The sequence below is a fragment of the Schistocerca cancellata genome, chromosome 6 (assembly GCF_023864275.1).
Source record: "Schistocerca cancellata isolate TAMUIC-IGC-003103 chromosome 6, iqSchCanc2.1, whole genome shotgun sequence".
Classification (NCBI taxonomy): domain Eukaryota; kingdom Metazoa; phylum Arthropoda; class Insecta; order Orthoptera; family Acrididae; genus Schistocerca; species Schistocerca cancellata.
Window position 1 is genome coordinate 189,309,898 of NC_064631.1, and position 144,179 is coordinate 189,454,076.

Sequence of the window (144,179 nt, forward strand, 5' to 3'; positions counted from 1 at the left end):
TACACAGAGGCTCGCAGCATTGACTCTAAAAGAGTTCCACATTTTTTTAAAATTTTCACGAGTAGATTACATACGTAATCCATGTGACCATTGCAGGGATAAAATATTTCCCACTGTATTGTGCTAAATGAACAGCTTCCTTGCAGTTTCCCTGTTTGGATCTCCCGCATTTTTTGGAGTTAAAATCATCCTTGTTTCCTTCGTGAAATATTCTTTCTTCCCATAACCTAAAACGAAAATGTTAGGTTACATATGGTTCAAATGGCTCTAAGCACTATGAGAATTAACATCTGAGCTCATCAGTCCCCTACATTTATAACCACTTAAACCTAAGGACATCACACACATCCATGCCCGAAGCAGGATTCCAACCTGCGACCGTAGCACAGCGCAGTTCCAGACTGAAGCGCCTAGGTTACATATTCATAGACATTTTATGAATATTTAAAAGCTTAGTAACATAATAACAATGCTGTTTATCAACAATGAGCAAAAAAAAATTTCAAATCGAAACTAACTGTGACGTGTTTTCACTCTGAACCAAAGAAAACAGATGTTTTCACGCTTCACCAACTGCTACCACGTAGAATATGTTACAAGGACAACTGTTACACAAGATGGCGACCACAAGACAAACCATTACAGTCATAAAGAAACGTATTTCAATCAGCTAATAATACTAAATTAACTCAACAACTACTGTGATGAAGGGGTTCTGGGCGGGGACAAAGTAAAGAAAGGTTGATAAAGCTGTGATCATTCTTAAAGAATCCAAAAATCGGAAAATAACGCACACAATTTCCTCTAGAATAAACCGAACGAAAATATACAAAAAAAAAAAACTGGAACCCAATAATTTGCTTAACCTACATAGGTCAGACTAAGACAGCTATACCAGCGCCAGCAACCCCTTCCCTTCCCCCGTACAAACACGCACACACACACACACACACACACACACACAGAGCAATAAGATAATCGAAAATTGACACAGACGAATGTCTCTAGAATAAACAGAACAAAAAAATGCAAAACACGCAAACTGAAATCGAATTTTTCGCTTTGACATAGCTCGATAGAAGATAGTCATGTTGTTGTTGTTATGGTCATGGTCTTCAGTCCAGAGACTGGTTTGATGCAGCTCTCCATGCTACTATCCCGTGCAAGCTTCTTCATCTCCATGTTAACTACTGCAACCTCCATCCTTCTGAATCTGTTTAGTGTATTCATTTCTTGGTCTCCCTATACGATTTTTAACATCCCCACGCCTCCCTCCAGCACTAAATTGGTGATCTCTTGATGCCTCAGAACATGTCCTACTAACCGATCCCTTCTACTAGTCAAGTTGTGCCACAAATCCCTCTCCTCGCCAATTCTATTCAGAACCTCCTCATTAGTGACTCGATCTACCCATCTAATCTTCAGCATTCTTCTGTAGCATCACATTTTGAAAGCTTCTATTCACTTCTTGTCTAAACTATTTATCGTCGTGTTTTACTTCCATAGTGGCTACACTCCAAACCAATACTTTCCGAAACGACTTCCTGACGCTTAAATCTATACTCGACGTTAACAAATTTCTCTTCTTCAGAAATGTTTTCCTTGCCGTAGCCAGGCTACATTTTATATCCTCTCTACTTCGACCATCATCAATTATTTTGCTCCCTAAATACCAAAAGTCATCTACTACTTTAAGTGTTTCGTTTCCTAATCTGCTTTCCTCAGAATCACCCGATTTAATTCGACTACATTCCATTATCCTCGTTTTGCTTTCATTGATGTTCATATTATATCCTCTTTTTAAGACATTGTCCGATCCGTTCAGTTGCTCTTCCAAGTCCATTGCTGTGTCTGACAGAATTACAATGTCATCGTCAAATCTCAAAGTTTTTATTTCTTCTCCCTCGACTTTAATACCTACTCCAAATTTTTCTTTTGATTCCTTTACTGCTTGCTCAAAATTCAGATTGAATAACATCGAGGATAGGCTACAACCTGTCTCACTCCCGTCTCAACCACTGCTTCCTTTTCATGCCCCTCGACTCTTATTACTGCCATCTGGTTTCTGTACAAATTGTAAATAGACTCGCTCCCTGTATTTTACCCCTGCCACCTTCAGAATTTGAAAGAGAGTATTCCAGTCAACAATTTCAAAAGCTTTCTCTGAGTCTACAAATGTTAGAAACGTAGGTTTGCCTTTCCTTAATCTAGCTTCTAAGATAATTCATAGTGTCAGTATTGCCTCACGTGTTCCAACATTTCTACTGAATCGAAACTGATCTTCCCTGAGGTCGGTTTCTACCAGTTTTTCCATTCGTCTGTAAAGAATTCGTGTTGGTATTTTGTAGCCGTGACTTATTAAACTGATAATTCGGTAATTTTCACACCTGTCAACACCTGCTTTCTTTGGGATTGGAATTATTACATTCTTTTTGAAGTATGAGGTTATTTCACCTGTCTCATACATCTTGCTCACCAGATGGTAGAGTTTTGTCAGGGCTGGCTCTCCCAAGGCTATCAGTAGTTCTAATTGAATGTTGTCTACTCCCAGACCTTGATTCGACCTAGGTCTTTCAGTGCTCTGTCAAATTCTTCACGCAGTATCATATCTCTCATTTCATCTTCATCTACGTCCTCTTCCATTTCCATAATATTGCCCTCAAGTACATCACCCTTGTATAGACCCTCTATATACTCCTTCCACTTTTCTGCTATTCCTTCTTTGCTTAGAACTGGTTTTCCATCTGAGCTCCTAATATTCATACAAGTGGTTCTCTTTTCTCCAAAGGTCTCTTTAATTTTTCTGTTGGCAGTATCTACTTTACCCCTAGTGATTTAGGCCTCTACATCCTTACATTTGTCCTCTAGCCATCCCTGCTTAGCCATTTCCCACTTCCTGTTGATCTCATTTTTGAGACGTTTGTATTCCTTTTTGCCTACTTCATTTTAAAATTTTCTCCTTTCATCAATTAAATTCGATATCTCTTGTGTTACCCCAGGATTTCCACTAGCCCTCGTCTTTTTACCTACTTGGCCCTCTGTTGCCTTTACTAATTCATCTCTCAAAGCTACTCAGTCTTCTGTACTGTATTTCTTTACCCAATTCTTGTCACTCGTTCCCTAATGCTGTCTCTGAAACTCTCTATAACCTCAGCTTCTTTCAATTTATGCAGGTCCCATCTCCTTAAATTCCCACCTTTTTGCAGTTTTAATCAACAGTTCATAAACAATAGATTGGGGTCAGAGTACACTTCTGCCCCTGGAAATATTTTGCATTTTAAAATGTCTCCAGGCCTCTTCCACGTATACAACCTTCTTTCATGATTAAGTTATTCTCTGTGCAAATTTCTACCAGGGGGCTTCCTCTTTCTTTTCTTACCCCCATTCCATATTCACTTACTACTTTTCCTTCTCGTCATTTTCCTACTGTCGGTTTCCAGTCCCCCAAGACTATTAAATTTTCGTCTGTCTTCACTATCTGAATAATTTCTTTTTCTCATCATAAATTTCTTCAATCTCTTCATCATCTCTTGAGCTAGTTAGCATATAAACTTGTACTGTTGTCGCAAGTGTAGGCTTTGTGTATCTTGGCTACAATAATGCGTTAACTGTGCTGTTCTTAGTGGCTTATCCACACTCTTATTTTTTTTTTATTCATTATTAAACCTACTCCTGCATTATCCCTATTTGATTTTTAATTTATAACCCTGTCTTCACCTGACCAGAACTTCACTAATTTCCACTGTATCTACATTTAACGTATCCATTTACATTTTTAAATTTTCTAACCTATCTACCCGATTAAGGGATTTGACATTCCACACTCCGATCCGTAGAACGCCAGTTTAGTTTCTCCTGGTAATGATGTCCTGCTATGTAGTCCCTGCCCAGAGATCCGAATGGGGGACTATTTTACCTCCAGAAAATGGGGAACTGTTTCACCTCCGGAAGATGGGGGACTATTGTACCCAAGAGGACGCCATCATTTAACCAAGCAGTAAGGCTGCATACCCTCGGGAAAAATTACGGCTGTAGTTCCCCCTGCTTTCAGCCATTCGCAGTACCAGCACAGCAAGGCCGTTTTCAAATGTTCAAATGTGTTTGAATTCCTAAGGGACCAAACTGCTGAGGTCATCGGTCCCTAGACTTACACACTACTTAAACTAACCTAGGCTAAGAACAACACACACACACCCATGCCCGAGGGAGGACTCGAACCTCTGGCGGGAGGGGTTGCACAGTCCGTGTCATGACACCCAAGACCGCACGGCCACTCCGCGCGGCTAAGGCGATTTTGGTACAAGGCCAGATCAGTCAATCATCCAGACTGTTGCACCTGCAACTACAGAAAAGGCTGCTGCTTCTCTTCAGGAACCACACGTTTGTCTGGCCATTCAACACATACCCCTCCGTTGTGGTTGCATGGCTATCTGCATAGCTGAGGCATGCAAGCCTTCCCACCAATGGCAAGGTCATGGTCCAGGGAGGGAGGGGAGGATTACGATATGGGAAACCAAAAACGAACCATGAAAACCATTATTGCTGTTTTCGTTAGGCCTGTGTAAGTGAAACGCATATATCTATGCTAAAAACAGCCCCTCAAATGAAAGTAATGAAACTCAGAACTAAAAACCATCATTTCAAATAAATTTCCTTTCCATAAACAAAATGAAATATCAGAATAAATTTGAAAAAATCATGAAAACTCACTTATTAAACGTAGTCCACTCCAAATTAATCTAGGTGAACCACCAAAATTATTATGAACCACAGAGACACAGACATGATCATACTCAAGCACATACACAAATATAAAGAGACACACACTGACACACACGAACACGTGAGCGCGCTTGGAAGAACCACAGCTGACGAACCATGACCATGTATCGACGATGCACACACCCACCCACAACTATCCATCCTCAGTAAAATACCCAAATGAAAACAAGAATTTACATATACAGAATACTGTCACAAATTGAAAATACATAAACGACGAAAACAAAGTACATCAATGTACACACACCAGCCTAACATCCTCCCCCCAAATAAAACTTTATACCATAGGAAAAATAAAAAGAAAAAGAAAAAATCAAACGCCATATAATCCAACCCATTCCAACCTCCTCCCACACCCCCAAAACCTTAACTAACATCTTCCAGTCTATACTTTTTACCAACTGGTTCCATGAAGGCTTTGAAAACACAGAAATTTACAGGCCTATTTTTCCTTGAGCAGTACTCATCAAGATTGACTGTAGAGTATGAATGCGTCTTTTCCCCTCTCCACAGCAGATTCAACAGCGCCTGTGGTGTTGTTACATACCCCCATGAATTTCAAACTATGGTTAACTGTAAATGGGTATAACCACTGCCCCCTGCAGGCTTATAAGAAGAATGGTAGAACCCTCTTCAACATACTGTTCAATTAAATTCACAAAACAACCGTTCAGTACACTGACCCACAACCCTAAAAATAATATCTGAGTAGTGGGGCTAGGCGGTCGTTACCGCACTCTCCATTGTTGCCAGATGTATGCAAGATGGCGGCGATTACGTTATCCAAGATGGCAGCATGTAGACTTGGCAACAGCACATGACATCATCCAATATGGCGGCCATGGTGTCATTCAATATGAAGCTATGTAGAGGCTCCTATATCCCAGCACAAAGGATGTGAAAGAATTCCGCCTTTTTTCCTTCTGCAGACGAGACTTTCTGAAGTTATTTTACACAGATTGCCATATTGCACTGGCAATGAAATCTTACAAACTACTATACATATCGTCAAATACAGAAAGACATACTCATTTACGCTGCTCTCCCACCGAGGACAGGAGCTTGAATATTAGAGCATGAAACCGATCTCCAACGTATCAATATACCAAAGTATATAGCGTTGATGTAGTAAACATACGATTCATGTCCTGCACCAAATAAAATCATCCCTTTGACATCATTCATACATATATCGCAAAGACGGACAGTACCGTATTTACTCCTCACAGCACTAGATATTTTCCCGCAGCTGACAATCACAAGTCATCCACCCTCAACACGCGACCAGAGCACCCTCACCAGACTGAAGTTGCTCTCATAACTGTTCCTCAAATTCGGGCTCGTTTCCCCTCGCCACAAACATGTTAGTGTTCCTGCTCTGAACCTGCTTCCTTGCTTGTGCGTTTTTCTACACACATCTACAGACTTGGGGATTACAAGAACACAGGTATTTTCGCATGGTTCGCCATAATATTATACCATTTTCATGGTACTTCTCGATATCAAGCACTAGGCAGTAGCCTACCGATCGCTAGCACAACATAATTCCAAAGATATAGACTGGAAATTATTTGTATACAAACCCGTAACTTTAGCTAGATGGAGCGTGCTGTAAACCCCTGACTAACTAGAAACTTGTCATGTTTGCAAAGAAATTTACTCAGCAGCTCGAAACAAATAGAGGAGACTGGTATTTCCATTCTAGGGTACCGATGTCGGTGATGTAGCAGATTCCAAATCATCCCTTTAATTTACAACATCAACTAAAGTGATTTTGATGTCTATAGAACCGCCAAAAGTGTCTTCCACATGCTAGATGTACACACCACAATCAATTTTCCCTCAACTAAATAAAGGCACAAAATGTGCAGAAGCAGTCAACCAAACAATTTACATGGGAGGGAATAGCGATCCAGTGCAAACGCACCTCCATATTCAATCTCCAACGTATCAATATACCAAAGTATATAGCGTTGATGTAGTAAACATACGATTCATGTCCTGCACCAAATAAAATCATCCCTTTGACATCATTCATACATATATCGCAAAGACGGACAGTACCGTATTTACTCCTCACAGCACTAGATATTTTCCCGCAGCTGACAATCACAAGTCATCCACCCTCAACACGCGACCAGAGCACCCTCACCAGACTGAAGTTGCTCTCATAACTGTTCCTCAAATTCGGGCTCGTTTCCCCTCGCCACAAACATGTTAGTGTTCCTGCTCTGAACCTGCTTCCTTGCTTGTGCGTTTTTCTACACACATCTACAGACTTGGGGATTACAAGAACACAGGTATTTTCGCATGGTTCGCCATAATATTATACCATTTTCATGGTACTTCTCGATATCAAGCACTAGGCAGTAGCCTACCGATCGCTAGCACAACATAATTCCAAAGATATAGACTGGAAATTATTTGTATACAAACCCGTAACTTTAGCTAGATGGAGCGTGCTGTAAACCCCTGACTAACTAGAAACTTGTCATGTTTGCAAAGAAATTTACTCAGCAGCTCGAAACAAATAGAGGAGACTGGTATTTCCATTCTAGGGTACCGATGTCGGTGATGTAGCAGATTCCAAATCATCCCTTTAATTTACAACATCAACTAAAGTGATTTTGACGTCTATAGAACCGCCAAAAGTGTCTTCCACATGCTAGATGTACACACCACAATCAATTTTCCCTCAACTAAATAAAGGCACAAAATGTGCAGAAGCAGTCAACCAAACAATTTACATGGGAGGGAATAGCGATCCAGTGCAAACGCACCTCCATATTCAATCTTCATAAATTTCCACGCAATCATGAAAGCTATCCAACACATACTAAGTACAAGTTCGCTCTTCGGTCGTCTGTAGAACAACACGGTTAATTCATCTACGTTACAATACTCCAACAGGCATCTCCTGTCTGACAGCTCCTACTGTTACCGGGAAACGTGAATCACCCCTACACAGGTCACCAGCACTGCAGGCCGAGCATGCATAGGTAGAACGTTTATCCTAAGAAATCATTCACATATATATTTTATCCCCGTACTTACAAAAAAATGTTATGATTGCTGTCTCAGTGAAACAACATTCGACAATGAGCGAAGTATTGGAAATGCAACTCGATGGCTGTGGCTCTGGAAATAAAAAAAGCAGTACCATTCTTATCACGTGACATACTTTTCCCATACTATCACAGTACACGTCAAATCCATACATTCCTTACGACTGGAGATAGTCATTTCCTTTGCACATGTCGGAACACAAACACATGCTTTGTAAGAACTCGAACATATCACACAGCCCCTACTAGTAAGTCTAATACTTTGTCAATAACTGATTGCTGGCGATACGAAATAATACTGAAAAAAATCAACCATGGGTGGACATGTCTCATAAGTTTTTCTTGCATGTCCTAGAAAGAGAGATGAAATTGGCCAGATGTTAAAAAAACTCGATCCCAACAACTACTGCATGTTACTGTCACAAGCGGTTATGGTTCTACTAATGCACACAAGTATCCATGTTAAAAGCTATACTGGCTTTACAAATCGGGGTACGACATTAACTCTGAATGAGGTGGTTTTTCTATATGGACAAATACCGAGATGGTGATCGCTGGAGTGTATATTATGAGACCTGCAGCGCCCTTAAATGTAGCCCACGACGCAACCTCGTGATGAAATCGCTGAATTTTGAAAGTTATTCGGCTAAGGAACATTGTATGAAATAGGTATTAGCAACGCCCTCATGCCGCAAGATATTTATCGAGTATGTGTAACGTATTCTGTCTCAATACCATGACAGAGGTTCTGCTATATATCCGCTGAGTTATAGGCGATGACTGACTCAGAAGGATCACAAACAGTAGTAAATCGCATGCTTATTGAGATTGTAAGAAATGTACACTAGCTTCTCACATCTCTAGTGATACGCTATCCGCTAGAAATGATGTCCATGACTTAGAATCAGGTCTTTCCATTCAAGCACATACCTGTGTTGGAGCCTATTGACAATTCCTTTAATGATTACAACCTCTACTCAATCATATTTCTGGCACTCCCATATCACGAAACAAGCTACGTTTACAGAACCTAGCTGCCAGTAAAATTCCAATGTGGTTTTAGTCTCATCTGCAGAAGGCAAAAAGGCAGACGGTGCTTTGATACCGGCGGCAATAGTAATTCGGCGGATAAATTCGATAAGAACCAATTATAATGCTCGATTCATTCACATTCTTTGTGCTGGGACATAGGAACCTCTACATAGCGGAGGGAACATTTGTGTGTGTGGAAAGCAGGAAAGGTAACACGTGATGAACTGGGTAGGACGCTAGGTCCGTGAGGAAGACTGCATTCAACGTTATTCTGCGTTATTTTCGTAAACAGGTTCTGCTAGGGCAAGAATTTTCGTGCATACAAGCTGAGACATCAAGAAAGCGAGCGTGAACTATTTCTGTGACACTATACAATTTCCGCGAGGTCGACTTGGTTCTTACTTTTTACTTAGTCATGTGACATCAGTATAAGATTGAGAACCTTGTTAGATGCTCTTTCCAAGGTTTGTAGCTATGTGCGCACACTCCGCAGCGTTGCGTCAGTTAAGCAGGGTTAGACGCATGTCTCACATCACGCTAGGAACAATGCACCCTGTGCTCCTCTGTCATCAATGGTAAAGACACATGCTGCCCAGAGGCGTTTCGTGTATGAGACCGGCATGAGCATGCCTTGGAGTTCTGTGATGTCAGTGTAACACTGACTGTATACTCGAAAATAGGAACAACTTTCAGCTGCATCCAGTGGTGGCTCGCAGCTGTGACAGCTCATCCACCCCTGAAGTGTCTGTGCCCCCACACGGTCGCGTCAGCAACAGTGCCTAGATGAACACGTATTTCGAGAGGAATTTCTCAGGTGTCAAGTATGAAATGGATGTCGCTGCCTCATGCGTGCGGGCATCTGTGCATAGTCTGACAGCTGACAGCTGCATTACTTTACAGGGCTGCAGGTAGCCCCTTGTGCGGTCTAGTGGACAGGGGGTGACAGAGGGGGCTTGCACATGTTGATTGCGTGTCTGTTGTATAATTTTGTGAGCAGGTCTGTAGGCTGTGCTATGCATTATTTGGACATTTTACAATTTCGTGCCTGCACATCAGTGTAGTGCATTATCTAGGAGGAGTTTGCATGTCTGTGCTGAAATTATTTTGGTAAATTAGGAGGTGTTTGCGTGTCTGGAGAGTGTTATTTAGAAGTAGTTTACAGGTCTGTAGGCTGCGTATTGTGACACCAAGCACATCAGAACGAGTGTTTTGCGTCAGTGTGATAAAAATACTCCATCCCTAAATAAAATATTCGAAAATAAATAGAGCACATTTCTTCCTTACCCTTCCCAGCAGCCCAGCGCAGGCTGAGTCATTTTCGCGCCATTTTCCCCCTCCAGAGCACCATCTTGGATTACATCACAGAACGGACGACAGCACCCTCTGGTGGTGGTACTGTGTTCTAGGTCAGTTGGGCTCTGGACCTGGTGGCGAACACACACACTGGATGGCGGTAGTGGCTCAAATTGTTTAAAACGAAATTGTTTAAAGACTGGTGCATGATTTCGACAGTTGATGACAAGAAAGCATGTTTGCAGAGTCTTTTTGTGGTTTGCGTGTCTGAAGGCTGTGTGGCATGTCAGAGTGTGTGTTTTGTATGAGTGTGATAAATATACTCCATCCCAAAATAAATTGTTTCGGAACAAATAAATAAAGTACACTTCTTCCTCTCTCCAGCAGCCCAGTGCAGTTTCAGTCCTTTTCGCGGCAATTTCTTGGAAAAGGAGGCGGTCGGATGACTTAGGTTAGTGGAGGTAACCTTTCTTTCCAGCCATTTTCTTAGCTTAGTAGAGATATGCGAATTGACCTTTCTTTACCACCAAAATTCAAGCTTGGCGCCATTTCCTAGGAAGAGGTGGCAGTTGGGTGACTTAGGTTAGTGGAGGTAGCCCAAGTGACCTATCTTCCCGCGATTTTCTTAGCTTAGTAGAGGTAACCATGGTGTGATGCATTATCCTGTTGGAATTTGAACTTCCTGCTATTTTTCTGGGGGAAGGTGTTAGGTTAGTGGAGGTAGCCCAATTGACCTATCTTTACGCCAAAATCCGCCATCTTGAAAGACGTCATGGCCGCCATCTTGGATGACATCATACATTGTTGACAATTTACATGCCGCCATCTTGGATGGCGTCATCGCCGCCATCTTGGATACATCTGATAACAATGGAGAGTGGGGTGACGACCGCCTAGCCCCACTACTTATCTGGACACCCCTTCTCCCCCAAAAAAACTGCCCACCACACCCAAATTACCACAGGCCAAGCCCCCTTTACGTGTTTCCTCTTACCAAACTGTGTCTAATTTCCACATACATATTCGGGCATCCCAAACATTCCCTACACTTGATAAATTCACTACTGGAACTTGTCCTCAGAATCAACACCAGTCCAGAATACCTGATAGTCATGGCAGTCTCATGCGCAGACAACAACAATGGATACCTGTAGGACCAACAATACGTCTCATGCACATCACGCAAACCCCTTTCGGATTTCTCGAACCAGGAACCTCTTCTCGTGGACCTCCTGGCGTTATTTCCTCTACCTCTCTAGATGTGAACGTCCCTAGTCCGAGACAGAGAAACTCTAGATGGCTTCACAAATATTCTCCACAGTGCCGACCCCCCATATGTTCGGCAATTAGCTCAATAGATTGGAAAAAATCCAATATTACTGTGGACGTCTTTGCACATAGGAACGCAGAGCGTCCACGAATTCATGTTGAAAGTCGGTTCCATACCTGCAAGCAAACGACAAATACGCAACATTCAGTTTTAATAACCAACTAACTTGAAACGTAAACAGAAAACTGAAAAACTAAGAGTAAATAAAAAACAAACAACTATCGAAACTAGACATAATCACTCATAGTAAAACAAGAACGTTGAGGAAGGAGTCGTTCTGCAGACAGCTGAATACACAAACGTAACAAGAAGGAAAAGCCACATTCTGTTTGAAAGAAGACAGAAAGTGCCACAAAAACTGTCAGCTCAAAAGCCAAAAACAGTAAAATGTAAAAACCAAAAGTAAGAAAAACCACTAAAAGACGAACAATCTCTCAAAATCAATAGTACTGTAGACTCAGAAATAGTAAAATACAACTCGAAAAGAAAACTACTTATTTTTATTTATTTATTTATTTATTATCATTCCAATGATCACATTTGTGATATAGGATTTGTCGGATACATTTTAACAACTATATAAAATCTTTACAAAAAAAATTTCTATGCTGAATTCATATGAATCTATCTTATGTTTAATACAATATACAACTAATAAGCATTTTTATAACATAATTTCTTATGTGCTTGACAGACATATTCACTGATGTAATTTCATTTGTCACATTAATTTAAACATATATTCTTATACAGTTGTACAGAGATATTCACTTATGCAATAATAACATTTGTCAAGCATGTGGTTCTTTATAACAGTTTTAAATCTATCCTCATTTTCCTGCTCTTTGATATGTTTTGGTAGTGCATTAAAAAGTTTGATGCCTTGATTCCATACATGTTTCTGACTTCGGGTCCTTGTTACAGCTTGTATGTGTACATTGCCGTGTATCGTAATTATGGTAGTCTGTATTGGTTTTCATTTTGTCCTGATTTCTTTTGATCACCAACAGACTTTTCAGAATGTATAATGATGGAATTGTTAAAATTTTCAATGCTTTAAAAAGGGGCCAACAATGTGTTTGAGGTGGACTCTGGGTCATTATCCGAACAGAGCGTTTTTGTAATTTGAAAATCTCATTTAGATGACAATTTGTTTTTCCCCAGAATACTATCCCATAGGATGCAATGGACTAAAAATAGCCAAAATATACTAATCTGGTACAGTCATTACTACAAACTCTTGAAATTATTCTAAGTACAAAACATGCTGAATTTAGTTTTAGTGCTAAGTTCACCACATGGTCCTTCCAGTTAATCTTTGATCAATGTGCATGCCCAGGAACTTTGCACACTGTACTCTGTCAAGTTGTTTTCCCTCCATGGTGGGATTTAGGTCGTCATGTTCACTTATTTTTCCATATTGCACATAATTAGTTTTTTTTGCATTCAGTGTTAGCTTGTTAGCACTAAACCATTTTTGTATATCTTGTAGGACATGTTCCATAGTACTGTGCAATGACTGCTTCATATCACCAACTATTAAACTAGTATCATCAGCAAATAACATGATTCTAGCTTTTCTCTCTGACATCTGAATATCATTAATGTAAACAAGGAACAGCAAGGGGCCTAATACATTTCCTTGGGGTACTCCTACTGTGACCTCCCTTGGATCTGATCTTAGTTTAATTTTTTGATTAATATTTGGTGCTGTAATTTCAACCACCTGCATCCTCTTTTCCAGATAAGACTCAAACCACTTTTTTACTGGTCCTCTGATACCTGTAGCTTCAAGCTTTTCCAAAAGTATGCTGTGGTCAACAGTGTCAAAGGCTTTTGATAAATCTAGATTTATCCCAACTACACTTTTTCCCTCTTCCAATTTAGTGATTATTTCTTTTGTGTATTCCAGTACAGCTGTTTCGGTACTTCTCCCAGCTTGAAATCCATGCTGATTACTGTTTATCAGATTGTGGATATTAAGATAATGTGTGACTCTATATTTCATTAGTATCTCTAAAACCTTAGAGAAAGTTGGGAGACGTGAGATAGGTCTGTAGTTTTCTATTTTAAGCTTATCATCCTTTTTCAACAGGGAACGACTTTAGAAATTTTAAATTTCTGTGAAAACACACCCTCAGCCATTGACAAGTTTGCTATATGCGCCAATGGTTTCGCTATTTGATTAGCTGTTTTCTTTACTAGTATTATTGGCACCTCATCTACTCCGGCTGACATCTTGGACTAGAGACTTTTAATCACTTTTAAAACTTCCTTTTCGTTTGTTGGAACTGCCAGCATACTGCTGGCTGCCTTGGGTGCTTCCATCTTAATCTGCTCCCCAAAATTCTGGGGTGCATTTAAAAAGTAATTATTTATATAATTAGGCATGGCATATTTATCTACCATTTTATTCTCCTCATCTTTTAGAATAATTTCCTTGTCTTTGATAGGTACTCCGGTTTCTTTCCTCACAATTTCCCATGCTATTTTAGTTTTATTTTTTTACTTTTATTTCTGGACTGTTTTATTTCCATATCATTGCTTAATAACTTTGCATTTGCAATTACTCTGCGATACATTTTCCTATCCCTTTTTACATATTCTATAAAATCAGTATCTGTACACTCCCTCAACTCTGAATTCAGTTTTTTCATGTTTTCACATGATTTCTTAATGCCAAGAATCATATAAAAACTTGACTTTATGTGTCCAGTAGACTTGATTCTGGTCAGTTTCTTTGGAAACTTAAAAACATACGACAGACAGACGACATTCAGACTAAAGAAAGAACTAAAAACGAAAACTGGCAGCTCAAAAAGGAAAAAGAAATACAAGGAGCATTCAAGTTCTAAGGCCTCCGATTTTTTTTCTAATTAACTACTCACCTGAAATCGATGAAACTGGCGTTACTTCTCGACGTAATCGCCCTGCAGAAGTACACATTTTTCACAACGCTGACGCCATGATTCCATGGCAGCGGCGAAGGCTTCTTTAGGAGTGTGTTTTGACCACTGGAAAATCGCTGAGGCAATAGCAGCACGGCTGGTGAATGTGCGGCCACGGAGAGTGTCTTTCATTGTTGGAAAAAGCCAAAAGTCACTAGGAGCCAGGTCAGGTGAGTAGGGAGCATGAGGAATCACTTCAAAGTTGTTATCACGAAGAAACTGTTGCGTAACGTTAGCTCGATGTGCGGGTGCATTATCTTGGTGAAACAGCACACGCGCAGCCCTTCCCGGACGTTTTTGTTGCAGTGCAGGAAGGAATTTGTTCTTCAAAACATTTTCGTAGGATGCACCTGTTACCGTAGTGCCCTTTGGAACGCAATGGGCAAGGATTACGCCCTCGCTGTCCCAGAACATCGACACCATCATTTTTTCAGCACTGACAGTTACCCGAAATTTTTTTGGTGGCGGTGAATCTGTGTACTTCCATTGAGCTAACTGGCACTTTGTTTCTGGACTGAAAAAAGGCATCCACGTCTCATCCACTGTCACAACCGACGAAAAGAAAGTCCCATTCATGCTGTCATTGCACGTCAACATCGCTTGGCAACATGGCACATGGGCAGCCGTGTGGTCGTCCGTCAGCATTTGTGGCACCCACCTGGATGACACTTTTCGCATTTTCAGGTCGTCATGCAGGATTGTGTGCACAGAACCCACAGAAATGCCAACTCTGGAGGCGATCTGTTCAACAGTCATTCAGCGATCCCCCAAAACAATTCTCTCCACTTTCTCGATCATGTCGTCAGACGGGCTTGTGCGAGCCCGGGGTTGTTTCGGTTTGTTGTAACACAATGTTCTGCCTTCATTAAACTGTCGCACCCACGAACGCACTTTCGACACATCCATAACTCCATCACCACATGTCTCCTTCAACTGTCGATGAATTTCAATTGGTTTCACACCACGCAAATTCAGAAAACGAAAGATTGCACGCTGTTCAAGTAAGGAAAACGTCGCCATTTTAAGTATTTAAAACAGTTCTCATTCTCGCCGCTGGCGGTAAAATTCCATCTGCCGTACGATGCTGCCATCTCTGGGACGTATCGACAATGAACGTGGCCTCATTTTAAAACAATGCACATGTTTCTCTTTCCAGTCCGGAGAAAAAAAATCGGAGGCCTTAGAACTTGAATGCACCTCGTAAATGAAATGTTACTACGGAAGACGTGACACCATTATTACTAACGAAATCACAAACACGAACATCCCCACTTACTTCAACACACACTACTCGAATACACTGACCAAGCACGATTTCGCACAGCATTTACATCACCAGTCAAAACCAACAAGCAGAATTGCAGCGTGTGCTGGAATTATATAGCTCAAACACTGACAGCAATACCAAACACACTCACACAAAACAACGATATAATGAAAAAAATAACACAAAAATTCCTCCAAAAGTAACGAAAAGAAAACATTAAAAACACGCAACCTGAATCACTGCGTACGCTGGACCCATATAACTCAATGAAAACTGAGATATAAGACTCCCTCAAAAAATGACATAATCGAGAAATGGCACTTACCAGTTGCTCTAAAAAAATAGTTTTATCGACAAGTATGTCGGTGGGAGTGCTTTGGCACTAACTGCACTGCGGCGGTGGAGTAGTGTCTGAAAGGTGGATCTTCCTTTCCACACTGAGCCGTTTAGACGTCTTTTGTCCCAGCAGACTCACACTTTTCAAGTAATTTCATGGGCATTTTTTAGAAGTCACGAAGAAAATATAAATATAGTAAATTATTTACATTGAAGTTTGAAACTTCTTATTTCTAACGCTGTTGTACAATTTTTTTCTGAACGTATATGATATTTTTTCTAGAATTTTGAAAGTCGGTTTTTTTTCCAAAAAAGAAAAAACTCTAACTTCTAAAACTCATTGTTTTTAATTTTTGAAAGGAGTAAGCATGTACTAAAGAACATGTTTTGTTGAAAAACACGTGCATACAAGGGAAATTCGATAGAGAAGTACAGCTTTTTTTTATCAAGCATAATTTATTCGGGTAAGATTTTCTTTGAAATGAGTACGCAGAGACCCACATTACATTGCCATCGTGTTTCTTTTCTTACTCTTTTCCCAGTACCTTTTTTCCTTTCATTTGCAAACACTTTACAGTATCTTGCTGCATTTTGATTACATGCTGTAGCTGGGAACTTCTCTGAGAAGTGTCGCCCAAACAATCTGCCTGCACTTGGTGATAGTCCATCCTGTGAAACCTGAAGCTCTACCACACCACCATGGGCTGCTAGCCTTCATGCAGCACACCAGATATGTTGTCTTTTTGGTTGTTTGTATACAACCCAGCTATTCACTACTTCTGAAAGAAAGAAATGAAAAAAAAAGTTTTTCCAACATTTCAGTGTCTTCTGACAATAAGGATAATAGCTTGACAGCTGTTCAATCCTGTCTACTCCAGTTTTACCCTTGTTATAGTGTACTACTACATCTGGTTTGGGGTACCAGTGACAGCTGAAGGTGCTCGATGTTTGGTCGAAAGACAGTACACATCCCTGACTGATTTCCATTTTACCACAAGTAAATATTCCTTCGTCCAAAACATAATTTCCCCCTTCTTCTTTTTTCATTACAGTTCCTACGCCCAAGGTTTTATTCTGCCACAGATAGTCCAACACAGCAGGGCTTGTGTAGAGCCTATCTATATAAATGTAGTGTGCTTTGCCAAAATAATCTTCACACAACCTCCCAATTATTGACAAGACAGAGTTATCCACAGGCCGGCTGGGGTGGCCGAGCAGTCCTAGGCGCTTCAGTCTGGAACCACGCGACCGCTACGGTCGCAGGTTCGAATCCTGCCTCGGGCATGGATGTGTGTGATGTAGTTCTAAGCTCTAGGGGACTGCTGACCTCAGATGTTAAGTCCCATAGTTCTCAGAGCCATTTTGAAGAGTTATCTGCATGTTTGCTTTACCTGCGTAAATATCACAGTTCAAAGCATAACCTGTCGTTCGAGTCACATAGTAAATAAAGTTTTATTCCGTATTTATTTGGTTTGCTTTTCATATTCACTCTGGATCCTATTCTTCCTCTGAAGGTGCATATTCCTTCTTCAATCGTGAGGTTCACGTGTGGTTTGAAGTTATTCTTTCACTTTGTGACAAAAAAATTGAACAAAGGCCTACGTTTGGGCATTGGACCTGACCTCGTTTTATGAATTACGTGGTTCGTTCAAGTGCAACATAAACAAAATTGAAGTACCGGTAAATCTGTCTCTACTCATCACCTTACTCGCCCATGAAGCATTTATAAATACATCCTTTGACTAATAACCACTTATTTTTGGGAACCCCACTACAATCATATGCAAAATAATAGAGAAAAACAAGTGCACTTCATGTATCTTTATGTGGCAACGGTGGTCAATAGTAGACTTCCTTTTCAAAGACTTCTTATTCATTTGATAAATTTTTGCAGGGAAGTGGAACTGCAGTTCTCTACATCCAAGCCACGCCTGTTGAAAGGTTCCAGCCGGCCGGTTATTCAGATACAGAATATGCTTGGCAGATGGTTCTGGCCTAGACTGGAAATGACTGGCCAGTTTTTTAGTCTTGAGATTCCACATTCAAGTAAGATAATGAGCACTACACTCGTAAAGTATTGTACAGTGTATTTCCCACATTTTTGTTTGCTAGGATGCGACTTGCAACTTGTAAATACACTGACGAGCCAAAGAAACTGGTACACCAGCCTAATATAGTGTAGGGCCCAAGTGAACACACACACGTGCCGCAACACGACGTGGCATGACTCGACTAATGCCCGAAATAGTGCTGCAGGGAACTGACTTCATGAATCGTGCAGGGCTGTCCATAAACCCATAAAAGTATGAGGGGGGGGGGGGTCGAGATCTCTTCTGAACAGGACGTTGTAAGGCATCCCAGATATGCTCAATAATGTTCATGTCTGGGGAATCTGGTGGACAGCGGAAGTGTTAAACTCAGGAGTGTGTTCCTGGCACTACTCTGTAACAATTCTGGACGTATGGGGTGTCGCATTGACCTGCTGGAATTGCCCGACAGAATACACAATGGAAGTGAATGAATGCAGATGATCAGACAGGATGATTACGTACATGTCATCTGTCAGAGTTGTATACAGACGTATCAGGGGCCCATATCACTCCAACTTCACATGCCCCATACCATTACAGAACCTCCACCAGCTTGAACAGTCCCATATTGACATTGAGGGTCCATGGATTCACGAGGTTGTCTCCGAACCTGTACACATCCATCTGCTCGATAAAATTTGAAACGAGACTCGTCCGACCAGGCAATATGTTTCCAGTCATCAGTTGACGGCCCAGGCGAGGTGCAGTCATCAAGGGTACACAAGTGGGCCTCACCTCCGAAAGCCCATATCGACGATGTTTCGGTGAATGGATCGCACGCTGATACTTGTTTATGGTCCATCATTGAAATCTGCAGCAATATGCGAAGGGTTGCACTTCTGTCACGTTGAACGATTCTCTTCAGTCACCGTTCGTCCCGTTCTTGCTGGTTCTTCTTTTTCCGGCAGCAGCGATGTCGAAGATTTGATGTTTTAACTCACTTAAATCTTGATAATCTGCCATCGTAGCAGCAGTAAACGATCTAACAACTGCGCCGGCCACTTGTTCTCTTACATAGCCTTTGACGACCGCAGCGCCGAATTCTGCATGTTTACATATCCCTGTATTTGAATAAGCATGCCTATACCAGTTTCTTCGGCCCTTCATTGTGGATGTAAGTGTGTTTCGTTCCCCAGTGCTGTTGCTTTATGACTTCTGTATATAGGGAGCATGGATTTGTAGCAGCACTGGATAGTAGGTCACTGACCTAATATTATTACCTAGCCTTTCCACATAGGGCTACTGGTTAGACTGGCTGGAAGAACTACATAGTGCTAGGTATAACGGATCTTTTACGTTGGGATAAATTTATTTTATTTTTTGTTAGATGTTTTCGTTAAATAGCTGAATAAATTGTAATTAGGAATAATTTAATTAAGCAGAGTAGGGAAGATAAAGTCAAAGAGATGTTCATTGGGCGGACATTGTCGTAATGTAACGTCATTGCGTTGTTCGTTTGTTAAAACAAGTCGTTGTGTTCCGTTCTGCTGTTCGGTCGTGCGCGTATCTGAAAGGAATTAATTCGGGGACTAGAATAAACTTTCACATAATAGTTACGATTCGATGTTCCGACAAAAGGGGTTAAAGTCAGTGTTAATTTGAATTGTGGGCGATAGGATTAGTTTTGACAGATACGTGAAAACGGACGTAACGAAAGTTGTTCGCATATCATCCTTGAACATGACTTTTTATTTAATTAACGATTACGGGCAGATTAAAAGCTATTATCTCATGAATAGGATCAATCCCTCTTTCCTCCTAGATAGTGATCATTCATTAATTTTTACGTCATAAGAAAAAGGATTATTAATAAAAGTGCTGTTAAATGACAATTACGTGTTATTCCGTTAGTTTGGAACGGACGTAATATCTCTGAAATGACGTTGATATATAATTTGTGTTAAATATTGAACTGAGATAGGAAGTAAATTGAAATTAGTGAACATTTGATACTGAGACTATAGAAGCAGAAGCGCTTAAGGTTTCTCTTCTCTAAAATGGCAAAATAGGTACGAACTTTAACTCAATAGTCGACATTATGTATTGCAAAGACATTAGCATTTCATACTTATTTTGACAACGCGCTGTTAAACAAAGGAACGTTGAGTCTTTGTACGAGTAATAAAATTAAATCTAAAAACATAATTAATAACGGCGAACTCCGCTTTAACAAACTGCATTGCGTGTCGTCATCGGGCAATAACTGCTCAACCCTGGAGACTTGTGTAGTGAAATTAGAAGTCGGGCATATATAAACAAACTTAAAAATCCATTCAAGCTACAGTGGAGTCGGCACAACACGACGTGGGCAGTTATGTAGGGTAACAGCGAGAATATTCCCTCTACATCGAGCAGTTATTGATGAGACTGCCTAGAGCTACTCGCTAGCTCTCAGCCAATGGCCGCTATCCTTCTGCAGCTCCCATACTTCACAACCAGAGAAAAGAAACTGAATTTTCCCACAAATTTTTTAATTTCCTGCCAATTTTTGAATTTTCTGCCAGTAGGGGGAGGGGAGTTAGACTGCGCCAGTATTCTGAATTGGCTATCGTGGATTATGACATCATTGTTTGACTACACCAGTATTCCAAAGATTATCAAATAAAGAGACTACCCAACATCTTGCCACACCAGTGATATGCTAATTGAGTTTTTATAAATAATGAATATATTATTATTGATTATTATTATTATTATTATGTCCCCTGCAATGCAACGTAATTAGCATTAGAATGTACCACAAAAACTCTAATTTACCATGAAAATTCGAATTTCTGACCGACTTTGAAACCCTGTCGATTTTTAATTTCCATCATTTTTCTGGGAGTGGGAGGGAGGGGATGGTGTGATTAATTGATCAGTTTAAATTAGTCAATTAATTTTATACGAAAATTACGCCTGAAACTCTTCTTTTACCTTCCAGACTTCAAAAGCAATGGTTGGAGGTTCAGCTCCTGGTCTTGAACACACATTTTTTCTTCCAGAGAGGAGGGCCAGGGATTTCCGGGGGGGGAGGGGGGCGGTAGGGGAGGGAACCCCCAGTAGGCGGTGGACTTCCCAGAGGGGGGAGATGGTAATTAACTGATCAATTTAATTCATTGGTCAATTAATTTTATATCAATTTGGTATCAAAAGTGTGCTGATTCTCTCTTTACCCCATTACTTGTATCTACCACTTTTAGTGTCTCGTTTCCTGATCTAATTCCCTCAGCATCACCTGATTTAATTCGGCTATATTCCATTACCCTTGTTTTGCTTTTGTTGCCGTTCATCTTATATCTATCTTTCAAGACCCTTTCTATTCTGTTCAACTGCACTTCCAAGTTTTTTGCTGTGTCAGACAGAATTACAGTAATCTTTGCGGAACCTCAAAGTTTTTATTTCTTCCCCATGAACATCAACTGCTCTGTAGCTTTTTCTTTGGTTTCCTCTACTGCTTGCTCAATGTACAGATTGAATGTACATGGTCAGGCTTCGACACTGTCTCATTGCCTTCTCAACCACTGCTTCCCGTTCATGTTCATTGACTCTTACAACTGCCAGCTGGTTTTTGTACAAGTTGTAAATAGCCTTTCGCTCCCTATATTTCGACCTTGCTACCTCCAGAATTTCAAAGAAAGTATTCCACTCAACATTGTCCAAAGCTTTCTCTGTGTCTACAGATGCTACCAACATAGGTTTGCCTTTCCTTAACATATGTTCCACGAGAATTAGTAGGGTCGATATTGCTTTGCAAGTTCATACATTTCGCTGGAATCCAAACTGGTCTTCCCCCGAGGTTAGCGTAAACCAGTTTTCAATTCTTCTGTAAAGTAATCGTGACAGTAGTTTGCAGCCATGACTTATTAAACTGATAGTGCCGTAATATTCACAACTGTCACCACTTGCTTTCTTAGTATTTGAAATTGCTACAGTCTTCTTGAAGTCTAAGGCTATTTAACTGTCTCATAAATCTTGTGCACCAAGTGGAATAGTTTTGCCATGGCTAGCTCTCCCAAGGAATGCATTTTTCCTATATGTAGTATCTATCTTTTATATCTTTATATTTGTCGTCTAGCCATTCGTGCTTATCCATATTGCACTTCCTATCTCGTTTGTTCGACATTTGCAGATCCTTTTCAAAAATGGTTCAAATAGCTCTGAGCACTATGGGACTTAACATCTGCAGTCATCAGTCCCCTAGAACTTAGAACTACTTAAACCTAACTAACCTAAGGACATCACACACATCCATGCCCGAGGCAGGATTCGATCCTGTGACCGTAGCAGTCGCGCGGTTCCAGATTGAAGCGCCGAGAACCGTTCGGCCACCGCGGCCGGCATTTCCTTTTAGCTGTTTCATTCGTTGCATGCTTGTATTTTCTCCTTTCATCAATTAAATTCAATATCTCCTCTGATACCTGAGGATTTCTGATAGGCCTTGTCTTTTTATCACTTTGATTCTCTGCTGCCTTCACTATTTCGTCTCTCAAAGCCACCCACTCATCTTCCACTGTATTTCTTTCCCCTGTTTCAGTCAATCGTTGTCTAATTCTCCCTTTGAAACTCTCAGCAATCTCTGCTTCTGTCTAGCATTGATACAGTTAAGTTTGGCGTGTGTAATACGAGAAGATCCACTGCCCTCCCGTTATTTCCACTACACAATGATCAGACGGAACACAGCTTGTTATTTAAAAATATTTTATTCCGTATTACTTCACAGAGTGCACAGGTGATATTCGGTAATACCTTACCAGGGGCCCATGAGCTGCGGTCCTTGGTTGGTCGAGGTATAGAAAGAACAGAAACAACATAGGGTTTTGCACTATCCCCTCCATGTCGTGCCAGCTCTAACCCCTTGACCAAAGAAACGTTGGAACTGGAAGGCCAATCGGAAAGTGCTATGTTTCACCCGAGTGCTGGTTTATATTCGTTTTCTTACTAAAGTTGTTTTTGGTCCGTTCAAGAATTATCACAAAAATATCACCCTTGGCAGGATTTCTTACATTTAAATATAAACTAACGACACATCGACGGAAAAAGTTATCAGGAGATCCTAACATGAACAATAACTTTTTCTTTAGTACTCAACTTTTTGTTTGGACGTGTACTTAGAAGCATCACATTACTGTGGCTAAGGTCACATCTTCGCGTTTGTGACGGATTCTGAGACCAGAAATGATGGTTGTATTCATACTTGTACAAATATTTTACTGTTTTTTCCGACTATGTCGCGATTTCCATGGATGTGCTTAGGCGGCAACCGAAGACTACAGCTTAAATTGTTGAGAGTGAACGAGTAGCAATGACATTTGGAAAGCGCCTAAAAGCAGACTCCTGTTTCGTTTTTTATTTCTAAAAAAACGGAAAATAGTTAAAATTGTGTTTTAAAAGCATATAATATTTACTTTATAATTTTAATTACCATTTACATTTAGTAACAAAGAATAAACAAAAAGTTATCATGAAAAAGTAATTTAAAAAAATTACACTCAGCGAGTTTCAAAAATAGCGCCAAAATCGGATCCCACGTACACACAATCAAAATAACACCAAACAAAATTAGAGAACGATATTTAATCGGTGAAAACATAATCTAGTTGCAAAGTAAGTATAATACAACATCTAGCAAGTTATAGTATTCCTCTGTGTTTTCTTTGCTGAACCCAAAAGCCCTGCTATAGGATGTTCTTGTGGGATTTACTTATGGCAGTTTGGCTTTGTGTAGTTTAAGAACTCCCCCTCCCCCCTTTCCCATTTTCCCAGCAATTTCGTCTTTGAAAGGATGTTCAGCTCTCTGATAGTTGCGTTATCAATTCTTCACAAGTCATTGCTAGTAAGCATGAAAAAAGAAGCTTCCACAGCAAGACAAGCAGCTCTTCAAGGTCTTCAGCCAAGAGTGTAGGTCTCCCTCGTTTTGCTTTTGCTGCTTCCTCAGGTTTACTGTACTTCGTGTTGGACACTCTCATGCGAGTTCACTGGCCTTCTTCCAACTCACCCATTTTTGAACTACGTAACTACGTAGACCCTCCCTATTACCCTCTTGCAACCAGCAAGAGAATTTCAAGAGTATAAGAGAGTTCACTAATACGGGAAGACTTTAAACGTGAAGAAGTAAGGGACCCAGTTCAAGGAACTTCAGGAGGCCCAGTTTACATGACTACAGCCTACATTTCACAACAGAACATTCTTTTAACGAAATATGTCAATCAAAATGTAAAAATGTATGACACAACAAATGCCTCAAAGTGCAATATATTCTATATGTGCATACCGTATCAAACATTACTACGAAAAATACAAATTTTCCATATATGCGTTCACACTCTGTATAAATAATTGTACTTCATGTAATTTAAGTGACGTCCATTTGATAGCATTCATGATATAGAGCTTGTCTTTACCACTGCACTGACGTTCAACAGTCGTTGTAGAAACTATTCTAGGAGCTTCTCATTTCACTTCATACACACATAGTTTATCTGATTTAACTATTTAAAACAATAATACGGAAAAAACACGAAACATAGTTTTCACAAACAAGTACAATCTTCGCAAATAAATATTATTTTCAGAGAAAAAATTTTTCACACATAGGTAGTCAGGTTTTCAATGAAGCAGCAGTGCTATAGGCAGTAAACAAAAATCTCTCCAGGCTACCTGAGGCATCCAACTCTCAATGGCCTCTCAGTCGTATCAGCGTGAACAAAGGACCTAGGAAGGCCAGTTCTACACGCACAGAGTTACAGTATTTCCCGACAGAGTGCAGGTTATACTGGACAAGGTGACCTGTCCAGTTTTCAGTGCCACTAGATACACCTGGAGGGGCAAAGTGAGTTACGGAACTCAACATACTGCTACTCTAAAACGAGTCTTCTCATTTTACACGATAAACATAAATTTAACAGGCAACAAAATGAAAATGTGAAATTCAAACAAAGAAAGCAATAAAAATAAACGTAAGTAGACACAGTATCAGAGCTTGTAAAAATGAAATAAATTAACTTGTAAGACACTAAAAAACGACAAATATTAGTATCACACTGCATAAGAGACATGAAAGGTACTGACATTTAAGGCACAAAACGCAAGAAAAATATTACTTCATTTAGTACTGTCAACACTCATTCAACCCACAGGAATATATTTACAGCTTCTCAAGCTAAGATTGTGTGCTATGATTTATTTCTGTAAACATCAATTTGGCGTTGGGCTCTTGCTGTGTACCACCACACAAATGAGTGGTAACACCAGATTCGCTGCTTTGGCAGAGGATACAATTTCACAAACAGGCCTTTTTAATGTGCCAGTGGCAGGTTTGAGCATCACCACAACAACAGCTTTATCATTAACAGGAAACAACTGATCGATGAGACCCAGGCTTCCCACCAATGGACGCAAATCGTCTTCCTCGACTAGAACGAGATTATCGATCTGGCACTGCCATGTGCCTTCCGACTTCCAAAACTGCGTTGCTACAGCTGATCCAGGTGACCATGGGGCCATCTCTCACACAGACTGATTCAATGGTTGTAAATGTTGCCACCTGTGCAATCTGTTGGCTAGAATCTCAAGGAAAGAGGGTTTAGGATAGGCATAAAGAGGATTCTCCATTTAATTTCCAATGTTCCAGTCGTCGAGAGGCTTGTCGTGATTCCCTGAACTGGTCTACAAATCTCAGCTTCCCATCACGAGCTGAGTGTTGCTGAACGTGTGCCTCACACGATTTATTTTGCCAGCAGATGGTCGTGCGTAGAGTTGAGGAATCCTTCCTGACAAAATCCAACCAAATGTTGTGATAATAAATGTGGTGTGATTTGGCTTCGCTAGTCTTTCTTTGCCTAAGACACCGAAGAAAAGATCCCCCCCAGAATCATATCTATTTTAGCAGGATTATAGAAATCGGAATTAGCAAGAGGCAGATCATATGGAATATTCCAAAGTGTTGTGTCTATATAGCTATATGGCAACTCGCTGTTAACACCGTACACAACAGCAGAAGTGGGTATAATGCGAGAATCATTAAGCCTGGAAGGCACATTAACGTTACAAGTACGTAACGCAGAAACGGTAAGCTATTGTTTACGCTATTCATAGGGAATGACTACCTTCTTCGTTTTTTAGTTTTTCTGCCATGTTCTTTTATATAAAGGACCTTTGGTTCATACTGTCTAGGAGCACCATACAGGGCTGCATGATGCCTTTAACATTGACAACAGCTGTTGCCATCAGTGCTTTACATTTGAGATGCGGTCTCCTCTTAAGAACCTGATGGGACAGAGACAAGCTTCGAAATCCCTTTCATATGGTAACAAAGTGATGTTGGTTGCAAACTATGCAATTTTCTTTTCTATCGGCGTAACCTAGGTGCGCCTTCCTCGCATGTTTAATTTGACTCGTGGTACTATACATGCCGTGCAAATTTTCTAAAATGCAGTTTCTGAATTGAGCCCGACATATTGTTTCCAAAAAATTCATAAGTTGATTCAATGTGATGAATATGGGACTAGACATCTTTACCTTCCACTTATGACTGTCTTTAGGCCAGAAACCAGCCAGAACTGCTTCCGAAAGCATGACTTCGTGTAGTTGGATGTCAGGATTAAGAATGTCTTAGGTCTTCAAACGGCTACACATATAGTTCATTAATTACCTATAACCAGTTTTCGTGCCATGGCCGACTGTGAGTAAGGGCAACAAAGCCTCTGCATGCCTGGCTGCAATTATTCTTGGATTGTCGTATCTCTGCATAATGAGTCCCTAAACAATGGATAGATTTGCTGATGTGACAAGTATGTGTTTCAAGCGGTTCTTTGCTTCACTTTGCAAAAAGGAATATAGGTAATAAAATTTTTGGATGTTATCTATTGAATTAGTATTCATAATGAGACTCAAAAGACGTCTCTGTAGGACGAACACTTAGGGTAGTCCTCTTCGAAATTTGGCAAGTTAATAGCAAGTAGTTTCAAAGTAGGGACACAGCTTGTCGGATTCGATTCCAAAGGCTGTGGTAGCTTAGCGTGCCTCTTCATTAAACCCTTGACAGTGGATTCATTGAAGTCTCAGGAATCCTCGAATTCCTCCCTGTCGTAACTATGGTCCGAGGGTTAGTCTTGAGTTTCCAGCTGACCTTCAGATGACTCAAACTCAATCTGAACCCGCGCCATTTTGCGTAATTTTGATTCCAGCATTATACAAAAACGCCCCAAGCATGTGAGAGCGGCCCTTGCACGTCTCTGTTTGACTAATTGTGTGCTCTCAGAAAAATCAATTTCCGGAACCGGCAGATGGAAACAGAAAGCCAACAGTTGCCTTTCCAGGTTGTAGCCGGCGTGAAGTGGCACAGCAGTGACGCCGTAGACGCTTGCAGCTGTAACGCCTGGGACTGCAGTCTCCGATGCTGCGAAGTTTCACCGGGAGTAGGTAACATCACAGGAGGTGATTGGCGCCGTCGTGTCTGAACTCCCCGTAGTTTGTGTTCGACGAGACACATTAAACATCGGCGAAAAATGTCTCCTGTCAGCGTTAATTGTGGTCACAGCGATTCAACTCCGACGATGAGGTGAAAGAAGAGGTTCATAACTTTCTGAACAGCAAGGCGGCGAGCTGGTATGACATGGGTATACAAAAACTGCCACAGCGTCTACAAAAATGCATCGACAGAAATGGTGATTATGTCGAAATATAGCTAAATGTTCAAGCTGTAAACAGATGTAAACCATTGTAGAAACAGACAGGTTGTAAGTAGGCTGTTTAGGTTTTTATGTTGGTAACGCCATGTAGCACTCTGTATGAAAATCACTGGCTGTGCTGTGTGCAGTCTGTGGCTGGTTGGCATTGTTGGAATATTTGCTATTGTAGTATTGGGCAGGTGGATGTGAACAGTGCGCAGCGTTGTGCAGTTGGAGGTGAGCCGCCAGCAGTGGTGGATGTGGGGAGAGAGATGGCAAGAGTTTTGAGAGCGGACGATCTGCACGTGTGTCCGTCGGAAAAAGGAAATTTGTTAGACTGGATGTCATATTTTATGACTTTTGAACACTATTGAGGTAAATACATTGTTTGTTCTCTATCAAAATCTTTCATTTGCTAACTATGCCTATCAGTAGTTAGTGCCTTCAGTAGTTAGAATCTTTCATTTAGTTGGCAGTATTGGCGCTCGCTGTATTGCAGTAGTTCGAGTAACGACGATTTTTGTGAGGTACGTGATTCATGAAAGGTATAGGTTATTGTTAGTCAGGGCAAATTCTTTTGTAGGGATTATTGAAAGTCAGATGCGTTGCGCTAAAAATATTATGTGTCAGTTTAGTGTTGATCAGAATAAGTGAAGAGAGAAATGTCTGAGTACGTTCAGTTTTGCCCAGCTGTTTGAAAATCAAATAACGTAGAGGTTTTCCAGCACTGCCATTTATAAATTTTTCTAAGGGGATGTTTCAAGGTCTATGTACTTACAAAAAAGTAGGAGACCTTACTTTTGGGTTTACCCTCATACGTATCCGTCACTGGTCAAGACACACACATGCCAGCTGCAGTGTCTCCAGCCTACATGAGGCATCCACTCTCAACAGCCGCCCAGCCGTATCTCCATGCACAAAGGACGTGGGAAGACTAGTTCCGCATGCACAAAATTACAATATATCGCGACAGGGAGCAGATTAAACTGGACAAGGTGACCCATCCAGTCCGCAAGATACCACTAGATGAGACTTACAACGGCTAAGTGAGTTACGAAACTCAATAAATCTCCTTAATTTCCTACATTTTTGCTATTTCTGCAGTTTTAATCTACAGTTCATAACCAATAAATCATGACCAGAGTCCACATCCGCCCCCAGAAACGTCTCACGGTTTAAAATCTGGTTCTAAAATCTGTTTCTTAGCATTATGTAATCAATCTGGAACTTTCCTGTGAATCCAGATTTTTTCTATGAATCTTTCATGATTCTTATCATATCATTCCCAATTTGTGATACAGATCTGTTTTTCCATGACTTTTGGAAAGTTACTTTTTATTGAATTGTTGGTCTGGGAGGATATTTTATGCCCTGCTTTTTGAAAATATTTGAGATTCTTTGTGTGTATTTGGGTCGCTGTATCACTGTATACCATCTTTCGTTTTCTTTATCACTCTATGTTATTCTTGTTCTTGTGTCTCCTACGATTGTTTGTGTGGAATTCTCTCCTTTTGTTGGTGGTAGTTGAGTCTTTAGTCTTTTCTGCTTCTTTATATTATTGTCCACCTTTGTTATTAAATTTTCCTTGTATCTGTTGTATGTACTATGGTATTCATTTCTATTCGGAAGTTGTCTGTGTCTAGTCATACTGTGTTTAGTCTGTGGAACATGTATCTAACTGTTGCTTGTTTGAGTCAATTTTCATGATTTGATGCCTTGTGTATTATTGTGAGTGTTGTTATGGATGTTTGACATATGTCGAATATGTGTTGGTTATTCTGAATCTTTATGGTAATGTCTAAGGTTTATAACTGCCTGTTTTGCGTTTCTCCCATTTTAAAATTTATATTGCAATGAACGTAATATAGGCTTGCATATAACTGATCAATTTTACTGCTTGGTTCATTTATAATGCGCAGGATGTTATCCATATATATAGACCAGTATGAGATGCTATACACATCTAACAATATTTTGTTAAATATAATCTGTTTTATATTGTTTATGAATGTGTCTGCTGTGATCCCAAACACTGGGGATATCATTTGGAAAACTTTAATTTGTACACAAAATTGAACTGGAAACAGTTTTATATTATTGTTAGCTCTAGCAGGTTGATTGTTTCTTTGATGTATTCACTCGGAAGTGATTTTATGATTTTCTTTCATGATTTTATTGTTTCTGTTATTGGTATGTTAGTTTATATTTGCTCTATATCAAACGAAAAGACGGTGGCCGAGTCTGGAATCTGCTTTTAATTAAAACTACTTTAACTTTGCTTTTATGGAACTAGCCATTATACTTGTTTGAGAGTTGGTATTCACATCCGAGTATATTTTATATAGAGCATCATAGCTCTTTTCTAAACTACGCCAATGCATTTATCTCTTAGAATCTGTTCTCCCACAATATCCTTAAAATGAAAGCATGCACTGTGCTAACAGGTTTTTTCTTCAATATACAGTCAATTTGGCAAAAAATTTCTTGAGCCATAGAAAAAGTCTACTACTTTCAGTTGCATCGTTCACCTGTCACCTGAGATTTTGTGCAGCACAAAGTGTACAAAATGTGTGGGCATTAAAGATCTAGGATTCTTTTCTGAAGATCTATATCTTTACATATTTTATTCACACTGTTTCCATAGTCTTGACTATGGATATCTCGCTAACCAGTGTTACATTATGATAAAAACTCTAATAGTAATGTTGTTAAGGGAACCCAGAACCTAAAAATGATGAAATTTTGGGTTTTCATTTTATTGTGAAATAAATATAATACAGATCTTACTCTTTATATTATATATATCCTCTTTAAAATGACATATTAATCTTACCTGTAGCCCTATTCCAAATATTGAAAATATTATTTTCAATAATGTGCTGTAGAGGACATGTCGCGACATTGAATTTCCATGGATACATGTTCATTGAAAACATCGTTTTTCAAAACTTCTGGTCTTTCCAAAGTCTTTATATTATGTTGGCAACACTATTTGATAGGCAATTGTTTTGTCTGCGTATTATAGTCTTTGGATACTGTTGTTTACATTGAGCATTTGGTGGTTATTGCACTATTTGCGTTGTATTTCTATTGCGTAATTGGAACTTATCAAATATGCCTCGATTTAGTAACAGAGTTTACAAGAGGAAGAAGCCTCCTCCGAGGTACACTAGTGGAACTGAGACAATTTCTCCGACCTTGGGAAATGATTCGGAAAATAGTGAGGTTATTCATGAAGTGAAATCTACTCCTGTCTGTAGCACAAGCAAGAAGTTGCATGTATCAGCTGAAAAATACTGCAGTTTATTGGAGTAGTGTAGTGAGGATAATGTGAACGAAATAATTAACATTTTATTGCTCTCAAAGGTGATTGAGAGTTCAGTACTGTGTAAGGAATGTTGCAAATTGAGTATGTCAGTAAATGTCAAGCGACACATAGGACTTGCAGCAAAAATCTGTCTCCATTGTACTAATTGTCATCACAGTGTTTCATTTTGGAACTCAGAATATGTCGAAATAGGCCAAGGTGAGACTGATAGTGAGAAAAGTAAGTACTATGGTGTAAATATTAGATGTGTTTATGCTCTAAGGTCAGTCAGTAAGGGATACTCTGCTGGTCAAATGTTTTGTGGTGTAATGGATATACCACCACCACCAACGAAATTCTCAAAATATAACTCGGTTGTTGGATCCTGTGTTGAAGATATTGCCGAAGAATCCATGAAAGAAGCAGTGGAGGAGGCTGTGGCGGTGAATGAAGAAATTGCAGATGTTCAGAATCCTCGGGACCTGACTGTCGCACTAGATGGTACGTGGCAGAACCGCGGGCACACATCACGTAATTGGGTAATAACGGCAACAAGGGCTGATACTACAAAAGTTATAGATGTAATTAAATCCAAGCACAGTAGGTGTCCTAAAAGAGTGAAGGATGAGCATGCAGAAAACTGTCGAAGGAATTACAGTGGGCCATGGAAGTTTCCGGTGTGAAAGACGTTTTCAGTCGCTCTCTTCTGTAGTACAAGATCAGATACCTACAGTTCCTGGGTGATGGTGATTCGAAGTCTTTTGCTGCTGTATCTGCGCTGAAACCTTATGGAAATGATGTTACCATTAATAAACAGGAGTGCATAGGTCACGTTCAGAAACGTATGGGAACAAGGCTGTGTCGACTGAAGACCACAATGAAAGGCCAATTACTCAGTGATGGAAAACCTTTGGGTGGAGCTAAAAGATTGACAGACGAGGTAATCAACAGATTGCAGAGAGACTATGGAATGGCAATAAGACAAAATACTCACAGTGTTGATGCAATGGAAAAGGTTGTAACGGCACTTTACTACCACACCTTATCGACTGACGAGGAACCACTACATGGACTATGCCCATACGGACCCAATTCCTGCTGCAAGTAGAACAAATATCAGGGATCTGAACGTGTATACAAGCATCATCACAGTCTACCAGAAACTGTCATGAAGGCTATAAAACCAATTTTCAGAGATCTTTCTGCAAATGAACTTTTGAAGAAATGTCTCCATGGACGTACACAAAATCAAAATGAGAGTGTGAATAATGTAATTTGGACCAGAATCCCAAAAAATGTGTTTGTGGAAATTCATACTCTTCATTTTGGAGTATATGATGCCATTGCTACATAGAACAAAGGTAACATTATAAAGTGCAATGTGCTGCAGAAGTTGGATGTGATGCCCGGAAAGTACTTGGTGAGTGCAATGATGTCGATAGACAATGAGAGGAAACGGGATGCTGAGAGGAAAGAAAAGGAGCGAGAGAGGCAAGCCAGACAAAGAATGAAAGGTGTGAAAAGAAGGCTAGATGGGGAGATGTCTAGTGACAGTGAAAACTCCTCTTATGGTGCTGGACTCCACTAAAATGTTAGTGATACTTTGAAAATCGTTTTCCACAAGTTCTCTTTTTTGCCATACAGGGAACATTTTCTGCTAAACTATTAGAGATAAAGACTTAAAATTTTCAAGGAATGTAAACAGTGCCAATACACACCTTGTATCATAGCCTTTCTGTGATACATAATTAATAATAGATTTTATTTCAAAGATACTATGCCAAAAAATGTGTCAACTATTTTCAGTAACAAAATAATTAATATCTTCCCAAAAAACACCAATAAATTGAAATCCACATGGTACATGGTATTAAATATATGTAATATTATACTGTAAAAGTTTCATCATTCTGGTGTTAATAGTTCATAAGAAAATGTTCCTTACATTAACATTGGAGGTATAGGACGTTCCGGGTCCCCTTAATCCATAACCAGTAGCATCTGTAATCCAGTAAAGTGTCCGTACTTGAGCTTCCTTTGTCAAGCGATTAAGAAAAACAAGTTCGACAACTGCTGAAGTTTGTTCTTTGTGCGTTATTTGGCTGTGCAGTTCAAAATAGTAGAAAAATGTTTTGGTTATCTTAGGCGAAAGAGTCTCACACGTATCAGATCACCTGGTTTTCATTAATACGGTCAACATGTTTTATATCTTACTGACAGAAGATAAAGAAATAGCATCAGATTTGAGTAAGAAATGGGTAACCGTAACCAGATATCTGCCAAAGACGTCCAACCGTTGTCCAACAGCCGACACACTGCAGACCCCAAATGAGTTGTGGTGTCTACTCGAACTACGGGCCGTTAGTTTTTGAACAAAGGAGATCGAAAGAATGTTTTCCGGCCGTGTAGGATTTTAGTCGTTTTGGGGCACTTGTTCCGTAGACACTTGGTTGTCCAAGCTGGTCATGATGAATGTGGAGCATCACTGGTTTGGTTAGACGGCTCCAATGCAGCATACGTTGCGTCATAAAGGAGTTAAAACTATATTTTTTATCTTTTGTATTTAAGAATATCCTCTGCTATGGTTTATTACTTTTAATATATCTTTTCGGACTAAATGATTGTGCAAATTGTAATTGCTATTTTTCTTCTGAGAACAACATGGCCTCCAGCCAAGGAATAATCAGACTTGGTGTCATTTCAACTCTTAATCAATATTACGGATTTTAAAGTCACTGCTTGTCTTCCGTTGTACTGTTTAATGTTGTGTGGAGTGGAGTCAACTGTTGAACATCGTACTTTTCACCGAGTTGCTCTGCGTGTATTTGGGCTGTCTTGGTGTCGGATCCAGGGATACTGCATTCCATATTCGTGTTAGTGGTGTATTCACATAATGTAAGCAATACCTGCTCTAAATATACTGGAGATGATGAGAGCTTGTGAAAGCAAATTTTATGCGTCCCACGATTTGTAGGCAGCGTCTGACTCGTTTTTCGTCTAGTCAACTGCGTGTATGAGAGGGAAATGAATTCTTTCGTAGAATGGACATTCTTTCTAAGGCGAATAGTAAATCGAGCGTTGAGTACTTATGGTTGTTTTGTCAATATTTAAGAGAATGTGACCTCACAATCCTCCACATCTCCTGGTGACATTAATATGTTGTGGTTATGTATTTCTGCGCTGTTCGCATTTGTTCATATTAATCATTTTGCGAAATCACTGTTTAAAAGTTGATGCTCAAATACTGAATATATTACTGTTAAGTAAAGGGAGTCATTGTTATCCGGATCAGTTTTCTTTAACAATCCTGTTTATCATTCCAACGAAAAGTTAATCCCTTTGGACTATCTTAAGTGGCTGTATGCTTTTCTTCTTTTATTTTAGTTACAAAAGACGAAATTAACTTCATTCCGTGACAGAGGGGCGCGTGTTAGTGGATGATAACGATTGAAGTATTCATTCCACATCCCAGTACAAAAGCATGGGCGCACGCTGCTATTCCTTATTTCGGATGGTGATTACTAGTATGAGTGTAGGAGTCATAACGATTGCAGGTGAGTAGAGTAGCGAGAGCGGATTAAAATGGGCATGCAAGCCATTTGAGTAGTCAAGTTCCGTTTCTGTAACGTGCTACGATCATGAAAAGGTGTCCTACCTCTTGTGGGGTTTGGGAATTTGTTTCATAATCGTATGCAGATGGGTTTACTCGTCCCTACAGGGTTAAATATTGTTAAATGTGTTCTTTTTCATTCATTAGAATTGGTCAGAAACGAATAATCTTGATTTCTTTTGGATTGCACATTTTACATGTGTGATTCTTGATGTCCAACGGGCTTATGGAAAAAACATGTTTTAATAGATTTCTAAGAGTTTTTAGTTCTTTCTGGGGATAAATGAATAATTTCATTTTGGATTTGTGATTGAGACAAGAAATTATGTGGGACTGGGATTTTTGAATCTGAGCAAAAATTAATAATTAGCTTAGTGACTGGATATGCTCTCAACCATTGGCACTCCCTGGTGTGTTGCACTCTTAGGACTCTTAGATGATACGTACGGCATGTTAAACAGGATTATACATGAGAGCCTCACAATATTTCACACATATGAGAAATTTGTGTTCATTGTGAAGATCAAAAATGGTTCAAATGGCCCTCAGCACTATGGGACTTAACATCTATGGTCATCAGTCCCCTAGAACTTAGAACTACTTAAACCTAACTAACCTAAGGACAGCACACAACACCCAGCCATCACGAGGCAGAGAAAATTCCTGACCCCGCCGGGAATCGAAACCGGGAACCCGGGCGTAGGAAGCGAGAACGCTACCGCACGACCATGAGATGCGGGCATTGTGAAGATCAATAATCAGTATTCAAGCAAGGATTTTTTGGGATGGAGAGTGGAGAGGGAGGGGGGGGGGAGACAATCAGCTTATGCTGACTCGGATGATAGAGTACCATTAAGACTGGCAACCCCAGCATGTTTCTACCACATGCCTCTACGTGTACCTGAGGGCTGATAACACCCAGGCCCTGTCTACTCCATTATGCAAAAATTTGGTGGCAGCTGGCACCTCCAGAGTCGTACAGTCTGGGCACATAGCACTGTTCGCTCCTTCAGCAAAGAAACGACTACTGATGTTGTTGGGAGTTTCACAGAGGTGTATGTCGTTTTCTTATTGATGTTTTAATATCACATAGTCTGTGGTATTATCAGCAAAAATAATGTTCAAATGATCTGGTGTGTGTGTGTGTGTGTGTGTGTGTGTGTGTGTGTGTGTGTGTGCACGAGCTTCCTGCAAAAAAGTGAGAGTTACCTTTCATGTGTGATGTTTTTGGGATGAATACAAAAATAGGTCTAGGGCAATAATGAAAATAGTGTAGTTAATTGACCTCAAAACAAGCACTAACCTGATAAATACATCTAACAAGATAATTGTGAGTTGTAAAAAGAGTGTAAAAGTCATAAAATTGGCAGATATACTGGGTGATCAAAAAGTCAGTATAAATCTGAAAACTGATTAAAAAATGGTTCAAATGGCTCTGAGCACTATGGGACTTAACAGCCATGGTCATCAGTCCCCTAGAACTTAGAATTACTTAAACCTAACTAACCTAAGGACAGCACACAACACCCAGCCATCACGAGGCAGAGAAAATCCCTGACCCCGCCAGGAATCGAACCCGGGAACCCGGGCGTGGGAAGCGAGAACGCTACTGCACGACCACGAGATGCGGGCAAAACTGATTAAATCATGGCTTAATGCAGGTAGAGAGGTACAAATTGACACACATGCTTGGAATGACATGGGGTTTTATTAGAACCAAAAAAATACAAAATTTCATAAAATGTCTGATAGATGGCGCTTCATGTGATCAGAATACCAATAATTAGCATAACAAAGCAAGACAAAGCAAAGACGATGTTCTTTACAGGAAATGCTCAATATGTCCACCATAATTCCTCAACAACAGCCGTAGTCGAGGAATAATGTTGTGAACAGCACTGTAAAGCATGTCTGGAGTTATGGTGTGGCATTGGCGTCAGATGTTGTCTTTCAGCATCCCTAGAGATGTCGGTCGATCACGATACACTTGCGACTTCAGGTAACCCCAAAGCCAATACCAGTACGGACTGAGGTCTGGGGACCTGGGAGGCCAAGCATGACGAAAGTGGCGGCCGAGCACACGATCATCATCAAACGACGCGCGCAAGAGATCTTTACGCGTCCAACAATATGGGGTGGAGCGCCATCCTGCATAAACATTGTACGTTCCAGCAGGTGTTTATCAGCCAGGCTGGGGATGATGCGATTCTGTAACATATCGGCATACCTCTCACCCGTCACGGTAGCGGTTACAACACGAGAATCACTCATTTCCTCGAAGATAAAAGGCCCGATAACGGTAGATGCGGTAAATCCAACCCATACCGTGACTGTCTCGTCGTGCAATGGAGTTTCCACGACAGTTCTAGGATTTTCGGTAGCCCAAATTCTGCAGTTGTGGGCGTTGACAGACCCTCGGAGCGTGAAATGAGCTTCGTCGGTCCACAACAAGTTACTCAACCAATCGTCATCTTCCGCCATCTTTTGAAACGTCCACACCGCAAATGCCCTCCGCTTCACTAAATCGCCAGATAACAGTTCATGGTGCCGATGGGTTTTGCACGGATAACATAGGAAGGAACACCTCAGTGCCAGCCAAACAGTAGTGTATGGAATGCCGGTGCGACATGCGACTGCACGAGCGCTGACTTCCCCGTGCATAGACAAACCCGCTACAGTCTCCATTTCTTCCTGAACCCTATCAGCAGCATTATGCCTTGTGCTTGGTCGGCCACTACGGGGTCTATCCTCTAAACAATCCGTGCCTTCGAACTTCGAAATCATTCTCGCCACAGCTGCATTTGTCAACGGACCTTTACCCATTCGAATCCCCTTCCTATGGCGATAGGATCGTAACGCTGAACTAGCACATTCCCCATTCTGATAATACAGCTTCACTAAAAGCGCCTTTTCGGGTAACGTCAACATGCTGTGACTGCTGGCGCATCTGATTCCTTCTCTCTCTCTATTTTCTTTTTTTTTTCTTTTTTCTTTATTGTCATTTTGAAACCTGTATACAGGCAGGCCTGCAACAGCATACTACGCCGCTCTTTGGCCGCAGAGAAATACAAAGATACAATGAAGACAATTAGAGAAAAAAGATGGTGGACAGGACATATAAACATATAAACGGAGACAAACACTTTTAAAAGGTGCCGTTCACGGGCATAGAGTTCAAGATAAAGTTGTTCACACAGTTGGATACAGACAGAAACGAAAATCGTCACACGTGAACGTAGGTGCACAAAACGAATAACACTGAACCACTTAAGCACAAAACGACGGTACACGCAGAACACGAGGCGTTGATCTCCGGCGCGCGAATGTTCACTAAAGTTACGTCGTGCAAGACGCGACAGTTGGCTGCGACTGCGACGCTGCCCCCTCCTCTTTTCCCACCCTGGCAGACGGCGACACGGCCGCAACACTACCGGAGTCGTCGCTGTTTCCCAAGCTCCGGTCGTCGGCGGCGGATTCAAATACATAAGAAAAATAAGAATTCCGATTTTCTTGCTGTAAAAAATACTGTATGTTAATGCAACAAAGTTACATCGGCTCCCAGAGTTAGTTTTTCGATACAGGTTCTCCTTTTACTTTAAAAAATTGAAAAGTATCTCTTCCGGTTTTGCGTGTTTTTTTCGCTGTGTATTACTTTTCTATCAATTGTGAGAAAAGTATCTTACAGTTTCACATCACATCTTGATAATGAGGTGTCCATTTTTCCGATATTCGTCACAGTTATTCCGATACTTAATTTACAAGTAACCTACTGCATAAAATTTGAATTGTGTACAGTGAAAAATGTGGTCGCTGGCTACTTTACGTATGGTTCACGTTAGGTCATACATCGTTGCCGATGAAAAGAAGCTAACATATCGAAATTATTTTTAAAGTTGAGATCAGAATGATATCGATCTCCGTTTCCGAGATTTGGGCTCATATATCTCCGGGAGCGTCGCGACTAGCCGCCAGTTCTGTCGACGCGCAACGAGAATCGTGTGGTCATCACACGATAGAGAATGCATTTGTTTTGTTTCGCTGACACATTTGGACCTAATGAAACCATTTTATGTCATATATTTCTCCGGTATGAGTTACTAATATTTCTCCATATGCTCTTGACAATTTCGTTTAAAATGCCACGAAATGTAGGTTTCTTAAAGCCAAGTGATCAAACAGAACCCATTTTCTTGGTTTTGCTGAGGCATCTGAACCTGTTCCAAGCTTTCTTTCTCGTTTATTTCTCTGATACGAGTCCCGAATATTCCTCCATCTGTTTTGCACATTTCACCTAAAATTCCAGTGAAAGATAAGTTTATTAACAATAAGCGCACGCTCGCGTCATTGCATTGTTTCCAGTTCTTGACAACAAGATAGGGTTACACCTTAAACATCTCTAGAATTTTCATTCTGAACGTCTACAGTATACACTGGCAGAAATGTGGAAGAAATAATGTCCGTGCTTGTTCATAATATTTCCCCAAATTATACTTGTCAGTTTCTCCCATGCAGAAACTTTTGGAACAAGCTAGGGCAACTTTCATAGCCGACTGACTCTTTATTCCCATCCAAATGAACTTCCATATTCTTATATTCTGACAGCATACATCGTTATGGATGACATGAACATTTAATCTTGCCAAGCAGAACTCAAAAGATGACTCCAGGATTTACAAAAGACGAATTTCAATTGTGAACTGTGTCCGACCAGAAGGGCCTTGTAAAACAGTAGTGCACTTTTGGCACAAGTTTTTTGAGCACCATCTTCTACCAGTGAATTGTAGTGAATGTGACAAATTACTTATTGCAGCATACTGTTTGCGCAATCTGTTGAGAAACGCCTTCCTCAAAAACGAACATCTATTGATTACAGAAAGCTGTACAACAATCTTCTGGTGGTTTTTCATAACTAGAAGGCATCATCAAGACACCAATCTACCGTTTACTTTCAAAGTGAAGGTATTGTAAAATGTAACTTTCTCGACGTACTTTAGATTGTTCATTTTATAATGTACTTGCCGTTTTCAATTTTTATCGTCACAAAAAAGAGTAATGCGAAAATTGACCTTCAAGTTCATTTTCATCATTCTAATTCTACATCTGCATGGATTATACTGATTTTCATAACAGACCTGAAAAATTTGCATTAATGGGAAAATATTATATATTTCACTCACCTGCCAGTTTCAACTGTGCACCAATTTCTTCCCAAATTCTGTCTCTGAACATAGTGTCTCTATATTTAGGGTTCTTCAAATCGTAAACGCAAGGATGTTGCGAGACCAGCTCACAGAGCATGACATCCTGTGAGTGGCTCATTTCAGTTTTCCTTGACTGGCTCGACATCTTTCTGGCAGCCGTACGTCTCTGTGTCGTCCAACTTCCGTCGCAACACTGCTCACTGGTGCAGTGCTGCGGCAGCTGCCGCAACAGTCGCGCGTCGCGTCCCAAACTCGAACTGCACATGCGCCAGCAGGCAACTTCTGACGTCATGTAGCGACCCGTCGCAGTCGCTAGTGTGCGTCGCATCTTGGACAACGTACCTTAACTGTGTACGAGCCCGGGGACCCACCAAGAGTGGAGGAGGAGGGGGGGTGGGAGAGGGAGAGAGGAGAGCAGATGCCATGGGCAGGGGAGACAGGGCGAAAGGAGGAAGGGGGAGGGGAAGCCCGGGAGAAGAGGGGTGGAGGGAGGGGACGGGGGAGAAGGAAAAGGAAGGGAGGGAGGGTGCCTAGAGGAAAGGACACAGGAAGTGGGGGGAGGATCAAAGTTGATAGGAGGGGTAGATGGAGGGGAGGAGGACATCATCAGGGAGGGGGAGCTGGCAGAAGCCACCTTGGGAGAGGGTAAGGAGGGTGGAGAGATGGAGACCGGGTGGGATGTGGGAATACAGGCGCAGCAGCGGGCGGGGGTGGGAGAGGATGGGTGAGACAAGCAGGTGAGGAGGATCGAGTTTGCGGGAGGTGTACAGGATCTGTCTCCTTTCAAGGAAAAGGAGGAGGTGGGGGAAGGGGATGAGATCGTACAGGATCTGCGTGGGAGAGGGGAGACGGATGCGATAGGCGAGGCGGAGAGCATGGTGTTCAAGGATTTTGAGGGACTTATAAAAGGTAGGGGGGCAAGGATCCAGGCCAGATGGGCGTAACAAAGGATAGGGCGGATGAGGGATTTATGGGTGTGGAGGATGGTGGAGGGGTCCAGACCCCACGTACGGCCGGAAAGGAGCTTGAGGAGGCAGAGTCAGGAGCGTGCCTTGGCTTGTATTGTCCGGAGATGGGGAGTCCAGGAGAGGCGACGGTCGAGGGTGACGCCAAGGTACTTAAGGGTGGAAGTGAGGGTGATAGGACGGCCATAGATGGTGAGATAGAAATCAAGGAGGTAGAAGGAAGGGGTGGTTTTGCCTACAATGATCGCCTGGGTTTTGGAGGGATTCAGCTTGAGCAACCACTGGTTGCACCAAGCAGTGAACCGGTCAAGATAGGATTGGAGGAGGTGTTGTGAGCGCTGCAGGGTGGGAGCAAGGGCAAGGAAGGCGGAGTCATCGGCAAACTGGAGAAGGTGGACGGGGGGTGACGGAGGCGGCATGTCCGCCGTGTACAAACGGTACAGAAGGGGGGAGAGGACGGAGCCTTGGGGCACACCGGCGGAGGGGAGAAAGGTGTAGGAATCTGTGTTATGGATGGTGACATAGGAAGGGCATTGGGAGAGAAAGGAGCCAATCAGACGGACGTAGTTAATGGGAAGGGCGAAGCTTTGGAGCTTGAAGAGGAGACCGGAATGCAATACGCAGTCATAAGCTCGTTCGAGGTCCAGGGAGAGGAACATTGCGGAGGAATGGGAATTAAGCTGGTCGGAAAGGAGATGAGTGAGGTGAAGGAGAAGGTCGTCGGAAGAGAAGGACGGCTGAAAGCCACACTGGGTAACGGGAAGGAGGCGGTGCTGGCGGAGATGCTGGTGGATGTGTCGGGTGAGGAGAGATTCCAGGACCTTGCTGAAGACCGAGGTAAGGCTGATGGGACGGTAGGAGGAGACGGCGGACGGTGGTTTGCCAGGTTTAAGGAACATGAGGATACGGGAGGTTTTCCACAGGTTGGGGTAGTAACCGGCGGACAGGGACTACATTGTAGAGCCTGGCCAGGGTGGAGAGGAAAGAGACGGGAGCTTCACGAAGGTGACGATAGGTGACACGATCGTGACTAGGAGTGATGTTGCGTTTTGTGCGGAGTGTAGCAATAAGATCCTGTGTAGTGATAGGGGCATTGAGTTCCTTGTGTGCAATGTTGTCCAAGTACTCGAAACCAGGAGCGAGGGGAGGGACAGAGGTGTCAGTTCGATTGCGGACATCCGGGAAGAGGGAGTAATCGAACTGGGGATCATCGGGGATGAAAAATACATCAGAGAGGTAGGAGGCAAAGTGACTGACCTTGCTAAGGGTGTCAGGGAAGGGGTGATCATCATGGAGGATAGTAGGGGGAGGGTTTAGTTCCAGTAAGGCGACAGAAGGCTGACCAGAACTTGGACGAGTTGATAGGTAGGGTAGCATTTAAACGGGTGCATGTCTGTCGCCAGTCCCGGCGTTTCTTAGCCGGATTCTCTCTCTCATTACAGCTCCTTTTATACACGATTGTCATGCGCAGTCACTGACGTTTTTCTCTCCAGCGCCATCTGTCGGACATTTTGTGAACTTTGGTTTTTTTTGGGTTCTAATAAAACCCCATGCCATTCCAAGCATGTGTGTCAATTTTTACATCTCTGTCTACATTATTCTGTGGTTTATTAAGTTTTCAAATTTATACTGACTTTTTGATCACCCGGTATAACTTATTCAGTTGTGTGCTGCGAAAAGTTGTAAGAATACAGAAAATAGAAGAAGAAAAACAAAATGTTAATAACTACATAAAGCTGGGCATACTGAAAGACGCATAACTGTTTGACCTTTGCAGACAATCTTGTGATAGTAGCTGGAACCTTAGAGAATACAAAGAAAAGACCAGAACTTCCATAGCAGACAACTGAAAAGGTAGATCAAGAACCATCTTTTGAATAGACAGAACGCATAAACAACGAAAGTAACTCACCAAGCAACTTATAAACCAAGGACAGCAACATCAAGAAAATAGAAATTCAACAAAAATCAGACTCGAAAAATAAAGAGAGTATGCACAAAGGTAAAAAATCTGTGCAGTAAAAAAGTTTTTTTTCTAAAGATGGTAAAATAAGGCATTACAATATTGTTGTTAAACAAGAGGAGTCCTCTTTGGCTCAAACCCTCTACTTTTATCTGGATGCAAAGTGGCATTAGAAGATTTTAAAAATAAAGAAAGGAGAATCTTGGGAAAAATATTAGGTCCAATCAAGAACACAGATGGAAATTAGGTTTTGAGACTAAATAAGAATATATACTCATTCTGCTCTAAAATATCATACGAGAACAGAATGAGTCATGTTACCTTCTATGGACGTCTAGAAAGAATGAAGGAAGGCACATTAACGAAGGAGATCTGTAGATTGTTCCAAAACAGGAAAACAGACACAGAGGCGTAGCAAACATTACTGGTGCCCCAGGTGTGACACTTTACTGGCGGCCGCCGCATCGTCCCCTGAGGCACAACGCTTTATTAGCATCCCCCCCCTTCTCCTCGGCGCTGGGGGGTATGACACTAGACTTTATTGGTGCCCCCTCCAGAAACACATAATACACTACTGGCCATTAAAATAGCTACACCACAAAGATGACGTGCTACAGACGCGAAATTTAACCGACAGGAAGAAGATGCTGTGATATGCAAATGATTAGCTTTTCAGAGCATTCACACAAGGTTCGCGCCGGTGGCGACACCTACAACATGCCGACATGAGGAAAGTTTCCAACCGATTTCTCATACACAAACAGCAGTTGACCAGCGTTGCCTGGTGAAACGTTGTTATGATGCCTCGTGTAAGGAGGAGAAATGTGCACCATCACGTTTCCGACTTTGATAAAGGTCGGATTGTAACCTATCGCGATTGCAGTTTATCGTATCGCGACATTGCTGCTCGCGTTGGTCGAGATCCAACGACTGTTAGCAGAATATGGAACCGGTGGGTTCAGGAGGTGATATGGAACGCCGTGCTGGATCCCAACGGCCTCATAACACTAGCATTCGAGATGACAGGCGTCTTACCAATATGACTGTAACGGATCGTGCAGCCACGTCTCGATCCCTGAGTCAACAGACGGGCACGTTTGCAAGACAACAACCATCTGCACGAACAATTCGACAACGTCTGCAGCAGCAGGGGCTATCAGCTCAGCGACTATGGCTGTGGTTACCCTTGACGCTGCATCACAGACAGGAGCGCCTGCAATGGTGTACTCAACGACGAACCTGTGTGCACGAATGGCAAACCGCCATTTTTTCGGATGAATCCAGGTTCTGTTTACAGCATCATGATGGTTGCATCCGTGTTTGGCGACATCGCGGTGAATGCACATAGGAAGCATGTATTCATCATCACCATACTGTCGTATCACCCGGCATTATTTTATGGTGTGCCGTTCGTTACACATCTCAGTCACCTCTTGTTCGCATTGACGGCACTTTGAACAGTGGACGTTACATTTCAGATGTGTTACGACCCATGGCCCTACCCTTCATTCCATCCTTGTGAAACCCTAAATTTCAGCAGGATAATGGACGACAGCATGTTGCAGGTGTTGTGTCACTGCCAGAAACCACACTTGCTATGTGGTAGCCTTTAAATCGGCCGCGGTCCGTTAGTATACGTCGGACCCGCGTGTCGCCACTATCAGTAATTGCAGACCGAGTGCCGCCACACGGCAGGTCTAGACTAGAGAGACTGCCTAGCTCTCGCTCCAGTTGTACAGCCGACTTTGCTAGCGATGGTTCACTGTCTATATACGCTCTCATTTGCAGAGACGACAGTGTAGCATAGCCTTCAGCTACGTCCTTTGCTACAACCTAGCAAGGCGCCATATTCAGTTACTATAATTACTATCTTCAAGAATGTATTCTGAACAGATACTATTGAGAATCATGTACCGTCACGACGTTCATCATTAATGGATTAAAGTTAAGTATCAAACTAATTACGCCCGCTTTCTGAATTCTCATTCCTTGCCTTGTTCCAGACCTCACGTCAGTATAGTTCTTCCCTCCTCACGCCAGCCTGCGTGAGCCAAAACGGGAGCATTTCGGCCTCCACTCATAACACGGTGTTGGCTCTTCTGCTAACACAAAAGCAGGTCCTGCACGGGCCTTTCGGGATACAGGAAATGTTCAAGTGCTGCCCTCGCCAGCACATTCTCCAGATCTCTCACCAACTGAAAACGTCTGGTCAATGGTGGCCGAGCAACCGGCTCGTCACAATACGCCAACCCTTACTCTTGATGAACTGTGGTATCGTGTTGAAGCTGCATGGGCAGCTGTACCTGTACACGTCATCCTAGCTCTGTTTGACTCAATGCCCAGATGTATCAAGGCCGTTATTATGGCCAGAGGTGGTTGTTCTTGGTACTGATTTCTCAGGATCTATGAACCCAAATTGCGTGAAACTGTAATCACACGTCAGTTCTAGTATAATATATTTGTCCAATGAATACGCATTTATCATCTGCATTTCTTCTTCGTGTAGAAATGGCCAGTAGTGCCTATAGAAACTACTCTAAAAATGTTATATTTTCGGGAAAATTTTCTCTGTCTTGGAGAACATTTGGTGCCCCCCTGCAAAAGGAATCTGGAACACGATGGACCCCCTTGCCTCTCCTCCGCGTCGCTACGCCACCGAAAAGACAACGAAAAGGGGTGAGGAGGAGAGATAAAAAGGCACTTATAGGAACTGTAAACAGAACAGGAGACCAACCCAGCACAGACAAATTCAGAGTAAAAGTCAAGAAATTCAAATTTTCAGGAAGATGAAGGAAAAGAGCTCATTCTGAGAAAATGAATGTTTTGGACAAGGATGGAGGAAAAGAGAAATACATAGCTATCTCGGTGTGGTGCTCAATCAGTCTGAAATGAAATAAAATATAAAGATATGACCTAATAGTGATAGCTTGTGTTTCTGTGTGGCACAACTTCTGGTACCTACCGCGAATTTAGGAGCACTGTCTGAGAGGGTAGTGGGGGCGGGGCTAGAGGAAGCGAGGCCACAGCTCGCTTGTGCAGGGCCAGAACTTTCACAGCACAGCTACCTGCCGGCACCCCTCCTCCTCCTCTGCGACCGCCCACCCCCTCCTATCGCCGTGCCTCTGCGCGGACGCCTTATCGGTGAGCCGGCCGCACAATGAGTCGCTCCATTTTTCGCAGGCTGTTTTTTTCGGGAGTAATTTGTCATACTGTCGCTGTCACTCGCTACCCGACCTGTTTAGAAACGCCGGCGATAATCGCTCCGGCATCGACCGCCCGGCCTAACGCTCCGCCCGCTGATTACAAGCGAACCCTCCTGGAGGAAAAAAAAGGAGGCTCCTCCCGCACAAAGGCCGGCTCACCACTCTAGCATCGACCAAGCGTCTTTACTCGGCAATCATTTTGCATACAAGTAATGCAAAGATGATCTTTTTTTTTTTTTAATCTCTAGTGAGCGATGGCGGAGCCTTATATCGCGTTGGCGAGCAGTGTAGAGCGCTGTTGTTGCCACAGACAATTGCACCTCGTGACTGATGGGGGAAGTTATCGTCTCGTATTTTTTTCTGCAGGTAACGTACTCACTTATGGTAGCAACTGGCCTACGGCGTAACTTAAGAAATTGTAATTACAAGGTGGATGTTACCATGAAACAAAGAAATCGGAAAATTAAAACAAAGTACCATCATTCGCCATCGTATTTTCTTACGTTGCTCAGTCAGTTTGTGCAGATCACTTGGACAGAAATAAGATCTAAGGTTCCTTCCATTATAATACGTTTCCGATGCTTGCTAGTTACGAAACGTCCCCTTTGGAAAATTATAAATGTCAGTGCTGGAAAATCTCTACGTTATTTGATTTTCAAACAGCTTAGCAAAACTGAACATACTCAGATGTTTCTCTCTGTACTTACTCTGATCAACACTAAACTGACACACAATATTTTTAGCGCAACGCAATCTGACTTTCACTAATCCCTACAAAAGAATGGCCCTGACTAACAATAACCTGTACCTTTCATGAATCACTTACCTCACAAAAATCTTCGTTACTCGAACTACTCCAATTCAGCGAGCGCCAATACTGCCAGCTAAATAAAAGATTTTAACTACTGAAGGCACTAACTACTGATAGGCATAGTTAGCAAATGAAAGATTTTGGTAGAGAACAAACAATGTATTTACTTTAATAGTCTTCAAAAGTCATAATATATATATATATCAGTTCATGACATCCAGTCTTACAAATTTCCTTTTTCTGACGGACACACGTCCAGATCGTCCGCTCTCAAAACACTGCCATCTCTCCCCCTCAATCCACCACTGCTGGTGGCTCACCTCCAACTGCGCAACGCTACGCGCTGTTCACATCCAACTGCCCAACACTACAATAGCAAACTTTCCAACAATGCCAACCAGCCACAGACTGCACGCAGCACAGTCAGTGATTTTCATACAGAGTGCTACATGGCGTTCCCAACATAAAAACCTAAATAGCCTACTTACATAGCCCTCATGCAGCCCACAAAAAATTTTACAAATTGTTTTGGGCATTGGCCAAAATATATTTGTTAAAATTTTTTTTATTAACGCTAACAAATATATCAAATGCACACACTTATCGATACAGTGTTGGTCAAAAACAAAAATTTTCTCACAGTCCATAAAGATAGTTCTGAACATTCATCAGAGTAGTAATTGCAGTTTTTTTTTCTCAAAGTCTGAGCAGTAAAAGAAAATGCACACGTAAGTAGTGGATTTCCAAACAGTCTTGAAGAAATAGTGTCGTCCTTCCAATGGAAAGACAGTGCTAACTCTTGACATGCAGGCAGGTAATGGGCCACAACAGAGCAAACCCACAGCAGAGTCAGTCGAAGGTATATCAGTCATCACAGAGCAGACCCACTGTTGTCCTGGTAGAGATTATGGTATTGGTGGGCCACCAGAGGTGCAGACCCACTGTAGTCCTTGTAGAAGTAATCGTATTGGTGGGCCATCAAAGGTGTAGACCTACTGTAGTCCTTGTAGAGATATAAATCAGTTCATGACATCCAGTCTAACAAATTTCCTTTTTTTGATGGACACACGTCCAGATCGTCTGCTCTTAAAACTCTGCCATCTCTCTCCCCACATCCACCACTGCTGTCGGCTCACCTCCAACTGCGCAACGCTACACACTGTTCACATCCAACTGCCCAACACTACAATAGCAAATATTCCAACAATGCCAACCACCCACGCACTGCACACAGCACAGTCAGTGATTTTCATACGAGTGCTACGTGGTGTTACCAACATAAAAACCTAAATAGCCTAATTACAGTTATCGCAGTGGAGAGTAAAATTTAAAAAAAATATATTGCGAGCTTCATTTTTCACATAAAGCTAAAACTATAATATATTTACTACAACATTTATTGATTTTATGTAAACTGAAGGGGAGGGGGAGAAAGGAAAGGGAAAGGAAAGAACTAATAATATCACGTGCATCGGGACTTTGTTCGGAATTAGCAGTGACGAGTGAAAAGGTGTGGCCGACTGGGATTCCAATCCATGATCTCCTGCTTACTAGGCACTTGTGTTAACCACTGCTCCAACCACACACACTGTTCAGCGCAAATGCATCGACCACCTCTGAACACTCCTCGGCCGACTCGCATTCCCATCTAGCACCACCGATCTGCACTCCCCATCCATATGTCCTCCATACTTGTTGATTTTAGATTCCCATGGATATCGAATGTAAATGTACGAGGGTCATTCAATAATTAAATAGATAAATCGGTCTGGAGAAAAAACTGATAGTAGGGAAAGTTTGGTACTTCTCTGGCTTTACGTTGGCATCACTGGTATGAGCACTGATCAGCTGATGTATCAACATTGTTTTGTTTATAACCACAAAAATACATTTCAAGATGGCGAGTCCGCTTAAAAGTCCACATTAGTTGAACAACGTTCTGTTATTAATTTTTTACTTGCTGAAGGCGAGAAACCAGTAAATATATATTGTAGAATGTCTAAAGTTTATGTTGAAGGTTGTATGAATCGTGCAAATTTTTACAAGTGCGTAGAGAAGTTCAAAAATGGTCGCGACTCAGTGACTGACGAACACCGTTCTGGCCGACCAGTTGCAGTTTCAACTCCCTCACTTGAAAGTCGAACTGATGACATTATTCATGCCGACCGCCATGTGACTGTGGAAGTGATGGTTGATAAAGTTCAAGTTAGTACTGGTACTGTTCATAACATTATCTGTAACAAGCTGAAGTATCGCAAAACATGTGCAAGATGGGTCCCAAAGGAGTTGACGGGGCTACACAAAGATGCAAGATTGAGAGTGTGCACATAGCTGAAGGAACGTTATGAAAAAGAAGGTGAGCACTTCCTCAGCAAAATTTTAACTTGTGATGAAACTTGGTTTCACTATTATGAGCCAGAATCAGAAAGATAAAGCATGGGGTGGAAGCACACCAACTCACCTGTCAAGAAAAAATTCAAAACCCAAGCCTCAACAGGAAAAATCATGTTGACGGTGTTCTGGGATGCTGAAGGCCCAGTTTCTTGTGATTATCTTGGAGAGCAGCGTACAATGAACAGCCAATACTGCTCGGATTTGCTTTTAAATAAGTTGAAGCCAGCCATGAGAGAGACGTCGTTGATCTCAGAGGAGAGGTGTGATTCTCCAGCAAGACAACGCACGTCCTCATATTGCTCAACTAACCCTTGAAACCATCGAAAAAATGGGTTGGGAAGTACTACCTGATCCCCTTTACAGTCCTGATTTAGCGCCTAGTAATTTTCATTTGTTTGGTGCACTGAAGGAGGCATTACGTGGAAAGAGGTTCCAGGAGAATGAGGATGTGAAAAGGTTGGTGGGGAATTGGTTCAAACATCAAGAAAAAGAGTTATTTGCAGCCGGAATAAAGAAGTTTGTAGCCCGCTGGGGCAAGTGCGTAAATGTTCAAGGGGATTATGTTGAAAACTAGAAAAAGTATTGTTTTGTAAAAATTAACGCTTCTTTCTCCAGACCAGTTTGTCTCTTTAATTACTGAATGACCCTCGTACATCCACACTGAGCATTGTGTATTCATTGTCCATTCAAGCAAAGCAATTGTATGAATGCAGGGCGTCTATTCTTTAGGATATGTCCGAAAGAACAGACACCATCCATTTATATAACTGATTTGCCTCGATGGGCCATGACGCCACAATCATCAACATTCACATTCGACACGCAGTGGGAGTTTAAAATTAGCGAGCTTGGACGTCATGGGCGGGGACTGTGGATAAGTAGCGATAGGTGGGAATGTGAATCAACCGGAGCGCGTGCCAAGATGGTCCACACATTTTGATAAACTCTGTGTCTGTGAGGTAGAATGTTTAATGTAACTGCTACTAAGCAGGAGATCCCGGGTTTGAGTCCCGGACCAGCTCACAGTTTCACTCATTGCTGCTGATTCCGCACAAAGTCCTGACGCAGCTGATAGCATCAATTCCTTCCCTTTTCCTTTCTTTTCTCACCACCCCCTTCAATTTATGTAATATGTACAGCAGCTGCTGATCATGTGTGGTGTGTGTTCTTCAGACATGTCTGAAGGAAAAGGCACGATGCATTTCTATAATTTATTTATATATTCAGAATGAGATTTTCACTCTGCAGCGGAGTGTGTGCTGATATGAAACTTTACTGGCAGATTAAAACTGTGTGCCAGACAAAGGCTCGAACTCGGTACCTTTGCCTGTAAAGCTGTGAGGACGGGCTGTGAGTCGTGCTTGGGTAGCTCAGTTGGTAGAGCACTTGCCCGCGAAAGGCAAAGGTCCCGAGTTCGAGTCTCGGTCCGGCACACAGATTTAATCTGCCAGGAAAGTTTCATATTTATATATTCACATATTTCACCTGGTAAGATTAGGGCCATCAAGAGCGGTCTCTTGCACATAACCAGCCATCCTTACAGAGTTCATTATTCACGAGGGGCGTACAATAAAAAATGCAACACTTTTTTCTGAAAACATGTTGGTTTTATTCTGGATTCCAAAAAACCGCTCTCTTAGATACAAAATCCTATTTTTCAACATGACTTACATGACTTCATTCCTTTGGTCCCTATGGGGGCAGAGGTCATCCAGGAGAACTCGCCATCCGTCTGTGTCTTTGGCGATTTGCCTCAATTCTGCCTAGGTCTTGCCAACTATTTTTGCTTCCCCTTCCATTGTCCTATTCCACGTGCCCCTAGATCTTCCTCTCTTCCCTGTTCCATTCCAATGCTTTTTTCTCGATGGCTCCATCCGGTTTTCTCAAGGTGTGCCCCAACCAACCCGACTTTCTCTCCCTTATCTGGTTTGTTATTCGCCAGAGCTCCTCATTACATACTTTTTTCTGGCCACCAGATATTCATGATGCGTCGAAGACATCTATTTATGAAGCTTTGTAACTTGGATGTTATCTTTTTATCCATTTTCCAGCTTTCACTGGCGTACAAAAGGACAGTCGTCACATTTGTATTAAAAATACGGCTTTTTGTTTTGTACGTGATATTTTTGTTTTTCCATATTGGATACAATTGTATGAAGGCAGCATTTGCTTTTTTAATGCGGTTTTTCACGTCATCTCCAGCTCCACATGGCTGTAACTGATCGTGCAGCCACGTCTCGATCTCTGAGTCTACAGATGAGGACGTTTGCAAGACAACAACCATCTGCACGAGCAGTTCGACGACGTTTGCAGCAGCACGGACTATCAGCTCGGAGACCATGGCTGCGGTTACCCTTGACGCTGCAGCACAGACAGGAGCGTCTGCGATGGTTTACTCAACGACGAACCTAGGTACACGAATGGCAACACGTCATTTTTTCCGATGAATCCAGGTTCTGTTTACAGCATCATTATGGTTGCATCCATGTTTGGCGACATCGCGGTGAACGCACATTGGAAGCGTGTATTCGTCATGGTCATACTGGCATATCACCCGGCTTGATGGCATGGGGTGCCATTGGGTACGCGTCTCGGTCACCTCTTGTTCGCCTTGACGGCACTTTGAACAGTGGACGTTACATTTCAGATGTGTACGACCCGTGGCTCTACCTTTCATTCGATCCCTGCGAAACCCTACATTTCAGCAGGATAATGCACGACCGCATGTTGCAGGTCTTGTACGGGCCTTTCTGGATACAGAAAATGTTCGACTGCTGCCCTGGCCAGCACATTCTCCAGATCTCTCACCAACTGAAAACGTCTGGTGAATGGTGGCCGAGCAATTGGCTCGTCACAATACGCCACTGACTACTCTTGATGAACTATGGTATCGTGTTGAAGTTGCATGGGCAGCTGTACCTGTACACGCCATCCAAGCTCTGTTTGACTCAATGCCCAGGCGTTTCAAGGCCGTTATTACGGTGTGTAGAATATATGAGTCTGGCGATATACCATCTGACTTTCGGAAAAGCATCATCCACACAATTCCGAAGACGGCAAGAGCTGACAAGTGCGAGAATTATCGCACAATCAGCTTAACAGCTCATGCATCGAAGCTGCTTACAAGAATAATATACAGAAGAATGGAAAAGAAAATTGAGAATGCGCTAGGTGACGATCAGTTTGGCTTTAGGAAAAGTAAAGGGACGAGAGAGGCAATTCTGACGCTACGGCTAATAATGGAAGCAAGGCTAAAGAAAAATCAAGACACTTTGATAGGATTTGTCGACCTGGAAAAAGCGTTCGACAATATAAAATGGTGCAAGCTGTTCGAGATTCTGAAAAAAGTAGGGGTAAGGTATAGGGAGAGACGGGTCATATACAATATGTACAACAACCAAGAGGGAATAATAAGAGTGGACGATCAAGAACGAAGTGCTCGTATTAAGAAGGGTGTAAGACAAGGCTTGTAGCCTTTCGCCCCTACTCTTCATTCTGTACATCGAGGAAGCAATGATGGAAATAAAAGAAAGGTTCAGGATGGAATTAAAATACAAGGTGAAAGGATATCAATGATACGATTCGCTGATGACATTGCTATCCTGAGTGAAAGTGAAGAAGAATTAAATGATCTGCTGAACGGAATGAACAGTCTAATGAGTACACAGTATGGTTTGAGAGTAAATCGCAGAAGAAGGTAATGAGAAGTAGTAGAAATGAGAACAGCGAGAAAACATCAGGATTGATGGTCACGAAGTCAATGAAGTTAAGGAATTCTGCTATCTAGGCAGTAAAATAACCAATGACGGACGGAGCAAGGAGGACATCAAAAGCAGACTCGCTATGGCAAAAAAGGCATTTCTGGCCAAGAGAAGTCTACTAATATCAAATACCGGCCTTAATTTGAGGAAGAAATTTCTGAGGATGTACGTCTGGAGTACAGCATGGTATGGTAGTGAAACATGGACTGTGGGAAAACCGGAACAGAAGAGAATCGAAGCATTTGAGATGTGGTGCTATAGACGAATGTTGAAAATTAGGTGGACTGATAAGGTAAGAAACGAGGAGGTTCTACGCAGAATCGGAGAGGAAAGGAATATGTGGAAAACACTGATAAGGAGAAGGGACAGGATGATAGGACATCTGCTAAGACATGAGGGAATGACTTCCAAGGTACTAGAGGGAGCTGTAGAGGGCAAAAACTGTAGAGGAAGACAGAGATTGGAATACGTCAAGCAAATAATTGAGGACGTAGGTTGCAAGTGCTACTCTGAGATGAAGAGGTTAGCACAGGAAAGGAATTCGTGGCGGGCCGCAGCCGCATCAAACCAGTCAGTAGACTGATGACCAAAAAAAAAAAAAAAAAAAAAAAAAAACCCTCCCCAGGAGCCACGTAATGCTTCCCACGGAGTGCGTCCTTCACTGGGCCAAGCAGATGTAAAGTCGGTAGGTGTGTTGTGATCCGGGCTGTAGGGTGGAGGAGGAAGAACAGTCCAGTGAAGCTTCGTGAGCTCCACTCGGGTGAGCAGACTTGTGTGAGGCCTTGGTTTTTCATGGAGAAGGAGACAAACTTGCTGAAGTCATTTCTTCAATTCATTGGAGGTATGAATTAAACAACGTCTTCAGTTACAGCTTTTTCGTGTTTTATTAACTACACGATGCATTTCGGACTCTGTGGGTCCATCCTCAGGTGTAATTTGTCTTAATACAAGTTTTGTTTCTTATCCTGAATAAGGGGTGTAATGCATATTACCGTCACGAAATAGGTCTTTAAAATTACTGAAATAACTATGGCTTGAGAAATCTGTTTGTTTATTTCGCAAGCCACAGTTATTTCAGTAATTTTAAAGACCTATTCTAAAGTCATTTCTTGCATATGTCAATTGTTTAATAGTTATATCTTTAGCACTACGAATAAATTCATCTTTGACAACACCATGTACAAAAACATCTGTGAAGTGTTTATAAACATGTGTGTGCAAATGTACATCTTGAATGAAGTGACATGTACTAAAACGACGGAGAAAAGAATGTTTGCCGGTACTAAAACGTTAAAAATGCTTTCCTTTGATGATGTGGTAAGTTTACACTGTTCATTTTCCACTATTTTGCACATATTTTCCGCGTTCGACTTACGAAATTCGTAACCTAACATTAAACCTTTTCGTGACAGGAATATGCATTTCACCTCATTCAGGAGAAGAAATAAAACATGCATTAAGACAAATTACACCTGAAGATGGACCCACAGGGTCCGCAATGCTTCCTGTAGTCAATAAAACACGAAAAAGTTGTGACTGAAGGTGTTGTTTAATTCATACCTCCAATGTTTTGAATACAGTCACGTTTTAAGTCGCAAAATATGGATAAAATAAAATTTCTTCAATTTTCTGAGGGTAGCACAATAATCTGAGTTGATCATTGCAGCATGAGGGAAGACATCAAACAGAATAACCCCTTTAGAGTCCCAGAAGACCGTCACCATGACTTTACTGTCTGATGTGGTGCGGCCTTGAACTTTTTCATCGGAGGAACTGTGGTGCGGCGCCACTCCTTGGATTGCCGTTTTGTTTCCGGTTCGAAATGATGAACCCATCTTTCATCGCTTTTGACGATGTTTGACAAAAAATTGCCGCTATCAGCCCCGAAACGCACAAGAAATTCCGCACATCTGGTCCTTCATTGCTCTTTATCGTTTCTGTTGGTTGGAGAGGGACCCAATGGGCACACAGCTTTGAGTAGCTCAACTGGTGGACTTGCGTGCCTGCACGACAGACAGGTCCAGTTGTGCAGGGAGGTGTTTCATTGGGATCCGGCGTCACATCGAATGAGACTGTCCGGTCGTTCCATCATTGCAAGAGTACGGACGGCTGTGTGTGGCACGCTGGAGATCGGACAGGCTTGTGCGACCTTGTTGCGATGATGAGAGACGGCTCGCCCAACAACTCGCCGTGCTTTTGTTGACTGTCGAGCCTCCGTAGACAGCCTGCACGTGCCTACGAATGTCTGCTACGCTCTGGTTTACCGCCAGGAGAAACTCAATGACATCTCTCTGCTTGGAACGCACACCTGCGTTCCAGGCGCCATTTTGAAGACCATGTATAGTGCTACCACCAACTGGAACTTCATGAAACTGTAGGAGCTGAAGTGAGAATATTCCACAATGTCCCACAACAAGTTCTGCATTTTTTGAGCCGAAATTGGCCAAAAAAAAGTGTTGCATTACTTATTGATCGCCCCTCGGATTTAGCATATACGCAGAACCACACTACACAATAAAACTTTTTTTTCTTTAACAACACTCCAAGGTGCTACTCCAGGCGGGTGTAAAATGAATGTGCGCAACGGAAAATAATAAACGCTAAAATGAAGGTTTGGCCCTCTCTGACTACCCCCTGAAGCAGATCTTAGGATCTCTTAACTCTGTAAATTACAATCTAAACATAAATGAATAATGAAGGCAACAAATCTTACTAAATGATTAAAGTTGTTCCTGCTTATACATTTATTGTAAATTAAAAAACCTTTAGATTACAAATTTACATTTCCTAAGCAAAATTACTAATCAATTGCCCAACTCTGCCCCTTATTATGACTGCGCGGTCTGATATCAATGACGCGAAATGACTGACATAATCTAAGTACCAAACACTATAAAACACTACTTTCAAAGATGATATACATCTAGATCTACATGGATACTCTGCAACTCACATTCAAGTGCCTGGCAGAGGTTCATCGAACCACCTTCCTACAATTCTCTACTATTCCAATCTCGTATGGCGCGCGGAAAGAATGAACACCTATATGTTTCCGTACGAGCTCTGATTTACCTTTCGTCGCGATCGTTCCTCCCTATGTAGGTCGGTGTCAACAAAATATTTTCGCATTCGGAGGTTGGTGATTGGAATTTCGTGAGAAGATTCCGTCGCAACGAAAAACGCCTTTCTTTTAATGATTTCCAGCCCAAATCCTGTATCATTTCTGTGACACTCTCTCCCATATTTCGCGATAATACTAAACGTGCTCCCTTTCTTTGAACTTTTTCCATGTACTCCGTCATTTCTATCTGGTAAGGATCCCACAACGCGCAGCAGTATTCTAAAAGAGGACGGACAAACTTAGTGTAGGCAGTCTCCTTAGTAGGTATGTTACATTTTCTGAGTGTCCTGCCAATAAAACGCAGTCTTTGGTTAGCCTTCCCCACAACGTTTTCTATGTGTTCCTTCCACTTTAAGTTGTTCGTAATTGTAATAACTAGGTATTTAGTTGAATTTACGGCTTTTAGATTAGACTGATTTATCGTGTAGCCGAAGTGTAACGAGTTCCTTTTAGCACTCATGTGGATAACATCACACTTTTCGTTATTTAGGGTCAACTGCCACTTTACGCACCATACAGATATCTTTTCTAAATCGTTTTGTAGTTTGTTTTGATCTTCTGATGACTTTATTAGTCGATAAACTACAGCGTCATCTGCAAACAACCGAAGACGGCTGCTCAGATTGTCTCCAAAATCGTTTATATAGATAAGGTATAGCAAAGGGCCTATAACACTGCCTTGGGGAACGCTAGAAATCACATCTGTTTTACTCGATGACTTTCCGTCAATTACTACGCACTGTGACCTCTCTGACAGGAAATCACAAATTCAGTCACATAACAGACGATATTCCATAAGCACGCAATTTCCCTACGACCCTCTTGTGTGGTACAGTGTCAAAAGCCTTTCGGAAATCCAGAAATACGGAATCGATATAAAATCCCTTGTCAATAGCACTCAACACTTGTGTTTCACAGGAACGATGTTTTCTAAACCCATGTTGACCGCTTTCTTCGAGGTAATTCATAATGTTCGAACACAATATATGTTCTAAAATCCTGCTGCATATCGACGTTAACGATATGGGCCTGTAATTTAGTGGATTACTCGTACCTCCTTTCTTGAATATTGCTTTGACCTGGGCAACTTTCCAGTCTTTGGGTACGGATCTTTCGTCGAGCGAATGGTTGTATATAATGATCTACGGTGGTGTGGAACCTCAGTGGAAATAAACAAACGTGATCACAGCTGTTTAGCTTTTATAACCCCAATAAGCCGAAGCAATTTGCGATATCACCGTATGTACTGCGTCCGGTGCGTCGAAGTAATGGTTCTCGTACTTGGCTGCGACAATGCAAGAACTCCAGCCACAAATAAACTCTTTCAAACACTAGGACGTCAGAAGCCGGTCCTCTGACTAATGTACTCTAATACTGTCTTCTCCTCTCTGTGTTCTACAGACGAGATACGCGAACTCCCAACCACAAGGATGGAGTTCAGATAACGTCTCAACGTAAGTATAGGCAGAGGAAGTGCTCTTAATTACTGAACTCTGCGTACTCCACGACGACTTCCAACCCGGAGGTGAAGTCCAGAATCGTATAGGTTCGCAACAGTACAGTTCCTAACTGTTCTATCTATAAACTCTACTGAGAGCAAAGACAACAAGTCCGTCTGTACCAACAAAAGCTGTTATCGGGCGACCGTCACACACGGGCGCTCACAACGGAAGGCCTCGTCTCTCCAGCGTTGGCTTCCCAGCAAGGCTTGGCTCCCCACCATCATAATTCCGAAAACGAGTTATATTCCCGAAATCACGGAATATTCTCCCTCTCTACAGATTCTTCCGGACGCTGCCCAACCATATTTTAGTCTTTTGTCGTCCAGCGCGGAAAGTTTCCGAGGAAAAACCTATACTCGTACAATGGTACGCTTCTGAGTAAAAAATCCTTGGAAATAACACAGCTTGCGTGGTTTCCGAGGTGCCGCTTCTTGGTTCCTCTTACCTGCGTCCAAGATATTATCCGGTTATCCTTCCGGCCCCTACTACAATGGCGGCCGGCCGTCCCCCTATTGTGCTCCAGAGCTAAGGTGCCACCACTTCTGTCTAGCTACTTCCTGTGTTTAAGCAGGACCAACACCTGTGCGGGCCTTCCACCCAGAGCTTGAGTTCTGCCTGCCGTTTCATCTCCACTGGCGTTCCAACCTCTACTAGTACAGGCAATCAATTCATTAAACCGTTTTTATAATAAAGACACTCCGTCACCTTTCATGCAATAAACGTTAACAATTATTTACAAGGCGTACGTGACAATGTCAGTCTCCTTTATATATTCGTATATGCGATGTACAACCTATCACATGATACCTAATTGTGTTCGTAGATCATGGCAAAGTACGTGGATGAGTTCTCGTAAGGTGCGAAATTATAGGCATCTTACAACACATATACACATATTAAACCCACAGAAAAAAATTCATAATTATAAGTTAATTAAATTTACAGTACTTACAAAGCATAGAAGGTCACAGACATATATCCAGCTGCTGAATACATTCAACTGATTTCTTGGTTGCGAGCATGGATACCTCCGAATTGCAAGGTAAGGATCGTTCTGGGCACGCACGTATGATATGCTGAACAGTTTGACGTTCTCCACCACTGTCATAGCTGGGCGATATCTTTAACCCCTACTTGTACGCTGAGTCAGCATATCTTCCACTATTTGTCCTTATTCTTTTGAGTGTAGACAAGATCATGCGAAGCTGTTCAAACCCTGGTGGCCTGGACGAGATGCAGGGCGACTTAAGCTGTTCTGTGGTAACATCGCTCTCCCATATTTCTGTCCGTCGATCTTTTAATATTGCTCCGTTATCCACCAAAAATTTTCCATCCTGTAGAGGTGGATGATGGGAGAAAAGTCTGTTTTTACTCAGTGCAGGAATTCTCTGATGTACAGGGGGATAAAAATCACCAGCTGTTTTTGTAAACTCCCGCTTGAGAGCAGATTTTCGCCACCCCAAGAAACGGGGGAGCTATACGGCTGAGAATACGCAACCAGATGGTTAAGAGTGTTTCTGATCGTTCCCGTGCTGGTTTAGCTGTGTGTCGACGAGTCTGCCATATAGGGTGTTGATCCAGACTGCAGCGCAATAGTGCCCCACAGGTTACACCACTCAAAGAGCAGTCTTAGTGTTGCAGCTGTTGAACCTTATGTCGTACCACAAAGTTTCTGGAAGACGTTAGTTCTGGTCTAGCCTACATCTTGGCGGCAGTTTTCAGCAAGTGGTCATTAGTACTAAGTGTCCTGTCAAAAGTGGTCCCTACATATCGTGGCCTTCTGTTATGCCTCAGCTGTTCCCCTTCAAAACATACCTTCATTCAATGACAGAGTTAACATTACACTATGCATAGTGCATGAGAAGTACATAATAAGTTTTGGTTGTGATGCAGGTTGCTGGATAGTTTGTTCCAGAGTCGTACAGCTGATATAGAAAAGGCGACAGAGAAAATTTATTATGTATGAGTGCAGCAGTAAAGCTCTTGTGGTGATGATAAGTATTTGATATCCGAGAATGCGTTTGAGAAAACCAATAGCTATGAAAACAATGAAATAGCCAAGGTGTGTAAAAGTCAGGTCACCTGTCCTATCACAGCCGCCCCTGCTAAAAGCAGGAAGGATTGGCGTCATCGCACAATCGAATTTGTATCACACACATATAAACGAAACATTCATATCGAGCTTCAGTCATCTCGAGTTGCATATTGTTAAACTATAAAATAGTAATGAAGATTCTGGAAGACTATAGACTGGACAAGATTTTGTTTTATTTCAGTTGGAAATATTTTTCTAAAATTTTGGATTGCATGTAGGCAAGAGAAGGATGTACTGATTGCTGTGACAGTTCGATCTTCACAGTTCAAATTCTCATACGAAATTATGCCGAGATCGTTTATTGATTCATTTATTTAACATAATCATATTAGAGTATTCAGTTCCTCTCTTACACCGGACCAAGGTTTTACACTTTTTTTTTCGTCATGATTACGTTTGTTGTTGTTGTTGTGGTCTTCAGTCCTGAGACTGGTTTGATGCAGCTCTCCATGCTACTCTATCCTGTGCAAGCTTCTTCATCTCCCTGTACCTACTGCTACCTACATCCTTCTGAATCTGCTTAGCGTACTCATCACTTGGTCTCCCTCTACAAATACTTTCAGAAATGACTTCCTGACACTTAAATCTGTACTCGATGTTAACAAATTTCTCTTTTTCAGAAACGCTTTCCTTGCCATTGTCAGTCTACATTTTTTTATCCTCTCTACTTCGACCATCATCAGTTATTTTTCTCCCCAAATAGCAAAACTCCTTTACTACTTTAAGTGTCTCATTTCCTAATCTAATTCCCTCAGCATCACCCGACTTAATTCGACTACATTCCATTATCCTCGTTTTGCTTTTGTTGATGTTCATCTTATACCCTCCTTTCAAGACACTGTCCATTCCGTTCAACTGCTCTTCCAAGTCCTTTGCTGTCTCTGACAGAATTACAATGTCATCGGCGAACCTCAAAGTTTTTATTTCTTCTCCGCGGATTTTAATACCTACTCCAAACTTTTCTTTTGTTTCCTTTACTGCTTGCTCAATATACAGATTGAATAGCATCGGGGAGAGTTTACAACCTTGTCTCACTTCCTTCCCAACGACTGCTTCCCTTTCATGTCCCTCGACTCTTATAACTGCCATCTGGTTTCTGTACAAATTGTAAATAGCCTTCGCTCCCTGTATTTTACCCGTGCCACCTTCAGAATTTGAAAGACAGTATTTCAGTCAACATTGTCAAAAGCTTTCTCTAAGTCTACAAATGCTAGAAACGTAGGTTTGCCTTTCCTTAATCTTTCTTCTAAGATAAGTCGTAGGGTCAGTATTGCCTCACGGGTTCCAACATTTCTACGGAATCCAAACTGATCTTCCCCGAGGTCGGCTTCTACCAGTTTTTCCATTCGTCTGTAAAGAATTCGCGTTAGTATATTACAGCTGTGACTTATTAAACTGACAGTTCGGTAATTTTCACATCTGTCAACACCTGCTTTCTTTGGGATTGGAATTATTATATTCTTCTTGAAGTCTGAGGGAATTCCGCCTATCTCATACATCTTGCTCACCAGATGGTAGAGTTTTGTCAGGACTGGCTCTCCCAAGGCTGTCAGTAGTTCTAATGGAATGTTGTCTACTCCCGGGGCCTTGTTTCGACTTAGGTCTTACAGTGCTATGTCAAACTCTTCACACAGTATCATATCTCCCATTTCATCTTCATCTACATCCTCTTCCATTTCCATGATATTGCCCTCAAGAACATCGCCCCTGTATAGACCTTCTATATACTCCTTCCACCTTTCTGCTTTCCCTTCTTTGCACTTCCTGTCGATCTCATTTTTGAGACGTTTGTATTCCTTTTTGCCTGATTCACTTACTGCATTTTAGTATTTTCTCCTTTCATCAATTAAATTCAGTATATCCTCTGTTACCCAAGGATTTCTACTAGCCCGCGTCTTTTTATCTACTTTATCCTCTGCTGCCTTCACCATTTCATTCCTCAAAGCTACCCATTCTTCTTCTACTGTATTTCTTCCCCCCATTCCTGTCAATCGTTCCCTTATGCTCTCCCTGAAACCCTGTACAACCTCTGGTTTAGTCAGTTTATCCAGGTCCATCTCCTTAAATTCCCACCTTTTTGCAGTTTCTTCAGTTTTAATCTACAGTTCATAACCAATAGATTGTGGTCAGAGTCCACATCTGCCCCTCGAAATGTCTTACAATTTAAAACCTGGTTCCTAAATCTCTGTCTTACCATTATATAATCTATCTGAAACCTTTTAGTATCTCCATGGTTCTTCCATGTATACAACCTTCTTTCACGATTCTTGAACCAAGTGTTAGCTATGATTAAGATATTCTCTGTGCAAAATTCTACCAGGCGGCTTCGTCTTTCATTTCTTAGCCCCAATCCATATTCACCTACTACGTTTCCTTCTCTTCCTTTTCCTACTGTCGATTTCCAGTCACCCATGACTATTAAATTTTCGTCTCCCTTCACTACCTGAATAATTTCTTTTATCTCATCAAACATTTCATCAATTTCTTCATCATCTGCAGAGCTAGTTGGCATATAAACTTGTACTGCTGTAGTGGGCGTGGGCTTCGTGTCTATCATGGCCACAATAATGCGTTCACTATGCTGTTTGTAGTAGCTTACCCGCACTCCTATTTTTTTATTCATTATTAAACCTACTCCTGCATTACCCCTATTTGATTTTGTATTTATAACCCTGTATTCACCTGACCAAAAGTCATGTTCCTCCTGCCACCGAACTTCAATAATTCCCGCTATATCTAACTTTGATCTATCCATTTCCCTTTTTAAATTCTCTAACCTACCTGCCCGATTAAGGGATCTGACATTCCACGCTCCGATTCGTAGAACGCCAGTTTTCTTTCTCCTGATAACGACGTCCTCCTGAGTAGTCCCCGCCCGGAGATCCGAATGAGGGACTATTTTACCTCCGGAATATTTTACCCAAGAGGACGCCATCATCATTTAATCATACAGTAAAGCTGCATGCCCTCGGGAAAAATTACGGCTGTAGTTTCCCCTTGCTTTCAGCCGTTCGCAGTACCACCACAGCAAGGCCATTTTGGTTAGTGTTACAAGGCCAGATCAGTCAATCATCCAGACTGTTGCCCCTGCAACTACTGAAAAGGCTGCTGCCCCTCTTCAGGAACCACACGTTTGTCTGGCCTCTCAACAGATTCCCCTCCGTTGTGGTTGCACCTACGGTACGGCTATCTGTGTCGTTGAGGCACGCAGGCCTCCCCACCAACGGCAATGTCCATGGTTTATGGGGGGCATAATTACGTAAGGAAAGAAAATAATTTTAATAATACAAATGATAGTAAAATGTTATTAACAGAATTAAAAATTATTTAGTGACAATTTTAATAACAGCATATGAGAGGTACCTAGAAGCACATGATGAATTCTGGTCAGTGTTTCAAAGCAGTGAGAGATTTTAGAACTGCATGAAGGAATGCACACTAGAGACCTCCATAAACAGTTTTCGACATATTTTACTGTTTCTGTTGTTGTCAGACATGAGGCTGTGTTCTGCTCTGCATTTGTAAAAGTTTTATGTTCTACACATCTAACAAGTAAACCTACCCAATGGATTCACTTCGATTTTAACTGGTTTTGAATATGTTTTTATTGTACAGCAAAATAAGAGACACATATTGCTTTATACGTGCCCATACGGCCGTTAAGCAGATGAAACACTCTTCTGAAAAAAAATTGAGTTTAATATTTATGAATGAATACCGTCGAAACGGTAAAAGATATTTAAAAAAAATTACAAATGAAAGTTTTACACACTGTTTTTAATGTATATTACAACGGTGCACCCAGATTTGTCAAAAAAGTAATTATTTTCGAAAGTTCTCCACTATTTTGTTTTTCATTTTGACATTCGACGAAGAGCGAAATGTATAGGACATCGTTAATACGAAATTTAGTTGTATACGATCAAGTGGTATTCCAAAGACGTATTTGTCAAAAATAAGCTAGAATTATATATCACTGCACGCGTGGCCGATACGTGTCCGCATCAGTGCCAATTCTCCTATTGGGCTGTTTAATAAGTCTTTCTTTATGAAATATTAGATATCTTGTGTTGTATTTGCGTTTTCTTTTTACTTTTGGCATATTTTTTGTTTTCAAGTTGTAACCTTTTCAGATTTCATTGTCATATTTAAAACTGTTATTCGTACAGTATCGAGGAAGCACAGAATTACTCGGATGAAAAGATAAATGCTGAATGCACTATGATTTTGTGCACCAAGCACATCTGACAATTATATTTCCATAACGTTACTATGTCTGGAAAACGTTTCAAGAAATTTTTCCACGGCCGAAACGTATAAACGTCTGATGGCTCAATCACACGGGTTGATCCGGCAGGAATCGTTCAGATATTCACTTCTCTTCCATGTTTATCAATTGTGTTAAATGTTCTTGCATTTTTCTTGGTCCATGAACCCAACCACAAGATAGATTTTTCATTCATATTAGGTATATAAGCTCCAATGACAATTTACTGGACGTAAAAACGAACACATGGATATTATCTGCTTTGTATAAATCTTCTTCAACTTTTGGTCCGAACTAGTCATCTTTTTCTTTCAAAACTAAGAGTGAGGGGAACATTAAGTTTCCGCTTGCACGTATAATGCCCTGTATTGTATAACTATGTGTTAACACATACAGAAGCTTTGCAAAAATTTGAACTTTTGATGTTCCTCTGACGGATAATGTTCGTCTTGCATGCTTTTCCATATTGAAACCTGACTCGTTAGAATTATACACATCCACCTCGCCAGTCAATACAATTTCCGATTTTACAGTCTCCATATAATCATAAGCTTTTCTCCTCAATCCTTCTTTATACGCGATGTGTTCTTGAGTGATGAATTCATTGCTTTTCCTTGCAACAATTTGGTGTCTTACTTTAAAATTATGAATCCATTTTGAGGAAGCCTTGAACAAGTAGTGATAAATTACCATCATCCCTCTCTTGTAAAGTCCGCCACTCTACATCTAGATCATGTATCGGTACTGATTTGTCCAAAGCAATTTAAAATTTATCTAATGCATACCTGGAAATACCTAACAACTTTTCGTTTCTCGTCCCACCTGCAGCAATTTCTGCTTGCCATTTACATGGCTCTCTCTTTGCGACCTTTCTATATCTATGTTTCACAATTTCATATTTGTTTTTATTAAAGCGCCAAAATGTAACTACTTTTTGTTTTCACATTAAAAAAGTCTAAGTCCCTTTTTCCTTTTTTATCGCCTTTTTACCCTTCATAGTGTTCTTCAGTTATAATAGGGTCTGAAATTGCACTTTAATCTTCAAACCTTAAAGTACTATAACATTCCATAAATATTTCATTACGAATAGCATCTTTAATCAAATCTTCTGTGATCACAGTTTTCACATTACACTGTGGCTAATTAAACTTCGTACACAGTAAATGCAGAATTCCTTTTGGGTTCATCTACATTTTCCATGTACATATATACTAAAATGTTTGGACTTTCGAAGAAGTGAGCCGAGAGAAACAGCAGACTGTGCAAATGTCTGATGTGATTAGTGCTCAAAATCAAAGTGCATTCAGCATTTTTTTGACCTAAACAATTTTGCGTTTCCTCATTGCTGTACAGATTTACAATAATATTACAACAATAATGTACAAACAATTTCAAATAGAGCATCATTAAATCTCAAAAGGTTAAAACTTGAAAAATGTAAAAAGAAAACACAAAAACAATACAAGATATTTTATAAATCATAAAATTATTTATGTATTTTTATTGTATGAAATATAAAATATCTCGTGTCATTTTTGTGTTTTCTTTTCACATTTGGTGTATAACGTATTTTTAGAATATGCTTATCTTGGAAAGGCTTATTGAACAACCTAACGCGACAACCGGCATTAAAGAGGACACGTATCTGGCGCTTATACAGCAATATAGAGATAGCTCTACCTTATTTCTGACAAATACGTCTTTCGAAAACCACTTCAACATATAGGACTGGATTTGGTGTTAATGACACTATGCATTTTGCTATTTGGGGGAGGAGATTTTGAAAAAAAAAATACTTTTTCGACAAAACTGGGTGCATCGTTGTAACGCACTTTAAAAAACCATTTACCTTTTATTTGAAGTTTTTTTTATATCTGTTACCATTTCAACGATGTTTATTTAGAAATGTTAAACTCAGTTTTTTTCAAGAGGTGTGTCACCCCCTTAACGGGAGCATGGGAGAGTATAAAAAAATATACGTCTCTTCTTTTGTTCTGCACTAAAACATACTCACAGCTGGTCAAAATCGAAGTGCACCCTTGGTTAGGTTTACTTGTAAGTGCTTTATAACACACACATCAAAAAAAAAAGTTTTGCATCAACTAGGTTCCGAGAGTTCCGGAACCTGTACAGAAAATTGGAATAGAGATCAACATAAACATCATTTCCGCCCTTTTTATTGTTTGTGAAAACCATATACTGCTTGTTGTACCACCATAGAGTGAAACCTTCAGAGGTGGTGGTCCAGATTGCTGTACACACCGGTACCTCTAATACTAGTAGCACGTCCTCTTGCACTGATGCATTCCTGTATTCGTCATGGCATACTATCCACAAGTTCATCAAGGCACTGTTGGTCCAGATTGTTCCACTCCTCAACGGCGTTTCGGCGTAGATCCCTCAGAGTGGTTGGTGGGCCACGTCGTCCATAAATAGCCCTTTTCACTCTATCCCAGGCATGTTCGATAGAATGTCTGGAGAATATGCTGGTCACTCTAGTCGAGCAACGTCGTTATCCTGAAGGAAGTCATTCACAAGATGTGCACGTTGGGGGCACGAATTGTTGTCCATGAAGACGAATGCCTCGCCAATATGCTGCCGATATGGTTGCACTATCGGTCGGAGGATGGCATACACGTATCGTAAAGCCGTTACGGAGCCTTCCATGACCACCAGCGGCGTACGTTGGCCCCACATAATGCCACCCCAAAACAGCAGGGAACCTCCACTTTGCTGCACTCGCCGGGAAGTGTGTGTAAGGCGTTCAGCCTGACCAGGTTGCCTCAAAACACGTCTCCGAAGATTGTCTGGTTGAAGGCATATGCGACACTCGTCGGTGAAGAGAACGTGATGCCAATACTGAGCGTGTCCATTCGGTACGTTGTTGGGCCCATCTGTACCGGGCTGCATGGTGTCGTGGTGGCAAAGATGGATCTCGCCATCGACGTCGGGAATAAAGTTGCGCATCATGCAGCCTATTGCGCTCAGTTTGAGTCGTAACACGACGTCCTGTGGCTGCACGAAAAGCATTATTCAACATGGTGGCGAGTGCCGTCAGGGTTCCTCCGACCCATAATCCGTAAGTAGCGGTCATCCACTGCAGCCTGAGCGATGCATGTCAACGACAGTTCCTGTCTCTCTGTATCTGGTCCATGTCCCAATAACATCGCTTTGGTTCATTCCGAGACGCCTCACTTGTTGAGAGCCCTTCCTGGCACAAAGTAACAATGCGGTCGCGACCGAACCGCGGTATTGACCGTGTAGGCATGGTTGAACTACAGATAACAAAAGCCGTGTACCTCCGTCCTGGTGGAATGACCGGAACTCATCGGCTGTTGGACCCCCTCCGTCTAATAGGCGCTGCTCATGCATGGTTGTTCACACCTTTGGGCGGGTTTAGTGGCATCTCTGAACAGCCAAAGGGTTCTGCGGTACAATATCCATAGTCATAGTCTATTTTCAGGAGTCTTGGAACCGGGGTGATGCAAAACTGTTTTTTATGTGTGTGTAATCTACCGTAGATCCATCGAACAAAAACCGTGTCCAGTAGTTGGAAGAAAGCACGGGTCCCACGCATCTACAAGAAGGGTAGTAGAAGTAATCTACAAAAGTGCTGTCCAGTATCCTTGACATCAATTTGCTTTAGAATCTTAGAACGTGTTCTGCGCTCAAACACAATGAGATATCTCGAACAGAATGCCTCCTCCATGCCAGCCAGTACCGATTCCGAAAACAACAATCATGCGAAACCTAACTCGCATATTTCTCACAATTTCTCACATGGCGAATTGTAGAAGCAGTGTTTCTCGATTTCCGAAAAGTATTTGGCTCAGTACCATGTCTACGCTTTTTATCAGAAGTACGGTCGTATGGGATATCGAGCGACATTTGTGACTACGTGAAGGTGTGTGTTTTTATATATATATATATATATATATATATATATATATATATATATATATATATATAAAAAGAAAGATGATGAAACTTACCAAACAAAAGCGCTGGCAGGTCGATAGACACACAAACAAACACAAACATACACACAAAATTCTAGCTTTCGCAACCAATGGTTGCCTCGTCAGGAAAGAGGGAAGGAGAAGGAAAGACAAAAGGATATGGGTTTTAAGGGAGAGGGTAAGGAGTCATTCCAATCCCGGGAGCGGAAAGACTTACCTTAGGGGGAAAAGTATACACTCGCACACACACACATATCCATCCACACATACACAGACACAAGCAGACATTTGTAAAGGCAAAGAGGATATGTGTGTGTGTGCGAGTGTATACTTTTCCCCCTAAGGTAAGTCTTTCCGCTCCCGGGATTGGAATGACTCCTTACCCTCTCCCTTAAAACCCATATCCTTTTGTCTTTCCTTCTCCTTCCCTCTTTCCTGACGAGGCAACCATTGGTTGCGAAAGCTAGAATTTTGTGTGTATGTTTGTGTTTGTTTGTGTGTCTATCGACCTGCCAGCGCTTTTGTTTGGTAAGTTTCATCATCTTTCTTTTTAGATATATTTTTCCCACGTGGAATGTTTCCCTCTATTATATATATATATATATATATATATATATATATATATATATAGAGAGAGAGAGAGAGAGAGAGAGAGAGAGAGAGAGAGAGAGAGAGAGAGAGAGAGAGAGAGAGGATGCAGCTAGTTATCTTGGATGGAGAGTCATCGACAGATGTAAAAGTAACTTGGGTGTGTCCCAGTGAAGTGTTTTGGGACCCTTGCTGTTCATGTAGCACATTAATGGCATTGTGGACAATATTGATAGTACCCTCAAACTTTTCGCAGATGCTGCAGTTATCTGTAATAAAGTAGTGTCTGAAACACATTGCATAAATATTCAGTCAGATCTTGACAAGATTTCGAAATTCTGACAACTTGCTTTAAATATTCATAAATTTACCATTGTGCATTTCACAAGACGAAAAAAGTACTATCTTATGACTATAATATCAATAAGTCATAGTTGGAATAGGCCAACTCATACAAATATATGGATGTAACACTTTGTACGGGTATGAAATGGAATGATCACATAGAGTCAGTCGTGGGAAAGCAGGTGATAGATTTCGGTTTATTGGCAGAATACTGGGAAAGCGCAATCAGTCTACAAAGGAGATTGCTTACAAATCGCCGCCAGCTGCGGCCGATCGGTTCTAGGCGCTTCAGTCCGGAACCGCGCTGCTGCTACGGTCGCAGGTTCGAATCCTGCCTCGGGCATGGATGTGTGTGATGCCCTTAGGTTAGTTAGGTTTAAGTAGTTCTAAGTCTAAGTCCCATAGTGCTCAGAACCATTTGCACCATTTTGAGCTTCCAAATCACTCCTGCAACCCATACTGTTCAAGTGTGTCGTACCTGTACCAAATGGACTAATACAGAGAAAGGCAGCACGAATGGTCACGGATTTGCAGAGTGGTACAGAGAGGCTGAGAAAGCAGCAGTGGCAGACTCTTCAAGATGGGCGTAAACTCTTCCGCAAAAGTTTACTTACAATATTTTAACAGCTTGTCTAAATGTTGACTGTAAGAAATGTTCAAATGTGTGTCAATTCCTAAGGGACCAAACTGCTGAGGTCATCGGTCCCTAGACTTACACACTAATTTAACTAACTTAAGCTAAGAACAACACACACACCCATGCCCGAGGGAGGACTCGAACCTCCGACGCGAGGGGCCGCGCAATCCGTGACTTGGCGCCTCAAACCGCGCGGCCACTCCGCGCGACTGACTCTAAGATTGTACTACAACGCCCTACGTATCGCGCCCGTAGGGATCGTGAGCACAGGATTAGATTAACTACAGCACACACGGGGCTATTTAAACAAGTCATTCTTCCCGCTCTACATACGTAAATACACTCCTGGAAATGGAAAAAAGAACACATTGACACCGGTGTGTCAGACCCACCATACTTGCTCCGGACACTGCGAGAGGGCTGTACAAGCAATGATCACACGCACGGCACAGCGGACACACCAGGAACCACGGTGTTGGCCGTCGAATGGCGCTAGCTGCGCAGCATTTGTGCACCGCCGCCGTCAGTGTCAGCCAGTTTGCCGTGGCATCGCAGTCTTTAACACTGGTAGCATGCCGCGACAGCGTGGACGTGAACCGTATGTGCAGTTGACGGACTTTGAGCGAGGGCATATAGTGGGCATGCGGGAGGCCGGGTGAACGTACCGCCGAATTGCTCAACACGTGGGGCGTGAGGTCTCCACAGTACATCGATGTTGTCGCCAGTGGTCGGCGGAAGGTGCACGTGCCCGTCGACCTGGGACCGGACCGCAGCGACGCACGGATGCACGCCAAGACCGTAGGATCCTACGCAGTGCCGTAGGGGACCGCACCGCCACTTCCCAGCAAATTAGGGACACTGTTGCTCCTGGGGTATCGGTGAGGACCATTCGCAACCGTCTCCATGAAGCTGGGCTACGGTCCCGCACACCGTTAGGCCGTCTTCCGCTCACGCCCCAACATCGTGCAGCCCGCCTCCAGTGGTGTCGCGACAGGCGTGAATGGAGGGACGAATGGAGACGTGTCGTCTTCAGCGATGAGAGTCGCTTCTGCCTTGGTGCCAATGATGGTCGTATGCGTGTTTGGCGCCGTGCAGGTGAGCGCCACAGTCAGGACTGCATACGACCGAGGCACACAGGGCCAACACCCGGCATCATGGTGTGGGGAGCGATCTCCTACACTGGCCGTACACCACTGGTGATCGTCGAGGGGACACTGAATAGTGCACGGTACATCCAAACCGTCATCGAACCCATCGTTCTACCATTCCTAGACCGGCAAGGGAACTTGCTGTTCCAACAGGACAATGCACGTCCGCATGTATCCCGTGCCACCCAACGTGCTCTAGAAGGTGTAAGTCAACTACCCTGGCCAGCAAGATCACCGGATCTGTCCCCCATTGAGCATGTTTGGGACTGGATGAAGCGTCGTCTCACGCGGTCTGCACGTCCAGCACGAACGCTGGTCCAACTGAGGCGCCAGGTGGAAATGGCATGGCAAGCCGTTCCACAGGACTACATCCAGCATCTCTACGATCGTCTCCATGGGAGAATAGCAGACTGCATTGCTGCGAAAGGTGGATATACACTGTACTAGTGCCGACATTGTGCATGCTCTGTTGCCTGTGTCTATGTGCCTGTGGTTCTGTCAGTGTGATCATGTGATGTATCTGACCCCAGGAATGTGTCAATAAAGTTTCCCCTTCCTGGGACAATGAATTCACGGTGTTCTTATTTCAATTTCCAGGAGTGTAGAATGGGGAAAAGCCCTAATATCTAGTGCAATGGGACGTACCTTGTGCTATGCATTTCACAGTGGTTTGCAGAGTGTAGATGTGGATACAAAATGCTTTTGCAGGTGCACAGAAGTGATTTTTCTGAGACAGAGAGTTCTGCGGGAGAGAAATTTAGATAGACTGCACCAGTTAAGAGCTTTGTCTGGTGAGAAAGAAGGATAGGTAGTTGCAATGGGATGACGAGTGCGTACAGGAGAAAAGGAAGACACTGCTATTGTTGTAGCAAACATGTAGTTTCTCTTTTGAATCTGGAGCTGTTATTCAGTTCTCTGATATATCTGCGGATTCGGGTCCTATTACGAAAAAGGCACCCGAGAAAGCAGTTGTTTTCGATAGCATTCTTGGATACCTTCAAGGAGTACAGGGCATTATTTCACGAAAATTTTCACTGATCACCTTTCGGTGTAATATGAGGACGACTGTGACTGGCCGGCCGCGGTGGTCTAGCGGTTCTGGCGCTGCAGTCCGGAACCGCGGGATTGCTACGGTCGCAGGTTCGAATCCTGCCTCGGGCATGGGTGTGTGTGATGTCCTTGGGTTAGTTGGGTTTAAGTAGTTCTAAGTTCTAGGGGACTTATGACCTAAGATGTTGAGTCCCATAGTACTCAGAGCCATTTCAACCATTTTTTTTGACTGTGACTGCTTAGGATTACTTTATGCGCATTGTCATACTGAACAGTGATCGTCATTCATACGGACAGGGCAGCAGCAATGCTCTTACGGCTGGCGCTTGTATTTAATTGAATGTCATCAGCATACAACTAGGATTATTTAACGAATAAAATTATTTACATTTATTCGTAGTAGAATAGCTTGAGTATATAATGTCTTCTAAGAGTTATTACCATCCCCTTGATTAGTGACATGTAAATGACCCTACTCAATTAGTTTAGACAAGGTTTCGACTGATGTTGTTTCTAATACTTGCACAATTGATTGTAAATTGTGCCTTTAAGCGTAACTCTTACTAAACCTCAATTTCACAGTCCCCAGTTTTCTGCTAGCATCTGTTGTACTGTGTCTCGTTAATGCTGTCTGTCACTGCATTTGTTGATCCTCATAATCCTTCGTCCTTTCTTCGGGACGTTTTCTAGACCATATTTTCTGTTGAGAGTTAAAGTTTCGCTTGCGGACAGAGATTCAGGTTTGACCACGGTATTGTAGTGTCTAACCCTTGTAAACACGAACATGGACTTCTTGTAGATGTCTTGTGATCTCCCGTAAGCTGTCCTGCGTTAATGCAATCGATCTCTCTCTGTCTCCTTTTCTCTTCCTGTAGTTCTACGATGTCATCGAAATACTGATCCTCTTCGTTTGCCCATACTTCGTGTTTCATTTCTGAAACTTAACAATTCATTGAAAAAGAAATTCGTTTTTGAATAGAGATTTGTAGGCCAGCTTTTTCCGTACATTCTTTGAGGACTTCTGTGAGTTTGACTGCTGTGAATTCAGCCCGCTAGTAACGCTAAATCGTCTGCGAAAGCTCTAATGACTTTATCTAGGATAAGAGTGAAGGGGTGCGCTGACAATCCATCCCCCTGGCGAATGCCGGTTTTAGTTGTAAGTGGGCTCTCATACTGCTCCCACAAATTTTACTTTCGCCTTTGCATCCGTTAGTGTTTCCTTGATGAGACTTACAGTCCAGAGTGTTAGATAGGACGTCGCTCAGTAGTAGTTTCACTCATATCTCACTATCAGTCACTGCACGTACTATACACACATTGTTGCATAACACTTCACTCCTACACACATACACACACATACACACACACACTGGTGATCTCTGGGCCATTTTCTGTGCCGCAGCTTCCCATTTGCTAACCTGAAAAACTGAGTCAGCATCCCTCCATAATGAGTGAGATGTTGAGCTCAGAAAGTGGAAGAGGTGTTAGTATTGTGGTATGCATATCTTGGGGGTAAGTATTTTTAGAAAGGAAAAAAGAAGGGAAAAAAAACATAAAGTGACGGTGTTATCTGGAATGTTGGATGTTTTATAATCATTATTTTTATTATTTATTTGTATAACTTTTTTATCAAACCCCTACTCTGTTTTATCTAAGTAATCCTTCAATGTATAAAATGTATTGGATAACAGATACTTTTTAGCTATCTTTTTAAATAAGTGTATTTTTGCAATTTCTTTAATCGCTTTTGGTAATTTATTGTTCAGTTTTGCTCCTTGGTAGAAAATGCTGTTTTGAGTTATATCTTTATTTTTTCTTGGTAAATGTAAGGTGAGTCTATCTCTTGTTGCATGGTCATGGACAGAGCTGTTTGTGCAATAATTACCAGTGTTATTTTTGATATGTACAAGCGACTGGTAAATATATTCAAATGGCGCATTTAAAATCACCAGTGTTTTGAACAGATCTTCACAGTGAGCTCGACTAGTATTATTGGTTATTATTCTTATGGCTCTTTTCTTGAGTTTGAAAATTGTGTTCATATTTTGTGCATTTGTTCCCAAAAAAAAATGCCATAGCTAAGAATTAAGTGTTGTTGTTGTTGTGGTCTTCAGTCCTGAGACTGGTTTGATGCAGCTCTCCATGCTACTCTATCCTGTGCAAGCTTCTTCATCTCCCAGTACCTACTGCAACCTACATCCTTCAGAATCTGCTTAGTGTATTGATCTCTTGGTCTCCCTCTACGATTTTTACCCTCCACGCTGCCCTCCAATGCTAAATTTGTGATCCCTCGATGCCTCAGAACATGGCCTACCAACCGATCCCTTCTTCTAGTCAAGTTGTGCCACAAACTTCTCTTCTCCCCAATCCTATTCAACACCTCCTCATTAGTTACGTGATCTACCCACCTTATCTTCAACATTCTTCTGTAGCACCACATTTCGAAAGCTTCTATTCTCTTCTTGTCCAAACTAGTTATCGTCCATGTCTCACTTCCATACATGGCTACACTCCATACAAATACTTTCAGAAACGACTTCCTGACACCTAAATCTATATTCGATGTTAACAAATTTCTCTTCTTGAGAAACGCTTTCCTTGCCATTGCCAGTCTACATTTTATATCCTCTCTACTTCAACCATCATCGGTTATTTTACTCCCTAAATAGCAAAACTCCTTTACTACTTTAAGTGTCTCATTTCCTAATCTAATTCCCTCAGCATCACCCGACTTAATTTGACTACATTCCATTATCCTCGTTTTGCTTTTGTTGATGTTCATCTTATATCCTCCTTTCAAGACACTGTCCATTCCGTTCAACTGCTCTTCCAAGTCCTTTGCTGTCTCTGACAGAATTACAATGTCATCGGCGAACCTCAAAGATTTTACTTCTTCTCCATGAATTTTAATACCTACTCCGAATTTTTCTTTTGTTTCCTTTACTGCTTGCTCAATATACAGATTGAATAACATCGGGGAGAGGCTACAACCCTGTCTCACTCCTTTCCCAACCACTGCTTCCCTTTCATGCCCCTCGACTCTTATAACTGCCATCTGGTTTCTGTACAAATTGTAAATAGCCTTTCGCTCCCTGTATTTTACCCCTGCGACCTTCAGAATTTGAAAGAGAGTATTCCAGTCAACATTGTCAAAAGCTTTCTCTAAGTCTACAAATGCTAGAAACGTAGGTTTGCCTTTTCTTAATCTTTCTTCCAAGATAAGTCGTAAGGTCAGTATTGCCTCACGTGTTCCAACATTTCTACGGAATCCAAACTGATCTTCACCGAGGTCGGCTTCTACCAGTTTTTCCATTCGTCTGTAAAGAATTCGCGTTAGTATTTTGCAGCTGTGACTTATTAAACTGATAGTTCGGTAATTTTCACATCTGTCAACACCTGCTTTCTTTGGGATTGGAATTATTATATTCTTCTTAAAGTCTGAGGGTATTTCGCCTGTCTCATACATCGTGCTCACCAGATGGTAGAGTTTTGTCATGACTGGCTCTCCCGAGGCCATCAGTAGTTCTAATGGAATGTTGTCTACTCCCGGGGCCTTGTTTCGACTCAGGTCTTTCAGTGCTCTTTCAAACTCTTCACGCAGTATCTTATCTCCCATTTCATCTTCATCTACATCCTCTTCCATTTCCATAATGTTGTCCTCAAGTACATCGCCCTTGTATAAACCCTCTATATACTCCTTCCACCTTTCTGCTTTCCCTTCTTTGCTTAGAACTGGGTTGCCATCTGAGCTCTTGACATTCATACAAGTGGTTCTCTTCTCTCCAAAGGTCTCTTTAATTTTCCTGTAGGCAGTATCTATCTTACCCCTAGTGAGACAAGCCTCTACATCCTTACATTTGTCCTCTAGCCATCCCTGCTTAGCCATTTTGCACTTCCTGTCGATTTCATTTTTGAGACGTTTGTATTCCTTTTTGCCTGCTTCATTTATTGCATTTTTATATTTTCTCCTTTCATCAATTAAATTCAATATTTCTTCTGTTACCCAAGGATTTCTATTAGCCCGCGTCTTTTTACCTACTTGATCGTCTGCTGCCTTCACCACTTCATCCCTCAGAGCTACCCATTCTTCTTCTACTGTATTTCTTTCCCCCATTCCTGTCAATTGTTCCCTAATGCTCTCCCTTAAACTCTCTACAACCCCTGGTTCTTTCAGTTTATCCAGGTCCCATCTCCTTAAATTCCCACCTTTTTGCAGTTTCTTCAGTTTCAATCTGCAGTTCATAACCAATAGATTGTGGTCAGAATCTACATCTGCCCCAGGAAATGTCTTACAATTTAAAACCTGGTTCCTAAATCTCTGTCTTACCATTATATAATCTATCTGAAACCTGTCAGTATCTCCAGGCTTCTTCCATGTATACAGCCTCCTTTCATGATTCTTGAACCAAGTGTTAGCTATGATTAAGTTATGCTCTGTGCAAAATTCTACAAGGCGGCTTCCTCTTTCATTCCTTCCCCCCAATCCATATTCACCTACTATGTTTCCTTCTCTCCCTTTTCCTACTGACGAATTCCAGTCACCCATGACTATTAAATTTTCGTCTCCCTTCACTACCTGAATAATTTCTTTTATCTCGTCATACATTTCATCTATTTCTTCATCATCTGCAGAGCTAGTTGGCATATAAACTTGTACTACTGTAGTAGGCATGGGCTTTGTGTCTATCTTGGCCACAATAATGCGTTCACTATGCTGTTTGTAGTAGCTAACCCGCACTCCTATTTTTTTTATTCATTATTAAACCTACTCCTGCATTACCCCTATTTGATTTTGTATTTATAACCCTGTAATCACCTGACCAAAAGTCTTGTTCCTCCTGCCACCGAACTTCACTAATTCCCACTATATCTAACTTTAACCTATCCATCTCCCTTTTTAAATTTTCTAACCTACCTGCCCGATTAAGTGATCTGACATTCCACGCTCCGATCCGTAGAACGCCAGTTTTCTTTCTCCTGATAACGACGTCCTCTTGAGTAGTCCCCGCCCGGAGATCCGAATGGGGGACTATTTTACCTCCGGAATATTTTACCCAAGAGGACGCCATCATCATTTAATCATACAGTAGAGCTGCATGTCCTCGGGAAAAATTACGGCTGTAGTTTCCCCTTGCTTTCAGCCGTTCGCAGTACCAGCACAGCATTAAGTGTACATATGAATAATATCTAACTAAAAGACACTGGATGTTACACACTGATAATAGGATTCTAAGGGCATAACATGCTGATGACATTCTGTTTGCAATTACCTTTGTGTGTTCACACCACTTCAACTGAGAATCAATATTCATTCCTAGAAATTTTGCATTTGTTACACAGTCTATAGAGGTGCCATCTATATTTAATTTAACATTGTCATTTTTCCTCTTCAGACTGAAATTCATGGCAGTAGTTTTCTTTACTTTCAATGTGTTACATGCCTTCATGAAGCCGACGAAAGTGCAGCTGATGCGCCTGTTTCGGGCTTGCCTTATACACTGCAGGGAACAGTCAATGAAATTTCGGGAATACACTCGTCCAGGTGACGTACTTAAGTGATTAACATGGCAAGATCACAGGTTCAAAATGGTTCAAATGGCTCTGAGCACTATGGGACTCAACATCTTAGGTCATAAGTCCCCTAGAACTTAGAACTACTTAAACCTAACTAACCTAAGGACATCACACACACCCATGCCCGAGGCAGGATTCGAACCTGCGACCGTAGCAGTCCCGCGTTCCGGACTGCAGCGCCAGAACCGCTAGACTACCGCGGCCGGCGCAAGATCACAGGATAATGTAAACACTAGATAAGACACTGCTAATGTGAACTGCTTGTACGTTAGTGACCGATGTAACTACCGGAATGTTGAAAGCAAGAATGCAAACGAACATGCATTGTGCAAGTGCCAGACGTCAGTTCGTGGGATTGAGTTCCAGGCCTGTTGCACTTGGTCATCAATACAAGGACGGTTAATGCTGGTTGTGGGTGACACTGGATTGATTGACTTATTTGGGGGAGGGGACCAAACAGGAGGTCATTGGCCCCGTGGGATTAGGGAAAGATGGGGAAGGAAGTCAGCCGTGCCTTTCCAAAGGAACCATCCCGGCATTTACCTGAAGCGATTTAGGGAAATTACGGAAAATCTGAATCAGGATGGCCGGACGCGAGTTTTAACCGTCGTCCTCCCGAATGCGAGTCCAGCGTGCTAACCACTGCACCACCTCGCTCGGTGATGACGCTGGAGCTGTCGTCTGATGATGTGCCGTTATATGCTCGATTGGAGACAGATCTGCTGATCTGACAAATGTAATGTATTGCGAATACATAGAAAGAAGGATCCTTTATTGTATGGTTATATGATAGCAGAACAAACACCGGTAACAGTTACTTCTGTAAAATATCTGGGAGTATGCGTACAGAACGATTTGAAGTGGAAATTATTAACTGTTCGTAAGGCGGGTGCCAGGTTGAGATTCATTGGGAGCGAAAATGTAGTCCATCAACAAAGGAGGTGGCTTACAAAACACTCATTCGACCTATACTTGAATGTTGCTCATCAGTATGGGATCTTTACCAGGTCGGGTTGACAGGAGAGATTGAGAAGATCCAAAGAAGAGTGGCGCGTTTCGTCGCAGGGTTATTTGGTAGGCGTGATAGCGTTACGGAGGTGTTTAGCAAACTCAAGTGGCAGACTCTGCAAGAGAGGCGCTCTGCATCGCGGTGTAGCCTGCTGTCCAGGTTTCGAGAGGGTGCGTTTCTGGATGAGGTATCGAATATATTGATTCCCCCTACTTATACCACCCGAAGAGATCACGAATGTAAAATTAGAGAGATTCGAGCGCGCACGGAGGCGCGTTCTTCCTGCGAATCATACGCGACTGGAACAGGAAAGGGAGGTAATGACAGTGGCACGTAAGGTGCCCTCCGCCACACACCGTTGGGTGGCTTGCGGAGTATAAATGTAGATGTAGATCGAAAAAGCCAAGGCAACATGTCGATACTCTGTTAACACCTTGGGTTAACACAATGGTGCGTGGGTCAGCGTTATCCTGTTGGAAAACACCACATGCAATGCTAAATGGCAGCACAGTAAGCCGAATCAGCAGACTGACGTACAAATTTGCATTCAAGGTGCTTGGGATAACTACGAGAATGCTCCAGCTGTCACACAAAATCGCAGCACAGACAATAACTCTCGATGTAGCTCCAGTGTGTCAAGCATGCAGACAAGTTGGTTGCAGGCCCTTAGCTGGGCTGCTCCTAATCAACACAGGGCCAGCACCGGCACCAACGCAGAATAACGTTTCACTAGAAACCACAACAGACTTCCACCCCGCCCTCCAACAAGATCTCCCTTGACATCACTGAAGTCGCAAATGGCGTTGGTTTGGGGTCAATGGAATGCACGCTACATGGCATCTGGCTCGGTGCTGTCCTTCAAGTAACCGTTTTGTAACACTTCGTTGTGTCACTGTGGTGCTAAATGCCGTTCAGATTGCTGCTGCAGATGCCGCAGAATGTGCCAGACCCGTACGTGGAACTCGAAGGCGTTCCCTCTCGGTAGTGCCACGTGGCCGTCCGGAGCCCGGTCTTCTTGAGACCACGTGACCTCTGCTACCAGCAATCATATCCAGTGGCTACATTCCTGCCAAGTCTTTCTGAAATATTGCAGAAGGAACATCCAGGTTGTGGCCGTATTACACGACCTCACCGAAACTCAGAGAGGTGTTGACAACGGCGTCTATGTCGTCTTAAAGACATTCTAGACTAAAATCATCTCACCAAGTCCATTATCAGATAAGTTTCCTTTAATTTACGTCCATGGTAACAAACTTTTTGTTAACAGATTACCGGTTTCGGTCTTTAATGACCATCATCAGATCTGTTTCATAAAAACAAAGCCCTAATGTACTGCAGCCATAGTGGCAACGTCAAATGTTAAATGCTGAATCAGCATGGCTCATGCATGTGATGTTATTTATATGGATTTGACGATGCTTCTGCTGATTCAGCATTTAACATTTGACGTTGCCACTATGGCTGCAGTACATTAGGACTTTGTATTTATGAAACAGATCTGATGATGGTCATTAAAGACCGAAACCGGTAATCTGTTAACAAAAAGTTTGTGACCGTAGACGTAAATTAAAGGAAACTTATTACATTTACGGGTCACTATTCTCTCGCGACCATGTCGCAGCTTGTGAAACAAGTCCATTATCAAAGGTAACTAACCCGACTGTTACAGTGCGTGCTCAAAGCAAACCTGATTTGCATCATCATACTGGCGGTACTAGTGCCATTCTTGTGCGGCTCGAGGGAAATTTGAACAGACATCATTTTTAGGATGTAGAAATACACCTATCAACTTTCGTTTTATGTCGCACAGTTCCTTCCTGGTTCTGAGATTTCTTTCCGTCAGTGTTTTTCAGTATCGGTTTGTTTGAAGATTTGCTCTCCGAACGAGCGCCGTGGCCGAAAACCCGCTTGCTGTCCGCCGATCTTAAGTTCAAGCTGTGCTTGTGCTCTTTTGAATAAACATGATGAGAATATCTTGTACGTGACTTGAAGGAGAGAGATCCCTCTCCAGTTTTCTACGTCTGTCCTGTCATCTTTCTAGGGGAGTGAGTGGACGAGTGCGCACTTCCAATCTTCTGCCAGTTTCTGAGATCTCAATTATCCATGATGATGTGTAGCAACTACACTACTGGCCATTAAAATTGCATCACCAAGAAGAAATGCAGATGATAAACGGGTATTCACTGGACAAATATATTATACTAGAACTCACATGTGATTACATTTTCACGCAATTTGGGTGCATATATCCTGAGAAATCAGTACCCAGAACAACCACCTCTGGCCGTAATAATGGCCTTGATACGCCTGTTCACTGAGTCAAACAGAGTTTGGATGGCGTGTACAGGTACAGCTGGCCATGCAGCTTCAACACGATACCACAGTTCATCAAGAGTAGTGACTAGCGTATTGTGACGAGCCAGTTGCTCGGCCACCATTGACCAGACGTTTTCAGTTGGTGAGAGATCTGGAGAATGTGCTGGCCAGGGCAGCAGTCGAACATTTTCTGTATCCAGAAACGCCCGTACAGGACCTGCAACATGCGGTCGTGCATTATCCTGCTGAAATGTAGCGTTTCGCAGGGATCGAATGAAGGGTAGAGCCACGGGTCGTAACACATCTGAAATGTAACGTCCACTGTTCAAAGTGCCGTCAATCGGAACAAGAGGTGACCGAGACGTGTAACCAATGGCACCCCCTACCATCACGCCGGGTGATAGGCCAGTATGGCGATAACGAATACACGCTTTCAATGTGCGTTCACCGCGATGTCGCCAAACACGGATGCGACCATCATGATGCTGTAAACAGAACCTGGATTAATCCGAAAAAATGACGTTTTGCCATTCGTGCACCCAGGTTCGTCGTTCAGTACACCATCGCAGGCGCTCCTGTCTGTGATGCAGCGTCAAGGGTAACCGCAACCATTGTCTCCGAGCTGATAGTCCATGCTGCTGCAAACGTCGTCGAACTGTTCGTGCAGATGGTTGTTGTCTTGCAAACGTCCCCATCTGTTGACTCAGGGATCGAGACGTGGCTGCATGATCGGTTACAGCCATGCGGATAAAATACCTGTCATCTCGACTGCTAGTGATACGAGGCCGTTGGGATCCAGCACGGCTTTCCGTTATTACCCTCCTGAACCCACCGATTCCATATTCTGCTAACAGTCATAGGATCTCGACCAACGCGAGCAGCAATGTCACGATATGATAAACGACATTCGCGATAGGCTACAATCCGACCTTTATCAAAGTCAGAAATGTTATGGTACGCATTTCTCCTCTTTACACGAGGCATCAGACCAGCGTTTCATCAGGCAACGCCGGTCAACTGCTGTTTTGTGTATGAGAAATCGGTTGGAAACTTTCCTCATGTCAGCACGTTGTAGGTGTCGCCACCGGCGCCAACCTTGTGTGAATGCTCTAAAAAGCTAATCATTTGCATATCACAGCATCTTCTTCCTGTCGGTTAAATTTCGTGTCTGTAATACGTCATCTTCGTGGTGTAGCGATTTTAATGGCCAGTAGTGTAAAAACCGGAAGTAAGTGTCAATTTTCTTTGTGATATTCGTTATCAGCACAGTGGAATTGATAAAGCATGCTGCGTTTCATTCACGTTACATTTCACTGCTGCGTTTCTGTAGTGGAAACTCGTTAATGCTACGAAGTGTTTTGCTTGACAGTGGTTACACGCACTCCGCCCACGTACGGAGAGCTGTTTGCAGGCTGACGGACGGGCGACGCGGGCGGCTAAGCGCAGTGCGTTCGTCTGCCGCTCGTAACGAACGGAAACGGCGCGCGGCGCAGCGCTGCGATGTGACGAGAAGAGCGGAGGAGGTGGAACGCGGCGCGATCCTACTACGACGTAGTTGCGCCGCGGCCAGCGTAAACGGGAGTAGGGGGGGGAGCCGTAGTGAGGGGTGGCGTAGTCATGGCGACTGTGACGTCACGGCAAGGCGCTGTGCGCGCGCAGCTCGGCGGCTGCCCCCACCGCAGCGGCACGCTCAGTCGTGTGAGAACCGCCGCGGAGGTAGGAGCTGGTAGTGCGCGCGTGCCGCTGCCGCCGATTTGCGTCGCAGTGTCTCGGGGATCGCGCGTCGCGTCGAGTGTTTACCTTTGCGCGAGACGGGAGGCCGTGTGCAGTGCGAGAGGCGACCGCGAGGTCCAGCCGCGGTGTCCTAGTGGTGGTCGTGGTGGGGTTGTTGTTGTTGTTGTTTGTGGTGGTGGTGAGTGCTTGTTGTGGCTGTGGTGGTGCTATGTGAGGAGCACGATGCCGGAGTTGCTGCGGCGGCTGCTGCTGCTGCTGGGGCTGCTCGTGGTCGGGGCCGGCGCGCAGGCGATGACCGGCAAGGACGCGGAGCGCACCGCGCGCCACAACGGTAAGCACGAACCGCGCGCAGCATGGCGCCCGCACAGGCAGACAGACAGCCACGCCGTGTTGCGCCGCCGCCTATATCGATCGCGGGGCAAGGCACGGCACGACGCGACGCCGTCGCTGCCGCTGCCCATTCAGATCGCCGCGCCCACGCTGTGCTCTGTCCACTCGCGCGACTGCGTTCCCACGAATCGCCCGCCGCCAGTACCTGCGTTCTGTCTTCACCGCATGTGCGTGGCATGACGGCTTCGACTGTAGATACAAACAGCCCGGTCAATGCCCTATCTCTGCCATGTTTAGGTTTGATACGAACATCTGAGCCACCTGACGGAGGCGGAAAAAGGCCCGAGTTTCTCTCATTACGCAATACATCAAATGGAGCCAACAGTTACAGTTTTTCTCATTCACAGCTCAAACCAAGCACTGATTTTAACAGTTGAGCGACTTGTATCAGTATTACACATGTAGTAATACCGCCAGTACCTGCGTTCTGTCTTCACCGCATGTGCGTGGCATGACAGCTTCGACAGTATGTACAATGACAGCCCGGTCAATGCCCTATCTCTGCCATGTTTAGGTTTGATACGAACATCTGAGCCACCTGACGAAGGGGAAAAAAGGCCCGAGTTTCTGTCATTGCGCACTACATCAAATGGAGCCAACAGTTACAGTTTTTCTCATTCACAGCTCAAACCAAGCACTGATTTTAACAATTAAGCGACTTATATCAGTGTTACGCATGTAGCAATACAATTAACGTAATTTCTCCGACGTTCCCAACATTAATACGAATTTTATAGTTAGTGAGGTGACAGCTTGGAACATCGACTTGACAACCAGAAAAAATACATTTGCTCAGTCCTTGTCTTTGTTGTACTGCAAGTCATCGCTTCCACAGGAGCAGAAGACATATCAGTTTGGCATGAAGCCAGACTCTAAACGTATGTGTTAGACAGTGATGAACCATTTAGTTTTCTGACGATTCCTCAAAGCTTTAGTATGCTGTTATAAGAAATGTAATCCGTTGTCATCCATAACGCCCTGTTTTTAGATAAAATAAGCATTTATGTTGTTGCTGCAGCCAGTACAGGCGCCAAAATTGTATTGTATCAAGGTAAGAAGAGTAATATATTAGAAAACATTGATTATAGAGAAAACTCTTGTAGTGTGATATATATTAACTTACTGTTGCCTCAAAATGGTCGTCATTCATCCAGTCAGATCTCAGGACGGTCATATTGATACGAGGTAGATACATAACGATCCTTATCACTCAACACAGATAAATATAAATGTAAGACATTTCGCATCTAAATAATGACTCGTTTATCATTCAACGTTGATAAATACAATTATGACATTTCGCGTCTGCTTGGTAGCGATAAGACGCCTCAACTTCAGCCGGTAAATTTACTGACTTATTCTCATGTAATATGTTCGCAAATTTTTTTGTGGTTTTACAGCAACTTTAAATCTGGAATTACTCATCATTTGTAACAAGTCTTACTGTGAAATTAAAGATAATTTCCTTTCACAAATATTTTAGCAACCGATATAATTTCAGTATGCTATTATAATGAAGAAACATTTATTGAATGTATTACAATAAGAGGGTGTTAGGAAAAGTTCTGGGAATGCAATAGAAAGAAACGATTTATACTTTTTTATTTTTCAGTGTAGTCCCCCTATACACTAATGCATTCGGTCCAGCGATAGTCTTATGCCGCGATCCAACCTCGGAAATTAGATTCCTCGCGGCCTGTCAGTACTTCGTTTGAAGACAGTTTCCATCCACTGAGAAAAATTCTGAGCTTGGGTGAGAGGTGGAAGCCTTATGAAGCCAACCAAATAAGGCCGGTGTGGCAACAATTCGTATCTTAGTTCACGTATTTTAACATGGCAAAGACCTTTTTTTTCGCGCGTCTTGTGTTGTAGTTGACCAAGGCGGTTAAGGTAGTATTATTCTGTGAACTGTTTGACTAGCGGGAAGATAGCCTAGCAGCAGAATCCCTTTCGCATCTCAGAAACGACCTTTCTGGCCGACCGTGTTGCCTCTCTTTGTTTGGTTGGGCAACATGTTTTCATTGGTTTGACTGTTGTTTTGTCTGGGAGGACCCGACTTCCATCTGTGGTCACAAACTGGCGAGAAAATATCTGATTAGTTACGGCATCCCCTTGACTGACGAGAGCGAGCGGGAACCCCCTTGTGCTGGTGCTGACGTCTTATGATAATTCGGCGAACTTTTCAAATTATGACAAATGGAACAGGATTCCTAATGTCGCCTGCAAATCGATGCGGCCGCTGTTCTGCTGATCGAGATGTTGGTTTCAGTATAACGACGTCATTCGCCGTCACTGTCATGAATGGTATAAGAGTGACAGTGAGGAACGCATAATGGAACACAGTGGAATATTGCGACAGTGTTACTCTATTTGTCGTATCGGCTACTGTAGCGGAGTCATGGTAATTATATGAGGCTAAAATGTGATACAGGTCCTCCCAGAAATATTGGTTATGGTAGCAGACTGATCGCTAAAGTATCACGAGGTCTATAGTTAGGTTGGAAGTTGACGATTTGATTGTGAGTTAACGGAGCCAATGAATGTGAATAGGATGTAAAAGTGTTGGTAGCAGATTGACTGTAGGAGAGCCTGATGAGTACGTTCGTGCTAAATTTAACATACTTTTCCCTGAAGATAACTAGAACTGGAATAGCAAATTAAGAAAATCTTGTGTAGGATACCAAAATAGCCAAATCTAAGGATTATTATTGTTGTTATTATTTTCATATATTGCACATGGTCTTGCCCAATATCAGTTAGTTGATTTTCAGTTTTAGGCAGAGAAGTTTCAAGACACTCCTCCGTGCGCTTTCGTTTGGATTGTTATAATGAATAAGCTATAGCGAAATATGCCCGTGCAGGTTAAACGCCTTTTGTTTTGGTGTTGCTAAACGCCTTTTGTTTTTGTGTGGCAGTCTACCTCGGTGCAGCTTACTGCGTGTGACGAGATGTATGCATCCGTATGTTTTCTCAATGTGTGATTTACAGTATAGTTTTTCAGTCACTTTTTCGGCCTGCCCGTTCTACTTTTTGACGCACTTCAAAAAGCGAAAGGTGCGCGGAACGAGCAGACTTCCTGGTAAGCCGTTGTTTAGGCTCCAGATTCACAATTTTATTTTACAGTCGTGGTCACTGAAAGAATTAATGCGCTGCTTGACTCCGGAGCGTGTGCATTAGCACGTAAGTTGGTTGCACATCTCAAAAAATGTTCAAATGTGTGTGAAATCTTATGGGACTTAACTGCTAATGTCATCAGTCCCTAAGCTTACACACTGCTTAACCAAAATTATCCCAAGGACAAACACACACACACACACACCCATGCCCGAGGGAGGACTCGAACCTCCGCCGGGGCCAGCCGCACAGTCCATGACTGCAGCGCCTTAGATCGCTCGGCTAATCCTTCACGGCTGCACTTCTCCGTCTTGGTATTGCGCTCACTAAATAAAACATGTCGAGTCCGCACGACACACACGGTGTGTCGAAGTAAACACGCTTCTAGGTCACGCTGAGACTGTGCTATAGTTGCCGGTGGCATTCGTGGCAGGCGCTGCATGTACACTATGTGACCAGAAGCATCCGGACACCTGGCTGAAAATGACTTACAAGTTCGTGGCGCCCTCCATCGGTAATACTGGAATTCAATACCGTGTTGGCCCACCCTTAGCCTTGAAGACAGCTTCCACTATCGCAGGCATACGTTCAATCAGGTGCTGGGAGGTTTCTTGGGAATCGTCAGCCCATTCTGCACTGAGAAGAGTTATCTATGTCGGTCGCTGAGGCCTGGCACGAAGTCGGCATTCCAAAACATCCCAAAGTGTTCGATAGGATTCAGATCAGGACTCCGTGCAGGCTACTCCATTACAGGGATGTTATTGTCGTGTAACCACTCCGCCACAGGCCGTGCATTGTGAACAGGTGTTCGATAGTGTTGAAGGATGCAATCGTCATCCCCGAATTGCTCTTCGACAGTGGGAAGCAAGAAGGTGCTTAAAATTGACCCCGAATAAAGAACAGTGCGAAGTTATTCACATGAGTACTAAAAGAAATTCGCTAAATTTCGATTACGCGGTAAGTCACACAAATCTTAAGGCTGTAAATTCAACTAAATACTTAGGGATTACAGTTACAAATAACCTAAATTGGAACGATCGCATAGATAACGTTGTGGCTAGACCAAACCAAAGACAGCGATTCATTGGCAGAATACTTAGAAGGTGCAACAGGTCTACTAAGGAGACCTCTTACACCACGCTTGTCCGTCCTACTCTGGAGTATTGCTGTGCGGTGTGGGATCCACACCAGGTGGGACTGACGGATGACATCATAAAAGTACAAAGAATGGCAGCTCGTTTCGTATTATCGCGAAATAAAGGAGATGGTACCACAGACCTGATACGTGAACTGAAGTGGCAATCATTGAAACAAAGGCATTTTTCGTTGCGACGGGATCTTCTCATGAAATTTCAGTCACCAGTTTTCTCCTCCGATTGCGAAAACATTCCATTGGCACCCACCTACATAGGGAGAAATTAACATCACGGTAAAATAAGAGAAATCAGGACTCGTTTTTCCCGTGCGCCGTTCAAGAGTGTAACGGTACAGAGACAGCTTCAAGGTGGTCCATTGAACCCTCTGCCAGGAATTTCATGGTGAATAGCAAAGTAATCAGGTAGATGTAGGCTAAATTAAAACATAAATGTTAGCCTTTTGGCACTACACACGCTGGCAGATGATGTTCACCGGGCAATCGCCATACCCACACCCTTCCATCGGATCGCCACATTGCGTTTCGTGATTCGTCACTTCACACAACGTTTTTCCACCGTTCAATCGTCCAATGTTTACGTTCATTACACTAAGCGAGGCGTTGTTTGGCATTTACCGGCGTGATGTGTGGCTTATGAGCAGCCGCTCGACCATGAAATCCAACTTCTCTCACTTCCCGCCTAACTGTCATAGTACTTGCAGTGGATCCTGATGCAGTTTGGAATTCCTGTGTGATGGTCTGGATAGATGCCTGCCTATTACACATTACGACCCTCTTCAACTGTCGGCAGTCTCTGTCAGTCAACAAACGATGTCAGCCTGTACGCTTTAGTGCTGTACGTGTCCCTTCACGTTTCCACTTCACTATCACTTCGGAAACAGTGGACCTAAGTGTTGTAGGTTGGCAGGAGAGCCAACACCGGTATACTAGAGGAAGCCGAAAGGCACGCGTTTTAGCTCACGCAGGCTGGCGTGAGGTCTGGAACAGGACAAGGAATTTAGACTTTAGAAAAACGGACGTAGCTGGTAGAATACTTAACTTTAATCCATTAATGATGAGCGTCGCTCTTGACGGTACATGTTTCAGTATCAATAGTAACTGGTAATGGCGCCTTGCTAGGTCGTAGCAAATGACGTAGCTGAAGGCTATGCTAACTATCGTCTCGGCAAATGAGAGCGTATTTTGTCAGTGAACCATCGCTAGCAAAGTCAGTTGTACAACTGGGGCGAGTGCTAGGAAGTCTCTCTAGACCTGCCGTGTGGCGGCGCTCGGTCTGCAATCACTGATAGTGGCGACACGCGGATCCGACGTATACTAACGGACCGCGGCCGATTTAAAGGCTACCATGCGGAAGTGTGGTGTCTGGCGGTGACACCACACTAAGGATGATTAGGAGTATGGAAATCTCGCGTGCAGACGTATGACACAAGTGACACCCAATAACCTGACCATGTTCGAAGTCCGTCAGTTCTGCGGAGCGCCCCATTCTGCTCTCTCACGATGTCTAAATACTGCTGGGGTCGCTGATATGGAGCACCTGGCAGTAGGTGTGTAGTGCCAACAGTAAAATTCGGAGGCGGTGGTGATATGGTGTGGTCGTGTTTTTCATTGAGGGGGTTTTACCCCTTGTTGTTTTGCGTGGCACTATCACAGCACAGGCCTACATTGATGTTTTAAGCACCTTCTTGCTTCCCATTGTTGAAGAGCAATTCGGAGATGGCGATTGCATCTTTCAACACAATCGAGAACCTGTTTATAATGCACGGCGTGTGGCGGAGTAGTTACACGACAATAACATCTCTGTAATGGACTGGCCAGCACAGAAACCTGATCGGAATCCTATAGAACACCTTTGCGAGGTTTCGGAACGCCGACTTCGTGCCAGGCCTCACCGACCGACATCGATACCTCTCCTCCGTACAACACTCCATGAAGAATGGGCTTCCATTCCCCAAGAAACATTCTAGCAGCTGACTGAACGTATGCCTGCAATATGGAAGCTGTCATCAAGGCTAAGGGTGGGCCAACACCATATTGGATTGCAGCATTACCGATGGAGGGCGCCACGAACTTGTAAGTCATTTTCAGCCAGTTGCCCAAACACTTTTGATCACATAGTGTATCTTCTATGAGAAGTCGTAGGGTCAGTATTGCCTCGCGTGTTCCTCCATTTCTCCGGAATTCAAACTGTTCTTCCCCGAGGTCGTCTTCTACGAGTTTTTCCGTTTTTCTGTAAAGGATTTTGCGACCATGACTTATTAAACTGATAGTTCGGTTATTTTCACACCTGTCAGCGCCTGCTTTCTTTGAAATTGTATTTATTATATTCTTATAAAAGCTTATTAATAATTGTGAAACTGCGCTCGATAATCCCCTAAGTAAACTGAGGAGCAATAAACCTTATTTGGCACAGAGTAGCTTGCTGCATTTAACTTACGGTAAGAAGCTCGAGATGATCATTGCCGTTGTAGTCAGATGACTGATGCAGCTTTCCACGCCTGCCTACCACCATCATCAACTTCTGTGTGTAATTATTGCAACCCACACTCACTTCAACCTGCTAACCGTAGTAATTATATGTATTTGCTTCTTCTCTTTACACAAACACAGACACACCTCTATAACCAAAGTGATTATTCCAAGACGCTAAAAAACCTGTACCGGGTAGTGGTCTTTGATAGTAACCGGTCACAAATCGAAGAATAGCTAAAACAGCTGCTTGTGATGTTACATGATGTCATTTCGTGGCGTTTGTTAATGCCAAGTGTTTATCTTTCGCCGTCTTTGGTATGGATAGGGACTGTGATCGCTGCATACAGTTGCGAGCAGAGTTGGTGGCCCTTCGCTCACAGCTCTAGGGTGTGTTGGCTTTCGTCACACAGCTTGAAGCAGCCAATGAGCGTCGCTGTTGGGAAACGAATGTGGAGATCCGAGGAATGTTGAGTACATCCCTCGTGTCCCCCATTCGGTCCACTGCTGTGGTCGCTCCGGTTACTGCCTGTACATGAGGCTGACCCCTCGCTCTTGGTCGAGTGGGAGGTCGTTCCAGGGTCTGGCACACAGCTAAAGATTTTACATGGAGCAGAACAAAAGGCCTCCCCGGTTCGTGTAACGAACAGCTTTCAGACGGTATCTGTGGTTGATGACATCTCAGAGCCAGATTCAGATGCTCCCTCTGTTCCAGAGGAAGCTCTCGGTTCGCAAGATCTGAGCATTCACAGAGAGTGAGTTTGCTAGTACGAGGGTCACTCCAAAAGAAATGCACACTATTTTTGTAAAAATACAGTTTTCATTCTACATGTGTGGAAGTTTTACAGTGTGTAGATACATCCTTCCCGCTTGTTTTCAAACTTAGTTCAACCTGTTCCCGTGAGTGGCGCCGTCACAGCGTGTCTTCAAGATGGCGTTCGTCAGAAGCAACGTGCTCTCATAGAATTCCTGTGCTGTGAAAACGAGACAGTGGGAAACATCCACAGGAGGTTGAAAAAGGTGTATGTAGATGCCGCTGTCGATCGCAGTACAGTTAGTCGGTGGGGAAGCAGGTTACGTGATGAAAGCGGGCACGGCAATATTGAGGATTGTGCTCGCAGCGGCAGGCCTCGTACTGCACACACTCCAGATAATGTGCAGAGAGTTAACGAATTGGTGACAGACGCATCATAGTGAACGAATTGTCACGCTACGTTGGGATAGGCGAAGGAAATGTTTGCAGAATATTGAAAGTGTTGGCGTTAAAAAAGGTTTTTGCCAGGTGGGTTCCCAGGATGTTGACAGTGGCTGACAAAGAAACAAGAAAAACGTTATGCAGCGAACTTTTGGAACAGTACGAGAATGGTGGAGACGAATTTCTTGGAAGAATTATGACTAGTGATGAAACATGGCTCCATCGTTTTTCACCAGAGACGAAGAGGCAATCAATGGAGTGGCATCGTGCAAATTTATCCAAGAAAATAAATTCAAAGCCACACGTTGTGCTGCAAAAGTTATTGCTACGGTGTTTTCCGATTCCGAAGGACTCCTACTTGTTGGACTTCACGCCAAGTGGAACCACCATAAATTCTGATGCACGTGTGACGACACTGAAGAAACTAGCTCGACTGAGTCGTGTTCGACCACATCGGCAAAAGCAGAATGTTTCGCTGTTACACGACAATGCACGGCCACATGTCAGTCAAAAAACTTTGGTTCAAATGGCTCTGAGCACTATGGGACTTAACATCTGAGGTCATCAGTCCCCTACACTTAGAACTGCGTAAGCCTAACTAAGCTAAGGACATCACACACATCCATGCCCGAAGCAGGATTCGAACCCGCGACCGTAGCAGCAGCGCGGTTCCGGACTGAAGCGCGTAGAACCTCTCTGCCACCGCAGCCGGCTGGCTTCGTGGAATTTGCGCCACACGCAAACACTATCATCGTCTTTTACCAATTCATATCGGGACTCATCTCACCAGGCCACACTTTTCCATTCGTCTACAGCCCAACCGACATGGTCACGAGCGCAGGACAGGCACTGGAGGCGATGTCGTGCTGTTGGCAGAAGGCACCTCGCTTTGGTCGTCTGCTGCCAAATCCCATTAACACGAAATTTCGCCGCACTACCCGAAGGATGCGTTCTAGTACGCCCCACATTGATTTGTGCAGTTATTTCAGGCATTGTTGCTTGTCTGGTAGCACTGACAACTCTAAGCAAACGCCGCTGCTCTCAGTCATCGTGTGGAGGTCGTCGGCCACTGTGTTGTCCGTGGTGAGAGGTAACGCCTGGAATGTATTCTCAGCACACTCTTGATACTGTGGATCTCTGAATATGGAATTCCGTAACGATTTCCGAAATGGAATGTCCGATGCTTTTAGCTGCAATTGTCATTCCGCGTTCAAAGTCTTTTAATTCGCGTCGTGCGGCCAAAATCAGGTCATTTACGTCTACATGGATACTCTGCAAATCACATTCAAGTGCCTGGCAGAGGGTTCATCGAACCACCTTTACATTTCTCAATTATTCCAATCTCGTATAGCGCGCGGGAAGAATGAACACCTATATCTTTCCGTACGTTCTGGTGATCGTTCCTCCCTATGTAGGTCGGTGCCAACAAAATATTTTCGCGTTCGGAGGAGAGAGTTGGTGATTGGAATTTCGTGAGAAGATTCCGTCACAACGAAAAACGCCTTTCTTTTAATGATTTCCAGCCCAAATCCTGTATCATTTCTGTGACACTCTCTCCCGTATTTCGCGATAATAGAAAACTTGCTTCCTTTCTTTGAACTTTTTCGATGTACTCCGTCAGTCCTCTCTGGTAAGGACCCCACACTGCGCAGCAGTATTCTAAAATAGGACGGACAAGCGTAGTGTAGGCAGTCTGCTGAGTAGGTCTGTTACATTTTTTAAGTGTCCTTCCCATAAAACGCAGTCTTTGGTTAGCCTTCCCCACAACATTTTCTATGTGTTCCTTCCAATATAAGTTGTTCGTAATTGTAATAACTAGATATTTAGCTGAATTTACGGCTTTTAGATTAGACTGATTTATCGTGTAACCGAAGTTTAACGAGTTCCTTTTAGCACTCATGTGGATGACCTCACAGTTCTCGTTATTTAAGGTCAACTGCCACTTTTCGCACCATTCAGATGTCTTTTCTAAATCGTTTTGCAGTTTGTTTTGATCTTCTGATGGCTTTTATTAGTCGATAAACGACAGCGTCATCTGCAAACAACCGAAGACAGCTGCTCAGATTGTCTCCAAAATCGTTTATATAGATAAGCAACAGCAAAGGGCCTATATCTCTACCTTGGGGAACGCCAGAAATCACTTCTGTTTTAGTCGATGACTTTGCGTCAATTATTACGTACTGTGACCTCTCTGACAGGAAATCACAAATCCAGTCACATGACTGAGACGATATTCCATACGCTCGCAATTTCCCTACGAGCCGCTTGTGTGGTACAGTGTCAAAAGCCTTCTGGAAATCCAGAAATACGGAATCGATCTGAAATCCCTTGTCAATAGCACTCAACACCTAATGTGAATTAAGAGCTAGTTGTGTTTCACAGAAACGATGTTTTCTAGACCCATGTTGACTGTGTGCCAATAGACCGTTTTCTTCGAGGTGATTCATGATGTTCGAAAAAAATATATGTTCTAAAATCCTGCTGCATATCGACGTTAACGATATGGGCCTGTAATTTAGTGGATTACTCCTACTACCTGTCGGTAACCTTTCCACATGAATCAGAGTACAAATGACAGCTCCACCAATGCATTGCCCTTTTATACCTCGTGTATGCGATACTACCGCCATCTGTATACGTGCCTATTGCTATCCCATGGCTTTTGTCACCTCAGTGTACATTAAACACACAAGCTCACGTAACGAATCCCCGTTTTCGTGAACTCCAAGACCATTTGTGAAGTCAATGGCGCTTCGAAATTCCAAAATTGCCTTGTCGCGCTCTGAGATGAAGCACGCAGTGGAATAAGCTGTGAAGGGGACGTGTGCTGTGCTTTGCATGTGCGATTATTCACGTGCAGGGCCCTGGCGCGCGGCGTGTAGACGGCGGACAATGGCGGCGCCTCGCCTCAACAGTGTCTCCGCAACCCTCTAGCACGCCGCATTGTTGTCGTACGGCCTTTCTTGTCTTACGTCTGCTTGCTTGCAGCTGCATTCTGACCAGCCCCACTTGGCTAACCAGACACTCTGACACCAGTCCTGTGTTGTTCCCGTACCTACCGAGTACGGGTCGCCGTTGAATAAGCTAAATCTCCCCCATTTCGGCTGATTTGAGGTTTACTCGCACACGAACTTGATCGACGTCCAGTTGAACCACACTATGCGGTTAATAACTGGAGCATTCCGACCAACACCGATTTATTGGCTTCCTCTGCTGAGCAATCCGCATAAGCGAGGGCATGCTTCAGAATACCGTAAGCTGGGAATTACCAATACCGGTAGACATACCTAGTTTATCACGAAACAGACTCCGCCCAAGAAACCCACCATTACGGCAAGCAGAACTGCTAGATGCCAGTAATACTAGGGTAAGAGACCTGTGGGACCAGAGCTTTCAACTTAGTGAAAATACCGAAGAGCGTGAGTGGTACCGAAAGTATAATTGTGATACTGCTGGTACAGAATTCTGCAGCAAACTGTGGGCAAATTGAACAGAGCCCGCACTGGGCAAGGATGATGCGCAGAAAAAAAAAGTTCAAATGCTTGTGAAATCTTATGGGACTTAATTACTAAAGACATCAGTCTCTAAGCTTACACAATACTTAACCTAAATTATCCTAAGGACAAACACACACACACACACACACACACACACACACACACACACCCATGCCCGAGGGAGGACTCGAACCTCCGCCGGGACCAGCCGCACAGTCCATGACTGCAGCGATGCGCACTCTCTCTTTGCAAATGAGGTGCCACAGTCTCCGGTTTGTGACTGTGGGGCTCATAAATTGACAGTCAAGCACATTAGAGATAAGTGCCTCCTGCGTTCCTAGCAAGGGAGTTGGAGAGACCTCATGAAAGCTTATGATCGCCTCTTATATGGATTAGGAACCTAGATACTGACATTTAGTTAGTTTTATACGTAGTTTTGTATTTTAGCCGGCCGCGGTGGCCGAGCGGTTCTAGGCGCTTCAGTCCGGAACCGCGCGACTGCTACGTCGCAGGTTCGTATGTTGCCTAGGGAATGGATGTGTGTGATGTCCTTAGTTATGTTTAAGTAGTTCTAAGTTCTAGGGGACTGATGACCTCAGATGTTAAATCCCATAGTGCTCAGAGCCATTTGAACCATTTTGAAGTTCTGTATTTTCATATTCTTTTTATACATAGTATTACTTACGTTTATACTTGTAATTTGAAATCGTATGTGAGACATACGAATAAATAAATAAATTTTCCTAATCTCCATTAGCCTACGTTTTTCTACTTTCAGAGCGAGGTGCCATTAATCACATCAAAGAGAAAATTTAAGTCATCTTGTATCTTCCTCCCAAGGGCGCCCATGCGATAGTTTGTAATGGGTGGGGCGCTAGAGCTGGAGGTATAGAGTATTTTCAATATTCTGGAAGACAAATGGCGACTTGTAAGTAGCGATAAAGAACTCCCAGTTCCAAGACTGTTAAAAACCAGAAAACAGCTGCGGGTTGCAGTTCACCCTAACCCTCAGATCGTTTGTGTGCATAGAGAAAGAGACCATTCCTATTATACTTCCATGGGCCTCTCTCCTGATGGTAGCTTTGTCTCTTATGAGCACTAGCGTCCAGGATAACCTGCTGGACTGCATTGTGCACTACTGTCTAGTAAAATTGCTACACGAAGATAAATGCAGATGGTAAACGGGTATTCATTTGACAAATATATTAAACTAGAACTGACATGTGATTACATTTTCACGCAATTTGGGTGTATAGATCCTGAGAAATCAGTATCCAGGACAACCACCTCTGGCCGTAATAACGGCCTTGAGACGCCTGGGCATTGAGTCAAACAGAGCTTGGATGGCGTGTATAGGTACAGCTGCCCATGCAGCTTCAACACGATACCACAGTTCATCAAGAGTAGTGACTGACGTATTGTGACGAGCCAGTTGCTCGGCCACCATTGACCAGACGTTTTCAGTTGGTGAGAGATCTGAAGAATGTGCTAGCCAGAGCAGCAGTCGAACATTTTCTGTATCTAGAAAGGCCCGTACAGAACCTGCAACATGCGGTCGTGCATTATCCTGCTGAAATGTATGGTTTCGCAAGGATCGAATGAAGGGTAGAGCCACGGGTCGTAACACATCACAAATGTAACGTCTACTGTTCAAAGTGCCGTCAATGCGAACAAGAGGTGACCGAGACGTGTAACCAATGCCACCCCATACCATCATGCCGGGTGATACGCCAGTATGGCGATGACGAATACACGCTTCCAATGTGCGTTCACCGCGATGTCGCCAAACACGGATGCGACCATCATGATGCTGTAAACAAAACCTGGATTCATCCGAAAAAAACGGCGTTTTGCCATTCGTGCACCCAGTTTCGTCTCTTGAGTACACCATCGCAGGCGCTCCTGTCTGTGATGCAGCGTCAAGGCTAACCGCAGCCATGGTCTCCGAGCTGATAGTCCACGCTGCTGCAAACGTCGTCGAACTGTTCGTGCAGATGGTTGTTGTCTTGCAAACGTCCCCATCTGTTGATTCAGGGATCGAGACGTGGCTGCACGATCCGTTACAGCCATGCGGATAAGGTACCTGTCATCTCTACTGCTAGTGATACGAGCCCGTTGGGATCCAGCACGGCGATCCGTATTACCCTCCTGAACCCACCCACTAACAGTCATTGGATCTTGACAACGCGAGCGGCAATGTCACGATACGATAAACCGCAATCGCGATAGGCTACAATGCGATCTTTATCAAAGCCGGAAACGTGATGGTAAGCATTTCTCCTCCTTACACGAGGCATCACAACAACATTTCAGCAGGCAACGCCGGTCAACTGCTGTTTGTGTATGAGAAATCGGTTGGAAACTTTCCTCATGTCAGCACGTTGTAGGTGTCGTCACCGGCGGCAACCTTGTGTGAATGCTCTGAAAAGCTAATCATTTGCATATCACAGCATCTTCTTCCTGTCGGTTAAATTTCGCGTCTGTAGCACGTCTTCTTTGCTGTAGCAATTTTATTGGCCAGTAGTGTATTTACTATCTCCGTTATTTTCAGGCGACATACTCAAGTTTGTCTGAGGTTGGTATGGCCATAGTTTATGGTATACGCCGTTGCTATAACTTCTCTTTAACATTCAATCCTATTTTTAGTTCAGTAAATGTCTACTTCGTTGCGTAATGCTGCGAATACATATAATTCAGGCAGTCGTTGTTTCAACTGCATTAAAAGTGTTTATTTACGATTCCTTGTTGATGACTATCTCTATTGTTGATTATTACGTTGAGACGATTCTTTTCTTAGGCTAGACGATGCTTGTCTTTGACGTTGCTTTTGAACCAGAACTGGGAGATGGCGCCGCTAAGAATGGCAGATCTCTATTAGTTCCAGAATATAACGCATAGTAATGCTGTTTTTCGCGAAATGCGTCTTCGACAAGAAGAAAAATTTTAATACTTACCGTCTGAATGCGGTGTCGTTAGGAGGCAGTAGTGATAGATGAACACTGGCCCTGGAAAAGTCGCGTGTTGACAGCTTAACTACTTGTTTTTCGTGTGACGTGTCGACGAAGTGGCACGATATCTCGGATGCGCGGTGATCGATCAGATGCCTGGGGCGTGCTTGTATTTTTCTAGATAGCAGTATGCTGATACCATGTCGTGTCCTCCCGGTCCGCACGAAACAGTTTCTCAATGAAAAGACCAATGTCGTACGTTAATTAAGCCCATTGCGGCACATGCACATATTATGTCATGCAAACATGTAGAGGGAAAAAAACGAGGTACGGCATTGCAAAACCGGTGGGCGAATTTTCTTTTGTCGCTATTGTGCAAGCTTCTTCCCGATTTTTAATAAGCGTCAGCATAACGCGTTGTATAGCAGAAGAGTCCGCGAAGAAGTTAGGAAGCTGTTTTGTTTTTAAGCTTTGTTCTCTGTAACAGAAAATTCAGTGCGCTGCATTTGTTAAGAAGGCAACTTTTTCGGATGAAAGTCGATAGGTGATTTCTCATTGCCTGTTGTACGAACTAGTACACTTTTGACGTATTTCTGTTCAACTGTTGTACTGGCTTGTCGAAGTAACCAGCAGTCTCGTCACCGTTTCCGATTGGCCCTAAGAGGTAAACATTTTCCTCTCTCTTTCCTATAACGTGTCGCTGCTATTCCACCAACTTCTCCAAGTACGGTGCCAGAAGACGCTGAGCAATGGATGTTCCACGTCGCAGATAGAGTTCATCGCATCGCATCTTTGTACACCAACCAAATGTGGCTTTAAACTGCGCACTGTGCTCCTGCCACAACTTCCATCCCAGTATTTTCGAAACTTCCGCTCTGTGGACCATTGAAAGCCTTCCTAGTCGACTTCGCTTTTTTCAGACGTCCTTTGCCCTTCCGCCATTTCCGAACATTGGCTTCTGCGGATTCAAACTTCCTCGAGGTAGGTATGGAAAAACTGACGGATTGAAACGATACCGGCATTTTCGTTCTGAATATCAGGTTATATCAGGCGTTTTTTTTAAATTTTTTACTGATAGCCGAGTAAAAACATCGAAATGTCAAGTAGACATACCTGGAGTGTTAATATTTTTCGTAGTTAAGTAAACCTTTTCCTGAAAAACCGAGTAATTTGTATTCGTAAAATCTGCATTAGTCGAAATATTGTTTTATTATAGAAAATGGAAAGTGCGATCAGTATTATTGTAATACCGATGCCGACAGAAATGAGAAACAAGAACATGGCGTAAGAATTGGTACAGCATTGCTGAGACAGTAATGCCCGTGTTGCTGTGTGTAGGCGGGCCGGTGTGGCCGAGCGGTTCTAGGCGCTTCTGTCTGGAACCGCACGACCGCTACGGTCGCGAGTTCGACTCCTACCACGGGCATCGATGTGTGTGATGTGCTTAGGTTAGTTAGGTTTAAGTAGTTCTAAGTTCTAGGGGACTGATGACCTCAGAAGTTGAGTCCCATAGCGCTCAGAGCCATTTTTTTTTGACTGTTTCATTTTATTTGCTTATTTAATTTAGTATTCTGATTCTCTACGTATCTTGAACTGAGAGAATTAAAACGTTTCAAACTTTGTTCCATTTTTGCGTTTATGGCAGGAAATAACACGAATAAAAAAATCGAAAATCGGTTCTTTGAGAAACCGCTTGTTTTGAGCGGTTTCAACAGTTAAGGGGCTCCGGAACGCCCTATACTTGCAATGTTAAAATAACGCTTATAAATTACATCTTTCCTCACAAAGTATTTGAGGTAGGAAGTTGAACTTTTTACAGATTATTTATTGGAATATGGGCTACAACTTAACACAGGGATTTTACAAAATTTTAGTTCAGTTATTAAAGATGATTTTTTTTCAATTGTAATGAAAATTCACAACATTTTTTTGCAATTTTTTATTTATATATTCAAAAATATACAGTTTTTTGGAAAAAGGCTGTGTTAAATTATGCAGAAGGTACTGTGTAACATTTACTGAAAGTTTGAAACAAATATGTTTGGAAGATCCTTAGAAAACATGTAATTAGTATGAGAAAATAAAAGTTTTGGGAATCGAGCGACAAGGATTGGATTAACTTTTTAGTGCATTCCAGGTCCATAGGATGGATTATCTTCATCCTCTGCAAACTCCTCCTCCAGCTTCCTCTTGTTCCTCCTCCTGTTTACTCTTGCTTGTATTTCTAGACTCTTTACAGCCCTGTCTGCAGCCCGAAGGCGTTCCTTGTCTAAAGCAAGCATCGCTCGTACCATGTTAGAACCTATCTTCATTCCCATATTTCTAAATACCTTGCACCTTACAATGTTGCCATCATTGAAAGTCGCAACAGCATCATACACACCAAAGTGAAGTGTTTCTATTCCAACAAATACAGTCTTAAGGGGATTCTCGACCATATAACACTATTTACACTTTCATTGGGGTTTTGAGTTTTTCCGTGAATACACTTTTTCAACAGTTCAGGTGCTGCTAAGTCTCTGAAAATAGGTTTTATCACCTACATTATTGCATGAGGCAGACTATGCTTATGAGTGTACACTTCACCAGTTAGCAATCCTTTGTTATATTTACACCAACTGTCTTCTTCTTTGGGACACAAGCTATGTTGGGGATTTTCATCGGTTGAAGAAGTATGAAAAAAAGAGCCCAAACAGCCTTCTTCATTTCGTCGACACTTTGTGTATTTTGCCTAATAGCCATTCCATAATAGTTCTGTATTTTGTCAATTACACTGTCAGTTAACCTTCCCTTCCCATCCAACCCTTTACCATCACTGAGTTTTTGTTTTTTGTACGAAGCTTTCAGTCGCCGAAGTCTTGTTCCCATTCGCTTCTGTACGTGTCCAATACACTCAAATTTCTGCACTACAACATCATCACCATAGGGCTTCAGTCCTTGAACATGTTTGAAACCTTTAGAATCACCGTCACCAAGGTAATTAACATATCGCACAGCGCCACAGTGGGTGACGCCCATGTAGAACACATTTAAAAAAAATTTAAAAATAGTTGTAGTCTTCGGAATTGAATAAATTATATATCTATTAAAAGGTAATAGTCTGCAGATTCAGAAAACGCAAAAAAGTAAAAATTGAACTTCTCATGATTTTGAGCCTTTCCGGAGCCCCTTAAGTTAAACTGGCGTGGAAGAAACGATGTAACCGGGAACCGGCTGTTTTAACGATATCGCAATCCCTACAGCGAAGCCACACAATTGTTTGTTTCTTCTGCATACTGAACAACCATGATTTCGAAATTTGCGTCATAGTAACGCCTGAAACCTGTTGAAAATTCGATGCTGAACCACTTTGTTCCTCACTACGATCCGTTTACTGCGCAGGTGTGGGATCTCCAAAGTCAGATGCAACTAATAAAAAAAAATTTGCCGCAACGAACACTTCCCGCTTTGGCCTTGAACTAACGCACGCGCTTTGAGCATTGTTGTACACAATGTTGTACACATTGTTGTACACAATTCTCAAAGCGCGTGCGTTAGTTCAAGGCCAAAGCGGTAGGCGTGGTAGAGAGTTACAGCTTAGTTGAAGCTTGAAGCTCTGTTCAGTAAAGAAAGGAAACTCCACAGTATACCGAGGTGACAAAAGTTATAGGATGACTCCTAATATTGTGTCAGACGTCATGTAGCCCGGCGTTGTGCAGCGCAACTCGATGTGGCATGGACTAAAAATTCGTTGGAAGTCCCCTACACAAATATTGAGCCATGGTGCCTCTATAGCCGTTCATAATTGCGAATGTGTTGTCGGTGCAAGGTGTTGTGTACGAACTGACCTCTCGACTATGTTTCATAAATGTTTGATGGGTGGCCAAATCATTCGCTCGAGTTGTCCAGAATTTTCTTCAAACTAACCGCGAACAGTTGCGGCCCGGTGACATGGCGCGTTGGCATTTTCATCCATTAAAATTCCATCGTAGTTTGAGAACATAAAGTTCATGAATTGGCTGCCGAAGATAACCATTTCCAGTCAATGATCGGTTCACCTGGACCAGAGGACCGACTCCAATCAATGTAAACACAACCCACAAAAATGGTTCAAATGGCTCTGAGCACTATGGGACTTAACATCCATGGTCATCAGTCGCCTAGAACTTAGAACTACTTAAACCTGACTAACCTAAGGACATCACACAACACCCAGTCATCACGAGGCAGAGAAAATCCCTGACCCCGCCGGGAATCGAACCCGGGAACTCGGGCGCGGGAACACAACCCACACCATTATCGGGCCACCACTAGCTTGCACAGTGCCTTGTTGAAAACTTGGGTGCACGGCTTCCTGTTATTTGCGCCACACTCGAACCCTACCACCAGCTCTTACCAGCTGAAATCGGGACTGATCTAACAAGGCCACGGTTTTCCAATCGTGGAGGGACACAGATGTGGTGAGGAACTGAGGAGAGGCGATGTCGTGCTGTTAGCAAAGACACGCGCGTCGGTCGTATGCCGCCATAGCCGATTAACGCCAAATTTCGCCGGACTGTTCCAACGAATGCGTTCGCCAAACGTCCCTCACTGATTTGTGCTGTTATTTCACGCTGTGTACAGGCTGTTTCAAAAATGACCGGTATATTTGAAACGGCAATAAAAACTAAACGAGCAGCGATAGAAATACACCGTTTGTTGCAATATGCTTGGGACAACAGTACATTTTCAGGCGGACAAACTTTCGAAATTACAGTAGTTACAATTTTCAACAACAGATGGCGCTGCAAGTGATGTGAAAGATATAGAAGACAACGCAGTCTGTGGGTGCGCCATTCTGTACGTCGTCTTTCTGCTGTAAGCGTGTGCTGTTCACAACGTGCAAGTGTGCTGTAGACAACATGGTTTATTCCTTAGAACAGAGGATTTTTCTGGTGTTGGAATTCCACTGCCTAGAACACAGTGTTGTTGCAACAAGACGAAGTTTTCAACGGAGGTTTAATGTAACCAAAGGACCGAAAAGCGATACAATAAAGGATCTGTTTGAAAAATTTCAACGGACTGGGAACGTGACGGATGAACGTGCTGGAAAGGTAGGGCGACCGCGTACGGCAACCACAGACGGCAATGCGCAGCTAGTGCAGCAGGTGATCCAACAGCGGCCTCGGGTTTCCGTTCGCCGTATTGCAGCTGCGGTCCAAATGACGCCAACGTCCACGTATCGTCTCATGCGCCAGAGTTTACACCTGTATCCATACAAAATTCAAACGCGGCAACCCCTCAGCGCCGCTACCATTGCTGCACGAGAGACATTCGCTAACGATATAGTGCACAGGATTGATGACGGCGATATGCATGTGGGCAGCATTTGGTTTACTGACGAAGCTTATTTTTACCTGGACGGCTTCGTCAATAAACAGAACTGGCGCATATGGGGAACCGAAAAGCCCCATGTTGCAGTCCCATCGTCCCTGCATCACAAAAAGTACTGGTCTGGGCCTCCATTTCTTCCAAAGGAATCATTGGCCCATTTTTCAGATCCGAAACGATTACTGCATCACGCTATCTGGACATTCTTCGTGAATTTGTGGCGGTACAAACTGCCTTACACGACACTGCGAACACCTCGTGGTTTATGCAAGATGGTGCCCGGCCACATCGCACGGCCGACGTCTTTAATTTCCTGAATGAATATTTCGATGATCGTGTGATTGCTTTGGGCTATCCGAAACATACAGGAGGTGGCGTGGATTGGCCTCCCTATTCGCCAGACATGAACCCCTGTGACTTCTTTCTGTGGGGACACTTGAAAGACCAGGTGTACCGCCAGAATCCAAAAACAATTGAACAGCTGAAGAAGTACATCTCATCTGCATGTGAAGCCATTCCGCCAGACACGTTGTCAAAGGTTTCGGGTAATTTCATTCAGAGACTACGCCATATTATTGCTACGGATGGGGGATATGTGGAAAATATCGTACTATAGAGTTTCCCAGACCGCAGCGCCATCTGTTGTTGAAAATTGTAACTACTGTAATTTCGAAAGTTTGTCCGCCTGAAAATGTACTGCTGTCCCAAGCATATTGCAACAAACGGTGTAGTTCTATCGCTGCTAGTTTAGTTTTTATTGCCGTTTCAAATATACCGGTCATTTTTGAAACACCCTGTAGCTTGTCTATTAGCACTGACAACTCTGCAAACGCCACTGCTCTTGGTTGTCAAGTGAAGGCTGTCGGCGACTGCGTTGTCCGTTGTGAGAGATAAAGCCTAAAATTTGGTATTATCTGCAAACTTTTTGACATTGGTGGTGAAATCCCTAACGATTTCCGGTATGGAATGTCCCATGTTTCTAGCTGCAACTGCCATTCTGCATTAAAAATCTGTTAATTCCCGTTGTGCTGCCGTAATCACGTCGCAAACCTTTTCACATGACTCACCTGAGCAGAAACGACAACTCCGTCAATGCACTGCCCCTTTATACCTTGTGTATGCGATACTTCGGCCATATGTATTGTGCATATTGCTGTCCGAAACTCGTGGTCTTGCGGTAGCGTTCACGCTTCCTGTGCGCGGGGTCCCGGGTTCGATTCCCTGCGTCGTGATGACTGGGTGTTGTGTGTTTATCATCATTTCATCATCATTGACTCGCAAGTCGCCGAAGAGGCGTCAACTAAAAAGGACTTGCAATACGGCGGTCGAATTTCCTCGCATGGGGCCTCCCGGCCAACAATGCCATACGATAATTTCATTTGTGCACATCGCTATCTCAAGACTTTTGTCACGTCAGTGTACAGGGTTATTACAAATGATTGAAGCGATTTCACAGCTCTACAATAACTTTATTATTTGAGATATTTTCACAATGCTTTGCACACACATACAAAAACTCAAAAGTTTTTTTACGTATTCACAAATGTTCGATATGTGTCCCTTTAGTGATTCGGCAGACATCAAGCCGATAATCAAGTTCCTCCCACACTCGGCGCAGCATGTCCCCATCAATGAGTTCGAAAGCATCGTTGATGCGAGCTCGCAGTCCTGGCATGTTTCTTGGTAGAGGAGGTTTAAACACTGAATCTTTCACATAACCTCACAGAAAGAAATCGCATGGGGTTAAGTCGGGAGAGCGTGGAGGCCATGACATGAATTGCTGATCATGATCTCCACCACGACCGATCCATCGGTTTTCCAATCTCCTGTTTAAGAAATGCCAAACATCATATTGGAAGTGCAGTGGAGCACCATCCTGTTGAAAGATGAAGTCGGCGCTGTCGGTCTCCAGTTCTGGCATGAGCCAATTTTCCGCGGGCTACGCGTGAAACTTGCCCGCACGCGTTTAACCGTTTCTTCGCTCACTGCAGGCCGACCCGTTGATTTCCCCTTACAGAGACATCCAGAAGCTTTAAACTGCGCATACCATCGCCGAATGGAGTTATCAGTTGGTGGATCTTTGTTGAACTTCGTGCTGAAGTGTCGTTGCACTGTTATGACTGACTGATGTGAGTGCATTTCAAGCACGACATACGCTTTCTCGGCTCCTGTCGCCATTTTGTCTCACTGCGCTCTCGAGCCCTCTGGCGGCAGAAACCTGAAGTGCGGCTTCAGCCGAACAAAACTTTATGAGTTTTTCTACGTATCTGTAGTGTGTCGTGACCATATGTCAATGAATGGAGCTACAGTGAATTTATGAAATCGCTTCAATCATTTGTAGTAGCCCTGTATATGCCGCGAAATTATTTGCCCGAAACCTGGCCGCGGATTCTGAGATACACGGTAATGTTTGCCACTTTAAGACGCAGGAAGAAATTAAACATTTGTCTCGATTGTTTGTGACACATGGAGTCGTTAACACAGCAGATCTCCGGGCTGTTGGACAGGTTAAAGTAATTTACCCTGCGATGCGCGATCCGCCGTCCAGCAGTTGCGGAAGCTGGGAGGGGCGTTTCGCTGAGGTCCCAGTCTCTAGTTTCACCCCACGGCGCGCGCACCCGCTTCCCCCGTGCAACACACGTGCTCGCAGCCGCCACGTGTGCGCCTAGCTGCTGCACGTGGCGTGGCTGACGCGCACTTGTTCCACCAGGGCACGCCACACCTTCCTTAAGGACCTGGTTTTGAACGTAATAACTGCAAAATAGTTCATTTTTTGATAAACCTTTTTCATCAGAATGTTGCCCAGTTTTACATTCACCAGTCAATCCCCGTTCTTTAACCTAGCAATACCAGCGTATTTCCATATCACGTACTACCGAAGGACAGGAGAGGGCAACGGGTGAACGGGCTGTAGGGAAGGGAAAAACCGAGTCCTTAAAACCGATACCGGTATTTTAGTTCCGAATAACCGCTATTTTTCCGTATTTGTTTGGTCTCGCTTATACTTACGTTTATTTTTTACTAATAATCGGGTAAAAACCGAAAATCAATTAGCCTTAGCATCAGTGCTAAGATTTTTGGTATTTAAATAAACCTTCTTCTAAAAAACGAGTAATTTTTATTCGTTAAACTTGCATTGCTTGGAAATACTGCGTTGGTACAGAAAATTTAATATAATGCCGACGCAGAACGAGCTACAAATTCGTGGCATAAGAATAGGTACAGTACTGCCGAGACAGAAATGTATTTGTTACCATGTGGCGTGGCCTACTAGATGATACGTGAACATGCAATGGCTGGTTCAAATGGCTCTGAGCACTATGGGACTTAACATCTGAGGTCATCATTCCCCTAGAACTTAGAACTACTTAAACCTAACTAACCTAAGGACATCACACACAGCCGGCCGCGGTGGTCTAGTGGTTCAAGGCGCGCAGTCCGGAACCGCAGGACTGCTACGGTCGCAGGTTCGAATCCTGCCTCGGGCATGGATGTGTGTGATGTCCTTAGGTTAGTTAGGTTTAATTAGTTCTAAGTTCTAGGGGACTGATGACCGCAGAAGTTAAGTCCCATAGTGCTCAGAGCCATTTGAACCATTTGATTTGACATCACACACATCCATGCCCGACGTAGGATTCGAACCTGCGACCGTAGCGGTCGCGCGGTTCCAGACTGAAGCGCCTAGAACCGCTCGGCCACACCGGCCGACGGGCATGCAATATACAAGACTTGCCCCACCCAGTGTATACGGCAGTTACAGTCTTCGTCAGACGTCAGTTGTATTATAGAATGACACTATCCCTAGTCAGTGAAGAACAATGTTCCATTTGCTTTAAAAGATTAAAACGGGGGAAGCCACAACAAACTTGCAGTTGATGTGGTGCCTGTATCCACATAACATACCTGTAACTGCTTGCAGCCATTGAAAACGGACAAATTAACACGAAAAACAGATTTCTATAACCTCAGTTCCCACCCTTTAACGCTGACTAGTCTAATGTCAAAATAGTGATATGATGCTCTGTTACAACATGATTTTTGAGCAGATTTTCAAAAAATTAGTATCAATAGGAGAATAATGGTGATTTTTTTATAGTAGTCCACCACTTATCATTTTTCGAGAAAAGTAACGAACGGTGGATGGACAAAGTTTTATTATATGCTTATTTAATTCAATAGTTCAATTCTCTTATATTGAAACTGAAGGAGTCAAATTTTTCAATCTTTGTGTGATTTCTACTTTCATTAGGAATAAAAAACAGAAAATCGCGTATTTTAGAAAACGGCAATTTAGAGCAGTCCGGTTAAACTGGCGCTAAAAAAATAGATACAACCAAAAACCGGTTGTTAAAGCGATAACCGTCATCTGCAAAAAGCAGTACTTCATGCCCATCACAAAATAAAAAAAAAATCGTTAATAGTTTTTATGAAAATTAACGACATCCTTCTTAAATGGGTACTGATGTCTAGGTCTTCTTTCTTTTAGTGTTTAACCCTGAGGTTGGTTTGCAGCAGAGCGCCATTCCTCTCTTCTCCCTGCCTTCCTCCTCATTTCCACGTATGTGTTGCATCCAACGTCATTCATGATCTGTTGCATGCATGATATCCTTGGTCGCCCCCGCCGATTCCTTCCCTCAATAGCTCCTTCTGCTATTGTTCCAATGATGTTGTGTCGTAAGATGTGCCCTACAAGTTTGTCTCTTCTTGTTTGGATGTGCCTCCACAGAGATCTGGTTTTCTGTACTCTTCTACGCACGATGTCTAGGTTGGTTCCAGAATCTGACACACACTTTTAATGCAATCTTAGCACTACTATTATCTGTAATGTGTACACAGAGAGGAGGGATACTTAACGACCACAAAAAATGTTTTATAAGAAATACAGATACCATAATTGTCGTAGAGTTTGTTCCACAGCATACGTTTTAAATATAGATGGATGTGTAAGAAGGGTCCTGAACTTGAAAATATGAATATTTGTTGCGAAAAGTCGCTTTTACTACTAAAAACTTATATTTTTGAGTTACGTTCTACTGAAAAATTAAAAATAATTACGGACAATGGTATAACAAACCATTAAAAATAATGTTCTTTTCAAAATTAGAAAATATGGAATATATGACCAGATTACAATATTTTCAAAATTGAGCGTAAAGTACCAACCCCCGCCCCCTCCCAGGTATTGCGAGGATTAAAAAATCTAACTCCCGTGTATAAAACAGCATGAAGCACATGAGGTAATATTTTAAATATTTCACCTGAAGAATGTAAATGAGAAAAAAATTTAGAAACGGTTTGAAACAATGCTTGAATTGTGTTGGGAGTCGTCAGGTTTTCTCATTCCGGAACCGCGCTGCTGCTACGGTCTCAGGTTCGAACCCTGCCTCGGGCATGTAACTGTGTGATGTCCGTAGGTTAGTTAGGTTTAAGTAGTTCTAAGTCTAGTGGACTGATGACCTCAGATGTTAAGTCCCATAGCGCTTAGAGCCATTTGAACTATCGTCGGGGTAATCTGCAAAAGCTAGATTTTCACGCATCTCAATGTTTATGACGACATTTCATCTGAACTATGTGTGGTACAGTGGATAATTTTGCAGATACGTTGAGTGATACTGTCTGCAGAATGCGTTGCAGACAAAAGTAGTAATAGAGAAGTAATGCTGATTTCTGACTGCATGAGCAGTGAAAATGTAGAAAGCCATAAACTTACTTTCTTTGATCGTTTTGTGCGGCGTGTCAGCGAGAAAGTTTCGTAAAGTTGTGAAAATGTGTGGAAACTTCGTTGGAAGCCGCTCAATGCCCTAGTAGATGAATAAAGTCCGGATATTCGCGACCTCAGTTACGCTGCCTAGAGGCAAACATGCAATGATTTTGTCTTGGAACTCTTCCATTTGGTCCGTGTTTGCATAGAAAAACAGTAATATCAAAAAATTGAGTTCGCCTTGATGCAAAACACCTTGTTATTCGTTTATTTCTTTATTCTCCCAAACTAGTTTCGGCGACAAATATCACCAGTCGGGTTTTTTTAATCTAAAACATGCAGAAAATAGCATGGTTATACAAACACAGTAGCACATTATTACATTTTTACTACTCGTTTCTTTAAATATAGTTTTCTATGGACACTTTTATACTACCCGTATGTTACAGCATGGTTTAAAAAATTATTGTCGCTGTCTGCGACATATTTTCTATGCGCTTTTTTTCTGTTGCCGTTTTTTACTTAGCGAACAGGCTGTTTCTAACTGGAATACTTGTCGTGTGTTAAAGCTTTAACACAAGATTATGCCTCTTAATGAGTCTATGTGACAGCATTTTAAATGTTTAATTTCGGACAATAATTACGCAAAATATTTAAAATCAGTCGTCGTTACCCCTGGAAGCCGGTAGATAGGCAAACTGCAACTGGTGCCAGGTTCCGGGATATCTGTTTAGTAGTATAGATAAATGATAGAGATTTATAGCATACCACCCAGATGGAATGGAGTGTATTGGAATTAAATGGGGTGATGCAGAGGTAATTAGATTAGGAAATAAGATACTAACACAAGCAGATGAGTTTTTCTGTTTGGACAGCAAAATAACTGACAATGGCTGAAGTAGCGAAGATGCAACACGTAATCTGCAAAAGGAAGAAGAGCATCTGCAAAGGAGAAATAATTTAATGAGTAATGTAAATTCTAGTGTTGTCTGTACTGTAGACTTGTGCTGGAGTAAAACGTGGAAGATAAATCGTACGGACAAGAGAGCACTAGGACCCTTTGAAACATGGTGTTAACAAAAGAATGCTCAAGATTAGACGAGTAGAGCAGATTACTATTCAAGGAGAACAGAATCAAATTGGGGAGAAAATAAATTTATGCAACAACTTGACTGCAGGAAGGGATCGGTTGACTGAACGTATTCTCAGCATCAAGCAATAGTTAATTTCATAACGGAAGGACGTATAGAGGCGGAAAATTGGACATGGACACCAAGGCTTGACTGCAGCAAGCAGATTCGAATTGATATAATGTGCACAGATGAAGGGACATACAGGGGTTTGATTAGTGTGGGGAAATGCCATAAACTCACCCTCGGACTGATGAGTGCAAAAACAATAGTACCACGCTCGTAAGAAACTCATTCAGTTCAAAATATTGCACTCACATACTTACAAAATGTAAACGTTTCACCACTATAGGTACATTACGGTAGGTACCTTCCCTGAAAAAATTAGTCTCGTCTCATGAAAAGTTTGAAACTTAGGACCTAGTCAGGAAAATACCTAGGACACAGACTAATGAAATGAAACTGTAATTCTTCGAGTATTTTATTTTTATTCCTTTTACAAACAAATTTCATTATACCTAATGATCCTCTTTAAATTTTTCCATCTCTGCAGTGGTATAACATATTACAACATTGGTTCGTTCCTGCAAACTGGCAGCAAAAAGAAGGCAATCTAAAAATTTCAGTCAATTCTGAACGATACGTTATAAGAAAATTGTCTTAAATATGAAAAAATGTAAGTTGCTGAAAAAGGCATTTAGTCCTAAAGAGATATATACAAAATTCATATTATATTTAAATTTAGACACTAAAATGTTTCAAATCTCAGCCTTTGTAGGATTCTTTTTCTTGTCCCACCTGGTCCATGTTCTCTTTGCTCTGCCTCCTGTTCTTTCTGAGTACCTCCATACAAAGACTTACATGATCAAGATTTTTATAGTTGCAATGCTCCAAAGCACTGTTTCCACGCTCCTTCCCTCCGTAATTAATTTACTGTAGAAGATACATAGGCATCAAAGCAGATATTGTACCAATCGCACAAAATATATACAGAATCCGTGGACAATAATTTTGTTTTGGGACACTCTTCCCGTAAGATTCAATGATTCATTTGTATTCTGAACTGAACATAAATTAGGCTGTGATTCAATTATGGAGCGTCAGTTACGTGAGATTCATATGAAAAGATTTTTCACTGACCGCTGCCTGTCACAAATTTTTGTTGACATACTGAAGTTATTTAATGAAGCTATGTGTTTCGAGGAAAAAACATGTTTTCGGGCATCAGTGGCAATACAAAAAAGCTTTAACAAAAGTACACATAGTTATTAGTCATTCCTTACCACCTTGGTAATTGGTATGTGTTGTGGCTATCCTGCGAAGAAAGTGAAGTAGCCTATAATCCAATATGTGATTGACATATTTTTTCGTCTCTTAATCGGATCTTAACGTAAAAAAATTAAAGAATTCCTCACTATTTTCTTCGTCTGTTAACATAAGAAATTAAGTAATCAGTCACTCTGTATGAAATAGCTGTCTTCGTGTCGTGTTTTCACTTACATCAACTGCTATGGCGTCTTGGAAAGGACACTTATAATAAGCCATCACAATCAACTGTACTGAGCAGTAGGGACAAGATGGCATTCAAAAGCAAAGATTGCTTCGATTTAACTATCGACGTGTCGCTGCTGGTGTTACATCACTTGTCATGTCTTCTGCACAGCTTGCTAACGCATCTTTGATATTGATCGACGATATAAGCAATTTTACAATAACAGAAACGGCAACAATTTTTCATGTGAACAGCGGACTAACAAAAGACGTAAATATGACTCATATTAGGTTAACCTCCTCTTTCTCTGCAGGTCGGCTACAGTACATGGTCAAGATTGCAAACAAAAAACAACTGGTAGCTATCTCTGTAAAACCTTTTCATTATTTCGAAAAATCACTATCGATTAACAGGCAGTATGGCTTTCAATTTTGGTATGACAATCTCGAAACGCAACGTTATTCACTCTGTGAATGCGGAAAAGTATGTAGCGAAAGTATTTGAGCCACGCGTACTGGAACTTCTAATTAAATACTAGAAGAAATATTTGCGTGAAACAGCTCTACCTGACAGCAATAACTTCTGCCTTATCGAGGAAAGCCAGAGTGGAATTCGATTTTTCCCCCTCTTACCCGTGCCTTCCCCCGTACCTGAAGGCTGGGAGTATGCTTCGCCGATATTTGGGGGAGTGGGTACATAAAGGCTGGATACGTTCTTCGCGATATATGGGGAGGAGTGGATTCATGAAAACTGGATGTGGTTCGCCAATACATGATGAGAGTGGGGGGGCGGTGAATACCTTCTTACAGAGGATGACGCAAAGAATGAACGTCCATTTCTCGACATCAAAAGGAAAATCTAAATGACAGAATTGATACAAATGATGGCGGCATAGAAAACTGATTAAAATCGCCGTACTGATGACCAAGACGGGACCTAACGGGGTACCTTTACCGTTCTATAAACGAAGAGATCTTTTTTAAGATTTTACAAAAATAATGAAAGCAATCTGTAGGACTTTGTTTGACAGATGTCATTGTCATGATGAGATGTCATGCGACGTTTCGCTTGTTTTCCCTGCTTTCATCGATGACTTGTGGCGTACGAATTGTTTTGTGTCACTCAGTGTTAACTGTTCTTCGATCCCCTAAAGTAGTGATCGCTAAACGCGTAATGTAAGCCAAAAAAAGAAGTGTTTCGCGAACTAACCGCTTTTGTTGGTAAACACCAAACAGTTGAGTGCTGCGTAGTTTCTGGCCCGCCGAGATATATCCAGTTTTCGTCTTCTGTAACGATGTTGTAAGTCTCTTTGCTCTACGGGCTTTGCAATTCCTTGGTCGAAATTTTAGAGCATTTCGTTCTCCATTTCACAGTAGCTTTTCTTTGAACTTCTGTTGAATGGAGCGGAATTCAACCCGAACATATGTTATTCACAGATAAATAATTATGTAAAACCGCATATGCTGCAGTCTCCGATGTGCCTAAGAAAGGATATTTTTAATGGTATGTCACATACGGATCCTCTGCAAGCATAGTAAGTACAACGCCGATGTATCGCGGAACAACAATCGTTTTTACATTGTTCCACAACACGGTTTCATTTACCGCTCACTATTAAACAACTCTGCCATTTTGCGCTCCGCTTCAGCCAGTAAGCCGGCCAGGGTGGCCGAGCGGTTCTAGGCGCTACAGTCTGGAACCGCGTGACCGCTACGGTCGCAGGGCATGGATGTGTGTGATGTCCTTAGGTTAGTTAGGTTTAAGTAGTTCTAAGTTCTAGGGGACTGATGACCTTAGAAGTTAAGTCCCATAGTGCTCAGAGCCATTTGAACCAATCAGCTAGTACTCTATCGTACGTCGCTGGAGGAATTTAGCACTGGGAAACAATTCAAACGTTATATCTGTTGTCACTTGGGGTATAAAGACATATATACAAAGCTACTGGCTTTATAGCTTACGCCTTTCATTACGACACACATTTTATGGTCGCGTATGTCATTTTTTTGCGATCGAAAATCTCCTCTCCGGAAATCAACATGGATTCTGCGGATATCAATTTTCTGAAACTAATTTTGTTCGACCATTAGATCGGAGCGTCAGTGAACAGTGTGTTCATGGACAACTAGAAGGCGTTCGATATAGCCACCTGGTGAACAAAATTAGCAGGTTACAGACAATCGCAACAGTTTTATACCTGAAGACTTTCTTGTAACGAGGGCAGATCGTGTAATGAGGTAACTCAAGTTGTGTCTAAAGCGTGTAGAATAGGACTATGTAAGTCATGTGGAGGACAACACTGGAAGTTTGATGAGTATGTTTGCGGACGATTAGGGATTTCAGAGAAATGACGCAGTTCACTCTCAACATAAACAAAGAAACGCGTTATTCACAATTAAGCGGGCACACTCATTATTGTTCCATTATACGATTGATAATAAGTCATAGGAAGTCGCCAGATGTAGTAATCGAATGGAATGATTTAAAGTGAATCAGCCTCATAAACTATATAATTTTAAGGAATATTTTGGAATGAGATTATAAAAAATTATAACACATTGTAGAGTGGTAATATAGCTGAATGCAGTGTTAGGCATGATTAGAAAATATCGTATGACATGCCTGTTCAAAAATAGTTCAAATGGCTCTGAGCACTATGGGACTTAACATCTGAGATCACCAGTCGCCTAGAACTTAGAACTATTTAAACCTAACTATGGACATCACACACGTCCATGCCCGAGGCAGGATTCGAGCCTGTGACCGTAGCAGTCGTGCGGTTCCGGACTGAAGCGCCTAGAACCGCTTGGCCACAGCGGCCGTGACATGCCTGTTTGAACTTAAGATCAATTACGCTCGAGAATCCAAGATATCTGAGATGAGCTCATTGCCCAAACAGATTGGGTCGTACCTATAATGCGTTTACAAATTCATAGTTTTCTCATTGTATTGGTAAACTACAATAAAATATTAACATAAATATTGTTATTTCAGGTTTACCTTAATGAGTACCTTGTGTCCTTCTACCGAAGTGTTGCAAACTCTTGGTACGAAGAGCCATATCGATGAGGTGCATAAATCAGAAGCTGAAGACCAAAGAGTGATCATCTATGTGGTTGTAATACAAACGTTTCGGAAGGAGCTAAAATAAATGCAACCGATTTCTCTTTTTCTTCCTATTTCCTTGTGAAATGCAATAGCAGGATATACAAACTCCTGCTAGCTCGCTTTCCTCCATTTCGTGGCAATACTGCCGTATAGTAACACTGATGGCCACAAACATTGCCGAGCAACAGTGGCCGGGGGTGTTGCCGGAAACATGACTACAATTCGTGGAGTCATAAATGCTGCCGGGCGTTTCTGTAGGTAATACGCAATTTCTATAGCCTTTGTAAACGAACTTTTACGAGTGTATGCTGCTGAGTAACAAATATTCTTACCGTGTATCGGCGCCAGTTCAGTCCGTTTTCTGTTCTTCGCCCGACCAAATAAATCGGATACTGCTATAAAATACTTTTACTAATTAAGTATCAAACATTATCATGTTTAGCACGGAAGCCAAACGCCGCACAACTCAGCGGTTGGCAACGTTCAACTGTTACTTTCTTCACACATTTGTTTCAGAGATCAACTTCGGGCAAGGCTATTACATTAATTTTCTCTACCGCCTTAGAGTAGAACATCTATGGAGTAAACATTCAGCTCTGAGCACTATGGGACTTAACATCTATGATCATCAGTCCCCTAGAACTTAGAACTACTTAAACCTAACTAACCTAAGGACATCACACACATCCACGCCCGAGGCAGGATTCGAACCTGCGACCGTAGCGCCAGAGTCATCAAGTGACTTCACTATAACGCTGTTTGTCCACATTTTGCGGTAGGACTGAATATTCAGTATTAAAGGTGCTGGTTTTTTCATGCATATTTGTTAGTGATGGCAATGCTCAATAATTGTGTTGATGATGCAAACCGAAATACGTGAAAGGAGGAACAGCTGGTTTTCATTGGTATGTAGCACAAACTTCAGTGATACGGGAGGCTGTGAATCATGACACAAGTCTTGTTCTGCACATCTCAGTGCTTACTCATAGATAACCGTACTCTGTGGACAACACGCCCACGGCTGCGTGGACGTTTAGTAACCCGGAACGGACGCCAAGAGACGTGGCTGTGAGCACAACTTATGGAAACCTCGCGCCTGGCATAGCGTTTTGAATCATCACAGACTTGGATCCTTCGTGAACTTTTGGGAGAGGACAATGTATACCAGTTTGTGATTCTGTCCAATAATGGGTTACCTTTACCTGAAGACACCACATGCTAGTTATTAGACAATATACGCATTGGATCCCCGAGTAAGTAATGCTCACTAATTAGTCCCATCCCAGTAAACCCCCGATTTTTTAAGAATCGAACTCCCACGTTAAGACAGTGTCGGACTTGTGATTAAGTTATAAATATTTGATTTTAAGCATGTAAGCGAGGAAAAGAATGGAAAAGGTTTGAACTTATGTTTACAGTCTGAATATACTTACTAACAAGGGAACCTCCCCGTCGCACCCCTCTCAGATTTAGTTATAAGTTGGCACATTCGATAGGCGTTGAAAAACTAAACACAGATCAATCGAGAAAACAGGAAGAACTTGTGTGGAACTATGAAAAAATAAGCAAAATATACAAACTGAGTAGTTTATGTGCAAGATATGCAACATCAAGGATAGTGTGAGCTCAAGAGCGCCGTGGTCTCGTGGTTAGCGTAAGCAGCTGCGGCATGAGAGGTCCTTGGTTCAAATCTTCCCTCGGGTGAAAATTTTTACTTTCTTTATTTTCGCAAAGTTACGATCTGTCCGTTCGTTCATTGACGTCTCTGTTTACTGTAATAAGTTTTGTGCCTGTGTTTTGCGACCGCACCGAAAAACCGAGCGATTAGTAGACGAAAGGACGTGCCTCTCCAACGGGAGCCGAAAACATTTGATCTCATGGTCATACGTCAACCGATTCCTCCACAGGAAAACACGTCTGATATATTCTATACGACACTGGTGACGGCATGTGCGTCACATGAAAGGAATATGTTGTCGACTCACCTAACTTGTACACTTGGCGAATGGGTAGAAAGATTCTTCTACCTTGCCCGACTTAGGTTTTCTTGTGGATGTGATAATCACTTCCAAAAAAGTGATGAAAACATAAGAGTGTGTCACATAAACTGCAACAAATGAATGCAACAGTTTCAGAGTCGCACAGTTTTCTCTGTGCTCTGTCAAAACGTATGTTTTTAACGTTTTCAAATTTTTCCGCGTGTAGACCGTCAAATCCTGCGTATGTCCAAGCAAATCTGAACGTGTCCTGGAATTTTGGAGAGCGAAGCTGATTATGTGTGAGTGCCTGAACTCTGACAATTGTCTGAAAATAAAAAGTTAAACTTTTCAGTCGAGGGAAGACTTGAACCAAGGACCTCTCGTTCCGCAGCTGCTCACGCTAACCACGAGACCACGGCGCTCTAGAGCTCACACTATCGTTGATATTGCTTATCTTGCACATAAACTACTCAGTTTGTATATTTTGCTTATTTTTTTCATAGTTCCATACAATTTCTTCCTGTTTTCTCCATTGATCTGTGTTCAGTTTTTCAAGGCCTACCCACTGTGCCAACTTATAACTGAATCTGAGGGGGGTGCGATGGGGAGGTTCCCTTGTAAGTGCTCTCATTATCAAACACAGGATGAGTATATTCCGGGAAAATTGCGCTCCGTTTAGTTTTTCACGCGTCACCATGTTTATGACGACGTATCTGTTGAAGCATGTGTCATATAATGATACTGTTGTACAGTGCTGTAAGTGAATACTGCTTGCAAAATGTGTTGCGAAATCAGTTATTAGTAAAGAAGAAATGAGTTAAAAGGTGAAGCAGCGTTACTACATGAACAGTAAAACGAAGTAAGCGATAAACTTCTTTCCTTTCATTATTTTATGGGTGATGCCACCGAAAATAAGTTCCGTAATGGTTTGAAATTATGAGTAAAGCTTGTTGCAAGTCACTGAGTACTCTCATTCTCAAATACTGGGTGATCGCAGTCTGGGTATTTGCCAAAGACGCATACATCGTTTCTAACCGTAATATGTGTCTTGCTGTGTTGAACCTAGTATTTAATGGGTAGATTATGTCGCCATTTTAAATTTTTAAATATTGAAAATCAAATTTTTGTTCTCCCCGGAAGCAGTTATACAGACAGGGTGGTCGGAAATTACCGTTACAAACTTCTGGGACATGTGGAGGGTTCTGAGTCCAGAAGATTTTGATTAGGAACCCATGTCCGGAATCGTATCGTTTCCGTTCTACGACAGTTCCAATTCAGATGTGTACCTCGTCAACGTCTGCTTAGGGCAAGAGAAACGTCTCAGAGTTCCGTGTCCTGGTATGTAGCAGGTTAGACACGATGACGCGTACTACGCCAAACGATCCCCAGATGTCACTCATTGTCCGCTTTGCTGTGAGACTGAGTCAATACCTCTGCATCACCGATAGAGGAAACATGGTGCGGTACACGTTTGCGGAACACACAGACATGCTCCTTGTGTATAGCGAAGCTGGAGGTAACGGAAGAGCTGCTAGTCGGCTGTATCACGAACGTTTTCCACATCGTCACACTCTGAGAGGTGGCATGAGCCCCCTCTCATATTTCTATCTTACGATTCTCCTCTCTAATTGCATGCAGTGGAAAGTTGCTATTCCTTCACACGCGGACTTCCCACGCAGCGTCTCTCGTCACCCGGGTGGTCCAGTGACAGGCGGGCTCTGCTGACTTTGAAAGGGTAAGCCGACGGGTGTGAGAGAGTCGATTGAATGCTTTCCAGACGCCGACATTGTCAAGAGGCACGCCCGCAGGGGCCTGAAGTAGCGGCTGGGCTAGAGGTTCCGTTACTTCGCAGAAACTTAGCGAAAACACTTTCTGGCGGGCTATCAGCGAGGCGTGGGAATGACTTGTGTACCCAGGCAGTTGTGGCGGGCAAATTCCCGCGCTTTCTGCAAAATCGTAGCTGTGATTGGCTTGCTCAGGGCATAGCTCCGTGACGTAGCAAAATCGGCGCAGAAATTGGCGCCAAGAATCTCCATTGGTGGAATGGTAGTTTTCCGGCAATGGAGTGGAATTTTCCGCCGGTTTTCGAGTTGCTGATTGGAACGTTTAACCAAGGCCACTGTCGTGGGGGCGGGAATGTTGTGTGTTCGGCCTGTACGGGTGCTCGGGGTAGTCGGCTCTCGCCTTTCGGTCGAGGACGTCGAAGCAACCAGCCATCGCCTCCGGTACGCCAGATCGTGTTCTGGCAGTTAAGAAGACAGTTTGGTAATGTATGTCCGCAGCACCGAGAGATAGGGATTTTCCTAGGTGATAATCAGAGCTGAGCAGAGCGCGCCTGTTCGTCTTTTTCTAACTTTGTTATCTAGTTTAGGGACAACTTCACCTTCATAGCGTTTGTTTGAGTATCCAGTTTGAGCCAATTTGATGTATTATAAATGTTTCATGTGTTTTTGTTTATTATTTTGTGTTTAGTCTTAATAAATCATATTGTTATTTTGGACAGAACTTTCGTTCTGTTAATCGGTAGAGCAACCCATCATTTCTCACTATGTTAATGAAACCTTCCTTTATTTAACTTATTTATCGAATTAAGTTATTGCAGGTGCCAAACTCTTTTTCTACTCCACTTGCAGGGTTGATTACAGTCAGTTCGCGTATATTTTTTAATCCATGTGCAACAGCAAAAGTCGGAGTTAGAATAGGGGGGGCTTAGAGCATCATTTACATATGGAGATTCTAGAAGAATTTAGTGTTAAATACACTGCTTGCCCCGGCACCTCGCAACTCCATCGCATAAACTGTTTGCCCAAGTTACACGACAACGAGAAACGGGTACTTTGACCGTGAGGAGGCAGCACTGTGGTGCTCCACGGCGACGCCGCACTCTCGAATTTGAAGGTGTACAGCGTCGCATTGAAGATAGCCCGTCAACGAGTTCGCGAATAATAGCGCGTGCAATGGCTGTTAACCATAGTACCGTCTTGGACGTCCTGCATGAGCAACAATTACATCCGTACCACTTACCAAGGGTACACGCTATGGGTCCAGCAGACTTTCCACAAAGCGTCGACTTCTGCACATGGTTCCTACACCGTTGCATCGACGCGCCCCTGTTTCCACGTCGAGTTCTCTTCACAGATGAATGTAGGTTCACAAGGAATTGTGTTCGGAATGCTCGAAATAGCCATGTCTGGGCGGACGAAAACCCTCATGCCACGCGTGTTCAGGGATTTCAAGACAGGTTTGGAATTAACGTGTGGGCAGATATTCTGTATGGTCATGTGATAGGACCATACCTCCTTCCATCCAAACTCACGGGTCCCGCATACTTAGTCTTACGACACGTAATGGACCCGTTCTTGGAAGCTGTGCCATTGAATGTCCGTAAGGAAATGTGGTTTCAGCATGACGGAGCACCACCTCACTTTTCACTGGCTGTCCGGAGACATCTCAGCAGACGGTATGGCGTGGCCGCCACGATCGCGGAATTTAACCCCCAATGGACTTCCTGTGGGGCCGTATGAAGAGCCTAATTTATGAGACACATGTAGAGACAGTGGAAGATCTGCTGGCACGAGTTCTGGCCGCTACACAAGACATTGAAGAGACACCAGGTGGGGTGGAGAGAGTGTACCAGAACATGCTTCGGAGGTACAACGTGTGTAACAACGTTGGTGGTCGCCACATCGAGCCGCTGTTGTAATGCATCGGTACGTTGCGGCTTGTGCCGTAGATGCTGGGTTCTTGTTGTTGTCGACTATTGTAAACCAGAAGGTGTAAGTTGTAATGCAAAAGCGTAAGTAATAACGGAACGAGTCTGTATTCTTTTCAAATGGATTGCAACAATTGTACTGGGTCACGCCTAAGTACATTCCTCACGTGGGTGTGGATGAGATAATCATCTGCATTGAAACTGTCGTAGAACGGAAGCGATACGTTTCCGGACATGGGTTCCTATTCAAAATATTATGAACTCACTCCCCTCTACATGTCCTAGAAGTTTGTAACGGGAATTTCCGACCACCCTGTATAGGCAACCTGCAATTCGGTTCAAGTTTCGGCAGACTAACTTTGGTGTACAGCTGCATAGTAGGACTGATGATATTTTTAAAAATATCGGGAATCCGATGTATCGCTAATTAAAAAATGCCGTTACAAGCTCTCGATATATCGAAGAAAGGTGTCTACATCTCGATGTTTCGACAGAAGAATTATCGACGTACCTGCCTATAGAAATATCGGCTGCACTTTGTAAATGCACTGCCGGTTTGAGAGCTGTATATTTAAGTATTGACTTATTATTAGATATTCTGTACATCAACAAGCTAGCAGCCTGCCTATCAGCCTGCCTATCACCCTTAGAGCCAGAATTAAAAAGAAAACGATGCAGGTTCACGCTTGGCGATAACTACATTGTTGACAGTGTTAACTGCTTGTAAGTGGAACAATAAAAGGTGTCCGATTGGTGCGGTACGCTTCATGTCGAATTCCCTGCGTTTTATTTCTGCAAATACCAGCACCCTAGAAGCTCTAGTGCCAAAATTGCGTGGTGAAGCTAAAAGTTGAGATTCTGTTGGCAGCGCCGATTGCGTCACATTTCCGCTCACACGTCTCCACCCACCGTAAAGACCAATCTTGTCATTTAGATTTTTGTTCATCATTTTCAGCAACTGTTCCTGAAGAATCCCGATGTGAAGAAATAGCACACTAATTGCAACAGAAATTTTTTAACGCAACTGGTGTGCTATTTCTTCACATCGGAAATCTTATTATTCCGTTCACACCGCCACCTTGCACTGCAATCTTTCGTGCCATCTATACTTGCATCACATAGTCAAAGAGAAAGAGCGGATGTTATGATAGCTCAAAAAGTAGTAAGATTCCTTCACACAGTGAATATAAAATTATGTTGTGCTACAGTTTCAAAAGAGAACTTCAAAATATTAACCGAAAATTGTGAAAAAATATAAAATAAAAATATCGTCATTCGTTATTTCTATCATGATATCGATGTATGGAGTAAGGATATCGACGACGCACTTAGATACTTATTGAAAAGATCGATATATCGTATTTTATCATTTGCCCTAATGCATATTGCAGTAAAGTGCCCACGCTATGCCAGCCTTCCATGACTGTGTGCGTCGCCCCCGCCGGAATACTTCCAGACTTACCGAGACTCACCAGTGTGAGTCGGTAGGGTCGCCGGCTAGTTAAACAGCTTTTCCGCTGACAGTTGACCACGTGCAGGCGGTCAGCGACCCGGCTGTGGAGGCATTCTGGGGCGGCCGTCCACCTTCACTGACGCAAGTAGTTGGTCAGCGCTTCCGAGATGGTGGCAGCGACTCACGCGCGTGCGCACATGTTGCTCCGTGCGTGCCTCTAGCCCCTTGGCGCTCCGCACACGGACCGAATCGAAAGCAACTCGCCGATGTGAGCTGGTAACGGTCGGCAGCGAATCACTTCCTGTGCCGTTAAATGCGGCACCGCAGATGGCGCGATTGCAGAGAGACTTCCAACCCGTTGCCAACCAGTTGCCAGCGATTTTGCGCCCGCGCTGCCAAGCGATCAGAGGCATCCTGTCCTCTAACACAACTCTGTATTGGTTTAATCTGAAGGTGAATGAACAGGTTGTTAACATTAGCTATGTGCGGGAAGTCTAAGTACATCCCACTTTATACAAGAACAATCTCCGAGGCTACTGCAGTAGAGATTTGAAAGCGCGGTTTGAAGTGGAAAAAGAATTTCATATTAATTGCGTAATTTACTGTACATCTGTTGTTCAGAGTGAAATTACCGATACGTCAGTGGAAGCATATGTACAGAAAGTTGTAAACCATATTATAGTATTCTTTTGTGTGACGAGTAGCCTTGGTCGTTGGGTAAAATAACGTTGTTAAGTGGAAGCGAACAGTGAAAAGCCGCAAACCTCCGATACGTGTAAATAGAGAGGTGTTCACATACAAATGATAACGAGCACTAACCACTATCCCATCATTTCCGTTTATGTATGTCTGAACATTTTGCGATTTTCAAAATAAAAGTAGCGATGTGTTATAGCGAAGGAAATCAACTGTGCCATATGACTGTAGCGCTGCTTAGTCGTACTATAAAAGGCTGCGAATTTCGAATCTGCCTGGCTCTCCTTGGCTGTTACATACAGCCTGCAGTCCACATTTTTTTGGTTGTACGGATGAATCCAGAATTTGCTTCGTTTTCTTATTGGTGTGTAAGAATAATGGAGAACCACTTCTTCCTTTGAGCTTGAATCTGTGCCCGACATACCGCGCGTAACCAAAAGACGGTCCGCGCTCGCTCACAGCAGCTGCAGTTTCTCATTTCTGAGTTGCCAGCTAGTCCGCAAGTAATTGCCGATGTAGATCGCCTGTCGGTTGCGTCCCTTTCCAGTCACTCCTTGTGCGGACGGCGTTACAGCCCTATATTTCAGCCTGCCAGGTACAATAAACAAGCAAGTTTACTTACCTATTTCCCATCTGACACGTTTTCATTTGTCTGTCCCATACATACCTGGCCCACTGCAACTCTACGTTAACTCAAAAGCAAGCATGGAGAAATCCAGTTCAGTGTGGCTGTTCATTAGGAAGCCCTTTTCTAACTTGACTTTCATCTTCTGAAGAAAAAAAATTCTACCTGAGGATCGACATTGCGTTTGTATTTCCTTTATTTTCCTGAGAAAATTCCTATTTAAGCCTGCACTGTGGTAGTATTATTAGAGCGAAGTGCCTAAAACCGGGCCTCCATTTTTTTGCTTTTTTAAAAATAGAAAATAGTAATAATTATGTTTAAAATATGTCCTACCAAGCGATCCCTTCTTCTACTCAAGTTGTGCCACAAATTTCTCTACTCCTCAATTCTATTCAGTACCTCCTCATTAGTTACGTGATACACCCATCTAATCTTCAGCATTCTTCTGTAGCATCACATTTAAAAATCTTCTATTCTCATCTTGTCTAAACTGATTATCTTCCAAATTTCACTTCCATACATAGCTACACTCCAGACAAATACTTTCATACTAGGAGATGAAGAGGCTCGCACAGGATAAAGTAGCGTGGGGAGTTACATGAAACCAGTCTTTGGACTGAAGACCACAACAACAACAATGAGTTGTTTTCCCATGCAGGGGCAAAATTATCAGCAGCTCAATAGACAAGACCTTGCCGCATTTCGCAGCTGTGTTCCTTTGCTCTCCACATATTGTCCGCCATTTTCTTGAATGGATTTTCGCTTGAGCTAAGCATCTTCGACAGGTTCGTGCACTGCTGACAGTGTCTGATCGAGGTGAGAGGTAGATGTTTAAAGAAGCAGTCACGAAAAACTTCAGTCCCATCAAAAATTGCATGTAACTTCCTGTGTGCTATTTTTATTGCATGCTATCCTTATTCTGAAGGCTAATGCGTTGTCGATGCAACCACTCCCATTTGTGACTTCTGTTTTGCTTGGATTTGGCTGGAGCGTCTATCTGATAAGGTACTGATTTATTGAAGTTCACTTGAGAGCGTACTGTTACAATTCGCCGGCCGGAGTGGCCGAGCGGTTCTAGTCGCTACAGTCCGGAACCGCGCGACTGCTACGGTCGCAGGTTCGAATCCTGCCTCGGGCATGGATGTGTGCGATGTCCTTAGGTTAGTTAGGTTTAAGTAGTTCTAAGTTCTAGGGGACTGATGACCTCGGATGTTAATTCCCATAGTGCTCAGAGCCATTTGAACCATCTTACAATTCTTGATAGATGTTAATGCCAGACCATCTCTACAGTGGACTTCATTGTAGTTAGTAGTAGCATATCGTGGACACCAAATTGAACAGAATGGGAGTCAGGAATGATTAGATTGCTTTAGCTTCCTTGAATACAAGAAAGTTTACAAATTCGCTATAACGCAATGAATACTTGTAGGAGCCATTGTTGCACCCAGGACCTGAAGGAGCTCCGAATACGTTCCGCCAATCGAAGCTCTTTATTAACGCCCAGCTATACGTTCCTTAAAGAGCCGAACAATGCGTGCGCGAAAGCGAACGAGGGTCCTAGCGTTCAGACGGGGTCCTAGTGTTCAGACGGGCCACAAAGTGCACATCAGCACTAAACGTTCAGAAAGCAAGCAGTCACGGCGTCGAACACAGAAAGGAAATCAGCAATTCTTGCATTCTCTGCGGCCAACTGCATTATATGCTGTGACAAGAACAAAATGAATAGGAGAAAACGGTCATGATGATCGTCTTGAGGCTGAAGATCTTCTGTCCATGTTCGCTTACAAATAATTTTTTTGTGGTGCCTGCCTTGAGCTAAAAACAATTTCTTCTTCTTCTATATCCCTTGCCCACTGATATACTGAAACTACAGCGAAACATGTCCTGGAAATAGAAAAAAAGATGAGATTATGTTTCGTTCAATGCGAACAATCCCCTCCCCCCTCCTCCCTCCCACACACACACACACACACAAATAGTTTTGTTGGCGGAATGTCTGAGGAGAGGGGAAACTTCACGTTCTTCCGAAAATACCTTCTTTCAGAGGACGAATACTCGTTTTTAAAATAACTGAGCATGATCAAAGATACTGTATGTTTCGACAAATAAAATGACAGTTGCAGTGTAAATAAAGGCACCCAAAATCGTGGTTGTCTTATATCACAGATTGAAATTTATATAAATTGAAACCGTTATAAAATAAAGTAGATCACTCACCAACGCATTTAAAACACTGTAAAATCCCGACAGTCATCATCTAAGGAAAGCAGCTCCTCACGTAATCCTCACTTTCGATACTGATAAGCTCGTCATATGCGTTCCGTTCTGAAGGTTGTGAATCGATTTCCGCTTTGTTATCAGTATCCCATAATAAATAGCCCTCAGTGCCATCCATAGCTCTGAAAATCTCGCATTCTTGGCCGGCCGATGTGGCCGAGCGGCTCTAGGCGCTTCAGTCTGGAAGCGCGCGACCGCTACGGTCGCAGGTTCAAATTCTGCCTCGGGCATGGATGTGTGTGATGTCCTTAGGTTAGTCAGGTTTAAGTAGTTCTAAGTTCTAGGGGACTGTGACCTCAGATGCTAAGTCCCATAGTGCTCAGAGCCCACATTCTTGAAGGATTTGGTCACTGTTTCCACTTTCATTTTTTTTTCATGATTTGATCACGAAATCACATAAAGCACAAAGTGATGCAGCCCGCATACATCCACCTTTCTTATACTTTTCACCACTTATAATCCAATTGCTCCATTGTTCCCGCATGTGATCTTTGAATGGTTTATTCAGAGAGGTCTGAAGGGTGTGGCTTCGAAGACGGACCACCCGCTATAACAGAAATCTTAGCTGTTGCTTCATGCTATGTGATTTCTAGTATTCTCAGTTATGTGCCTGCAAAACATACCCCATACCAACAAACATGGTTGTGTTCGTTGGCACCTGATCGCCTTTGCCACTTATTTTCCAACTACAGTTTTACGCCGTTCTCTTCCAACCATCCCATTTCGTGAAAATGTACAAAAGTGCCTGGTGGAAATTTCATTTTAGGAACGGTTTTCCGCTTGAAAAAGACCTCAGGTCTTAACTTTGTTCCTTGCCGTGCTTGTTAACACAACTGTAAACCGGGTCTTTTCATGGCCTGTACCTCTGACTTGAACAGTTTTTACGCCCTTTGTTTCCACAGTTCTATTGTTAATTATATCGATGTTCATCGGTGTTACGTCCATATTTCCAATCTGAGATAGTGGAAAGTTGTACTTTTGCCTCATACGAAAAACAAAGTTATGAAAACTCGTAACTTTATGGTCAAGATCTTTAGGTAATTTCTGCTCTATTTTTGGAAACAGGAAATTTGTGGTAAGTTCCTATGGGACCAAACTGCTGACGTCATCGGTCCTTAGGCTTACACATTACTTATCACTACTTATCTAACTTAAACTAACTTACGCTAAGGACAACACACACACACACACACCCATGCCCGAGGGAGGACTCGAACCTCCGACGGGGGCAGCCGCGCAAACCGTGGAAAGGTGCTCTTAGACCATGCTGTTATCCCGCACGGCGAATTCTTTGTTTTCTGCTGTGTCATCAGATATTTTATGTCTGTGAAAGGATTACACCAACCTACTGTTGCTTTAAATGCGTTGCACTACTCTGTATTGGCTCGTGCCCACGTCAGTGCATAACCCCTATCGTATTTATTGTAGCAACATAACAGTTCTGCCTCTGTTCTTGTACCCATTCTGCAACGCAGTTTTCTAAATCTGACCAACGGGCTATTTCTTTCCTCGTGGAACACTTTCAGTGGCGGCTTTTTAATAATATCTTCAATCTTTCGCCGGTCTCTTTACCATCTTCTCTGTTATACCGAAAGCCCTTGCTGCAGCACAGTTGTTCGAGTCTTTAGTCTGTTTCGTGACCATTAACTTGAATCTTGCCTCGCATTTCCTTCCTTTCGTTGGTTCCATCATTAGGCACACACTTCAGAAATTTTCCGCCAATTACAGTACAAACTGTTTGAATACACAACACAAGCTACAACAATACTTGTTAGCTGTATATGTGAGTTCTTTATTTGGCACGTGCTCCTACAGGAAAAGCCGTAACAATGTTGAAGGTGGCTTTTGCTTTATGATTTGTGCAACCGTACCAATTGTTCAGTAGTACAGAGCGGATACCTTCGCAAAACTGAACAGCTTTCATAAATACTCAGTCATTACCCGAATCACGTATTATTATGCAGATAATCATTGTTCTAAACTAAATGTAGGGCCGTTAATAATACGGGGATCGTCTTATGGGACGGTCATACGGTAAAACTGTATGTCTTTGACGAAAACCTATACCTCGTCTTATCTGTAGGTCGTCTTATCCGCCGACATATACGCTAATTATCAATTCGTTCAAATGGCTCGGAGCACTATGGGACTAAGGTCATCAGTCCCCTAGAACTTAGAACTACTTAAACCTAACTAACCTAAGGACATCACACACATCCATGTCCGAGGCAGGATTCGAACCTGCGACCGTAGTGGTCGCGCGGTTCCAGACTGTAGCGCCTAGAACCGCTCGGTCACCCCGGCCGGCTATCAGTTCGTACTGCACCTAGTGCAACAGAAACTATCGAAGCTGGACACTTTGACAGGAAAAGCAAAAAAAAAAAAAAAAAACTCTTGGTACATAAACATCCTCACTGTTAGAACTAATTTTTTGCAAGGTGTGAATGACGAGTCCTTCTCGGTAGTACAACGCAGACTTTTTAGTTTCTTTTTAAGTTTCTCCGCTGTTGTCGCAAGCCCGCCGGTGCGTTTACATCCAGAGCAGTAGGCGGCAGAGCGTCTGGTCTCGCTGTTCCCGGCCCAGAGCACAGCTGCGTGTGTCTTGTGCTGGGGTGAGTTTTTTGTGGCCGCCGCTACCTGCGCGGCGCTCTCTGCCAGCTGCAGCTGCCAAACACAACACTCCCCCCCCCCCCCCCCTATGCCACTCCTCATACCTCGTCCTCTTCCGCACCTAGCCCCCTGTAGGCCGTCAGCTTGTCTACACTGCTGGCGACACGGCCGTGTGTATAATATGAGTGAAACCGTACACTTAGTACGCTTACATTAATACACAAATATCGACATCCTTTTGATAGCTCTTTGCTGCGTCAGTGTGTCTAAGCATGACATTTTTGGAGTACGCGAACTGAGTCGAAAACTGTGAAACACAGCATTTCAGAGTTGGAACTATGGAATCCAGCATGACGTGAAAATACACTACTGGCCATTAAAATTGCTACACAACGAAGATGACGTGCTACAGACGCGAAATTTAACCGACAGGAAGAAGATGCTATGATATGCAAATGATTAGCTTTTCAGAGCATTCACACAAAGTTGGCACCAGTGGCGACACCTACAACGTGCTGACATGAGGAAAATTTCCAATCGATTTCTCGTACACAAACAGCAGTTGACCGGCGTTGCCTGGTGAAACTTTATTGTGATGCCTCGTGTAAGGAGGAAAAATTTGTACCATCACGTTTCCGACTTCGATAAAGGTCGGATTGTAGCCTCTCGCGATTGCGGTTTATCGTATTGCGACATTGCTGCTCGCTTTGGTCGAGATCCAATGACTGTTAGCAGAATATGGAATCAGTGGGTTCAGGAGGGTAATACGGAACGCCTTGCAGGATTCCAACGGCCTCGTATCACTAGCAGTCGAGATGACAGGCATCTTATCCGCATGGCTGTAATGGATCGTGCAGCCACGTCTCGATCCCTGAGGCAACAGATGGGGACGTTTGCAAGGCAACAACCAGCTGCACGAACAGTTCGACGCCGTTAGCAGCAGCATCGACCATCAGCTCGGAGACCATGGCTCCAGTTACCCTTGACGCTGCATGACAGACAGGAGCGCCTGCGATGGTGTACTCAACGACGAACCTGGGTGCACGAATGGCAAAACGTCATTTTTTCGGATGAATCCAGTTTCTGTTTACAGCATCATGATGGTCGCATCCGTGTTTGGCGACATCGCGATGAGCGCACATTGGAAGCGTGTGTTCGCCATCGCCATACTGGCGTATCACCCAGCGTGATGGTATGGGGTGCCATTGGTTACACGTCTCGGTCACCTCTCGTTCGCATTGACGGCACTTTGAACAAGGGACGTTACATTTCAGATGTGTTACGACCCGTGGCTGTACCCTTCATTCGATCCCTGCGAAACCCTACATTTCAGCAGGATAATGCACGACCGCATGTTGCAGGTCCTGTACGGGCCTTTCTGGGCATAGAAAATGTTCGACTGCTGCCCTGGCCAGCACATTCTCCAGATCTCTGACCAATTGAAAACTTCTGGTCAATGGTGGCCGAGCAACTGGCTCGTCACAATACGCCAGTCACTACTCTTGATGAACTGTGGTATTGTGTTGAAGCTGCATGGGCAGCTGTACCTGTACTCGCCATCCAAGCTCTGTTTGACTCAATGCCCAGGCGTATCAAGGACGTTATTACGGGTAGAGGTGGTTGTTCTGGGTACTGATTTCTCAGGATCTATGCACCCAAATTGTGTGAAAATGTAATCACATGTTAGTTCTAGTATAATATATTTGTCCAGTGAATACCCGTTTATCATCTGCATTTCTTCTTGGTGTAGCAATTTTAATGGCCAGTAGTGTAAATTAGAGAAGCAGCAGTGCCGGGGACAAACAACGAAACTCCGAGCAGGAGTGGGATAAGAAGCGTTTGAGCAGCGCAAACACGTAGGACGCGGTTCTTACGTGATCGTAACTGCGTATGCGCAGTAACGCGTCTTCCTCGGCGTGTGAAAAAAGCTCTCTCGTAGCTGCTTAAACGAACCTTAAGAATCCTTTTTGCAACGGCCGCCGTGGGGAAATTTCTCTGCCACTAAGCCAGCCTAGTCGGCTCCAAGTGGCAGCCTTTTACAAGGATTAGGAAAAACCCAGCCAATCTTTTTCCGGCCGAACAAAACCCTCTTCTTCCGGCCGGCGGAAACTGGCAGAGGCGACTACAGTACCGAAACACTAGAACACGCGGCCGGCTAGGGTATGATGTGTTGCAAGTCGCACAGCGTTATTTACATCTACCTATACATAGTAACTACGCAAGTAGCTATACGGTGCGTGCCGGAGGGTATCCTTTAACACTACTAGACATTTCCTCTCCTGTTTCTCTCGCAAACAGAGCGAGGGAAAAATGACTGTGTGTATACATACCTCCTTATGAGTCATAACTCCTCGTTTCTTATATTCGTGGTCCTTACGCGAAATGTACATTGGCGGCAGCAGAAACGCTCTGCAGTAAGCTTCAGATGCCGTTTTTCTAACTTCTGTCAGTAGTGTTCTTCGAAAAGAAAGTCGGCTTCCCTCCAGGGATTCCCATTTGAGTTCCCGAAGCACCTCCGTATTAATTTCGAGTTTTCGAACTTACCGGTGACGAATTTAGGCCGGCCTCTGAATCGCGGCTATGTCTTCTTTTAGCACGACCTGGTCGGCATCCCCAACATTCGAGCAGCACCCAAGAGAGGGTCATGTTCTATATGCGGTCTCCTGTACGTATGAACCACACTTTTTAAGGATTCTTCCAATAAAGTGAACGTTCGCCTTCCTTACCACAACCCTTACATGCTCGTTCCATTGCATATCTCTTCGCAACGTTGCGCGTAGATATTTAGTAGTTGTGGCCCTGTTAAGTATCACACTATTAATGATATATTCAGGCGTTATAGGCTTGTTTTTCCTACTCAGATGCATTAACTTAGGTTTTTCGACATTTAGAGCTTGCGGCCCATCAAATGAAAAATGGTTCTGAGTTCTATGGGGCTTAATTTCTGAGGTCAGCAGTCCCCTAGAACTTAGAACTACTTAAACCTAACTAACCTAAGGACAACACACACATCCATGCCCGAGGCAGGATTCGAACCTGCGACCGTAGCGGTCACGCGGTTCCAGACTGTAGCGCCTAGAACCGCTCGGCCACTCCGACCGGGCCATCAAATCACCAACTAGAAATTGTGTCTGAGTCATTTTATATCATCTTACAGTTAATCGGCCTCGACACAATCTCGTACAGCACCACAGCATTAACAAACAGCCGTAGATTGCTGCTCACCCTGTCTGCCAGATCATTTATGTATATAGAAAATAACAGCGGTCCTTTCACACCTCCGCTGGAGCACGCCTGATGAAACTCTTATCACTATGAACACGGTTCTGCAGAACCTGAGCTTTCGTTATCTGTGGCGTTAAGCAGTTCACAGATACGGAAGATGTAGATACCGGTAAAAGTGTGGCTGACCAGGAAACGTAATAACATGTTTATTATAAACGTCACGATCTGTCTGTCGCAATGGAACCGAACGGACACCTCCTTACGTCTTCACGCGCGAGCGGACCGTTATGTGTCACTAGACTCGAGTTTGAAATCTCTAACATATTATCGTTTTGCAGCAGATGAAATTCTGATTTTATTCTTCATGCGAGGCGTGTTTTTTAAGTAAGTACCGTGTTGAAATTAAAAAAAAGACGTGAAAGATATCTCAACAATTTTATTTTTACATGAAAGCCTGTACCTTAATCTATTTTTCTACATAATAAGCGCGGGATTAGCCGAGCGCTCGCAGGCGCTGCAGTCATGGACTGTTATTTATTTAGGTTAAGTAGTGTGTAAGCTTAGGGACTGATGACCTTAGCAGTTAAGTCCCCATAAGATTTCACACACATTTGAACATTTTACATAATTTCCGTCAATATTGAGGCACTTGTCATAACGTTGTACCAGTTTTTGAATACCCTCCTCATAGAAGTCGACCGCCTGACTTGTTAACCACGGCATCACCAATGTTTTTACTTCGTCATCGTCTTGAAGACGCTGACCGCCCAGGTGTTTCTTCAAGTGCAGGAACAGATGGGAGTCACTGGACGCAAGGTCGGGGCTGTACGGAGGATGATCTAGAGTTCCCATCGTAAAGGTGATGAGATCTTTGGTCTCATTCGCCACATGCGGACGGGCATTGTCTTGCAGCAAAACGATGTCCTTGCTCAACTTCCATGGACTGTCGCTTTGATTCTGGTGTGTCGTAGGCCACCCATGTTTCATCGCCCGTAACAATTTGGCTTAATAAATCATCACTGTCGTTGTGGTACCGCTCAAGGGAAGTCAATGCACTGTCTAAACGTTTGGTTTTGTGCACATCCGTCAACATTTTCGGCACCCAACGTACGCATAATTTTCGGTAATTCAAGTGCTCGGTCACAGTGCCATACAAAACACTACGAGAAACATTAGGAAAGTCCTCCCGCAAGGAGGAAATCGTAAAGCGCCTGATTTCTTCCACTTTATTGTCCACTTCCTTTCAATAACGACCGAAGGACGCCCACTCCGTTTTTCATCTTGCACATTTGTGCGGCCATCTTTAAATGCTCTCACCCACTTTCTTATCATTCCATGACTCATAATGTTTTCTCCGTAAACTGCACAGATCTCACGATGAATATCGATCGCTTTTAACTCTGTCATAATGTAAACAACGAAGAATCAGGCTGTAATGGCGTCTGTGCGTAGATTAAGGTACAGGCTTTCATGTAAAAATAAAACGACTGAGATATCTTAGCACGTCTTTTTTTAATTTCAAAACGGTACTTACTTAAAAACACGCCTCGTTTTTCGCTAGCTTAATGTCTCCACATATCGATAACAGAAAGAAAGCTTCTCGTTTACCAAAAATTGGGTAACTTAATCATGAAATGTATTTACGTAAACACAACTGAGACGATACTCCATACGCACGCAATTTGGTTCAAATGGCTCTGAGCACTATGGGACTTAACATCTATGGTCATCAGTCCCCTAGAACTTAGAACTACTTAAACCTAACTAACCTATGGAAATCACACAACACCCAGTACGCAATTTGATTAATAGTCGCTTGTGAGGAACGGTTTCAAAAGCCTTCTGGAAATCTAGGAATATGGAATCGATCTGATATCCCTTGTCAAAAAAATGGTTCAAATGGCCCTGAGCACTATGGGACTTAACATCTATGGTCATCAGTCGCCTAGAACTTAGAACTACTTAAACCTAACTAACCTAAGGACATCACACACATCCATGCCCGAAGCAGGATTCGAACCTGCGACCGTAGCGTATTCCTTGTCGACAGCACTCATTACTTCATGGAAATGAAGAGCTAGCTATGTTGCTCAAGAACGATATTTTCTGAATCCGTGTTGGTAATATGTCATTTTCTTCAAGGTGATTCATAATGTTCGAGTACAGTATATGCTCCAAAATCCTACTGCAAATTGAGGTTAGTGATATGGGTCTGTAATTCAGTGGGTTACACATATTTCCTTTCTTGAATATTGGTGTGACCTGTGCTACTTTCCAGTCTTTAGGAACAGCGGTTGTATATGATTGCTAAGAAAGCCGCTATTGTGTCTGCATACTCTGAAAGGAACCGGATTGGCATATTATCTGGACCGGAAGACTTGCCTTTCGTAAGTGATTTATTTAGCAACCCCTAAGATATCTACTTCTGTGTCACTCATGCTAACAGCTATTCTAGTTTCGAATTCTGGAATGTTTACTTCGTCTTCTTTCGTGAAGAAATTAGGGAAAACTGTGTTTATTAACTCCGCTTTAGTGACACCATCATCGGTAACATTTCCATCGCTAATGCCCAGTGACGGTATTGAATTTTTTTTCTTTTTTTTTGCCAAATACCTTCAGAAATCACTTCCTAACAGTTAAATTTATGTTCGACGTTAACAAGTTCATCTTTTCAGAAATATTTTTCTTGCTATCTCCAGTATAGATGTTATATCCCCTCTATTTCGGCCATCTAAAATTACCTTGCTCCCCATCTGCTATTTTTGCTGTCTCTAATGCAATTCCCTTAGCATCATCTGATTGATTTTGGCTAAATTCCATTACCTGTGTTGTACTTATCTTGATATTCATTTTTTAACGTCGTTTCAGAGCACCACCCGTTCTGTTCAGTACTTTCGCTGTGTGCCACAAAATTAGTGTTACCAGAAAAGTTCAAAGTTTGTATTCATTCTCCCTGAATTTGGGAGTTCCTTTTCGAAATTTCTCCTTATATCCTGTACAGACTGAATAACATCGGGGAGTGGCTACAATCCAGTCCCACTCCCTTCTCATCCACCAGACCGCAGCTCGTGGTGTAGGCGCTATCGTTGGTGCCTCTACATCTACATCTACATCCATACTCCGCAAGCCACCTGACGGTGTGTGGCGCAGGTTACCTTGAGTACCTCTGTCGGTTCTCCCTTTTATTCCAGTCTCGTATTGTTCGTGGAAAGAAGGATTGTCGGTATGCCTCTGTGTGGGCTCTAATCTCTCTGATTTTATCCTCATGGTCTCTTCGCGAGATATACGTAGGAGGGAGCAATATACTGGTTGACTCCTCGGTGAAGGTATGTTCTCGAAACTTTGACAAGAGCCCGTACCGAGCTACTGAGCGTCTTTCCTGCAGAGTCTTCCACTGGAGTTTATCTATTATCTATTTTCTCCGTAACGCTTTCGCCATTACTAAATGATCCTGTAACGAAGCGCGCTGCTCTCCGTTGGATCTTCTCTATGTCTTGTATCAACCCTATCTGGTACGGATCCCACACTGCTGAGCAGTATTCAAGCAATGGGAGAACAAGCGTACTGTAACCTACTTCCTTTGTTTTCGGATTGCATTTCCTTAGGATTCTTCCAATGAATCTCAGTCTGGCATCTGCTTTACCGACGATCAACATTATATGATCATTCCATTTTAAATCACACCTAATGCGTACTCCCAGATAATTTATGGTATTAACTGCTTCCAGTTGCTGACCTGCTATTTTGTAGCTAAATGATAAAGGATCTATCTTTCTCTGTATTCGCAGCACATTACACTTGTCTACATTGAAATTCAATTGTCATTCCCTGCACCATGCGTCAATTCGCTGCAGATCCTCCTGCATTTCAGTACAATTTTCCATTGTTACAACCTCTCGATATACTACAGCATCATCTGCAAAAAGCCTCAGCGAACTTCCGATGTCATCCACCAGGTCATTTATGTATATTGTGAATAGCAACGGTCCTATGACCCTCCCCTGCGGCACACCTGAAATCACTCTTTCTTCGGAAGACTTCTCTCCATTGAGAATGACATGCTGCGTTCTGTTATGTAGGAACTCTTCAATCCAATCACACAATTGGTCTGATAGTCCATATGCTCTTACTTTGTTCATTAAGCGACTGTGGGGAACTGTATCGAACGCCTTGCGGAAGTCAAGAAACACGGCATCTACCTGTGAACCCGTGTCTATGGCCATCTGAGTCTCATGGAGGAATAGCGCGAGCTGGGTTTCACATGACCGTCTTTTTCGAAACCCACGCTGATTCCTACAGAGTAGATTTCTAGTCTCCAAAAAAGTAATTATACTGGAACACAATACGTGTTCCAAAATTCTACAACTGATCGACGTTAGAGATCCCGGGTTCGATTCCGGGTCGGGTTGAGGATTTTCTCGGCCCGGAGACTGGGTGTTTGTGTTGTCCTGATCATTTCATCATCACCACCATTTGTGAGAGTGACTAGATTGGATTGTGAAAAGAAAACGGGCTGTGTAAAAATTGGGACTTTGTACGTGCGCTGATGACCACGTAGTTGACCGCCCCGCAAACCAAACATCGTCTCATCCACCAGCTCCCTTTCATGTCCTTCGATTATTACAAGTGCAGTCTGATTTTTGTACAAGTAGTAGATAATTTTTCGCTGCCCGTGTTTTATCCCTGCAGTCTTCAGTATTTCAAAGAGAGCATTCTTGTCACCACTGTCGAATACTTTCTCTATACCTACAACTGTTATAAGCGTAGGTTTCCCTTCATTTGAAAACCCATCTGCTAAGGTAAGTCGCAAGGTGAGTGTTCACTCGCATGTTCCTACCTTTCTATCGAATCTTAACTGATCTTCCACGAGGTCGGTTTCGACCCAGTTTTACATTCTTCTGGAAATAACAGTTTCATTGAATAAGATATCCTCGTCTGAGCCAATCGACTGTACTTAACTACGTGTTACTGACTTCGCTCATCCTTTGTAATCTTCTTCTGGCCGGCCACTGTGACCGAGCGATTCTAGGCGCTTCAGTCTAGAACCGCGCGACCACTACGGTCGCAAGATCGAATCCTGCTGTTCTAGGGGTCTGATGGCCTCAGATGTTAAGTCCCATAGTGCTCAGAGCCATTTTTGAATCTTCTACTGTAAATATAATCTCTATTACTTCTACTGCGTGATTCCCAGTTTGGATGTTAAGCAGTTCGATTTGAAGTCTTCAGCGTTCCCCCCCCCCCCCCCCCCCTTCCCCTCCAACTTTGCCTTGTTTCTGAACTGTATACCGTTGTACTTATCTTGATATTCATTTTTTAACGTCGTTTCAGAGCACCACCCGTTCTGTTCAGTACTTTCGCTGTGTGCCACAAAATTAGTGTTACCAGAAAAGTTCAAAGTTTGTATTCATTCTCCCTGAATTTGGGAGTTCCTTTTCGAAATTTCTCCTTATATCCTGTACAGACTGAATAACATCGGGGAGTGGCTACAATCCAGTCCCACTCCCTTCTCATCCACCAGACCGCAGCTCGTGGTGTAGGCGCTATCGTTGGTGCCTCTACATCTACATCTACATCCATACTCCGCAAGCCACCTGACGGTGTGTGGCGCAGGTTACCTTGAGTACCTCTGTCGGTTCTCCCTTTTATTCCAGTCTCGTATTGTTCGTGGAAAGAAGGATTGTCGGTATGCCTCTGTGTGGGCTCTAATCTCTCTGATTTTATCCTCATGGTCTCTTCGCGAGATATACGTAGGAGGGAGCAATATACTGGTTGACTCCTCGGTGAAGGTATGTTCTCGAAACTTTGACAAGAGCCCGTACCGAGCTACTGAGCGTCTTTCCTGCAGAGTCTTCCACTGGAGTTTATCTATTATCTATTTTCTCCGTAACGCTTTCGCCATTACTAAATGATCCTGTAACGAAGCGCGCTGCTCTCCGTTGGATCTTCTCTATGTCTTGTATCAACCCTATCTGGTACGGATCCCACACTGCTGAGCAGTATTCAAGCAATGGGAGAACAAGCGTACTGTAACCTACTTCCTTTGTTTTCGGATTGCATTTCCTTAGGATTCTTCCAATGAATCTCAGTCTGGCATCTGCTTTACCGACGATCAACATTATATGATCATTCCATTTTAAATCACACCTAATGCGTACTCCCAGATAATTTATGGTATTAACTGCTTCCAGTTGCTGACCTGCTATTTTGTAGCTAAATGATAAAGGATCTATCTTTCTCTGTATTCGCAGCACATTACACTTGTCTACATTGAAATTCAATTGTCATTCCCTGCACCATGCGTCAATTCGCTGCAGATCCTCCTGCATTTCAGTACAATTTTCCATTGTTACAACCTCTCGATATACTACAGCATCATCTGCAAAAAGCCTCAGCGAACTTCCGATGTCATCCACCAGGTCATTTATGTATATTGTGAATAGCAACGGTCCTATGACCCTCCCCTGCGGCACACCTGAAATCACTCTTTCTTCGGAAGACTTCTCTCCATTGAGAATGACATGCTGCGTTCTGTTATGTAGGAACTCTTCAATCCAATCACACAATTGGTCTGATAGTCCATATGCTCTTACTTTGTTCATTAAGCGACTGTGGGGAACTGTATCGAACGCCTTGCGGAAGTCAAGAAACACGGCATCTACCTGTGAACCCGTGTCTATGGCCATCTGAGTCTCATGGAGGAATAGCGCGAGCTGGGTTTCACATGACCGTCTTTTTCGAAACCCACGCTGATTCCTACAGAGTAGATTTCTAGTCTCCAAAAAAGTAATTATACTGGAACACAATACGTGTTCCAAAATTCTACAACTGATCGACGTTAGAGATCCCGGGTTCGATTCCGGGTCGGGTTGAGGATTTTCTCGGCCCGGAGACTGGGTGTTTGTGTTGTCCTGATCATTTCATCATCACCACCATTTGTGAGAGTGACTAGATTGGATTGTGAAAAGAAAACGGGCTGTGTAAAAATTGGGACTTTGTACGTGCGCTGATGACCACGTAGTTGACCGCCCCGCAAACCAAACATCGTCTCATCCACCAGCTCCCTTTCATGTCCTTCGATTATTACAAGTGCAGTCTGATTTTTGTACAAGTAGTAGATAATTTTTCGCTGCCCGTGTTTTATCCCTGCAGTCTTCAGTATTTCAAAGAGAGCATTCTTGTCACCACTGTCGAATACTTTCTCTATACCTACAACTGTTATAAGCGTAGGTTTCCCTTCATTTGAAAACCCATCTGCTAAGGTAAGTCGCAAGGTGAGTGTTCACTCGCATGTTCCTACCTTTCTATCGAATCTTAACTGATCTTCCACGAGGTCGGTTTCGACCCAGTTTTACATTCTTCTGGAAATAACAGTTTCATTGAATAAGATATCCTCGTCTGAGCCAATCGACTGTACTTAACTACGTGTTACTGACTTCGCTCATCCTTTGTAATCTTCTTCTGGCCGGCCACTGTGACCGAGCGATTCTAGGCGCTTCAGTCTAGAACCGCGCGACCACTACGGTCGCAAGATCGAATCCTGCTGTTCTAGGGGTCTGATGGCCTCAGATGTTAAGTCCCATAGTGCTCAGAGCCATTTTTGAATCTTCTACTGTAAATATAATCTCTATTACTTCTACTGCGTGATTCCCAGTTTGGATGTTAAGCAGTTCGATTTGAAGTCTTCAGCGTTCCCCCCCCCCCCCCCCTTCCCCTCCAACTTTGCCTTGTTTCTGAACTGTATACCGTCCTTGCGTCAGAACGAAGTTCCATCCGCCATGCTCTGGACAGCGGCTTGCGTAGTGTGTACGTATTACTGGGCAAAACCGTCCGCAGCTCGTGGTCTTGTGATAGCGTTCTCGCTTCCCGCGCCCTGGGTTCCGGGTTCGATTCCCGGCGGGTCAGGTATTTTCTCTGCTTCGAGATGACTGGGTGTTTTGTGGCCTTCATCAACATTGACTCGCATGTCGCCGAAGTGGCGTCAACTAATGGACTTTCATTACAATACGGCGGCCGAACTCCTCCGCATGGGGCCTCCCGGCCAACAATACCGTGCGATCATTTCGTTTACTGGAAAAAAACCAAACGTACACATGGCCACGTGAACTAGGTGTAGCAAAGTTTGTGCGTGTTGCCATCTCGCAGTGCCAGCAGTAGGAATAGATCGTCGAAAAAGCGTTAGCGCGATGCTGTTAACGTCATTACATTTGCTTAACATTCACAAGAAGAGAGTGACAGTACAGAAAAAATAGGCGGGCAACTTGCGAGCAAAATGTAAAGCCCGTTTTACACGCACCACTTTCTGATAAGAGTCGACATCTCTGAAGTGCGTGCGCCTTCCGTGCCTCCAGTGTAAGTCAGCAGCAAACAGTATCGTGCGTGTACGTGTGACGTCAATGTTCCGAGTGTGGAGTCGTATATTTCCGAGTATGCTGCTGCACATTGCGCATGCGCAGAAACAGGCGTCTGTACCAGTGTCTGCTGAGTTCAGAAGTTAACGTATTCTGGCCGAACTCACTATAATAGAAACGGATTTTGTACTTTTGTATCTTGGTAATCTTTATTGTGTTGTTTGCTTTGTTTTCGTGACGCATTGAAAAGACAGCACGAGTCCCTGCTATTTTCCTTCTAGTGTTCTCGTACAAGAGAGACGAAATATCTGACAGCAAAAAGATATTTACGGGTGGGTGAGTGTTGTTTAACGTCCCGTCGACAACGAGGTCATTAGAGACGGAGCACAAGCTCGGGTTAGGGAAGGATGGGGAAGGAAATCGGCCGTGCCCTTTCAAAGGAACCATCATGGCATTTGCCTGAAACGATTTAGGGAAATCACGGAAAACCTAAATCAGGATGGCTGGAGACGGGATTGAACCGTCGTCCTCCCGAATGCGAGTCCAGTGTGCTAACCACTGCGCCACCTCGCTCGGTAAAGGTATTTACGTTTTACAGAGAAAACGCCATCGCTATGCAGAAATAAGAACATTAATAGATAAACGTATTTCAATGAAAATTATTGCACGAGCAAAATAATGCTCGATGTTACTTTGCACGTAACAAGAAAGCAAGATACTGAGGATAAAGACGCTATTTACTGCGTTTACGATATTGTTTGATGTGTTCGCAAATACACATACATATTTTCTCGAGCAAATAAATGTATATCATTTGGAATGTTTGTACGACACTCCTCGTATTCGTTCAGTTATCAGGAGTGTAGAGAACTTAACCCACGATCTTTGGCGAGAGTATGTACTATGGATTTCGCTTTCTTGATGTATTATCATTGCTTGTTCCTACATTTTGTTACTGTATTTACATTTTTTCGTAAACATGGCAGTCCCTCACAACCTCACTTTCACCGTTCAGATGCCAAACTGCACGGCAGACAGCTCTCGGCAACTCCCACAATTTAGATGGTGACGTGTCAACGAAAACCAGCACTCTATGCAGATGAGATTCAGTACAGGAACAAAAAGGCCAGGAGCGCTGCAATAGAATGTATTACCTCGAATGCTCAACTGAGACAAGAACGTAGGTCGTATTGAAGGGGCTTAATTCGAATGTACGCCAAGTACCGCAGGAGGCACCCCATGTTGAGAGAAGTATGATTCGGGTACCCACGCGACAGTAGAGGAACCAAAGTACACTAACAAATATCAAGTTATTAGATATAAGAAGTTTTGTTTCAGAGGGTGCCGGAACACCCGGGTTACCGTGTGCGATCGAAACGACATAGTATCAGAACTGGAATAACCTGATGTGTGTTCAGACTAAATGTGGATTCGTGCACATTACACTGTGAATGAAACGATATTGGGGGGGTGTAATGGATTTTGGTTCAAAAAATCGAATTTTCAAAAATATTATTTTCTTGATCTACGCAGATTAATCTATGTAGTGTGTGAATTTTATCGTGATAGCAGCTTTTAACTCTGCATTGGCGGCCACTCCCACGTTTTCCAACATTTGGGAAACTGCTTGCTTTAGCGGAATTTTTGTCAGTGTGAAGGATATTTTCTTTCGATATCTTTGACTGACATCAATATCTTTGCCTGTAAACTTTCTTACGTGTGTTTTATTTGCGTTTTGGCAATACTAATACATGTTAGTAGGTGGAAGGTTGAATTCGCAAACCTTTACGTGGAAGTCAATATTTACGCATCGTAGGTGATGGAAAAACTGTGTTTAGGAAACAGATGTTTGATGGAAATCGGTTTACTAACAAAAAAGAGGAAGCAGCTGGAAATGAAGAACATAAGCTCTCAGCTTCAGCATCGAAACTTGGGACAGGAGAATTCTACAGGTGCGGGAATGATGTTGATATGAATTCCGCAGGATTCAGACTTATTGATTTAGAGCTACTCTGCCAGGCTATAAAGTTTGCATGTTCATGTGTTAGCTGTAAAAATACGGAATGCACGATTGTTGCTGAAGAAAGAAGAGTGGGAGTAGCTTGTGATTTTAAATTAATTTGTAATTCTTGTGACTATGAATTTTCATTTTCCTCCCCCAAAAAAACTGACACTGGTACCTATGAAAGCAATTTTAGGTTAGCATATGCTCTGAGATGCCTTGGACAGAGCAGGGAAGGAGGTAATTTATTGTGTGCTTTTCTGAACATGGCAGCACCTTATGCAAGGTTTGAAAAAAAAAAAAAAAAGAAATGTCTGATGCTGTAAGCGACACTGCTAAAGTTTCTATGAAAAAAAGCAGTGGAAATAAACCAAAAAGAACTAGATCCTGGGGTGATGTTCATGACAGTGAATCTCCTACAAATGTTACTGACCTGTGTGTGTCTGTAGATGGATGAAAAGGAGTCACACATCTCTGTATGGTGTTGCATGTGTTATTGGTATTGACTGAGGTAAAGTTTTAGATGTAGAAGTTATGTCTAAATACTGCCACCCGTGTACAGCTAGGAAAATGTCCTACAACGAAGACAGCGAGAAACTGTGGCAAGAAAAGCATGCAGTAGCATGCTCTAAAAATTATAGTGGCTCAATTGGGAAGCATCAATAATTTAATTTGGATTAGGTGCTCAAAAAGTATGTCTATGATGCGGTTTTATGCTACAATGACGGAAATAATGGCAGAATTGAAGTGCTGAAGAGAGTTGGTATAGTTCCTGGTGTGTTTACAACGAAAGCATTTTACACCATCTACGAGAGCAGGGTCAAGAAAGATAACAGATCAGTGTCTTACCTGCAAATAAAGGCCAGACAGATTCGAAGAGGATAGAAGAAAACCCTGGAGGATGAGGAGTATCAGTACGTAGAATTTTCAAATTTTTGCTTTATTAGAAGCGTCTTCTAAAAAACTATATACGCTAATGCTATGAAATTTTCAGGAACTGTTCGCAACGTGTTGTTGTGTCCCTGGAACTAAAAATACGAGATCTTGCAATTACATTCCGATTTTGGACGATTGTATGTAGAAAAAAATATAATTTTGGATGTGCAAAATTAAAAACTCTGTTAATGATACAATTTGTACCATAAATTATTAACTGTAGTTCAGTGGTCTTACAATAAACCCAACAATAAAATTTTCAGATTAATTGCATGATTAGAATTTGAGTTATGGCCTTTTGTAAAAAAAAGACAATAGAAAGATTTAAAAATTCAGATTTTAGGCAAAATATTAATCCTGCATATTTTATTATATTTTTCCGTTTAAACACAGTTCTTTTGTTTTACGCATGCAAAATTTTAGATTTGGACATTAATAAATATGGCTGTAATGGTTTTTTAAAACAAATGTTTACATTTTCCTTTAATCCACCCCCCCCCTTAATTCCTTAATTATTTTGGATTGGCGTAAGGTTTGAGGCGTCATATCACGGACTGCGCGGCCCCTCCCGCCAAGCTTCGAGTTCTCTCTCGGGCATGGGTGTGTGTGTTGTTCTTAGCATGTTAGTTTAAGTAGTGTGTAAGTCTATGGACCGATGACCGAAGCAGTTTGGTCCCGTAGGAATTGATAGGCTAAGGCGTGTAGCGTGCTGGAGTGCATATACGCCGCTTCTACCTCACTTCCCCGTTCGTCGGGCGGAAATGCGACGGCGCTGTCACCCTGGCGGGGTCTTCACTTGACTTTGTCGCGTAGTAAGTGTAGACGAGATACCGATGTGTACGAAAACAGCCTCTCTCTGCTTTCGAAGTATGACCTTGCTGCAGTAGCAGTAGCTGTTGCGTGTTATCTTCGGATGGAGAGTGGTCGACGGAAGCAGATGTTACATGAGGTGTGTCCCACCAGGAAAGTGTGCTGCTGCAAATATGCTTATCGGGTTTGCCGATGGATAACATTGTGTACGTCTCACAACATTTCTTCGAAGCGACTGTTTGATGTCTTAAGTTCCTGTTCCAGGACGTGACTGGTGTACTGTGTATTGCTTTCTTTTTATACTGTACAGTATAATAATGATCCGATAGACGAAGTCAATAGTAATCTCGTACTTTTAGCAGAAGATGGAGGTATATCAGGGTGTCTACGACCCGGGACAACCGGGAGATCCGGGAAAAACCAGGGATTTTTTTCATCCGGGAGAAAACCGGGAAAAACCCGGGATATTTTTAGAATTCCGGGAATTTTTCATTGTTTTAGTTTTCAGTTACATTTTTGTTATTTTGACTAGTAAGAACCGACGCACTAACAAAGGATATTACTGTATCCCGCTACTGCAGAATAATACTTCAACAATAAAACATAAACGAGAGAAAAAAACGAAAATAACTTAAATTGCAAAGGAAATGCGCCATATAAAACGACGACACAAGTGCTCATGCAAGCGTCTGCCGATTGAAAATGTGTCAAAGGCCTTAGGAAGACTATGCAGTGCTTCATAACAACAAATTGCCTCCAATGAGTGTGAAGTCGCAACTGTTTACATTCGATTTGTTTTAGCAGTTAACGCGCGGGCTCATGCGCATGCGCAGTAGTGTCACGTTTGAGTAGTAGATTCTCCCGCTTCTGTAAACAGGAATGTGGCTGTTGGCTGTGCAAGCAGTCGCAGCAAGCAGCTAGATACTTACGGGGAAAGGGGGCGCCTAATTCATATTCTTGAGGGGAAAAAAAACTTGTTTCACAAAGCACCTAGCGTCCAGCGCACATTTGCCTATCAATTAGTCATATGATTTTGAAATGCTTCTCACATTTTAAGTTGATTTCTGAATGAATCATAAGCTGACTTTTGAATGCATGCATAGTGTACGTGATGTGTCTGTCAGAAGAATCCTCGTCGCATCTAGAAATAAACTTTCTACAGACAAAAGGGGACGGGGCTATACGAGCTGAGTGGAGTAAAGCCGAATGGATGAATGGCAATCGCTGTCTGATTATGTGGCTGATTGAGTGTGGGAATGATCAGCGTTGTTATAAAATGGTTCAAATGGCTCTGAGCACTATGGGACTTAACATCCGTGGTCATCAGTCCCCTAGAGCTTAGAACTACTTAAACCTAACTAACCTAAGGACATCACATACATCCATGCCCGAGGCAGGATTCGAACCTGCGACCGTAGCAGTCGCGCGGTTCCGGACTGCGCGCCTAGAACCGCTAGACCACCGCGGCCGGCTCAGCGTTGTTATAATTACTAGCGAAATCCATAGATTCATACTATCAGAATGGAAATGGAAATAAACGACTGACAGGAATAACAGGTGAGAAAGATTATGTATTATCTTCTCGGTGTGTCCAAGAAATTGACAGA